Source organism: Chroicocephalus ridibundus, chromosome 1 (assembly GCF_963924245.1).
Source record: "Chroicocephalus ridibundus chromosome 1, bChrRid1.1, whole genome shotgun sequence".
In the NCBI taxonomy this organism is placed as follows: domain Eukaryota; kingdom Metazoa; phylum Chordata; class Aves; order Charadriiformes; family Laridae; genus Chroicocephalus; species Chroicocephalus ridibundus.
In genome coordinates, this window is record NC_086284.1 from 29,624,247 (window position 1) to 29,737,874 (window position 113,628).

At 43.8% G+C, this 113,628-nt stretch overlaps 2 protein-coding genes across 3 annotated transcripts; one reads left to right on the top strand and one right to left on the bottom strand.

Annotated features, from left to right (window-relative positions):
* The first annotated feature begins 42,323 nt into the window (after positions 1-42,323).
* Positions 42,324-50,115, top strand: RFXAP (regulatory factor X associated protein). Its single transcript, XM_063332903.1, is given in 4 exon segments — positions 42,324-42,365; positions 42,368-42,994; positions 45,385-45,492; positions 48,516-50,115. Coding segments are annotated over 4 exon segments (888 nt in total). The 3' UTR covers positions 48,627-50,115.
* Positions 50,116-51,340: 1,225 nt separating this feature from the next.
* Positions 51,341-97,566, bottom strand: SMAD9 (SMAD family member 9). 2 transcript variants are annotated; one of them, XM_063332925.1, is made up of 7 exons: positions 97,332-97,566; positions 80,003-80,629; positions 73,024-73,281; positions 70,057-70,167; positions 68,105-68,326; positions 63,402-63,658; positions 51,341-59,060 (listed from the first exon to the last, which is right to left on the bottom strand). In XM_063332925.1, exons 2-7 carry the CDS (start codon positions 80,412-80,414, stop codon positions 58,917-58,919), a joined length of 1,404 nt encoding a protein of 467 aa, XP_063188995.1. In that variant the 5' UTR covers positions 80,415-80,629; positions 97,332-97,566; the 3' UTR covers positions 51,341-58,916. The 2 variants fall into 2 exon arrangements, with proteins under 2 accessions (XP_063188995.1, XP_063188987.1); XM_063332917.1 differs by having other exon boundaries at positions 70,030-70,167.
* Positions 97,567-113,628: the final 16,062 nt, after the last annotated feature.

The following is a 113,628-nucleotide window of genomic DNA, read 5'->3' on the forward strand; positions in this document are numbered from 1 at the left end:
TTGCATCTCCCTTTTCTGGCCATATCAAGCCCCACCAAACAGGGATCAGAGACTTCTCTCTTTGTGCAACAGCTGAAAACATTAGTGGAGATAAAGTTTCATGTTTGCCTTTTTAAACCCATAAACTCCACAGCTCCTTTAGCAATGTCTGCTGGAGCAACTTTCATTCACTTCATACCAACTGGAAATTAGCCATTAGATAATTGAAAATAACAAGCCTCTTCAGCAATGCGGTGATCTCCAATGGAAAGATTCTTCTTGTGTTACTGTCCACCCCTGAGATAATGTAACGAGGGAAAGCTGTTCCGTTCTCATAACTTAAACCAAATAAGGATTGAAGCAGTTTATTGATTTGTTAACCACACGTAACTCACCAGCAGCACATTCGGGATCAATATCAGTAATACAACAGATAAATCACGTCTCCTGCAAGAGAAGAAAGGTCCCTCCACAAGCCCCACTACATGTACCCTGGGTGTGGGTCCCCACTTGTTGCACCCCATACCGTCACGCCACCCACTGAGCACAGGTTCCACAGGGCATCCTATGGGGGACGATGCTCTGTTTGATGGAGGTGGAGGTTGCAGTGCTGGCAGGGCAGCTTCTGGCAGTGTCAAACCAGGTTTGACTATTGCTGGTTACCCTCCAAGGTGTCTCCCCCACCCTGCTACCAATTTTCACACTTCTTTCATACTTCTTTTCAGGCTGATTCCTTCTTCGTTTCAAAGCTCTCTTTGAAGTTCCCTGGCCACTGTTTAATCCACTGATGGTCTCTCTTCCCCTTTGACACCATCAACTGGGGGCTGATAGTCACCTTCACCTTTAACGTAATCAGTTAACATGAACAAATGTCCTCCAGACAGTTTTGTGTAGTCAACCCACAGACGCTATTTATGCTCACACTCTTGTGTTACCAGGTGCTGTTATTCAGGCCATTTGCCAAGGGTGGGCTGTGTGAGCACCCCCACAGTTATTTTTAAAAGTGTTGTGAATATTCATTTCTTCCCTGTATTTTTGTGTTGTTGTTTAATGGATTTTGTGGTTTAATTTTGTATCTTTGTGGATGCTTGAAACTATGCACTCACCTGTACACTTGTTACTCATTGAATCACTGTCAGCAGCACTTCCACCAAATTAAAGGTTGCATATTTTTGCTTCTGATAATTATAAAAGGAAAAACAACTGCAACCATGCCCAGGACACTGAGTTACTAAACTGTTGGTAAGACATACAATACAGAAGCCATATTATCATCCATCAGTTTCGTTGCAGCCTAGTGGGCTGAGCAAAGAGTGGGAAGCTGAGGAATCCTTTGCTTCCATGCTTGCCCTTGCTGTTGCTGCACCATGATACATCAAACACAAAGCCAGTGCAGGCTGTCAAACTCTACTGCAACCTCTTCAGCTGATTGAATGGGCATTCACAGCAGTGGAGGGATCTGCTCCAACTTCAGGGGAAACAGCAGCTGCACCTGGCCTTAATAAACCAGCATCTCATGCTTCCTATTAAGAAACTAGGGCACCAGAGCTAGCACATGTCACGGGAATGTTTTATACTCTGCTAATTTTTGATCCTCTGCCATCCTAAGCTTGTTTTCAGGTTCCTTTGGACCATGACAGGAACTAACAGAATCTCATGGATGCTTTACTTTATGCTGGCTGGCTTCTCATCCGTGCCAGCTGCTCAGACTGCGTCTCCTGGGCCTGCCCCATTGGCCTCGTAGCCCATGCTGGGGAAGCCGGACCTGACTCCTCAAGCCACCTGAAGTTACTGTGCAGAGGTTCATCTCAGGACAGGACTGAGCCCAAGCAGAATGCACAGGCAATTTTGCTCAGCTACTTATTGAGTCAGAGTACGGCTATAGCACAGTGCATCAAATACTGGCATGGTTTGGTAACAGGCATGAGGAACAAGCCAAGGGGAAAAAAAAAAAAGAAAGAAACTGAGAGAAAACAGCCAGCTATTATCTGCAAAATGGGAAAATCAAGGCTCCAAGCCAAGTTATACAGTGGTGTTATGAAGATTTAGAATTTATTAACCAAGGGGACTAAAGAGTTAAACAAACTTTTCTCAAGAAAGAGATGACTTGCTAGCAGGAAGACCAACAGAGACACTGACAAAAGGAGTTACCTGATGCTTTGCTTCGAAAAGTCTTGGAGGAACCTAAATCTTAGAAAAAACTAACAGTATGAGCTTCAACAAGGCCAAGTGCCGGGTCCTGCACTTGGGCCACAACAACCCCATGCAGCACTACAGGCTTGGGGAAGTGTGGCTGGAGAGCTGCCTGGCAGAAAAGGACCTGGGGGTTCTAATTGACAAGCAGCTGGACATGAGCCAGCAGTGTGCCCAGGTGGCCAAGAGGGCCAATGGCATCCTGGCTTGTATTAGAAATAGTGTGACCAGCAGAAGGAGGGAGGTGATTGTCCCCTTGTACTCAGCACTGGTGAGGCCACACCTTGAGTATTGTGTCCAGTTCTGGGCACCTCAATATGAGAGAGATATCGAGGTGCTGGAGCGAGTGCAGAGGAGGGCAACAAAGCTGGTGAAGGGCCTGGAGAATAAATCTTATGAGGAGCGATTGAAGGAGCTGGGACTGTTTAGTTTGAGGAAGAGGAGGCTGAGGGGAGACCTCATCGCTCTCTAAAACTACTTGAAAGGACATTGTAGAGAGGTTGGTGCTGGTCTCTTCTCACAGCTAATTCGTGATAGAACAAGAGGGAATGGCTTTAAGATGCAACAGGGTAGGTTTAGGCTGGACATTAGGAAAAAATTCTTCACAGAACGAGTGGTCAGACACTGGAATAGGCTGCCCAGGGAGGTGGTGGAGTCACCATCCCTGCATGTGTTTAAGACTCGTTTAGATGTGGTGTTAGGGGATATGGTGTAAGGGAGAACTTTGTAGAGTGGAGTTGATGGTTGGACTCGATGATCCCAAGGGTCTTTTCCAACCTAAATGATTCTATGATTCTAACTGATCTGGCAAGGAAGGTCTAGGATCAAGGCTCTGTTTGCTTTAATCTTGTTCTCTCTGCCTGTTACATTTCTATGAATAACAAAATCACAGTAGTCTGGGAAGCAGCTGTGCTGGGTTGTCTTGATATCAGAAAATGTAAGGGTGGCAACCTGGTGTGATGCTAATTTTGAAAAGGACTCCATGGAGCTCTGAGGAACTCTAGGTCTGTAATATTGATACCTCTACCAGGCAAATTAATGGAAAGTATAATGAAGATTAGAATTAGTGGACACCTGGATTAAAATGTTCTATCCTAGAAGAATCAGCATGGGTTTTATGAAGAAAAATCTTGCCTTAAAACAAGTTCTTTGAGGGGGTGAACAAGTATGTGGACAGAGGTGATCAAGATCGTCCTACCTCCTTGGATTTCCAAAAGACTTCTGACTAAGCCCATTGCCAAAGATTGTTTAGGATACTAAGCCGCCATGGAGCAAGCAGGACAGTATTTTTATGGACGAGTAAATGGTGAAGAGATAAGAAACAGAAATGAGGAGCATTTGCTCGCTTTTCAGAGGGGATGGAGATGTGTGGAATCTTTTTGCCATTTGACATAATTTGTGAATGAGCTGGAAGAGGGTGATGGTAATAGGCAGTTGTGATATTTACTGATGAAGCTAAGTTACTCTGGGTGGTAAGGATTAAGTCAACAAAGAAGAAGGACAGATATCCAACAAGAGTGAGTGACTGGGTGGGATATAAAGGCAGATGAAATTTGCTGTAGGTAAATATAAAGGGATGCACTTCAAAAAAATAGCTACCCAAACGTGACACTTGATGGGTTCTGAGCTGTTCATGCCCACCTAGGAGTGAGCATACTTCTCTGCTGTGGTCAAGCAAACAAGGAAATCAGGAAAAAGCAGTGGACATCCTCATGCCTCTGTACAGATCCATCCATAGTTTGCCTCTACCATGAAAACTGTGTGCAGTTCTAATCTCCTCATCCCCAGAAGGTTTTAATAGGACATGAAGAAAGTAGGATATTGAAAAGTATGAAATGGCATTTATACAAAGCAGCTAAGACTCTCCAGGCTGACAAAGAGAGATTGTATAAGATTATTTGTGCATGGAGAGAATGGATGGTCATCAATTGCTAATTCTTTTTTGCAATGCAAGGATGAGGGAGCAGCAAATGAAGCTAGTAGGAGACAGACAAAGGACAAAGCAAAGCAGTTGATCCATCATGCAAAGGACCACAAAGAATGTGGATGCTAAAAGTTTATATGTTTAGAGTTCCTGAATAAATACAAACAGTATCGGGCTCAGAAGGTCTGTGACCTGAAAATGGTTGGAAGTTGAGAGAATATTAGAGGAAGTTTTATCTAGTTGTCTTAATTATATATTCTTCCCTAGGTACCTACTTACTGCTACTGCTGGAGATAAGATACTAGACTCAAAGGACTTCTGGTGTCACCCAGTTCTTATATCGCTTTCTTTCACATATGTCCTAGGGAAGATCCAAACTCCGTTAGGTGGATGAAAGTAACTAGAATTATGGAATAGTGGATGTTTCAACATGATAACCCAGACAGAACTGGGGTGCTGAAAGGCATGCAATTAATTGTGTGTCTATCATTTACAAGAAATGTCCACAAAGATTCTGAGCGTGTCCTTCCACTTCTCTACCCCAAGGCAGCGCATAGCAGAGTTCTCTTTACTGGAAATATAAAATAAAAGCAGATTTATCTCTCTAAAACTAACCAGAATTACAGGTGTAATTACTTTTTTGTTGCCACTTAAGCTCTGGGAATGAAATCTGAGACCAAAACATATGAAAAATAAGAAAGAAGGACTGCCTTTCTGCGTGTATTCTGCAGCATTAAATATACAGCTGCTGTAAAAAAATAATAGGCCATGATAATTAAAAAATTTATACTGAGCAGTGTCATAATTATTTTCTGGGAATGCTATAAAAATGGCAGCAGGTGTGTTAGCCTAAGGACTTCTCTCTACAAGGAGGTTATGTCACACAGAGCTGGGATATGCTCAGCATTGCAAATTGGATACTTTTGGCTATGTAGTCAGCTATATCCTCCTGCAGTTAAGTCATTGCTTCTCTGCAGCAGAAATTTTCTTCAAAGTAAATTTTCAGCATTCAGGGCAGATATCCCAGAGGCGTATGTGCTACAGGTTGGCCCCTACACATCACAGAATTCTCCCTGGGGACCATATCGGAATATATAGCAAAAAAATTAGGCAGGAGTTACTCAAATTCTAGGACTTTGTGGACAAGTGCAAAACATTCATGACCTTAGCTGACAGAGATGATTTTCAATATTTGTAGCATGTATCTTACTGAGCATGGTGTAGTATTTAGAGAAAAATAAGGATTATTTAATAAAAATGCTGGTGTGTGAAAGTTATACTTTCACAGTGTGATCTTATGGAACTACCATTATCAAATGTTCACTAAAACGTTAACGGCAGTTTTTGAAGTGTGATACAGGTGCATTTTCTACTTTCTGACTTCATTCAACTTCACCCACAAGTAAGGAAAAAACTTAAATAAACGACACTAACTGCTGTTCCCAACAAGACGGCATCCCTGCAGGATGGCTTCTGCAGGGGCTGTAGCACAGGAAGGGCCTGAGGGCTGTGCTAAAGCAGGACTCTTTCTGCAACATGACTGTTGGAGGAATGGTCTAGAAGATACCTTCACATCTCCTGTCGCTGAAACACAGAAAGAGTGTTTCAATTCTTTCGTGGTCTCTGATGACCGTATAGGAAATCCACATTGACTTTACTCTTCCAGCAAACCCAGATCCATCCCAGCAAATTTCAGCCAGCCAGCCAGAGCACTTATATTCCTAGGTAATACACAACAACAACAACTGATCAGCAGGCAGTTCATTCATCCAAGGTACAGATGGTTTCATTCTGCAGTCCTGCTTAAGGTGTGGGAAGGAACAAAACTGAAGCGTGTCATTTGCTGGATAAGTGCGAAGAAGGTTAGGGCACTATGTAAAAAGATAAACTTGCTTTCTCTCTCTGTTTTGGAAAAGAGCATTTGCTGGCAATTAATTTTGTGTAGGCTTTTATCTGAGAAGGATATGAAAAATGACTTGATTTATAATTCCCAACTGCACTTAGGAGTCAGTTAGGCATCTAGCAGATAAACACCTCAAAACAAAGTGCTTTTGGACTTGCACAGAAGCATGACTTTAGGTATATTGAGAACAGTGCATGGAAAACCAAGCGTGGTACAAAGTACACGCGCCTCATGCTTAAGCAGCTGCTGAGTAGAAACAGAATTCAAACTGGACCTTGGCAGCAGCTATGTGTGCACTTAGGGTGCGAACAAGAAAAGTGGGACAGATCTTCCTCTGGTGAACAGATCTTCACCTGTCTCAACCCTTGCTAGGCCACTGGATCCAGCACGAAAATATTTTCCTGCCATTGCAGTTTAGGGAAGTACTCTACATGGAAGGCACAAGTGGGAAGAGATTCTGCTTTCTATCCTATATAAGCCTTCTACAGCTAACAGGCATAGAAAGACTTGGTAATGGTCCTTTGTGACACGTCTGAAGAGCATATGCTCAGTAAAAATGTCACCTGAAGTGACAATATTTATTAGCTCATGAGAAATTGTCCAGTATGTGACTTTTTAGGAGGGGAACTGATTTCTAAATTATTGCATCACCACTTTTAATTATAACACCAAACTTCCATATCTTTTCATATTTGTTGAAGTTGAAATTGGCCTGTAAACCTAATCAGAATGACTGAATTGTATCCATGGTTGAGTTGATGATACACTGAAATTATAAGGTTATGTGAATTAATGAAGGAATGAAGCAACATTATTAAGAGAGTAGCCTTGCTAAAACTCTCTTGCACAATAAAATGGGAGACTGGACAACTATGGCTTAATTTTACAGTGTTGTTTGAAAATGAAGAGTGATGTAAAACTGTATTCTAGGTTTCCATGTTTGTTATATCTTAATTACTTTCAGATCAAACACACTCCTTTTATCAATAAGAGATGTACTGTCAGCTCTGTAAAATCTGCCAGCCTTCTGAAACTCAGACTAGCTTCTCTTCTCCTTATGTCTGCTTTGATAACTATAGAAATTCAAGCTATGAATTCATTCAAGATTCATCAGCCCTAAGATCCGCCAGCTGTTCTTTTCTAATATTCATGCATAACTCCATGACCCCAGGTTTGGTGATCACCGTGTTGAGAATGCCCTTGAGGGATTCAACACATTCGATTTTACTGATGTTATGTATACAAGGTGCTTGCAGAACTGGGACACAAAAAAAAGTATTTTGTATGCAGATCAGACTGTATGTGCACAGGGAAGTGATCTGTTGAGTAAGAAGATGGTATTTTTTCATATCTGCTTTCCAGAGTATGACTACACTATAATTATTTTTGACCATACATCAGACTAATGTACTCTGATATATTCTGTAAAATTAATGAAGCCATAGTAAGAGCAGGTAGAACAGCAGCACTTTACTGTTAAATCCTTAGTGAGTGGTTAATTATAGAATTAGGGACTTCTCAGCAGGAACCTGTCCATTTTCCTGCTAGCGCAAGTAGAGTCTCAAGGGCTTTGGAAAACAGAGATTTGTGGGTTAATGAATTATAAATTAAAAAAAAAAAGGAGTAAAATAAACTACTAAGGTTCATCTGTAATAAAAGATGGAAGATCTCTTATAGAAAGAGATCAAATTATTCTGTTCAAATCAATATGTGTGCACTTGTGTCATGGTTTAAACCCAGCTAGCAGCTAGAACCATACAGCCACTCGCTCACCCCCCACAGTTGCAATGGGGGAGAAAATCAGGAAAGTAAAAGTGAGGAAAAACTCATGGTTTGAGATAAAGACAGTTTAATAGGTAAAGCAAAAGCCGCACACACACACAAAGCAAAACAATAAATTCATTCCCATTGGCAGGCAGGTGTTCAGCCACCTCCAGGAAAGCAGGACTCCATCACATTTAATGGTTACTTGGGAAGATAAATGCCATCACTCCGAATGCCCCCCCTTCCTTCTTCTTCCCCCAGCTTTATATACCGAGCATGACATCATATGGCACGGAATATTCCTTTGGTCAATTGGGATCAGATGTCCCAGCTGGGTCCTCTCCCAACTTCTTGTGCCCCCCTCAGTCTACTCGCTGGTGGGGTGGTGTGAGGAGCAGAAAAGGCCTTGACTGCTCAGCAACAACCAAAAACACCACTGTGCTATCACACTATTCCCATCCCAAATCCAAAACATAGCACTATACCAGCTGCTAGTAAGAAAGTTAACTCTATCCCAACTGAAATCACGACAACTTGCTAAACTGATCTGTTTACTGTGACCTGTTTCTTTAGATGCCAGATATTTTTTTCTGTGTGATGGTAGTCACAAAGGAGGCACAGCTATTTTAGCTCCTTCACGGAGTCTTAAGAGCATTTATTCAAGCTTTTTTTTTACCCCAAGAATGAGTTGTCTGCTGAGAGCGCATGTCTTGCTCACTTTGAGATGGAGTTTTACTCACTGTAAGTGTGGGAATAAACAAAAACACATTCCTTTTTTGTTGGATGCCTTCAATCCAGGAAACAATGTTGATTTAATGTTCCTGAGTCAGTAAATTCTTTTCTAAACAGAGAAGCATCTAATTTTGCCTCCTAAGGGAGGTCCTTGAGGATTTTGTTAAGGGGTAATAATTTCTGAAACTACATGGGCAGTGAAGGTAAATCCTGTATTAGCTCACTGAAAACCAAATTGAGATATATCTGGAGTACTGGATGGTTGAAACACGAAGCAGATGGCTTGGCAGCTTGGCAGACTGTAGTTCGTACTCTGTCAGTCCACCTTCATAAGTTTTTAAAGCCTATGCTAGTTCATACCAAAAGACATCAAATAGACAGAAAATGTTGACGTACCATCAGTGTATTCTAGTAATAGAATCATTTTGAATTTGATATTTGACACTTAAAGAAGATAAGTCACTCTAGTACCTTCAGGGCAGGCCAGGGAGCCAGAAATTCACTATTTCTTATGCAGAGTGCTGTTGTCTACTTCCCCGTACAATTCTGCAATTTCATGCAATTAGGCTGAGTCAGTCCTACGTACATGCTTAGCTTTAAGCTTGCCTGTTGACTCCCCCAGGATTGAACGTGCTTCCAGGTACAGACTAACACCATTGACTCCACCAGAAAAGCTTACAGTGTACACTGGTAAGCTTGTGCAGAGCTCTCTGCAAGAAAATACAGGAGAATGCTGGCTGTATTGCTCGATGCTAAGTGAAGAAAAATGCTTGCATTAAAGTTCGTCATGCATGGTAGGCAAATAAGACTAAGTGGAAACAGGATCTTAAGACTTTTAGAGATGTTTAATCAAAGTAACACTTACCAACACTTTCACACTCAAGGCTGTATTCTGAAAAGTGAAGCATTTACCAGCAAGGTCATGAGAAACAGCTGGTGAGATGGGAAAAATCAGTTAATCATATTCACACAATCTAAGAATAAATTAATAAGTTCCCTTTACCATGGAATCATGGAATTTCAGAGTTGGAAGGGACCTCTAGAGATCATCTAGTCCAACTCCCCTGCTAAAGCTTTATCTTAGTCTTATCATTTGACAAATCTTCCAACTGAGCAGATAAGAAAACTTTGGCAAGACTACAATACCAACAACTTCTTATTTTTAACCTGCTGGCAACAAAAACGAGCCACAGAAATCTAGTGATAAAAAATTTACAGACCTTTTTCTACATTTCTTCTACCTGGTAGACATGTAGAACATTTTAATCTCCACTGTATCCATTCTCATCAAGTGTGTTTCTAACAGAGATGAGAAACCTGGCACTGAAGTGATGTTAGCTATGGGCTAGTGGGGAAGAAATGGGCCCATCACCGATGAAGGCTGTCAACATTTTCTTTGGGTAGGAAGTTGCCAGCTTCTGTTAAGGAAATGACAGTACCACAGCTACTTAAAATGCAACTCTGGACATGTTCTCACTAACTCTTTGTTGCCCAGTTTCTACCTTTCTGTTTCTGGTAAGAGTACTGGAGAGGTAGGTCAGTGTGAGAAAAACTTCAAGTTCTCTGGCTGCCTCTGATCTTGTCAGTGGGGGCATGACACAAGGTCCAGACACACAGCTAACAGAAGAGATCTTTGAAGCTGAGGGTTCAGATATTCATGATGATTTTTTAAAACCAATTTTGGATCTTGAGGACATGAAACACAGCCTTTTTTTGCGCAGATATCTAAGGAGAAAGGAGCAGCTAAAGGGTGGCAGGGTATCTTTTTAACAGGATACTAAGTATGGCATAAAGGGGTCCTAAATAGATTTGCACCCAGAAAAGCCCCGTGAATCTGTGTCAGTACCTTTGAGGAGGACACAGTGATGCAGAATTTACAAAACGCCAGTTCAACATAGTCCACTATGTCTTAAGGTTTCAAGCCACTTTGGGATTGCCATTTGTCAGCCAAGCATCTGAAATCCTGTTCCTTTCAGTTTTCATTGCTTTGTTAACATCTCTTTGTGCAACAAAATTAGATAAGACACAAAAGTCACTATGTATAGCTTTAAAATCTCTCGCCCAAATTGTCTGCCTGTCATGGATTTCATGCTGACTTGCCACAGGTAAGAGCAAAACAAGATCCTGACATGGAGTATCCTGTCCTTCAGTGATGGAACAGGTAGAAGGCAGCTGGTAAGTCCCATTTCATTAAACAGATTTCAGAAAAAAAGCTGAGTAATTAAAGTTTCAGTACACAGTGGTCACAAATATTCATGACAGCCTCGTATTTTTATTTTAAAAGACCATTCACAATAGGCACTTTACATCATTCAAATTACAGAGCAGGATACTAAAGCTCTTTGATTGGCATCCAAATATTCTTAGGGTATCATCAACCAAAATGAAGTCCAAAATCACCCTATCTTCTTATATCAGAATAAATTAGCATTGAAAAGTATTAATAATTTACAAAGGAAACTACATAGACAAAGTGAACAAAGCAACACAACACCTCTGTCATGGGAATTCATTTCCTGAAAGCACCTCTGCTTCCATGGGCTTCTAATGTCCCTTTCAGTGGTTTTATGAGTTAAATCTTGATGCCCCTCCTCAGTATTTCTACAGTCAAAAAGGCATTGGTAGTTTTGCCTCAGAAGAACATCAGATGTGGTTACTGACTTAAGACCTCCACAAGTCAAACGCTCTTCTCCCTAAAGTCCTCCTTTCCCCACAGCTGGAGGCTCACCCTCTCAGTTTTACTGGCGGACTGGGTGAGACAACTGAATAAAGATGTATATTTTTGAATTTGTTTTGAGCTTGATTTAGTTCCTTATCACATTCACGGCATATCCTCACAAACAGCCCCGCTGGCACAACTGTAGGGGAACTGCCTGGTGGCGCAGAGGCTAGGGATGGGGAAGATGGCAGTGCCTTAACGCATCATTGAACCACAGCATTGGATGCATGTCCTTTCACTAGGGAAGTCTTTAATTAATGCATAGCTTGTGGTAGTGCTTCTGTAAGTTATGATGATATATGCAAACAAACTAGTGGATTGATTGCCAGGTCATGTAAAAATAAGCTGGCTGTATTACTGATTTAAGAGTACAAGCTGGTTAGCAACTACTGCAAGTAGTTCACAGTTTGTCAGCCTCATTGACAGCAGTTACCAGTGCTCCTCAGACAAAGATAGCAGACAAAGATAGGCTCCTCTGTCCAAGGAATACTTTTGATGTTGCACAAAGTATCTTTAAATTAGTATTGCATATAGCAGAGAACGAAGATTTATTATTTCTGTTTAATACTGGTAGATAGAATTGGATGCAGTACTTGGAAAATAGCGCTTCCATTAGTATCACACTAATGTCAGCATGAAAATCTGGAGGTGAAATTAAATACCATTGCCAAATCCATTAAACATTTTGCTGATGGAAGGGAGAATTTTGTCTTCTCCCTCTTTCCTATGCAGCACCCACGTGAGGGTCCTGAGTGCATCGCCACCTTCACCCCGCTTCTCAGGGGTATGGCTGCCTATACATTCAAGGTATTTTCATCTTTATGCCAATTAAATTTTGTATTAATTTTACTTAATGAAGAAGCCACATTCCCCTAGAAAATTAGCCTTTTCTGAAGGACCTCATGTCAGGACACCAGCACTGGTAAATGAATGCATCTGCAGCAAGAACCATCCCTCTTCCTTCTCTTCTGTAACAAGGGGAAAAAAGATTTGCTGTTTACTCTGCTGTGGTTGGTCATATTGCTTTTTCAGCATGGTTATCTCTCCACCACAAAGGGGCTCAAAAAAGCAGCAATTGCTTATAATATGCTCTTCCCTTCATCAGCTAGAGGGCTAATTGGAGCCTGCCCAGGAAGCAGTGATGTTGAGAGCAGCACAAAAGCTATTAGGAGAAAGGAATAGCTCAATGCCTAGTGAAGCTGGAACGCCAGAAGTCATAAGAGGTTTTAGAAACAACAAAACCAGCGTTGGATGATACAAAAACCACCTAGGTATGCTAGGTACCAACTTCAGAGCACCCGGGGCTGCCTTTACGACCAGTGATGAAACACAGGCACTGTGAGGGCATGCACAGTCAAATGGTCAGATGTTTTTAGCTATTTATTTAACAATTAACACACTTATTCACTTGGCTGACAGAAAGGGAAGCCTAAAGTGGCAGATGTAAACATCCCAAACATTATCTCTTGCATTTTCACAGATACCCTTCAAATAGAAGGATTGAGAACAGCCCTGAGGAGAAGGATTTGCGGGTGTTGGTGGATGAGAAGCTCAACATGAGCCAGCAATGTGCGCTTGCAGACCAGAAAGCCAACAATATTCTGTGCTGCATCAAAGGAAGCGTGGCCAGCAGGCCCAGGGAGGTGCTCTGCTCTGCTCTGGTGAGACCCCACCTAGAGTACTGTGCCCAGCTCTGGAGCACTCCACACAATAAGGACATCGACCTGTTGGTGTGGGTCCAGCAGAGGGCCACAAAAACCATCAGAGGGCTGGAGCACCTCTCCTGTGAAGACAGGCTGAGAGTGTTGGGGTAGTTCAGCCTGGAGAAAAGAAGGCACCGGCGAGACCTTATAGCAGCCTTCCAGCACTTAAAGGGGGCCTACAAGAAAGCTGGGGAGGGACTTTTTACAAGGGCACGTAGCAATAGGACGAGGGGTAATGGCTTCAAACTGGAAGAGGGGAAATTTAGATTGGATATTAGGAAGAAATTCTTTACTGTGAGGGTGGTGAGGCACTGGAACAGGTTGCCCAGGGAAGTTCTGGATGCCCCATCCCTGGAAGTGTTGAAGGCCAGGCTGGATGGGGCTTTGAGCAGCCTGGTCTAGTGGGAGGTGTCCCTGCCCATGGCAGGGGGTTGGAACTAGATGATCTTTAAGGTCCCTTCCAACCCAGACTATTCTATGATCTTACGATCTCCATTCTAAACGCAGGATACTTCTCCCTGCAAAAAACACTAAAAAAAAAAAAAAAAAAAGAGAGAAAATCAGGTTCACTGAAAGCAGAGGAGCAGAGGACTAGAAAGGAAATGTGAAGAAACTGTCCCCTCCTTTGTGAGGGCTTTTACTTCACATTTAGAACTTTTATTTCACGAAAGGTTAGTGCCTTTTCAGAGAGATGAAACCCAATCGGAAGGTGTCTTAGCCCTATATGGATAATTATCATGAATTAAAGCAATTTGTCACGTTGAAATGCAGTTTTGTGTCTCATTACAGAGATTACAGTCAGAAAAAGTGTATCCAGTTCAGGTATTAAATGAATCTTCTCACTGATTTACAAATGTTAAATGGTCTGAGGTACCCATGCTATGCCTAGAATGAAAATAAGGTTAGATTCTCTCAGAGTAGCTACACATCCAGTTTATTAGATGTAAGTTTATTATTTTAGTCATGGATTTCCAAAGTCAGTGTCATAGAGAGCTTCATTCCTTACTGAATGCTGACCAAATGTGGCAGATATACCTTCTGGGTCAAACAGCTGAATAAACCTGTGAATGTGACAATCAGTAGTTGGCATTTTTTTACCGATTTTAAATTAGTTGGTTTGGTTTCAAAGTGCCAGTCATCTGAGGAGAAAAATACTTGTATCTCTACAAAAGACTGTAGCATGCTCGCCCAACATGGAGCTATTACTTTGGGGAACAAAAACCCCACAAAAACACCTACTTCAAAGCTAGGTAGATCTACGCTACATTTGTGGTCACAGCAGTAACTGTGGCTTACACCCAAAAAGACTACAGGCTGTATAGACAAAAAAGGTAAAGAGGACTGTTATTGCCTCCTGCCTTTGTTCCTCAATTGAGGAAATGAAGGATTAATCCTAGATCCTCAAAGATGATTAATCATGGAAGTGTGGGACTAATTATGCCTGAGGATCAGAGCCACAGCGATTTGCTAAGGGTTATCAGGAAGTCTGTGACTGTTTCAGAAAAGGAACTTGAACCTGATGAATATGAATCCAAAACTGTAACTACTCTTTCTGGCTTCTGCTTACAGTATTTAGGAATCCTGAGGAGACCACTTTGACAATAACTTCTCTGATACTTTGAATGCAGCAACACAAACAAGCTACTGACAGGTGAGAGAAGCCGTGACTTTGCAAAGTACCAGTCACCCTGCAGCGACTGTTCTTGAAATTGCGGTTAAGTGTCAAGTGGTTTGTGCCTTGGTGAGTACAGGCTAAGCTACCTCACGTTTGCTGTGGGGAGAAAACGTTCTCACAGGCTCTCCCAGCAGAATAGTTATTGTGGTGCAGACTTGCCTTGTGGTAACTTGTTCATGCAGTCAGCCGCTGCTTCTGCTAGCTTCCAAGGATTAGCAGAAGACGTGCCCCATAGGTGAAAAGTGGCCACATCTTTTTATTTGATCCCATTTTTGGTCATAAAGTATATTGAAATATTTTACGGTTTTTTTTCTTTTTTTTGCTTGTCTCGTTTTGAATATGAAATAGGCTTAGTGCAATTCTGTGACAGTTCTATCATTGCTAAGCTGATTAGAAACCCAGGAGCAACACAGCTGAGCTCTATTATAAGCTATCAGTAACAATCACCACTGGGAATTACTGCATACTCCTGAAGAACAAAATCCATTTAAAATCAGAATGAGAGATGCAGGACAGTCAAGGAAGCTTGGAAGGTGACTGGGTAGTGTTATCAATTAAATGAATTTTATAAAACATCAGTTTTTCAAAGCTTTACTCACTGACATGGTATAAGACCAGGTCCTCAGGGATTCTGCATCTCCTCAGGGGCAAAACTTGGCAGCAAAGAGAGAGCTGGGCTATAAATTGTTCCTGATGGCTTGGTTCCTTGAAAGCCTGCAGCAGCGTAATCACTGAACTTTTCAGAGTACTTGATCACACAGCTTGCATGCCCTAAAAGAGGGTTCCAATACAATGCCTCCCACGTGCATTATCAAGTAGTGTACAAAACTGCTGCACATGCAGAACCCTGGGCATGAATCAAAGCCTTGAAGGTTGCATTCAGCTGATGAGGAACTTTCTGAAGTTGAAGGACATTTCACTCTCTCCCCCACCTATGTCTGACATCATCATCATGATTTGTGCCCAATGCAGGCCAGCTGTGCGCCGCTGCAGGAGTCTGCGAGCTGACAGGGAACAGGCCAGCAGTTCTGCTACAGAAGCAATCCTGAAGGCTCCATTCATTGAACAGCACTGGGTGACCATACGAGAGCTCATGGTGGTGTGCCAATGGCAGACTCACAGAGGGTTGAGCAGAAACTGCCTGCATCCTTACCTTTCTTGTAGAACAGTTGATCCGATAATTATTGCTTCCTCTTCCTCCTTGTCTTCTTCTGAAATGGATTCCTGTTGTTACCTTGCTGCCATTTGATCCTTACCATGATCTCGGCCATCTCCCTGAGCAATCATTGCTGCCTCTTAATATGGAAATGTGGTTTTAAGTAAGTAGCTAGACTAACCGGCATTAATCATACAGCAAAATTATTGCAGGTTTCCTCTGAATTCTTTTTTGAGCTACTTCCTTCCTAATTTGGAAGAATTATCTATGTTTGTAAGAGGGAACCAAAGACTCCTTATAAATCCATTTTTTTTCTCCGTTGAAATAGCTAACACACACAGCAAGACAAGAGGTCTACAACTGAGACAATTCTCTCTCTACACAGACCACCAAAGACCCTACAAATTCTCCATTGCCAGTGATCTGGGCCAGATGGCTCAGAACGATCACTTTTGAAGAATGTCTTGGAACACACGCTTGCTTGCTTCTGAATCTAAAGCTGAATGGGCTTGAAACTTATGTCAAAGGGTCATCCCAAAGCCCCAGCTCCCATGACAACCTCATCCTGGAGGTCCCTACAGCTTGCTATTCCAGTATTTCCCCAAGACCCTGCACTTAAGCATTTTTTTTGCTCAATGTGACCTCCTCTGGGGACCTAGATGCCTACTTTTTATGTAAATCTCCAGACAATGAAAGCTACCATACCAGAATTTGGCAGTGACTGACAAGGATCGCTTTACACGAGATATGGGACAGACAACGTATGCTGTTGGGTGTGGGGACGTGGGGATTGTGGCTCCTGTTCACAGCGTAACTTCTGGTTTTATTCAAGGATTCTGTAAGCTGTGTGATCACTTCAGAGGAGGGAACCAAGGTCTTCAACTTATAAACTTCTCAGCTGTGAGACTTGGGATCTCTTTGGGGACTCATCTCTTGACCCTGTTGCGCTTTCCCTCATGGATGCTTAGAGATTTCACTTGGAGACAGCTGCTGTGGGTACCCTGCCCCTCTCACATTTACAGCCTGGAGGTCAACACACTGTTGGAAGGAAAGGTAGATGATTTGTATCCTCTGAGATTAATGAGGATGTTGAATCCAATTAGCACACATCCTGGATGACTTAAACTCTTAGAAGATGTGAATTCTGCTCTGTGAAGTACTCTTGTCTGGATGTAGCACTCAAGTGGATTGAGGTACTTAATGTAGGTTCCTATCTCTAATGGTAGAAAAGAACTGGAGTTCAACCACCCCTTTTCCCATGGACTAACTCCTGGGCTTTCCGGATTGCTCTTTGGAGATGCCCTGCGACATGCCTATGCTATGTGCAGAAAACAGAGTGAAGTGCTGGATGTTCTTCTGCTTTTGGGTTCTACCACCTCACTCCAGCATCTCACGGCTAACCAAGACTCCAGCACTGCCCCATAATGTGCTCCATGTCTTACCTCTTCACACTGTCTGCCTTGGCTCCTGACTTAGATGCTCTGGCTCGTTTGTAGTTTTCATCAATACCACTGGCCAAAGGGAAGGGGTTTGAAAGAGCCAGTCAAATATGGTAAATCAACAAATCATTACAGGACTGGTGCCACAGACAGCGGTTTGGCTACTTAGACCATGGGACTTGCTTTGAGAAAACTGGCCTACTCATGGGCCATGGGGTCAATCTATCAGAGAAGGGGAAGAGCATCTTCGGTGAGAGGCTTGTCAAGATCATGAAGAGGGCTTTAAACTAAAGTTGCTGGGGGACAGGAACCTCAGTCCATCCCACTCCTACCAGTTTGATGCCAGTGCCAGAAATAGATGCCCAGAGCCTGGAGAAGGACCACAGGAAGAGCACCTGGAGTGCAGCACAAAGGAATTACAGCCACTCCATTCAGTAAGTCAGCTTCATCATGAGCCCAACTTAAATTCCTCTATGCAAACACATGTAGCATGAGGAATAAACAAGAGGAATTAGAGATGTGTGCACGCCTGCAGGGCTATGATCTTATTGGCATCATGGAGACACAGTAGGATGGCTCCTAGGACCGCAGTGTTGGAATGGAAGGGTACAGGCTATTTAGGAAGGACAGGCAGGGGAAACGAGAAGTGGGTGATGCCCTCTATGTCAATGACCAACTGGAGTACATGGAGCTCCACCTGGGGATGGATGAGGAGCCGACTGAGAGCTTATGGGTCAGGATTAAAGGGAGGGCAGGGACAAGTGACATTATCATAGAATCATAGAATCATAGAATCATAGGGTTGGAAGGGACCTCTGGAGATCATCTAGTCCAACCCCCCTGCCAGAGCAGGGTCACCTAGAGCAGGTTACACAGGAACATGTCCAGGTGGGTTTTGAATGTCTCCAGAGTTGGAGACTCCACCACCTCTCTGGGCAGCCTGTTCCAGTGCTCTGCCACCCTCAGGGTAAAGAAGTTCCTCCTCATGTTTAGGTGGAACTTCCTATGTTCCAGTTTGTGCCCATTGCCTCTTGTCCTGTCCCTGGGCACCACTGAAAAGAGCCTGGCCCCATCGTCCTGACACCCACCCTTTAAGTATTTATAAGCATTGATAAGGTCACCCCTCAGACGTCTTTTTTCCAGACTGAAGAGACCCAAATCCCTCAGTCTTTCCTCATAAGAGAGGTGTTCCAGTCCCATAATCATCCTCGTAGCCCTCCGCTGCACCCTTTCCAGCAGTTCCCTGTCCCTCTTGAACCGGGGAGCCCAGAACTGGACACAGTACTCCAGGTGCGGCCTCACCAAGGCAGAGTAGAGGGGGAGGATGACCTCCCTTGACCTGCTGGCCACGCTCCTCTTGATGCACCCCAGGATGCCATTGGCCTTTTTGGCCACAAGGGCACATTGCTGGTTCATGGTCATCCTGTTGTCCACCAGGACTCCCAGGTCTCTTTCAGCTGAGCTGCTCTCCAGCAGGTCAGCACCCAACCTGTACTGGTGCATGGGGTTGTTCCTCCCCAGGTGCAGCACCCTACACTTGCCCTTGTTGAACTTCATAAGGTTTCTCTCTGCCCAGATCTCCAACCTGTCCAGGTCTCTCTGTATGGTGGCACAGCCTTCCGGTGTGTCAGCCACCCCACCCAGCTTGGTGTCATCAGCAAACTTGCTAAGGGTGCACTCTATCCCCTCATCCAGGTCATTGAGGAATATGTTGAAGAGGACTGGACCCAGTACTGACCCCTGGGGAACACCACTCGTCACTGGTCTCCAACTAGACTCTGTGCCCCTAATCACAACCCTCTGAGCTCTATCTTTCAACCAGTTTTCTATCCACCCCACTGTCCATTCATCTAACCCACACTTCCTAAGCTTCCCTATGAGGATGCTGTGGGAGACCGTGTCAAACGCCTTGCTTAAGTCAAGGTAGACCACATCTACCGCCCTCCCCTCATCTATCCATCTAGTCATGCCATCGTAGAAGGCTATCAGGTTAGTCAGACATGATTTCCCCTTGGTGAATCCATGCTGAGTGCTTCTGATAGCTTTCCTTTCCTCCACCTGCCTTGAGATGACACCCAGAACGAGCTGTTCCATCATCTTTCCAGGGATGGAGGTGAGGCTGACCGGCCTGTAGTTCCCCGGCTCCTCCTTCTTGCCTTTCTTGAAGACTGGAGTGACATTGGCTTTCCTCCAGTCCGCAGGCACCTCGCCTGTTCTCCAGGACTTTTCAAAGATGATGGAGAGCGGCCCAGCAATGACTTCCGCCAGCTCCCTCAGCACTCTCGGGTGCATCCCATCAGGGCCCATGGACTTGTGAATATCTAGATGATCTAATTGGTCCCTCACTCGCTCCTCCTCAACCCAAGGGAAGTCGTCTTCTTTCCCTGTTACTTTATTCAATGCCTGGGACTCCTGAGGGCTGGGCCGAGCAGAAAAGACCGAAGCAAAGAAGGCATTCAGTAACTCTGCCTTCTCCACATCCTCCGTCACCATGACTCCTGCCTCATTCAGCAGTGGGCCTACAACTTCCCTGGTCTTCCTTTTGCTTCCAATATACTTGTAGAAGCTCTTTTTGTTGTGCTTGATGTCCCTAGCCAGGTCTAATTCCAAGGCGGCCTTGGCTTTCCTTGTTTCATCCCTGCACGCTCTGGTGGCATTCTTGTAATCCTCCCAAGGGGTCAGTCCCTCCTTCCACTTATTATAAACTTCCTTCTTCCACTTGAGCTTTTTCTGAAGGTCCCTGCTCAACCATGCAGGTCTCCTGCGTCCCTTGGCCGATTTCTTTCTCTTAGGGATGCACCGATCCTGAGCTTGGAGGAAGTGGTCTTTGAATATCAACCAGCTTTCTTGAGCCCCTTTGCCTTCCAGAGCCCTAGCCCACGGGATCTCTCCAAGCAGTTTCTTGAAGAGGTCAAAGTTAGCCCTCCTGAAATCCAAGGTTGTAATTTTACTTCTTGTTGTTGTTTTGTGGATAGTACCCATGATCCTGAACTCAATCATTTCATGATCACTACAACCTAGGGTGCCCCCAACCTTAATGTCCTCCACCAATCCCTCTGTGTTTGTCAGTACCAGGTAATTATAGTGGGGGTCTGCTACAGGCCACCCAACCAGGAAGACCAAGCAGATGAGGCCCTTTACAGACAGATAGGAGCAGCCTCATGTTCACAAGCCCTGGTGCTCATGGGGGACTTCAACCACCCTGATATCTGCTGGAGGGACAACACAGCAGGGCATAAGCAATCCAGGAGGTTCCTGGAATGCATTGATGATAACTTCCTTCTCCAAGTGGTAGAGGAGCCAACAAGGAGAAGTGCTGGACCTTGTTCTCACCAAAAAGGAGGGGCTGGTGGAGAATGTACCTGAAGGGGGCCTACAGAAAAGATGAGGAGGGATTTTTTATCAGGAAGTGTAGTGATAGGACAAGGCATAATGCTTTTAAACTGAAAGAGGAGAGATTTAGATTAGATATTAGGAAGAAATTCTCTATTGTGAGTGTGGTGAGACACTGGAACAGGTTGAACAGAGATGTTCTGGATGCCCCATCCCTGGAAGCGTTCAAGGCCAGGCTGGATGAGGCTTTGAGCAACCTGGTCTAGTGGGAGGTGTCCCTGCCCATGGCAGGGGGGTTGGAACTGCGTGATCTTTAAGGTTCCTTCCAACCTGAACCATTCTATGACTTGCTGAGACTAGAGGGCTTCTTCTTTGCTATTTTAATACCTATGTGGGAGGCATGCCAGCAGGTATTGTGGATTTTTTTTTTAATTAACTTAAAAACAGAAGTCTCGTTGGCTTTGGTGATGGCACCAATCAACTTCAGTTCAAACTCTCTGCAGTGGTTAGATTCCTAATTTCCACGAATGTCAGTAAAAGATGGATATTTAACTCCTTCTGTGACCTGTATCGCAGGTCCTTCAAAATCCCTGTTGCCCAGCTTTTAAATCAATTACTAATCCTATCATCCAATGCCAAGATTCTTAATTTCTTACCCCCAGTCACCTCTCCTGGGTCTGGTGGTAGCTGCATCTGCAAGAAGCTATGAGTAAATCATGAATCATGACAAGCCAAATGCTGTGCACAATTAACTGCCTATTTACAGTTTTAAAGAGACATTGATCCTGTTAAGGTTGCAGTGACTTATGAATAATTATGATTTCTGCGTAATTCATTTAATTTTTCCTCAGTTGACATAGTCAGATGGCACTGTTTTCTCAGAGTGGGCCACTCACAAATACATACATTCTTGTGCAGGAAGGTCTGATGCTAGAACCCAAACAGCAATCTGCAGTTTATAGTACACACTTGTAATCCCAATACCAGTAGTTGAACACTGATATTTGGTTCTGGAATGGTTTTCATGGAATTTTCATATGCAGAACTCTTTCTTGCAAATGGCTCTACAGACTCAAGGCTTTCCTAGCTTTCGACACTGTTAATATTTACCATAAGTGATAACAGTAGGTCAATGACATAGGGCAGTGTTTATATAGAACAGCTCTTTTGGATACCAATATTATTTGCCATGTGCTTTGCTTTAAGTTCTTCAGGTGAGACAGCACTGACAGTAATGGAAAATCTTTAGCCTACTGAGGATGCAGATGGACTTGACTCCACACAACACCCTCAGGTCATAAGGCACCCCATGTGGCATTTGACATTTGTGTTTTCTGCTTGAGTACTGCTTATACCTTGGCTGTGCGGCTTTCTGTAGACTTTCCTGTAACAATGAGAACCTCTGGATCAAATTGTTTTAACGGAGGGCAATCACCTCATACTATAGTTGTCAAACACAATAGACATCAAGCCCAAAAGATAATGGAGGGCACATTTTCCTCTTCTAAAATCTTTTGTATTAGGTATGGCATCAAACACTAGGGACCCCATCAGGTAATTACTTGTCCATCTTCTATTTCACAGACTGATAGAGATCAAATGTGTTCCTGATAGAGAGAGTAGCAATCTGCAAAAAGGGATGGCCAAGTATTAAAATGCAATGACAACGTATCCAGCATCTGCTACAGATATGATGCCATACATTCCTTACTGCAGATAGAAATAAGTATTGCCTACTGCTTCAGTATTTTACTGGTGTGTTTGGTTCTTGAAGATATTTGTCTCAGAAATCTGCAGTAAACACTTTCATTGGGTCTTCTATATGATTGAATGAACTATGAGAAAAGGTGGTCACATGCTGCTGTTTCAATTTTTCTCCTGCTTTTCCACTGAATCTTTCAGAATCAATTCTTCAGGGGAAGGCCAAGTCCAAGACTTTTGTGGAGTTATGCCAACAGAGAATTTGGCCCAGCTTTCTTTTTGTGTATGATGAATTGACAGCCTTGTACCTGTAGCCAAAGGGAGCAGATGGAAGAAATTCTAGTGACAATTTTGTTCTAGTTGTATGCTTCAACAAAACACAAAATATTGCAGGGAAGTCTTTTTCTTCTATAATTTTATATATAAAATGAGGACATCAGGAAGCCAGAAGTGCCCATTTTAGCTTACATTCAGCTCTGGAAGCCACGACAGCACGATTTCCCAGTGCCACTTTCATAAGGACCAGTGCATTCACTGTTTTGTTGTTCCTCCTCTCCAGCTTCTGATAAAAAAAAATATATCTTCTGACATTCTGTCATATTTTTGTTATAACTACAGTGAACCCCACTGTTAGTGTGATTGAGACTAACGTAGGACACCTGGGGTTCAATCAAGTCTCCTGCTATGGATGTGAAGATGTGAACTCAAGCCTAATCTACAGACACAAGTCTAGAGAATATTCTTTGTTGATCCAGCTGTAAAAGGATATGCACTAATGGCCAGACAGGCTGCGAGCTGCTGCCTACAAGAACCACTATGCCCTTACCAAACCAACTCAGTGGGCTAACTATACTGTTAGTCTTGATTAATATAACTGTCATTTTGAAGAGACTTTTCTCATAAACCTCATATTCGCTAGGATGTTAGCTATTAGTCTCAATGAAGTCTCCTACAACAGCTACTATGAGCACGTTAGCTTAAGAAGGAACTGTGGTATGATCAAGAATAATCTTTTCCTCATGCTTGTAAGAATATGAAATGGGCTGGACAGAGTCAGAAGAATGATCCATCTAGCCTAGGATTCGGCCTTCAAAAGGAGTTACTACGTGGTTTGTCAGCGGTAGCATGTGATATATGGCACATTTGGCCTCAGATGTCTCAGTTCAGCTATTTTCCTCTTGGCAACGACCTACCACTTCCTAGGAGCAAGAACCATCAGTAACTGCCAGTCTCCAACACCTGGTACTAGGACTGGTGCTTCTGGAAATCACAGAATCAGAATACAAGGGCAGTGATAGATGAGACCCTATGAAACACCAGTACTGCCCACCTTTTTATTCCTTTTTCTCCCACTCACTGACAAAAGCACCACCCAGTGGAGTGGAGCAAGGCTTTGGCCAATCCTGGGCCCATGGCAGCAGTCAGACTTCAAAGGTGGCAGGAATGGATGGCAATACCCCTCTAGTTACGGGACATCTGGTGAAACAGTCCAGAGAGTGGTTTCTGGCACGTAATTCAGTAAGACTAGTTTCTCTTCACGGGGAGGGAAAAAAAGGAAGAAAACAACAACCCCCAGGAAAACAGTGCTTAGTATGCTTGATAAAGGCAATAAGACCAGTACACTCACAGCAGTGCTTCCTCCAAATGCTCTCATGGCAGCCTTCCAACAAATAATCATTTGAGGACTTCCTGAGTCGGAGATATTGTTGCTATCTATATTACAATTGTATTATGCAATTGTTTAATGCAATTGTGGTGTACACAACGGATATTTAAAATATATGTTGTAGACCATTATATACAGTACTATTGTACATAATGCAATACATCCACATTTTACTTTGGTTGAAGTTTTCTTTCATTAATTTGTCCACTCACTTTTTGAATTATGTAAATTTGTAACATCCATAAATTTCTGCAGTAAAAATTTCCACAGCTCGACTGAATATTGTATGGAAATTCACCTCTTCTGTTCGCTTTTATCTAGTCATCTGCTAGTTTCATTTGAAGTTCTCTTGCTTTTGTACTGGATGAGATAGCTTTTAATAACAATTTATAATTGTCTTTTCTAGTTGCTCATTTTCATAGACCTTTCTACCCTCTCAGTTATCTCTCTGCCAGTCTACTCACTTGTTTATTTATTATTTAGCAGTTCCATACCTTTAATCATCCTTATCACTCATCTCTGTACTTCCTCCAGTTTTACCATTGCCCTTGAGATAGAAGAACCAGAACTGTACTGAGCACCTCCAAGACACACACTGTACATATTATTTTCTGTTTAGTTTGCTATTGCTTTCCTAAAAATTTAAATACACTAGTTGTTTTTTGCTTTAAAACAGAACAATGAGTAATACATTAGAGAAATAACAAGTAAATAGCCTACACTATCCCTCAGCACCAATATTTTTACAAATACATCAACAAAAAGAGAGTCACGGAGAATCTCCATCCCTTACTGGATGCAGGGGGGAAAGTTGCAACCAAGGACGAGGAGAAGGCTGAGATGCTTAATGCCTTCTTTGCCTCCGTCGTCAATAGTCAGACCAGCTACCACCAGGGTGTTCAGCCTCCTGAGCTGGAAGATAAGGCTGGAGAGCAGAACAACCCACCCATAATCCAGGAGGAAGTAGTCAATGGTCTGCTTCTGCACCTAGACGCACACAACTCTATGGGGCCGGATAGGATTCTCCCAAGAGTGCTCAGGGAGCTGGCGGGAGAGCTCACCAAGCCTCTCTCCATCATTTGTCAACAATCCTGGTCAACAGGGGAGGTGCCAGATGACTGGAGGGTGGCTAATGTGACGCCCATCTACAAGAAGGGTTGGAAGGAGGATCCAGGGAACTACAGGCCTGTCAGCCTGACCTTGGTACCAGGAAAGATCATGGAGAGGATCATCTTGAGTGAGCTCTCACGGCAAGTGCAGGGCAGCCAAGGGATCAGGGCCAGCCAGCATGGGTTTAGGAAAGGGAGGTCCTGCTTAACCAAACCGATCTCTTTCTATGACCATGTGACCCGCCTTCTGGATGCGGGGAAGGCTGTGGATGTTGTCTATCTGGACTTTGGTAAGGCTTTTGACACCATCCCCCACAGCATTCTCCTGGAGAAGCTGGCAAATCATGGCATAGACAAGTGTACTCTTTGCTGGGTTAAAAACTGGCTGGATGGCCGTGCCCAGAGAGTTGCGATTAATGGGGTGAAATCCTCTTGGCGGCCGGTCACCAGTGGTGTCCCTCAGGGCTCAGTTTTGGGGCCAGTTTTGTTTAATATCTTTATCGATGATCTGGATGAGGGGATTGAGTGTACCCTCAGTAAATTCGCAGACGACACCAAACTAGGAGGGAGTGTTGATCTGCTTGAGGGTAGGAAGACTCTACAGAGGGACCTGGACAGGCTGGATCGATGGGCCAAGGCCAACTGTATGAGGTTTAATAAGGCCAAGTGCCGGGTCCTGCTTTTTGGTCACAACAACCCCAAGCAACGCTTGGTGCTGGTGGCCAGCCAGCTTAACATGAGCCAGCAGTGTGCCTAGGTGGCTGAGAAAGCCAACAGCATTCTGGCTTGTATCAGGAATAGCGTGGCCAGCAGGAGCAGGGAAGTGATCGTGCCTCTGTACTCGGCACTGGGGAGGCCTCACCTCGAGTGCTGTGTTCAGTTCTGGGCCCCTCTGTACAAGAGGGACATTGAAGTGCTGGAGCGTGTCCAGAGGAGAGCTACCAGGCTGGTGAGGGGTCTGGAGACCAGGTCATATGAGGAGAGGCTGAGGGAGCTGGGCATGTTTAGCTTGGAGAAGAGGAGGCTGAGGGGAGACCTCATTGCCCTCTACAACTACCTGAAAGGAGGTTGGAGAGAGGTGGGTGTTGGCCTCTTCTCCCAGGTGAATAATGACAGGACCAGAGGAAATGGTCTGAAGTTGTGGCTGGGGAGGTTTAGATTAGATATTAGGAAGAATTACTTTACTGCAAGAGTGGTCAGGCACTGGAACAGCCTGCCCAGGGAGGTGGCTGAGTCACCATCCCTAGAGGTATTTAAGAAACCTGTAGATGTGGCACTTCAGGGCATGCTCTAGTGACAGAGATTGTAGGGGGGTTTTTTTGTGTGCGTATGGTTGGACTCGATGATCCCAAAGGTCCTTTCCAACCATGAAGATTCTATGATTCTATGATTCTAGGTATGAACTGATCTTGGCATACCAAATGCAAGAGCAACAAAGGTGCTAAAGGTGCAAAGAAGTCACACATATGCTCATAACTCATAGAAAGATCGCTGCCTCCTACTGTACCCTAAGGAACTGTCTTAAATGAGAGCTTTTATTAAAAATAATGCTTTGATTAACCTCATGCTTTTCTTGCCAGCATTTATTGCTCTGTGGAAGGGCTATGACATTTCCAAGTGGGCGAGCATGTGAGCAGTATTTCATAACTTACTGGGCCAGAAGAAGGTCTAGATTAAGACTTTATGGTTCTCATCTGGGGACAGCTTCCTAAGGAGCTTTAATTACCTGGCATGGGAGCTGGGACATGTGAGGGGACTGCTTACTGCCACTGTTAGCTAGCAGTCCAGAAGAAAGCTTCTCCAGCAATTCCAGGATTTTCGTGTGGGAGGAACTACTTCCACATAATTACAAATATCAAGACTGATTTAATTTTGATTCAGCAAAACGCGTTTGAATACTAAAGTAATTCTCTTAGCTCAGTGTTTTCCATACAGACTTGGTTTGAGTCAACAAAAACACATGGCACCATTTGGAGGACGGGCACTTTGAGGAGGCTTCCTCAGAGTTTTCATGGCTTTGACAAGTAATTAGTGTTTGAATTTTGAGTCACGGCAGGCAGAATTTTAAGCAGGAAAACAAGAAAGTTAATATGTAAATAAAGGAACAAAGACAGATTAGCATCAACTGAATAAGAACAAAACCAGAACTGCCATGGTTACGTTATCGGAGCTTTGGAGAGAAACGCTCAGAATTTTTATGGCATACATAAGGGAACTGGGAAAAGAGAAGTTGAGAGAAATGTGTCTTTTGAGAATGGCCAATAAAGGGAAAAGAAGCCAAAGGGGAGAGGACTAATTTAGAACCACATATGGATGATCTAGAACATTTCCAGTACCAGGTTCAACTTGATTTAGTAAAGCTATTCAGAGATGTTGATGCTGAAAGGAACACTTCCAGTTCTCCGTCCTCATCTACAGAACAGATCTGTTGAGGATAAAATGGGAGGAAAACAAAAGTTTTAACAATATACTCACTTACTCACATGTTGCTCTAGATTTATGCTCACTAAACTAACCTATCACAGCCCCACCAGGATCTTGCAGTACTCACAATTCCAGTCATCCTTTTCTGAGGAAACTGGGAATATTTCCACGTAAATCCTGAAGAATACCATGGAACTGTGTGAAGACAAATCTAACTCCCTTATCTTCAAATCAAGAATATAAGTTCATTTCAGATCAAGAATAGAGTTTGCTATTTCAGTAACAGCACTCTAGACTTTGCAAGAATGAAGTGGGAAAAGAAGGAAATTAGTCCTACTGAATGGTATCAGCTTTGGTGGAGTTTCTGGCCTTCCTTCCTTAATGCACTGTAATTTACTTCCTGACCCCAAAATCTCTGACAGAAGCGTATTCTCCTATGCACTCAGCAGTACTTGGAGAGCAATGGTCCCTTGTTATTTTCACATTTGCATTTTTCTAATTCAGTCTTTTACTATTGTGTTTTGAGAGGGGTGAGAAGGGTTGATTTATTAGACTTTTTTTGCCTACGCGCATTTAACAAACAGGTTTTCAGCTGTGTTTTTGACTTTAGCTTATTTAGCCTGTTTAACAGCTTTTAGCTTATTTAGATAATTTTAGCTTATGTCTTTTTCTTATGACAATTCTTGGCAATGTCAGTTGATGATTCTGGGTCTCTTGGTAGGTGCAGCACGGCAAATGACAGAGACAGTCTCTGTGCCACAAGAATTTCTGGGTAAGTACCAGACTGAACACGATCCGCTGGGTAAAACATACCTCACCCACATGAGAACAGGAAGCGAGAATTTAACACATTTTCTTTTCAAGAAATTTTTCTTGATGGCTCATACCCCGCCCCTCCCTTTCTTGCCTCTCCCCTCCTCTCTCCTCCCCCTCCCTCACTCTTTTCTGTGAACTACAGGTGTCTTTTCTACAAATAACCTCAAATATTCACGGATAGAGCTGTTGAAACAGTTTCCCTTGAACTAGAAGCTTTTAATCTTTAATTTTGGAACATATTCATTTCTTTATATGAATATCAGTATGGATTCTTCTCAGGTAGTGGGACTATAAAAGAATTAGTTTTCATACAAAACCTTTAATGTGAAAGCTCAGGTCAAGAATTTTCTGAGGTACAATTTTGTCACATTTCTTTCTTCTGGACCAGAAGTCAGAGGATGGCTTTGAAAGATAGAAATGACAGGCTGCAGGGGACAGGGAATTGCGTTAATGTATGCTATGCTTCCTGGTTCCTGCCAGCGATAAACTCCTCAGCCAAGCCTATCTGTTGGGAAGCCTTTCTGTTGGCACACACACGGAAAGAGCAAGATGAAACGCTGCTTTTAAGAGGGAATGGAATTTGAGGTATAAAAAGCTTCAGAAACAGACCTTTGCCCCAAGATTGCTTTGTCCCTCCATGGCGAGGGCTGCCAGAACCAGCAGCGTCATGGGGTTACCCTGTTTGCAATGCTGAAACACTCTGGAAGGGCAAAGACAGAACTTTTTGCCTGTTTCTTTTTTTTCCCCCACATGATCTGCAAAACTTGTCCCTCACCCCGATTGCACCACTGTGGTCTCAGCCTACTGGACAGTCACTGCAGTGGTGACTTGTCTGTAAGAAAACCCTCCTCTTTGTCAGATCATTCAGGTGGAGCATTGCTGTCACCGTTTCAAAAATATAATTGGTTGTATATGAAGCTACCAGGCTTTTCTTTGCTGGGCCTCTTTTGAAGCATGAAGTAGCAGCATTACCTGAAGTGCAGCTTTGCAGGAGGGATGCTTTGCTCCATCTGATTGATACAAGAGCAAATACAAATTCCCAAAGTGCTGTCCAATGAGAAGAAATCTGAAAACCCTGCGGAAAGCCCCAGTAGTTGCACAGCTACAACAGCATTGAGCATTCCACAAATAAGGAGATATCAATTGTCAACATCCCAGCTCTGTCCCTCTCAATGCTCTAGAGAGAAGGACACCACAGGGAGCAGTGCTGACCATTAAAGGAAACACTTGTGAGTGAGTATAGGGAACAACTCAGAGATAATAAGGGAAGAGGTGGAAGAGAAGACAAGTTTCTCCATTGCCACAGCGGGGAAGACACAACCCTACATAACAGAGGAACGATCCTTCTCCAGAACACAGGGGAAGGGAAAGAAATATCTGCAGAACATCTTTCCACTCAATTTGGCTGACGCATTGTATTTAAACAATAAACACTTTTTCAAACTATTCTAGCTAGTATGACCTAACTCTATGGTCCTTGACATTAATAACCCGAGTACCATCAAAAGTAAGATTTATGCTACCTGTAGTTGAACTGAAGGTGGTTTAGAGAGAAGGAGTTATTAGATCATTGGATTTGAATCTTTAGTATTTCACAGGCAATTTCACAGATGTATCACCCATCTCCCCTTTCATTGTGGTATCCTGTGTTTGGCTAAACACACATTCCAGCAATTTAGCTAGGCTTGAATCCAAGAAACAGAAAGCTGCATTAGCTCAATCCAGTGGCTAATCAGCTCCACTGTTAAAAATTTGTGCCTAATGTCCCATTTGAATCTGTATGATTTTAGTTTCCAGAAACTTTTTCTTTTGCTATGGCTTTCTCCATTTAATTCAATTTAATTCAAGTCCCTTACTATTATTTTCTCTTCAAAAAGGTACTTATACTGATGTCATGTCTCAGGTCTTCTTTTTGCGTGAACTCCTGTCTCACTCTAAAACCGCCCCTGCACTTTCCATAAAGCCCTGTTGTGAAGGTTTTTTTGCGTGTATTCTGTTTTCTATACATTTTTTTTAAAGCAGAAAAGCTAGAATTGTTAGTAGCATTTCAGAATAAATTTTCACCAGTGCTCTACGGGAAAAAGAATCTGCCTCCCTAACTGTGAGTATTGAAAGTGACATTTTTACCCGAACATCACAGCGGGAGTTCTTGGTGAGATACTTGCACATTGTGACTTTTAAAGCATTTTCAGAACCACGTTCTTGCAGTAAAAGTTCATCACTCTGCAAGCTGAGCTTGAATTTCATGTTCTCAGCTTTGCATTGTGGTAAACTCCATTTTTTGTGGGTACCAGGGACGTAGCCACAGCCTTAGTGTAATTTACCACACCACGTATCTTCATGTGGTCTGCAAGTTTCATCAGCTGTTTGTATTTACTTCCACATCATTAATTCAAATGTTGAAAAATATCAGGATTAGTACAACTCTATGTAAAACCCCACTACAGACGTTCACATTCAGTTATGGCTCTATGTGGACAATTCACCACTGGCATCTGTTTAAAAAAATCACTTCCCAGACCATTTTCTTACTGTTCATTTACTGTTCATACACAATACTGAGCTTTATCAGAATGCAGTGGTATACTGCCAAATTTATTACCAAAGCCTAAATAAATTACATTTTGTACTTTTCTCAAACAAACATAGACTATGTAAAAAATACAATTTATAAAAAACTAAAACAAAACAAAACCAAAATCAGACTCACTTTAAAAGGCCTATTTCCTATTTAAAAGAATCTTCATTGGCCCTTATTCTATGTTTTGAAATCCAACTCTTTAATAGCTAAAATTCATGTCTAGTCTTCACTACTGAAGATTTAAATACCTGTGACTTACATCAGGATAACCAGTATCTATTACTTTGAGCCATCATCCCTATCTTTGGAATATTACTGCAGCATTAACAGTCTTCCTGTCTCTTGAACAGCTGTGGTGTTCCAAGATTTATTAAAACTAAATTTCAACAGACAAGAGGTCTATCTAGCCCGCTCCTCAGGTCTCTGGGTATAAATTATATAGGCCTGTAGACTTCAAAAATTTTTCCTTTTGCAGATATTCAGTATCCTCCTTAGTTGCGACTGAACTGGAAAATACTTTTCCCTTTCTCCTATGATGTCTTATGGTGGAAAAAAGCATGGTACATTTTCCAATGAATTAACAGAAATATTTATTAAACTTTTTTTTTTCTTCAATAATAACTTTATCATCTCCGTTTAGTAGCGGGCCTAAGAATTTTCTAATAATCTTCAGCTTCTCAATTTTTCTACGTGATGCTAACATTCTTTAGCAATTTTTCTACATTTCATGATTGTATATTGATTTCTAGCCATAGCTCCTTACCTGTTTTTCATTACATATCATTTTTTATGAACAAATCCTGCCCTGGCTTCCTTACTGTGCCAAGCCTGGCTCTAAGCCAAAGTTGTCATTTCTGATAGATTGGAACTGTCCTTTTTAACCATCTAATAAATGCTTCTTTTAAACCAACTATTTTCTTTTTTTTTTTCTACATAACTTTGCTCACAATTTTTTCTGTTTTAAAAATTAACTCTTATACACATGCTGTGCATGTCTATGTGTAGTATGTATTTTTATAATTAGTGTTTAGGGTAATCTTTTTCCCACAGTAACTGCAATTAGTCATGGTTACTGGACCATCAATTTTCCACTCTGTGATTAATTCTTCTTTATCATAATCTTGCGCCGAACAGTGCAGCATCTCTCATGAAAGAAAATTACCATCTCAAATTTTTAGAAAGTTTAACAATGTCTTAGCACTGGTGGTCCGAGCCCTCCCTCCTTGGTGTTCTACACTTTTAACATAACAAACAAGCTGATGTATTTGTTATAAAATAAACTGTTAAAAGATCAAAAGTTTTGTTGATCTGCTTGACTAGGACGTGCTTGAAAGACCATTACTTTAAGTACAATCACTTTATTATGTGGGAGTAAAGCAGCAGATAAGACTAACAAGGCTAGACATGGGTTAAAGATCAACTCTCACGGATTACATTAATACACTAAGTAGTGCTGGCTGTCTTGCCTGTCAGCAAGCTACTGAGAAATTAAGGCTATTATATACCAGCTCATGTCTGATGCTGGTGGAAATAGGCCAAACACAGCTGCAATTGGTCATGTCATTGTAAACATCTGACACACTTACCCTTGTAACAAGAGATCCGGGTCATGGGCAAACTAGGAGAACTAAACACAGTAAAATAAATTATTAGCCTTCAGGGATATCATTGCAATCAGTAGTGGTGACTGATTTTTGTGTTAATGTTTCTTTTTCTTTTTTTCTGCAAGCAAGATGGATCTTCCAGACACCACCTGAATAAGTTAAGGCATTGTTATTTCCTTGATAGGAAGGACTGAGCCGTAGAAGAGACTGTCAACAAATAAGTGACTTGTAGGTCCAAATTCTGCTTGGAGTGATGTTTGCATAGCTATGTGGAAACTGGCAGGTTGACTTTATTCTTACCAGTGTCAGTGTGGCTGCTCAAGCTGTAAATCAGAGCTGAATTTGGCAATTAGCAGTCCTGCATACTAGACAGTAAACAAACATATAGTAAACAAACATATATAGACAATATGTTCACTTTATTAATACTGTCTTTAAAACACTGAAACCAATAGTGCTTATTTAAAATAGATGAGAAGGCGGACTGTAACATCTAGACTCTCTGCATCTAAAAATCTTTTGTAATACAGGTGGTTTCAGAGGAGCACAGTGATCTAAACTTTCAGCTTGTGTTTATTATCTAAAGCACAGCATTTGCATTTTTCATCACCACTAATGAAGTCCAAAATCTGTATCTGTGTACTCCTTACACTGCGGACTGTCAATTAGCTTTATCCTCAAAGTACTGGCCTGAAGTTACTGGCCATAAAGAAGAGTGGAGGAACCTCTTGGTGGAGTGGCAGTACCAAAGACAAGCAAAGAGGAACAGATTTACAGTTGTCAGACCTTTACACGTTTCTAAACATGACTTATAATTCTTCATTAAGAAAAAGCTGCTGAGCAAGAATTACCTAGTCATTAGTCAACTTCCACACATTACTTGGAATGAAATTGTCTTCACTAATACCCTTGTGTGAAGAATAATTTATAAGAAGAAAATAATACCACAGGAACCACTTTATTTCATAGCATTGTACAACAGCTGCAATATAAGGAGGAACACTTAGAAGTAATGAGAATTTTTTTATACAAACTATTCTGTTGAAGAGAGGGTAAGTCATAATCATCCTCAGGTTAATACATCGGGAGCTAATCAAAATCCCTCAATGGTTTGAGCATTTTAGGCTCCCTATTCTGCTTTCAATAATTTAAATATCCAACTCTATATAGCATGGGCAAAACAGTCTAGAAAACTGACAGTAAAGGACAGAAAAGTCTAGGTTGTGCATTTTCCCCTTCCCTTCCAAACACAATCCAACAGATGATCAGGAGAGCCTTGACTGTGTGGCACAGACCACTATAAAACTGCTTGCACAACAGTACAAAAAAGGATGTTGAATGCTAACAATTCATTAAGCCTGTAAGATGCCATCTATTTAGAACAAAATAAACTTCATAATTACATATGCAAAGTCCTTAGAAAGGACTTGTCCTTATTTCTCTCAACATTCAACATGCCAAGACCCCTCAGCACTTTTCCCATGTTTCCCATATAGTTATCCATGAAGCCCTCTAACTTGTAAGGCAGTCTCAAACTTGCAGACTCAACAACTCATTTTCTCCTCTAGGACAGTAACTACGGCCCTTGGGAACTGCGGTATCCTATTTTTCCGCAAGTCACTTACTCCGCATCATTTATAATGTTTATCACCTATCATCAACTCATAAGAAACATTACACAACACTCCACCACTGCACTCCAAACTGCTTGACTTTCCTGTACTGAATGGAGTTACTGAAAAGCTGCAGCAGTTGGGGTGGCACTGTTCAAAGGGGAACATTGTGCTCTGCTCTGCTTCTTTCAGGAGGTGGTCTCCTCTGAGTGATATGACTTGAAATAACATGGTAATTCCTTCACAGAATTCCATAAGTATCTGCTTCTTCTTGGGAAAATTCTGGATCTGAAGCTGATCATCTCCAATGTACAAAGCAACATAATCTTCATTAGTTCTCCTGTACCAGAATATGCAACCACTAGCATTATTCAGCATAGCCATTAAGTCTGCAGTGACCAAATTAACTTCTAGTTTTCTGTATGCCAATAGCTGCTTCTAAAATAATAACCAGGATCTGGACAGAGTCTGAGTGTCTACTGAATAGTACAAGCCATTGATACCAACTGGGAGAAGTTCAGCCTGTGAATCACAACATTTATCCTTCTGGCTGGAATGGATAAGTATTATGCAGAAACAGATGTGCCTCAGCCAAATGTGTTGGCAGGCTACAGGGACTTCTGTGTTCACAAAAAGCTTCTGAAAAAATACACGGAGGTCTTTTACCCAGAAATGGCTTTTGATGCTGAAGCAAAACAAAGTCTGTCATATGCCTCCAGAAATACTTGCATCAGGTGTATGTAGCTGCAACGCCAATGTGGTAAAAAGACTAAATCAGTATGAATGCTTGAGGTGAGGTTTCGTGATGGGACCAATAAAAATGTTTGAGAAAGATGTTTCATGTGAAGTGGCAGTCCCAGGGCATCTAGTAACTAACCAAGGAGCTGGCCCTAGATCTCTGAAAGAGAAGAAGGATAAAGGCAATCAGAATTAAGAGATATAAGCCAATGAGTAAGCAGTGCTTTGAAGGCCTATTAATGGCTCCCTTCTGAGCTCTCTGAGGGCTGACCTCATGTTCCTGTATTTGGAACCAACTTGATCCAGTTGGAAGTCTGGGCCTTGACTCCTCCAGAATTAAACCGTTTAAACATCCAGTTTTAATAGAATGGCTTTGAACACAGGTGGGTCCCCAAGGACTTTCCAAAAGGCTGTTCATCCTGGATGCTTGCGGGCAGGCATTCAGGTACAAATTAGACACGTTCTTAGTTGTCAAGATGAAAGGCTGGGAATAGCTGTATGCACACAGTACAAAGGCAGCATACTTGTCTAGAAAATGTTATTCCTGTTCCTAAGTATACACGTCTTGTAACATCAGTCTGAGAAAGGAGAGAAGAAATAGCTTCTTAGGCACAGATTCATTTTTTTCTGAGGATCAGGCCATGCTTCAGTCCTGCAGAGTGCTAATTCCTTCCCCTCTCTCCTGCAAAAATGAGTCCTTTTCGATCTCTGATAGTCTAAGCCTGATCATACTGAAGTCCCTATATATGAACTCATTTTGTACCTGTATTTGCCAAGCTTTTCAAAAAGAACAGGAATAAGTTATTGAGTAGAATACAACAAAAGAGTTTAAAAGCCATGAATTCAACTGCTTTTCCCCTGACTTTCTGTAAAGGAGAAGAGTGGGCTAGCACAGCATGTAAATGAGGACACTACAAATCTTACTCACTGACAGTTCTTAACATGCAACTTTATAAACCAGGGCATTTTGACTTCCCTGTATCAGGGACGCCTCTGTCCTTCGCTTTCTGCAAGAATGGATGCTCTCTCGCTCGCTGCGGTACAAAAAAGACAAAGAGATTGTGATTCTCTTACTTTTTAAAGAATGGTAGCTTAAACAGAACAAATCAAAATTCCTCAACTTCATCCTTAAAACCAAACAGAACAGCCTCTGTGACTGTGTAAAAGAATTGGCAAAGTTATTATTTCACCACTTCAACCAAGTGATAGCAAAGTGTGCAAAAAATAGCTCCAGCTCAAGAAACTCCTGTTAATGGGTTAGAGCCATCCTCATCCACAAAGGGGACTCTCATATGTGAAATACATCTTTCAGAAAAACCAGACACTTTTGATAACACTTACACTTGAGAAATGTGTGGCATTAAGCCAAAAATAGAAAATATAAATTTTGCTGTCCAGATAACTATGACAGAAGTAAATCTTCCAACCTTTGCTTGAAAATACATGTAAAACCTACTTATGAGAACTATACAGGAAATACTTCACTGCTTGATTAAAGTGAGAAAAGACTGCTCGGAACCCAACCTGTGTGAGTAACTCTGTGGCAGGAGCGACCCCAAGGCATGACTCCATTAGATCATGAAAGAATGTCAGCTCTAAGGTCAAAAAATGTGAGCAACATTACCAATTGCTACAAGAAAGGAAGGAAAAGATGCTGACATTTGCATGCAGGTATGTGTTGCTTGGATTTGGCAGTCACAGATGTTAGCAACGGACAGAGCAGCTAATCTGACATCTTTCCCTGCCAACAGAGGATTGCTTCCCTTATCTAGAGCTCTGCTTCCATCTAGTTTTAATTTTCTTAATAAGCAAGGCTCTCCCAATTTCTACTGGAAGAGAATATTTCATAGCCTAAAACTGAGCTCATTGCATTTTCTTTTTTTTTTTTTTTATTTTTGTAAATTTATCCCATTGTTTATGTTTACTGCTTCACTAAGCACAGCGACTATGCCTACTTTTGCTACAGTAAGCAATTTTCTTCTCTGTTATTCACGCTTTCTTGGCTATAAGGAGAGAGATCTTCTGGCACGTTATTTTAAAGTAGGCCTGAATCAAATTATTTAGATTGAGAAGGAATCAATCTGTGAAAAAGTACTAACTCATACTGACCTCTGCCAAGGTGATAACTGTCCCATACCACTCACACAGAATAGGAGACCTCCTAGGACACATTCAAGGGTGCTGGCTCTGCATGGGGGGAGAACATCCAGAATGACACTGATCCTGCTCAGGTGCTAAAAGCAATAATCACCCACCCATTCACTGCAAAAGGAAATCACCTAGACATGGGCTCCAGATACGATCTACTTCAGCAATCGAAAAGGGCATCAAAGAAACACTGTTCTGAGATTTAGAAGTGTTTTAGTAATTAAAGCTGTTGAGATCACAGGGGCTAATAAATGTCCAATGTGAGGGTGTCCTGTTTTGAGATAGAATAAAACCAATTTTCTTTCCAGTAATTTTACTTTTCACTTGTCTTCTAACTGACTCACTCTCTGAAATTAATGGTATATTTTTCAGTCCTTATAGCAGTGATAATGCCTGATGTTTATAGTTAATACCAAGGAATGGCATGCAGAAAGGCTCTTGCTTATACTTATTGCTAGAACATCCAAGGCCAGCTCACTTTCCTATGTGCCAAGTTGGAGGGTCAGAAGCGGAAGAGCTTGTCAGGGTCACACCTGCAGGGAGGAGCAGACAGGACAGGTGACCTGAGCACACAGGACAGGTGACCCAAAACTGACCAATGGGGTATTCCATCCCAGTATAAAGCTGAGGGATCAAAGGGTCAGCTTCTTCTTCTTCAATGGATGGCATCTGAGGAGGACTCTGTCTGTTCATCTGCCTTTGATCCCTATCCGTGTGTTCCTGAATCCAGTTCCAGAATACAATTCCCGTTTGCCACTGACTCCAGTCCCAGTGCTGGTCAGTGACATGATCGTCATACTGGGAGCTTGATATTGGTTTTGTATAAATTTTTACATATTTCATTATTTTCTTGTCAATATTATTTTTTTTTCTTTTTATTGTTAATATTTCATTATAGCTTTTTTAGCTTTTTTTCCAGCCCATAAGTCTCTCTCCCTTCTCCCTCTGGGTAACAGAGATCTGTTGTTTGTTTAGTGGCCAGCCCAGCCTAAACCTTGACAGAGTTTCAGGCATATTCTAATTCCTGTCCTGCGCACTTTTATTCAGCTCTATTTTTGATTTTTTTTTATATTGCAGGTGCTATTTTTATTTATAAGTTCATCAATTTACTTCTATTTCAATGTAAATAGATGAAAGTGGAGACTTACTTTCAGCAGACTTATTTATCTCTGTCATGGGAAAAAGGTAACTATGCAAAATGAGAAGGGTCTGGGGAAAGAAACCCATTTCTGATGGCCGCTTGATGTGATACGTGTACCACAACCAGAATACATATCCATAATGCAAACCAAACTCCTGTTTAATTAGTTTTTTATTTCCATGATTTGCAAAAATAAATCTGTCTGTAATTCATAAAGTCTAATAAGTTTCTGACTTCCTAGTGTTGTTAGGCAACAGAAACGCTTGAACAGTGTAAAAAGGGATGTTTATAAGATTTGATTACATTGGCATCAAACATTTGTACACTTATCTGAAAAACAAGTTTGAACAAAATGACTGCAGTAGCTTAAAGTCATTTGCTTGGCTATTCATGGTAAGACTTCAGCACTCATTGTCACCTGGAAATTTGCATCATTGAGCATATTGATCACTCTGCACATCGCCTTCCTCTGAAGGGAGATCTGTTTGGAGGCTGCGGAGCTTTGGAACCTTTCCATGACTATCGCTGTGCAATTTGACTTGAACCCCAAGAGCAAGTAGGATGAATAAATGGGGAGATCACTAAGCAGTAAGAGGTACAATAAAGTAGAAAAAAAAATATCTCTTGACTACATATTCACATTTCGATTCCCTCACCAAATTACGTGTTTCTAAAGAGATGTGCTTTAAAAATTATTAGTTCTCAGCTTCCTCCAGCAATCTTCATCCCCTTGTATCTTTCAAGCGCCTTTCATAGCTGTTTTCAAAACCCAAATGCTCTCTTTGACTAGATTTTTTCATTTTATAACAGAGGTTACAAGATAATTTGCATTTAGATTATGTTTTCTTTGTAGGGATATCACAACACTGGATGTATGAATTTCATAGTCCCACTTCTCACATAAGTTCTTAGTATGGCCTGTGCTCTTAAAACACATGATAAACACTTCCATGTAAAAGACAGACAGATATTGAGTGAAGAGAATTCATATCATCACTCATAGGAAAACGCTGAAATAACATTCACAATTTGAAAATATTACTGCAACCATCATCATTAGTACTATCTTGGTCTGTAAGTAGGACAGATCAGCCTCTCCAATGATGATTATCTTACTGAATCTTATCCTGCATCTGTTTTTTTAATACATGTTGTTTCCTGAGACAATTAAGAACTGGATATTAAGAACTGGCACAGAAATCTAGAACATTAAAATGAACTATTTCACAAACACAAATGAAAGAGACAGCAGAAAATTACAGATCTATTTAAACAACAAGCTGTCAGCTAAGGACAAATGAACTTATTAGTTTTCAAGAATCACATTTGGCTTCTCCTCTTAACTGTACCTGGGAAGGCGAAACATGATGCAGCTGCTCCTGGCTGGATAGCAATGATGTACAGACTAGTGAGAAAATTTTCCAAACATGACTTTCCTTCCCCAAGAGCTGGATTGCCAGAAATGCAGCCAAGGAAACTAATACTTTGCTTGATTTCTTTTCCATCACAATGTTTCTCTTTTCTGAGCAAACCAGGCAGGAAAAAAAGCATCAATGGCAGTTTTCAAGAAAGGCTTCATGTGTTAGCTGTCACTAATTTAATTCCCATTTATGTTTCTATGCCCTCAAGCAAGCAGATGAGAAGGTTCTGGGGTAAAAAGAATTGGGTAATACTTCACATTGCAGCTCAGTAATAGGCTCATTAAATATCAAATCAATTTGCTAATTAATTAACCCTCTCAATATCTTTGTAAGGTACTGTTAGTTTTCTGGGGGGGTTTGTTGTTCTTTTTTCCTCAGATGAGGGAAATGAGAACTAAGGAGTATGCTTCCAGGCACACTCTCCAACAAGATTCCTGTGTGTTACCAGGGTGTCCGAGGTAGAATCCAACTGATTCAAAAATTCATTTGCTTGGAAACCTTAACTCTGGAAATAATTTTCTCACTTAGCCTCGAACTGCTTCAATCTACTGGTCTGACCGGCCTGTGCCAAGCCTAGCTGTCTCAGTGGGGCTTCAGAGAAGTGCTGGGGAAGGGTACAAGCAACTCTTCTTCCTGGGATTTAGAAGGTATCAGCTTCCCAGTTCCTATTTGCATTTTAATTAGTCATAGTGTGGATACATGCAGGGAGCATGGCTGGAGAAAAATACTATTGTTTTCGATTCATTATTACTTTTGATTTTGTTTTAATTAATGTAAGGGGCACTTAGAATTTTAAGTAGGCATTCTTTCAAGATGCATTTAAAGCAAAAGAAATAAACTAAAATTATTTCAATGGAACTCTAATGTGAAAAAAATCCAGACATTTACTGACAACAACCTCTGCCTCAAGGAGCTCACATCTAAAGAGGTAAGAGGCAGGAGGACAACATGGCTACATGTAATTTTTACATGTTTCACTGCTGGCACAGATGCAAGGCTGAGTCCTAAAGAGAGGGTCTTTTAAGTCGTTCCAGCATGGTTGTAGCAGAGATGAAAAGGCACCAAGGCAGGTGTGGGGAAAATAAGTCTCCACTTAAAAAAAAAAAATAAATAAGAAATAGTCTGTAATTCCAGTTTAAACAATAGAGCTGGGAGTCATCTCGCCCATGTTAAGGGTGACTGGTAAGTCAAAGGCGACGAGGACAGGGTTACTCAGTTCACTGTGATTTGTCTAGGACTACACAACGTCATTAGCTATTTTGACAAATGAGGGAGAACTGTATTATGGCATGGTCAAGGGTGAAACCGAATGGCTACAACCATAAACAGGATAACCATTTACCTTAACGACAGGAGAAGGGAGCTATGGTAATTGCCAGAGAACAAATGGGGCCAGCACTGTTTCTTTCACATGATGAACCAATGTGTGCGATGAGAAAGGCAAGAATCCTCTGAGAGTAAGTAGGTAAGAAAAATAAAGGGGGGCAAACAGCAGGTGATCAAGGAGATGGAGAAGTGTAGAAAATTCAGTGCCTGTGACACAGAAGGAGGGTGTAGAAGGAAAACTGAGGGTAGGCATGATAGTTGCATTACAAGTAATTTTTTTCTAGGAATAAAATGTTAAGAACATTGCAGAAAAAAAGGACTGGATTGAGAAGTGAAAAAATAGCTAGGATTATGGATACAACGTTCATTTACATTGCAGAATAAAGACGTTTACTTAGGAATAATGTATTCGTAATGGCACAGGTTGGGTGAAGATGGTCTTAGCTGCTCAGATGAACATTGTAATATGGAAAAAGTATCCAAAGAGCCACGTAGAATTGCGTCAAGGAGAGAATCGATACCCAAACGAAGGAAAGAAAGGGCAAGGAGCAGCAAGCTGAAAGCCACAAGAGCAATAGCGGGCTGGAGGCCATAAAAAGGCTAAGTGTGAGAAGTTGTCAAAGTGCAGCTCCGTGACCCCCCTCTCCAGCTGGCCGTGGCTGGAGAGCGAGGACACAAGCACAGCCCAGGGACGGTGCTTGTGAAGATCAGTGGCAGGACAGTTTGGGTCCAGACAGCCATGACAGTGATGAAGGCAAAGCAAATACAATGTTCCTAAGGAAATGACCTCGGGCAATCAAAGAAAATAAATGTGTTCTACCAGCCTCTGGAGAGCAAAAAGACACAAGGAACCTAACTCAGGAAAACCAGGGCATTCCCTTAAAACTGCAAGGTTGCTGGTTGTTACAAAGTGTTGAAAATAAAAAGTGTGTCCTTTAAGTGAATTTAGCTGGTTGTAATGTGAAAATACCCCTACCCACCGAGCATGCATAGTTATTATGAGTGTATTATGCTTTTAATTCAAAGCAAGAATAAAAGTAGCCAATAGATGCTTATTGTGAAATTATGAGCCGCTGATGATAATTAGTCGATTTTTGTAAAATATAAAAGCTGACAACATGTAAGTCAAGGTGTGTCAGCTTTGCGCAGTTCCCACCAAGCACAGATCTCTGCGCAGACACGAAATAAACAAAACATCTCCTCGACTCTGTGTGTGGCTCGGCTCGTTGCACACTGGGTGGAGAGCCCAGATTAGGGACAACAACGGGACCACAACAAACCAAGGGGGCCAAACGCGCTGAGGGGGCCAAACCGCACTGGTGGCCGTGACATGCCCGCAAGGGGGATCTTTGCACTTGGGAAGACGTGAGGGCTCCATGCTGGCGGTGCTGTCGTAACCCCCCAGGCAAAGGCGCGGAAGCCGGCCCAGCGATCCCCGCCGCCATTAGGGGGAGCCGCGGGCCCTTCCCCTCAGCACTGCCGGGCACGTGACCCCAGGGCGGCCTGTGCGGACGCATGCGTGGTGCGCGCGGCCCGGCGGCGCCTGCGCGCTGGGGCGGGGCGGGCTGAGGTGGCGGCGGCCGCGGGCTCCGTCGGTCACCGGCGCCCTGCGGGCCCCGTCGGTCACCGGCGCCCTGCGGGCCAGCCCCGCCGTCGCTCCCTCCTCCTCCTCCGCCTCTTCCTCCTCCTCCTCCTCGCCGCCGCAGCTGGCGCTGCTCGTCATGCAGCCGTGCGGCGGCGAGGAGGCGGCGGCGGCGGCCGGGGCGGCGGGGGGGGTGCTGCCGTTGCCGGGAGCCGACCCGCCGCCCGGTAGCGGCGGCCTCATGTTATTCTACGAGCTGGGGGGGGCCGGCGACGGCGAGGCCGAGGCGGGGGAGGAGGCCGAGGCGGCGGGCGGGGAGAGCACGGCCAGCCCGGAGGAGGTGGAGGAGGAGGAGGTGGCGTCGACGGCGGTGGCGGCGGCAGCGGCTTCGAGCGGCGAAGCGGCGGCGGCGGGCGGCGGCTGCAAGAGCTGCACCTACCAGGGCTGCAGCGAGACCACCACGCAAGTGGTGAAGCAGCGCAAGCCTTGGATGTGCAAGCGGCACCGCAACAAGATTTACAAGGACAAGTACAAGCGCAAGAAGAGCGACCAGGCCCTGGGGGGCGGCGGGGCGGCCGCCGCGGGGGGCGGCCCGCGGGCGGAGGTGAGGCACCCCGGGGCCGGGGGTGGGGTGGGCCTCAGCTGGGGCCTCGTCGGGTGCTGGAGTCGGTGGGCAGCCCGGCTGCCCTGTGGTCCCCTGGGAGTAGGGGCTTCCCGAGGAGAGTCGGTTTCTGTCAGAGGGAACGGGAGCGTTCCTCCCAGAGGGAAGGACGGAATCTTTGGTAGTTCTAGAGCTCGCTCTTCCTCTGGTGCCAGAACAGACCCCGTTACTTTATTCTTCTGTGATACGAATTTTAGCAAATTACAACTGTGCCAAAAGATTCCGGGAGAAAAATTCTTGCTAAAAGAGAAGACTCTGGGGAGACCTTATAGCAGCTTTCCAGTATCTGAAGGGGGCCTACAAGAAAGCTGGAGAGGAACTTTTTACAAGGGCATGTAGTGATAGGGCGAGGGGTAATGGCTTCAAGCTGGAAGTGGGTAGGTCTAGATTAGATATTAGGAAGAAACTTTTCACTATGTGGGTCATGAGACACTGGAACAGGTTGCCCAGAGAAGTTGTGGATGCCCCATCCCTGGAAGCGTTCAAGGCCAGGCTGGATGGGGCTCTGAGCAGCCTGGTCTAGTGGGAGGTGTCCCTGCCCATGGCAGGGGGTTTGGGACTAGATGAACTTTAAGGTCCCTTACAATCTAAACCATTCTATGATTCTATAAAAGACATTTCGCTGTGCAGCCTGTGTTTATTACACAGGAGGAAAGATTAAACTATAGATCTGAGAGAGAAGTTGGTCATCTTGCCCAGCTGGTACTGAAATGTGGGGTTTTAAAGCCGCAAAGGCCGTTGGGCGTCAGATTTATATTGTATATAAAAATCAGTTGTGTGGGTTCTTCAAGATACTTGCTAATTTTTTTGTTTTAAATGGCAGTTAAATATCCAGACCACTAATAGTTTATACTTTCGTAAACTTATTTTTATTGTTTAAATGGGGAAATATTGTCAGTGATAGAACTGATGCTGACGTTTAACTTTTTCGATAACTTTTTTCCTACGGTTTGTGACTCAGCTGGGTTGACACAGTTTCTGATGGTCGCTTGTACGGAGTTAGCTTTTAAGTTCTTGTATTTAGATGAGGAAGAAACAGAGAAACGGTTTTACTTTTGAAGGTGAGGACTAGTTTGTGCTTGAAGGGACAAATATAAAATAGCAGTTGCCAAAAGAAAAAAATCTTACCAGGCGTTCCTGCTAAAAGCAACCCTTTTTTTGTCAGCACAGCTGTCTCTGGAGTCGTGTGTCTGGGAACTGATCAAACTGCAAACTAACCATCAAAAAAGCTTCCTTTTTCTGCTTTTCTTCATATAAATATAATAGTAACTCTGCTGTGTCTCGCACCAAAGAATCTTCTTTTGTCTAGGTGAAAAAGTTGCCATGAAGCTGGTGCGTAAGAAAAAGGCAAGTGTACTTGATGCTGCTAGGGATAGGCTGGCCTCTAAGTTGTTTCCTTCCTGCATGAAAAGGTGTAGCATGCTTGTTTCCAAGTGAAAAGTTGTGTACTTTTATCATCCTTGTTGCCATTCTGTGAACCTTCTCTAGTTCCAGTAGCTTCTTCTCTTTTAGATGAGAGACAGAAACTGCACACAGTATTCAAGATGTGGGTGAATTCTAAACTTACATACCAGCATGATTTCCTCTCTTCTCTCTTCCTGTCCTAATAACTCATCATGCTCAGTTCATGATGCGTCTACCCAAATACTTGTGCTAGTTCAGAAGACGGGATGGTATGGGAGGAGGGTGAAATTGCTGCATTTCGTGTAGTGATGGGTTAAGACTTTCTGATCTATAAGATGAAGTAGTGATTATTGCATGTTGAAAGAGAGTGGGCTTTCTTTTCCCACTTTCTGCAAGTGCAGGTTGCTTTGAATGTTATGAAATTAAGGCCTGAACTTGCAGAAGAAAGCAGAATATTTAGTGTTAAACTTTGTGTGGTTTTTTGCAGTGGTGTCTATCAAGGCCCCACAAGATACTGTCATCTTGTGGGATCAGAGTTAGATTCCTAATAGAAGTTTCATTTTTCACTTCTGTGGACAGGATTGAAGTGAAAGATACTGGGATACTTTGTTGTTGCTTGAATTCTTTCAGGTAAATGTAAGTGTCGGAATGTCATTAACTATCCATAGTAACCTGGTTAGTTTTGCAGTTTAGAAGACTAACTCGGTTGCATTGCTTCACTGTGACTGATGAAATAGTGAAAATAATGTGGAAAGAAGAGGTCATTTCTAGAGTAGATAGGTTTCCATTCTTGTGCTGTTATTTTCCTTTGCAGATTAATGAGGCAAACATTCTTTACTCCTGGGACTTTTTGTTGTGAAAAGTAAATTATTATTGTATCAGGGTTTGTAGTCTCACTTCTCTATTATTTTTTTTTCTTTCATGTGCAGGATGGTGTTGAAGGTTCAGTTTCTGTTACAAAACAAAGAACAGGATCCATTGGGGATCGCCCAGCAAGACCTACTCTTTTGGAACAAGTGTTGAATAAGAAGAGGCTGGTAAGTTTTCTTTTCTTAGAGGTTTTGAACTCAAACAAAGGGAGTGTAACAATGTTGAACTGTCACCATTGTGACAGTTTAATGATTGTACACTACCTGTGCATATTCTCAAATTTGAAATACACTGCAGAGCAGATGTGTGTCTCAGCCTCAGTGTGAAGAATACTAAGATGACTAAATTTAATGATCACTGCTGTGTTAACTGAAATTAAGTATATAGACGTGGTTATTTCTTTAGGGTAAATAGTCCTTATAGTATAACTGAGATGTTTTTAACTTGTTAAACCAACTTTTCTGTAAACCTTCAGACAGAACAATGCATGGACTTTAGGTCTGATGTAAGCTTTAGTAATTGTGGTGTGTTTTAAAAGTTGTGGACTTACCATATCACATTTAAAATTGCGTATATATTCGTTGATACAGCAAACTGTGTAAGCAAACAGTATGACTTGTAGTATTTGTAGACTGCATGAACAGCGTGTGTTGCAAGTTATGGAACACTTTTGTTGCTCCTTTAACTATATTTAAAGAATTAAGCCCAATGAAGGGAAATAATTCAGTACATACTGTTCCTTCGGCTTCTCCATTACAACTTTTTATGTTCTTGGTTGTTACAGTCTCCTTTCTCCAAAAGCTAACAGGACTGTTTGGCTGTTTTCTCTGTTAGCTATGCAAAGCAATTTAATGGTCCTCATTAAAGTGCCGCAGTCCTTGGTCAGAAATTTGAAAAGTCTTTAAAGAAACATCATATCAGTCTTAAGTATACAGTTACATAGATTTATTTTCTTGAATTCTTTCTCAATAATAGCACCTATTTAATGATTATTTCTAAAACTTGGAGGGGTATCTGTAGCTCTTCGGTTTTTACAAGAAAAAGGTAATGAACTCTGGAGTTTATTTTTTACGTTATCTGTTGTTCTTCATGCCCTGCTTTACTGAATTGTTGTCCCCTTTCTGGGCTGTTTTTGTTCATGTGGCTTTTAATTAAATTTGAAAGGTGTCTTATTAATGAAACATTTTTTCTAGAAATAAAGCAACCAGGAAGCTCCTAAAATAATAGATGTTGAGAGTTTTTGCACAGAGTTATGTCAAGGCTCTTCAAGAATTGAGGTTTCCTTGCAGTATTCTGGGGAAGTGAGATTCAGATTCTCCTTGATCTGGTTTTTGCTTCTGTCTATCTGCTCTGACTAAGTTTCTATCACTCGGCATTATTTCTTCCATAATTTCTTCTTTGTTTTGTGCATATCTACACAACACAAGGTCTGAGGGATATGTGGTGACCCAGAAAGATTTCTCATGGCCTGTTGCATCCAGGGCTATTCCATATCTTATGTTCCTGCATGTGAAAGTTACTGCATGTCACTGGTAGCTGCCTGCAGGTTTATCATTTAGAAGTGCCAAGTCCTTTGTGCTTTCTCCTAAGTTTCTTGCATGTGGTTAATCTCCGTGAGAAGAGGCTTTTGTGGTGGCCCGTGTGTGCCTGGATGTGCAGCTTGCACTGGATAAAGGTACAGAAAGCTATAGCGAGGGACTGAGAAGCAGCAAGCTGTGAATGGAGAGCCTGAAGCACTTTAATGTCATAGAACAGCAGCAGATGAAGAACTTAGTGCAGAACTACCCTGTGCAATGAAGTGACTTGATGAAGCTGATGTACAGTAAGGAAAGGGTGGCTGTGCATCTCTTCAGTGAGCCTGTTTGTTATTAGTAACTGCCTTCAGTGGCTGATTCACTTATCTTCTCTGTTCAGTGCTGGTGTAGGTGTGAGTTACATGCAGAATGCTTGTTTTCAATTATAATCTCTGCAGAATTGCCCCTAATAGCATAAAGTTCTAGACCCTGTCCTGGAAGTTGCTGGTCCTTTTGAACGTAAATCTGGATTAAAGAGTTGCAGTACCTCTTTGGTTGCATCAGTGAAGTGACCATGCATAATGAGCAAGGAGTCAGGGAATTGATTCAGCTGAAAAATAACCTTTTTCCTGTGTTAATTTTTGGAAGGATCCATTCACAACCTCACTTGCCATTTGACCTTCCAAACACTTGTGCTGCCACCGTGCAGGAATGAGGGCGAACAGCCAGAGTTGGATCACAGACTGCAACTGTTCAGGCCGGGAGCCAGATGCAAATAGTTTTAGATACTTCTGTCTTTTTGACTGAAGGCAGAGAATTTTTTAACTTACTTCTTGTGGCTGGACTGCTGTTTTGAAATGTTGGGAAATTATTGAACACTTGGTGAACATAGAATCATAAAGTATCTCAAGCTGGAAGGGACCCATAAGAGTCATTGAGTCCAACTCCCTGTTCCTCGCAGGACTGCCTAAAACTAAACCATAGTTTAGGATTTTTTAGGACTTTAGACTTTAGGACTAAGAGCATCATCCAGGTGCTTGAACTCTGACAGGCACTTGAGCTTTGTTGTAGAATTATAGTACTTTATTTATTTATTGTAGTATTTTTGAGCTATTTGGAGTGGGAAATGCAGAAATTGGCTCAAAACTAAAGCACAATTGAAAAATGTTTTCAATATGTCAGTAGATTACTCCTATTTGCTATCTTTATCCTTTTTGCGATACCGTATATTCTTTACATTCTGAATCTGCTTTCAGGATGTGTATTAATGCTGCTTCTGGTTACCTGCTGATGTCCTGAAATAGCGTCTAGATGGTTTTTGTGAGCGTATTTGTAATTCTTCAGCATGTAATTCACCTCTCATTTATATTGGTGTAACTGGTTTTATGGTTAATTTCTTCACAGTAGCTTGTATGGGGCTGTGTTCTGGGTTCGTGGTTAAAACAGTGTTGATAACACAGCGATGTTTTAGTTATTGCTGAACAGTGCTTCCTCCTACTGGAGAGGGAATGAGCGAGAGGCTGTGTGATGCTTTGTTGCCTACCGGCGTTAAACCACAACAATGGGTAATGTGCAAGTTGATTTAACGGAAATACATAATATAAACATGATCACTATGGTAGCTATTTAATATATGTGAGTTCTTTAAAGTAAAGTTCACTTTCTTTTTCTTGCAGTCCCTACTCAGAAGTCCAGAAGTAGTGCAATTTCTACAGAAACAGCAGCAACTGTTAAGTCAGCAGGCTTTGGAACAGAGGCAGCAACAGTTTCAAGGAGCACCTGGGTAATCAGAACAGATCGATGACCCACAGATGAGTCTGGTGCTGAAGGAGGAATAGGATGTGTATTTTATACAAATACAAAGAATGTCAATGTTTAAAGGAAAAGTAAAGTTGCTGCTGTTACGTATTTTACTTGTCTCTTGTTTGCACTTTTGAGGTGTTGAGCTGCTTGGGTGTGTGCAAACTTGTAAGCGAATCTGGAGGAGTCTATTTTTGATTATTTTTAAAACTTCATTTTATGTTTAATTTTTTAATAGAAATTTGTTTATATTAGTAATGTTTAGCTGTACACCCTTTTCCTACCAAAGTCTTCCACTGAATTAACATTTTTCTATATAAGGATTTACTGTTAAACAAGTCACTCTTTGATGACAATCATTGAAGGAAGTCAGTTACTTTCTATGGAAGTTGTGAAATAAAGTCCTGAATTTGAGCCAGTCCAGTGGCATGACCTAACAGCAATTGCTCAGGGATATGAGAAAATGATGTCCAGTAGAATCTTGCACTAAAGGCAAAGACAACGTGCCATCAAGAAGTCAATCCAGTGGCTCAGAAAAGTGCAAATCAGGTGATCCTCCTGATATATATTCATTACCTGCAAGTTGAGTATGTTTGAAATGCTTCATTGTTTGTGCAAAGCATGTAAAAGAGTTTGCGTTTAAAAGTTCCAAAAGAGATAAATGGTAAAATGCTTTAGAGAAGAATTAGGTGGAACGTATGCAACTGAGAGTTGGTCCTTGTCCTATGGATTTATTTGTAAGGACCACCCTCTTATACACGAAATATAACTTAATTACAGATGAGAATATCACTCATTTTTAAGTGACTAGATTAAATTTTAAAGCTTTTAACTCATAATCACAAATGCATCCAAAAACTAAAATGTAATTGTGCATTTTTTTCCTTTATGTAGTCTTTTTCTTCTAAAAAAAAAAAAAATAGTCAAAATTCTTCTATTAAGGCAACTGATACCTAATCAGCTCTAGTGCTGGACTTCTCAGGTTTTCAGCCAATTCAGATGAAGTTGCAACTGATTGGGGTAAGAATCCAAGCACTGTATTATGTAAGTGTCGAATCCTGTGTTTTGTTTTTAAAACAAAGTTTTGTATTAAACCGCATTTCCAGACAGAGGTTATCTGAATGGTGTAGGTGCTTATTAAAGTACTACTTTGATACTGCAGCAGTTTGATTCACTGAATAATATCTTTTCAGGAGTATTTGTTAGTCCTATGAATTGTTATAAGCTGTGCTTTGTGTATGTATAGAACTTGTTAAGTAGGGATTTATTGTATAAGTTGTTCTTTACAAAAGGAATCAAAAAAACTTTGTATCAACAGTTCTGGACCAATAAGTGTTTGAGTAAAATCTTTGGTTTTCTTTAAAAAACAAAGCCAAAGCCTGTTCTTTTTTGTTTTGTTTAATTTGTATGGGTTTTTTTCTTTACTAATATGGCTAGCTCTGACTCGGTGGCATTAAAACTTTTGTGTTACAAGGATCTTGTTATAGAAAGTTAATTTAGCCTTAAGTAAGACCAGATTACTCTTTTCATTGTGTCAGAACATATGTGAAAATGTAACGGGCCAAAATTGTAGAATAAAATATTTGCTTTTGTTTTAAATGGTCAGCTTATGAAAGCATTTAGGTGAACAGATCTGATTAAAGTTTTTATAAAAAAACCAAACCAAACCCCCAGGGTAGAAAAGAGGCACAGGGAGTCTTTGTTAAGACAGTGCTGAACGACTTTGTTACCTCAAAACAAAAGAAACTTGCTGAAGATGTGCAGAGAGATGTTCAGCTGAGCGCAGCTGGGCTGTCCTGTGTTTCACAGAATCACAGAACAGTAGGGTTGGAAGGGACCTCTGGAGATCATCTAGTCCAACCCCCCTGCCAGAGCAGGGTCACCCAGAGCAGGCTGCACAGGAACGCGTCCAGGCGGGGTTTGAATGTCTCCAGAGACAGAGACTCCACCACCTCTCTGGGCAGCCTGTGCCAGTGCTCTGCCGCCCCCAAAGTAAGGAAGTTTTTCTGGTAGTCTGTGATAGCAGCTGTGCTGTTCAGCCAGAGCATCGGATGGGGATTCCCAAGGCATGTGTGAACCCTGCACTGTCTGTGTGGCTCTAAGACTATTCTGTCTTCCACTCCCTTGGTTCTGGTATTGCAGAACAAAATCTGAATTTTAGGAAGATTAAAACCTAATTTCTGCGAAGGTACATTCTTACTGTATCTCTTCTTCCTTGAGCAGTTTGAGACGTGCACAGCTGCAAGTCTCGTCTTCCCACTAATGCCAGTCTGGTCCACAGCGAGAGCTTCTGCCATAGGGCAGCGTTGTGGCTCATTAATGGCCTGTCAGGATCAGCGCTGCTTCCTTCAAAAGTTACGCTGAACCATCCTCTTCAGATTTACCGCAGGACAGTGAAGGATGCGTATACTTTATAACATACAGATTTTATGCTGTATTAATTTTCAGTCCATTTTATAGTGTCTGGCATCCCATTCTGCTGGAAGTGTTGCCTCATCCCATTACTCAGTGAAATCACTGCTTCCTCTTCCCAAAGACTGACTTGTATGAATAAAGGCTTTCTAAATGCCCTGCTTCCCAGAGTCACTGGTTACCAGACTGAGACCTGCAGCTTTCCAGAGCCAATCTCTTTCAAAGAGAAAAATAGAAGACAACAAGGGAAAGCGCTCTTAAATCAGAAATATCTTTATTAACAGTAAAACACAAGACGTGAATAATCCCTTTTACAATAGAATAATTCCAGCCAAAGGAAATGGAGTGTGTTAAAAAGTGTATTGTTCAAACGTCAGACTAAATATGTTGACTTCCGAATGCCTCAAACCAAATGCAGCGGGAGGAATGCTTGTGAAAATGTCCACTTGATTAGCAGTTGTTCCATCTTTTTTGATACGACAGAGCATGGGATAGAGTACCCTGGGGCTGAGCGGAGGACTCTGCGCTGCCCCCATCTCTCAGACTCTTGGCACTAAGTACGCCTGAGATTTTTCATTCTCAAGAGGCAAGAGTCCAAAGAGCGTTCTTTATACAGCAATTTACACTGTTTTACAGAATATCACTGACTGTGAATAATACTTTCTTCTGGGTGGTGCAGACGTTTTGCCTCGATTCTGATGGAAAAGAGAAGGCAGAATTGTTCATAGACAGAAGTGACGCTACTGAATCTATGTATGATTCACGGCTCTTTTCTGCGCCAGCCTGCGATAGCTCATACTTAACACAAAAAAAACCCCACACCTCGCTCAAACCCACCATTTTGTCCCCTCGACTGCATAGAACCTTTTGGCTTCGTTGATCCACACAAAAAGGCCTGTTTCTTCACTTTCTTGTCTCGCTTCTCATCCCAATTTATATCACAGAGGCGATACTGAAATGAGGGATGAAATTGCAAATTTTCTGCAGAAAGTATGCTGTGGTACATTTAACTTGTAGTTAAAAAGTGTTATAAATAATTTAAAAACTCCAATTGCTTGAGTGAGCAAAGAAAATTCATGTGAATGTGCATTACCTCTGCTCATCATTATGTTTGTTCCCTTGCTCTCTTGTTTGCAAAGCTTCTCATGGCCGTAACTGAATTAATAAGATTTAAGACACACTTGAGCATCAGAAAAACACTTTGAAACACTTTGATGTGCTCCCTACTGTGAAAGTGCAAGGGGTCAGACTTTACCAAGTTTTTTTCTAGCTTTTCTTTGCTGATGAGGTCTGTATTTAAAATTATTAACTGGTTGGTCTATTCCTTCCTATGCTATTCATACGCAATATTATTTGAATACTAACACGGAATACAAAATAGCAGCATCCATGGATAATAAAAACACTACGACTGAAGATCTAAAAACTGTTCACAATTAGCTGCAAATGTTCACATTGGCTATGATGGGAGAGTAGCTGACTCCGGAGGACGTAGTGGTTATGTCTACCTTGCATTAGAGACGTGGCCTGCAAATTAGACTCGTTATCTGTACGGGCAACCGAGTTTGCAAGCATGGCCCAGGTGCAAGTGGAGGTGTCCTCTTGATAGGACTCTCACACGTCTCACCTCCCTGGCAGGAAAGTGTGGCATCAATATGGCAATACAGCATAAGGCACACCTGGGCAAGCTGTTTGGAAAGCCCTGGGGGGAACAAGTAACAGGATCCTGGCTGCTCCTGGCCACTCCGGAGCTTCCTGTGAGTAGATGATGGGTACAAACCCAAAGCTGTGTGTTGTGCTGGTGCCCAGCACGCATAAGCGTCTCTCTGCACTAGATACACAAAGCGGTTTCTCTCTGCTGAACAGACTCGATGCCCGCTCAGGCTTTCTGTACCTTGCAGTAAGGTACTCCCAGAGCTGCCGTTAGGAAGAAGCCCTGTTTCAGGGACTGCAATGAAGCCTCCATGTTGAGAAGCTTTCTATTCACAGACCTAGTCTCATATAATCTCTCTTCCCGCTGCAAGATGCGACCAACTCTATTTTTTCGATGGTGACCCGACCTCTTAGTCGCTCTCAGGGGAGGCCACTTGTCTGTGCTTAGTTCCTGTTACAAATGTTATTCCGTAGTCAGGAGCCCCTGTGAAGGCTCCTGCTGATTCCATCTTCCTTTGGGCACTGCAATTTCCCACCTATGCGTGAAGTGAGTTGCTTTGTTGCAATTCCCAGGTAGACGCTATATAATCGGTGTCTTTCAGTTGTGCAGTTTCTGTTGGGACTGCAGTTTAATTTGGGGAGCACACACTGGATGTGCTTCTAGTGTCCTTAAATGATGGTCTTGATGGTTAGTTTGGATGTGAATGTAAAAAGCTCTAGTGAACACAATGGCTGCCCAAGCACGTACTGCCTTCACACCTCCTGTGATGACCATTGAGCATATCTGGTCATATGCTCCCTCCTCCCCAGTCCCTTCATCCTCTCAATGCACCTCTGGCTGCAGAAACCAACCATGAACTAGAAGTCCTCTAAAAATCTTCTCAGCCCCATTGGTAGAGTTTCCACTCACCCAGAAGGGTTTGGTTGGTTTCAGAGGTTCAAGAGCCTGCTCTCCAGGCTTCTCCAGAGCAAGGAGCTCTCGCTTTTGGCTTGGCAAGCACATGGGACATGTTACATTCAGTACATTTCTGATGATACAAATCTGCGTTCTGGGCAGCACCTCTCAACTTTGAAAAACGGTATTTAATTACTCTACCCTATGACTCATTAATCTTTCTTTATTGTGTTTGGTTTTGGTTTTACTGTTACATTATGGGGAGCCAGGGGGAGAGGTGAATAATACAGAGGATGAAACGTTTCTTTCCTATGTTGAGTGCCATGTGGTGCTCAAGTATGCCCGAAAGCTACAGCTTTCAGCTATAGCTGCACTAGAGAAGTCTCTAATGAGCCAAAAAAATTGGCCATATACTTGAGACCCCTTCAGAGTTACTAAATTCGATCAAGCTTCTTTATAAATCATTTCCATCCAGCCAAGAAACAGATAGTCTCTGCCTGAGCTGCCCCTGCAGATCCAGCTGTTTGTGCAGCTCCTCAGTCGCTGGTGATGAGACTTTCTGATTCGTAGAACTTATAGGCAAAGGTGAGTGTTGTAAGCCAGGAAGAACAAGGGCAGACTAGATAAAGTTACAGTCACAAATGCCCGATTTTCTCCATTTCAAGAGTTGTGGGGTGGAGATGATGTTTACAGTGAGAGATGTTTGCAGTGCTGATTATATACTGAGGGAACATTAATACCTCGTCCCTCTGTCCTGCACTGAGCTCATGCAGCAATAGCTGAGGATAAACATGCTTCGTCCTGAAGCTGCCTCTACTAACAGAGAGCTCCCGCCTGTGGCAGCCAGCTATCATTGAATCTCTGCACAGACCCACAGAATAATGTGAATCGGAAGGGATCTCTGCAGGGCATCAAGCCTGACGCCCTACACAAGGCAGGGACCACTTGGAGAAGGCTGCTCAGGGCGGTGGAAGTCGTGACGCTGTACCTGCTGGACACAGGGAAGGCATTTCCTCAACTCCAGTTGCCATAACCCAGGGCCACAGTTCCCCTTCACGTTGCTGATACATTATCCTTCTGCCTGAGCGCAGCAAAACATGAAATGCTCGTGAGGAGAAAAGACGCTCTTGGGGCAGGCTCTGATGGGGAGGCAACGCACGTGCGGCGCTTCTGAATGCTGCAGCCATTGCTGGAGCCCCATCAGCAGTTACATGCGAGGGTATGGGACCGAGCCACCAGAGCAGCAGTGCCACTGAATGGCTCCATGGAGTCGGCGTGCCAGATGTGCTTCCGTCACCTCTGGATGCAAATGGCACATTAATACTGATGCTGCTGACAAACTGGCAGCAATTAAGCAGTCGTCTTCTCTCGGCTACTTAACAGAAAAACAAGCGGTTGACGTACCATGAGGAATGTGCTTTATGCCACCGCCTGATCAAACTCCCCACCACTGCCTGCTGATGTGTGGTACTTCTCCACAGAAACTTCCAAGAGGGTTCGAATTGTTGATGGCTTAAAAAAAAACATTTTAAAAAATTTGCCTTCAACTAAGTAGTCTTGCTGTAAGTGGTTTTAAATCTCTCAGGAAGCCTATCTCCAAAGCTTGAGTATTAATGAGTGCATTTAAAGGCTTTAAATTGACTACGGGTTGATAGGTTCATGAAGACCTTTCAGCAGAAAACATCTCCTTCCAAAATGAGGAGACATTAAAGTGAGATATAAAGCTACACTGCTGTAAATTATGAGAAACCTGAATTTCTAAGTGATCTCAAATCACATAGCAGAGAAGCCTGTAAGAGAGACCTAGTTAAAAAAGAAAGGGAAATAAATGGTTTATTTGCCTTACTTTTTAGCACTGCATCGGGGCAGGGATCATCTTCCTATTTGCTCGCTTGCCTCCTGCACTGTTACCACTTCTCCCTCGTGACGTGAGCTCTCCCCTTCTCTTGGGAAGGAGCTGCCAGCTGCTGCGTGTTTGCACAGCATCTCATACAATGGACTAAGCCCCCAGTGGCCACCAAAATAGGAAAGAGTTCACGCGGTGATACCAGCCGCCCCAAGCGCTAACGACTCTGAGATGGCTGTTGGCGTTGATCGCTCAGAATCATAGAATCACAGAATAGTTTGGGTTGGAAGGGGCCTTTAAAAGTCATCTATTCCAACCCCCCTGCAATGAGCAGGGACATCTTCAACTAGATCAGGTTGCCCAGAGGCCCGTCCAGGCTGACCTTGAATGTTTCTAGGGATGGGGCATCTACCACCTCGCTGGCACCTCTCTGGGCAGTCAGGTGCTTTGATCAAACAGTTTTATTTGCTGAAATTAATCTCATCCTGTTGCACATATTTTAAACAGGTCAGGAGAATCATTCTCCAAAAATGCTTCTTTACTTACTAGTAAGGGAATATTAAGGTGACTACCTTTAATGAGATGCAAGTATGGACTGCACTGAAGCCAAATCCTATTTGTATGAGGACTGCTGTAAAAGTAGACATACAGGAAAGGAAAAAATTGCTCTGAATTTACCAATTTCCATTTAAACAACACAGACGCTTCCTGAGCAAGCATCATGACTAGGCAGGGAAAGCCACCACACCTTCCCCAGGGCCCACCTCACCTACTTTTGGATATGCCCAGGGTAGCAGTCCATGTTTGAGCTAGTGACCCTGAGCTCCCCTTATACTCAACAGGAAGACATAAGAACGCTCAGAGCGCAGTGTATTTCACGTCCTTGAAATACCTGCCTTATGATGAAATGAATGATGCCCCAGAAGAACCTGCTTCTCTTCACTGGTCATCTGATTTTCATCTGCAGCATTGGTAGGAAACTGGGTTCTGGAGATGCCCAAGAGCAGATGCACCTCAGAACGTCCCCCTTTGCTCTCCGCGAGGAAGATGACAATGCTGGGAATGTCTAAAAGCAAACCCCTAGGCTTTGCTCTGTATTAGGTGGGAAGGAAGTTTCAGCCTAAAAGGCAAGGAAGAATCTAGGATAAAGGACAGAGCTAGATCCGGGACAGGAGAGGTGATTTTCTCTGTTCTCAGCTGCTAAGAAAGCAAAGGGATGAGCAACATGAAAAGCACAGAGAAATTACTGGAGAAAGGGTGCAATAAACCTGCTAAAAAACGTGTTATCTGTACCTCGGTACAGTGACACTGATGACAGAGAGAGCAGAGAGCTGAGGAAAACGTCTTTTTCCAAACTGATGTCTCTCAAGTCTGCTAAACAGTAAATGGCACACCTGGAATTTCTGTGTAACATTATTATTGGATTCCATTGCTACGGGAGACTGTAAAGCCTTTCCTATCCCACAGTGACACTGCTGACGTCAAACGGTGACAGAATAGGGTTCTTTGCATTTACAAATTTCCTGTATGACTTGCTATTACTGCTCAAACTTAACAAAAGTTTATCCTCTGTGTCCTACTAATTCTGCAGGGAGCTGAAGATGCATTCAAACGAAGTAACCCTGCTAGTTTACTGATTCTTCTCCTCGTAATTACCACCCCATAATAGGTATTACGCAGCATCTAAGTATTACATAGCATCTAAAACACAGGGAAAGTCTTTCCAGTGAATGCTATTTGAATTGAATATGTGATGTAGTTGAAGATTTCAGGCATCCTCTTCTAATTATGCAGTAAAATATGTAGCACCAGATATTGTGTGAGAAGTAAAGACACATCCTATAAAACATTTTTTTTTTCCTTGTGATACTTCTGGTGTGTTCTAAGGAGGAATGAGATTGGAGAAGTTATCACTCTTTCTGACCCTTGAAGCAAAACAATTTTCGGTGGACTGTTACACCTGGAAAGAAACAATCGTCTACCCTTTCAGCAAGGTAACGGAGACCATCCAAACGTAATGAGAGTTTCAGCTCCCTCCTCAGAACAGGTTACCAAGTGAACAGCATTTTGTAAGGCTAGCTCTGCGGTTGAGATTATGGGCAACGCGTTTCCCCATGTACAGAAGGACCACAGACAGGGAGCTTTTAAAAAAGGTTCTGCACAAAGACCCACTCTTTGCTTGATCGCGGCTTACGCTACCTCACCATCCTCTGCAGGCAAGGCAAAAGCACTGCAAATGATGAAGCCCGTAGTATCGAAGACGAGGAACCATCCATGGGGATGTACGGAGCGACTGGCGGGGAAGCCCTCTCTCTCAAACCCAGCTGCAGTCAGACTGCGAGGACTGGCCCAGCGCAGGGGGTGGACGTGGCTGGCTCCCACCTCCTTCTCTTTGCATCCTGGGAGCGTGGGGCTTCCTGTTCCCAGTATGGAAACTATGCCAAGATGAACCATAAGTAATTATTCGGTTCTTCAATGCGCACTTCATTTCCCTTTTTTGAATCACAGTTCAAGTCCCTTTTGACGTACCCTTGGTATCAGCACAGTAGTCTAACTACAGACAGTCCTAACTTTAAAACAAACTACATCAATACTGTATAATGGATAGGATTCAGTTTACATGCCAGATACATATGCAAGTATGTATGTACTTTGCAAAAAAGCACTGGAAGTTAGTTAGTTTTTAACTTATAGGCATATATTTCAAATTTTCTTTTTTTTTTTTCTTTTTTTCTTAGGAGCTTTTTGCATTTCAGTGCAGCGGTACCGTACGCTACTGACTTAGCAGTATCAGACTACTTGGATATGTCCATAATGCTCTGATAAGGCTCCAGTGCCGAACGCGTCCCGAGGGCTCTCTCCTCCTGACAAATCCTAAGGGAGACAGGGGTGCTTCAGCTCCTCGAAGGATCTGTTGTCCCATCGTGCTTTGCAGCAGGGAGACAGACTGGAATTGCAGTTTAGTCCTTCAGTTCACTGGATAAAAGTCATCTCTATGCATAAGTCCTGTGCACCACCTAAGGTCCTCTTTTAGACCTGGAATTAGGATGTAAAACGGATATAAATGGTGCAGAGATCTGATTTTGGTTGCCTGCAGAGGGGTGAATTTCACCTACTAGGAACAGCTACAGCCACGTTTCTGAATCCACATGGAAGTGCTCAGAATTCGCACCATTTACTGGCTTGGCTGGGGAATGAAGATGCTTACAGGAAATGTTTGACACTTTTGCAGGAATTTGGCTTATTTTGTACTAGAGAACAGATATGCTACACCTGAATTTCTAAACTTATTGTACTGGCATCAGAATAACTAGAAACCACAAAACGTAGCATGAAAAAAACAAAAAGGAGACTATGTATAGATATATTTACATCTACATACATCTACATATAGAAGCTTCTGTTCACTGGAGATCCTATAAGCCACTGCCTGCAATAGCATCCATCCTAAGGGAATTCTAGAGATGATTCTTAAGAGACCGAGGAGATGGGGTTATGAGGTGAGCCCATCTGTGTCAGCACCTTATCCAGCCATTGCAATGGTCCATGCAGGTGGATCTCGATCCAGCAGGGCGTGCTTGTAACATCTTGGCGATGATACTCTGCTCCCCAGCCCTATAAAAGCACCAAAAGGACCAAGAAGTGAGGATTTTTTTTTTTAAAAGAAGAGATATTAAGTCACAACTCCAGTGCTGACAGTCTAACACAAACTACAGGCAGTCCATCACCCAGCCTCCCAAGGTTTAATGCTTTGTCCTAGGGATAATTTTCTCTAGTAACTTTGCTCCTTTTTAAGGTCATTGTTGCCACAGTTATCAGGGATGCTACACTATTAAATTAAAAAGGCTCAGTCACACTTCCAGGTGCTGGGACCAACTGGCATGGAAAGGCCTGTTTCCAAGCTTGGCTGGCTGCGAGCAGCCCATGGGGAACGGTCCCTGCTGTTCGCACCCCGGAGACGTGCCCAGGAAAGTCTGCCAGCCTGCTGTCTGGCACAGACGAAAAGCAGGCCAGGCCCTGTCATAACACTTTAACAGGAACTGGGAATGATCCTGGGCACTGTTTCCTTTCTTGGTAGAGATGTATCCTACGAGCCTGAGAAGTTCTAGGTATTTATCTGAACCTCTGGAAACTTCCAGCAAGGTTCCTATGTACCATACCTAACCTATGTATAGACATTTTTTATAGGTTTTCTATCCTTGGACATATCCTCTTTTCCCATGGGAGTTCCTGGCTGCCTGCTGTGGGAAGTCCTGCAGTAATTTCTCCAGCTCTTTCAGGGAGATAAGGGATATGGAGTCTCTAACAGAAGATGGGGATGCAGTGCTGGCAGGGAGAAAAGAGAACCAGAAGTCCCTGCGCCTCAAGCGGGCACGGTGCCTGCTTGTTAAGGCAGACACTGTGATTTCACAGCAACACAAGACGTCCGAGTCGCAGCCCAAAGTCTCACAGCTAAGCGGCTGTCTCCCTGCCAGAACTCAACTTGGATTTCCATGCAAAATACGGTCCCACCGCAGGATGAGGATCTTCATTTGCGGGCTGCCGGTCAGAGAAGCTGAGCTTCACCGATCGTTGTCCTAGTCAGGGGGGTTGATATTATTGTCACGAAAAAAGGACATGGATGTATATTACGACTGATGCCTGACAAAGACATCTAAATTGTAGAGTGCTGAACACCTCAGACAACTGAGGCTGCTACAACCCACTCCTCTAGAACGATCAGCTGCAAAACTAGGATCAACACCAAAACTAGGTGCCATAATAAGTGGTCTGGATAAAACCCACTTCTACTTAATGAAGAAAAGGGGGAAGAAAGCAGAAACCCAAAGAGTACTTTTAATCAGGCAGCATTTTTCTGACCTGCAGAGCATTTATCAGGCTAGGCAGGGCCTGTGTTCACAGGCACCTCAGATTTATGTTCTGGAAACGTTTGCATAAAATGCCACTCTCTAAACCAGTGCAGTCAGGCTTGAGTTTGTGAAGCCTTCAGTACTCAGCTGCAGTGGAGATACACAGCTAGAAGGGCAAGTGCCAGAGGAGTTGGTGTGCCTCTGCTGACTGGCAAAAGCCGGAGGAATAGGAATTACAGGTTGCAAGTGCAACCTGCCCAATTTGGAGGCATCTAGCAGCGTGTGTCGGTGGCTGGCCATCTCCCTCTGCTGGCAACTCCCAGACACTCACCGGCTGCCCGTGCTGGAGCTGCCAGCTGGGGAAATGCCAGGGGGGCAGGACCCCCTGTGCCCCCCGTACATCACTCCTGGGACGCAGGTAGCCTCCTTCTTCCGCGGGGCTGAAATGAACTCAGAGGTGGAGCAGTCTTAGTGAGGGAATAAAAATGAGAACAGCTTGCAAAGCTGTTATGGTGCTCTGCACAGAAGGTGGGAAGATGATACTGATACCCTCACAGGGAGTCGTCCCTTCCAGCACCGAGAAGACCAGCCAAGGGGTCCTGCTGCTCCTGCCAGCCCTTCCCACCTCCTGTGGGCCACAGCTCTCTCCAGACCAGCATGCAGCCACGTCCCAGAGCACTGAGCTGCCTCGTGCTGGGGAGCACAGCCAAGTCTGCTGGGCTGTCCCCTCGGCCCTGAGACCTGGGAAAATGTGGGAGGGCGGGCGCTGGGTTCAGACCCGGCCTTAGAGGAACTCTTCTTCTCTCCACTTGGTGCTTCAGCTGCCTCATCTGTGGAGAGGGGACAACAGCCATCCTGGTCTGGCTATCAGCAGCACTAAGCGGATGAAAATCGCGGTCTGCTCTCACTGATGATACACTCACATTGGCCTGAGAGCTGAGCTCCTCCCAGCTGCTCCGTGGGCACACGAAGGGTATCAGAGGGGACAGGACCTTCACTTCCCTTGGCCCATGTCCTGCCTCCAGATGAAGGTACAGTCCTGGTAAGTTTCTCATGTCTTGGTCCTTACCCATCCCTGCCTCCCAGCTCAAGCACTGGAGGGGTAGGAGGCAGGGTCTCCAGCCCTTTGGCTCTGCTTGCCCTGTGGGCTGTAGGTGACCAGCATCATCTGGTCACAAATCAGGGGAGAAGCTGCAGGACTGCCCTGCACCTGGGGGCTCCTGGTGTGTGGCTCTGACAGACAACACGCTCCTCTGTGCACTGTATATCCAACACCCAGGGGCTCTCCTGTCCCCGGACTGAACACACTGGGGCTCACGCTTTGGGAGAGAAATAATCTGAGAACACTTTAGTACAGGAAAGGGCTTTTACAGGCCAGGAAGGAAGAACGTAGATGAGATTTGCATAGCTATTTTCCAAAGGTCATGGGAAAGGGTTCAAAATAACTCCTTGCACTGGTCTTCTGGTGCCTGAGGCACTATAGTGGCTGCTATTGTTTCAACAAAGCAAGGTGATAATATGGCAGCAGCGCTACTGAGTGCATCAACACCACCATTTTTGCTGCCATGCTGGGCATGGAGGCAGATAACACATCAAAGAGACTACCCCTGAGTTGCTGAGATAATGAAAATATTGCATAACTGGCTACACTGCCTTTATAAACAACATGCCCATTCATGTCTTCCATTAAAGAAAATTCTGTTTGTTGGGTTTCTTGCTTTCTTTCTTTCCCCTAATGCTTGCGTGTGAACAAGATGTCAGTTCCTTCCCAAGAAAACAGCAACAGCATGGTCACGGGCAGAGAGATTTTGGCTTGGACTCTTGGGAAAAATTACAGGGCCCTCTTAATGCTCTCAGAGGGTTAAGAAGATGGGTCCCCAAGGATTGCTGGAAAGAGTCAGAACTAGAAAGGTGTGTGGGACTCAAAACTCATCTGCTTTGAAGAACACAGGGGAACTGGGCTTGAGCCTCAAGCACTTTTGCAGTATCTTAAATGTGAATTCAATCAGCTTGATTCAGTCATTTGTATAGAACCAAATCTGCAAGACAAACGGACGTACTCAAGCCACTTCTTATGGTACCTAGCAGGACCAACTTGCTTCTGATGGTACAACTTCTCTAGTTTGCAGGCTGAACACTGCTGCCAGCTCTCCCCAGCAGCTCTATAGGAAGTCACTCTAGTGCATCTGTAAACAGTCTTGAAATACTTGCCATTCTCTGGGGTTTAGACACTAGCTACAATAGGCACCTAAGTAAATCCTAAGAGCTAAAAGGAGTCAAGAGATTTCATTCTGGTGAGGAGGCCATTCAGAAGATTTAAGAAACACCCACAAAGACTGACACATCACACACAGAGCAGTCAGACCGCAAAGTTCAGATATGAAAGATATGGAAACAGTAATGGCTTTTGTGGTCTCCAGTCTCTTCCAAATAACAGGTCAGATGTTCTTTTGGGTTTTGTATTCTGCTTTCCAGAAGCCCTTCTGGTAGTGTGGCTGGCCAGAGTACATGTCATCAGAAATTAGGACAATCTCTTGCCAGGGATCAGACAGGTGGCAAACAACAACAACTCCCAGCAAGCTCAGTGAGGGCTGAAGGAGGACCCAGTGTTTCTTGACTGAGACCATGTATACCAGTCTATAGTAATGGTGAGACTGTAAATTAGTCCAGACACATAAGGACATTCTTTTCAGATCTGTGGCACTACCAAGCTCTATTGCAAACCAGTAACGATAGGAGAGATCACAACCACCTAAGATATGTGCTGCAACATTCACACATTGCTAAGCCCCTCTAAGCTGAGCTCTTTATGCAATCAACAGGGGAACATCACCATTCAGTCTCTGCTAATTTTCCACAAAAAGCATATGGAATACCTGATGTTTGGAATCTAAGAAATTTCCAGGTTGACCACAAAAGCTACTGATTCTAAGCACCTAGAAGCTTAAGGCGATACTGGAAAACAGGCAGTCTGAATTGCTATTTGCAAGATGGGTGTCTAAATCTCCACTTGCGAAGGATTTGATGGGGTCTAGTTCAGCACCAAAGCTAGTAAGTGATGGGATTTGCCTTTTCAGAAACGCAAGAGAAAACAAAGAATGCTTACTTTAACAAAGCTCATTCGAATAGTACACATCTTGGTCAGCTCATACACCACTTCAAAACCATGATTGACTGACTGGGCAAGCAGCTGGGCGAAGAGCTGGTTGTTGAAGATCTTGAGGCTGCAGCCACTGGGGATCTTGCAGACGGTGGCTGGGTGGAAACCATGCTGATAGTTACAGTTGCGGCTTTGCACAAAAATACTGCTGTCACTGACACATTCAGCATAAACTTCCCCACCGACATAGTAAAGATGAACACCTTGAAAAAGGAAAAAAACCACTTGTATTATTTCTCCATTGTTCACTACACACTTTATACTAGTAATTTTTTAATTGTTTTACTGGTGTGGGCATACAAGCCCAGGACCATTCCAAGCACTCATTCCCTATACATTGACTTTTAAAAATAGTATCTGTGTCCCTATCCATATATCTGTCCAATGGACCCACCAATTTTAAGATGAAATTGTCATAAATGCTATTTGGAGGTACTGGTCTAGCAGAAAAAAGTCTGGGCACGTGATGTTCTGCCTTGTTTCTCAGTGAAGGTTGGTTTACTTCTTTAACCCACCAGCATAGTACTTCATGATGCACACACGCACATACACACACACATAAACGTCAAACATATGTCAACCATGTACAAAGCATGGATCAAAACTGTCAAAGAACTGACAAATCTGTTATGCATTACACATTTAAATCTATTTTCACTGGTGAGCACATGCACGCTGACCAAGACCCACTTCACTGCACGCTAATTTTTTACTACAGGATCCTGTCTCATGCAGTTCAAACACAGCATGGTGTGTACTTTTAAAATAGCTTTTCTGTATTTTGTTTTATACATCACATCAGAACCATGTATTTGCATTTACGTGATGTGACTTACTCATCAGATCCTGTTCAAAGCGACCTTTAGCAAGAAAATGACTAGTTTCCTTCTGGACTTTTCAGTGCCTGAGTGACTTACCAACACTAACTCTTAAATTTTTACCATGCCTTGGGGAAATGAAGATGGAAGCATTTCTATCCATTCAAAGAGTATGGTCCCCCCAGGATGTGTCTGCTTGCATTAAAAATACACCTAAATTGGTGAGAGAATTCATCTTAGCCCAACTCAGCAACCTTAAAGCTAGGGACCTTGGGTAAGCTAATTGTGTAGATGCCTTCTCTAGTTGATAGATGATGAGACCAGATGATTCACTCCATCTGCTACAGAGTGCAGGCTCGGCTCACAGACAGCTCAAACTGCTGGAATCCGGTGCAGGTGCTGAAAAGGCTCTCGTGTTCCCTGCCCCTGCTGCCTCGCACCACACCTGCTTTCATGCTGGCAGCAATGGCTGGGGACTGGGCAGCCATAGAGTGGGGAAGTGAACCAGCTAATAAAATGGAAAAACAAGCAAAACAAAAGAAAAGATTTATTTGCAGTGAGATCTTCATCAGTGGAAGGGTGGCAATGGGGACCCAGACTGCTTAAACGTGAGCATGAAACCACACCCTGAAGGGGGGCGAGTCATCCTGTGAAGTTGCTTAGGCATTCACCCTTCCCATGGCTAGATTAGGTGAAATGAACCCCTCCCACGGCCAAGAGAAGTGGGAGAACTCAGTTCTTTGTTCTCATAAAAACCACCACTAAATAAAAATAAAATCCTCCTCTCTGTTCCCAGGTATGGCATTCAAACCCTTACATACAAATGCACACGTTCACAGAGTCTCAGTGGACTGCCTGGAAAGCTAGTGATAACTATGCTTTAATAATTCTGTTGTAATTAGTTTTATTCCTGCTGTCTTTCATACAAAAAAGACTGGTTACATATTCCCAGCCTGTTGATCATTCTGTGGTCATGACAGCAAGGGGCAGCAGCACATCCTTAGGACAAAACCAGCCTCTAAACAGAAGTGGGAAAGTCTTGGGGAAAAGCAGGTTGAGTGGGAAAAGAATCTGGGAAAAAATGAGCTCTCCCATAGACTTCCAGAGTGACTCAGACAGGAACCTTGAAGTCTGTCTTCAAGCCATCACTTGACTTTTACTTCTATGCACCCACGAGCTCTCAAATTAGATGTGAGTGGCAGGGAGTGTGCCTCAGAGCACAGGCCAGTATTGCACTGGGAACACGGGTGAGATGACAGCTCCATTAGACCAGTCGTCAGCTCCAGTCCAACAGCACCGGACCTCATGGGGTTCTGCAGGTTGTGACTGCTCTTACTTGACCTGTGACTCCTTTCCCTTCTCTGGAAGATGGATAAAAGGGAATGGACTGAAAACACAAAGGTCCTGGCTGACCTTGATGGAGTCCATACAACTTTCTGAAACAAACAGAGTGAGAACACAGGGTAGGGAGAGAAGAATAAGGACGTAAACGTTCACCACATCTCAAATCTTCAGGTGTGGCTACTTATTTAGGGTGACCACACATCTGGGTGCTAAGGTGAAAAGCTTTAAAGTCTCAATTTTAGTATATTGAGTAACCCAACTTCTGAATAAAATTAATGCTTTCAAAGGCATTGCCCAAACTGTGTCCCACAGTAACAAAAACCACCATAGTCACTTCTGAAAGCAGAGGCTACAATTTGCTTTTTCCTTGTGGACTTTTTAAAAGCAATAAATACATCAGTAATGAAATGTCAGTGTATATTTCCATTCTTCTGGTATTCATTTGCAGAGACAAGCACCCTCAAGGAAGCCAAGCAGCTGAATACATATTTGCAGAAGACCAAATCAAGGGTCCATATGCTTTAGTGGGATTTCATTACTCTCTGCAGAAACTGGAAATTTGGCAGTCTCCAAGCATCCACATCTTTTTGACACTCTGCTCAGAAATCCCCTTTTTGTCCTTGAAGTCTGACTGCTGAAACAGGTCCAATTGCTAGTAGATGTTGCATTGTGTTCTGGATTGTTTTTAGCTTTGATGTGGTATTTCCAGGAAACCATTTCACGCTGATACACTAGATGACAATTCAATCACATATCCTTATCCTACTGAGCTAATCTTGTTTACTCACTCTTTTTTCTCCCCTGTTAACATGTGACAATTGTATCCATTTCAGTAGCTTTCATCTGTCCAGAATGCCTTTGAACTACACACTTTCGGAGCTGCTCTGTGCTCTTCTGCAGGCCTGTACTGGTGCCACTTCTATTCCACTTGAACGTGTTTTTTTAAGATTTGCATAAACAAGGAAGAGCAGTAAAATTAAGGATCTCTGATATACTAAGCTCCTCTCTGGGCAACCTGCTCCCTTCCCTTGGGCAGAGTCCTAGTGTAGAACTTTAAAGGACTTTAAATCAATGAAGACAGATCTTCAGATTTGAATGGATGAGGACCATTAGCATTTACCTCATTTTCTTCCTGTTCTGTCTCTTCCTCTTTTTGGGCAGAAAGTCACAGAATGCAACATCCTCAAATGACAGCTTTGACTGGGATCTTTTGTCATTCTTCTTTTAGGGCTGGGCTTTGCTTTGATCTACAGCCCTCTGACAGCTTATGCTGATAGAGAAGCTTTGCCTTATTTTCTGAGTAAGTTGGAACTAGAGGTACGACTCATTTCCACCCCTCACAACAAACTATCGTGACAGACACTTGTAGCATCACACTGGCTTCATACAGTACCTCCGCAACACAACTGCTTTCCCTTCTGGAAAAAAGTGCAAGACTTAAGTACACCATCTCTATGATTCTGTGATCTCCTGTGCTTGCCTTCAGGTTCACTGTTGTTTGTAAAAACTATGTCACATTTGTCTCAGAGCTTCCTCATACTCAGTCATTCAACACTAGACTATCAAGAGCCAATTAAAATACTGCTCTAGGCCTGGGAAATGAGGTGAGGTTGACAAGATAATAGGAGTGGAACAATTAGAGTTAATTAGCCCAGTGGGAAATCCATTCCCAGGCAGCTACTGGTGAGAGGCTGACTTGGCAAGATAATGAGTCTAGACTGGATATACCAGAACAGGCAAAGCTTCATCTGCACAGAGAAGTGGCCGGTTCAGGGCTTCTGACTCACTGCCACAAACAACAGTAAGTTCTGGGAGAATATCATGCCCTACACAGCCCTAGTGAGCTGGGATGGAGCGTGTGCGGCCACCCATGTCTTGGTGTGGTCTCCTCGTACTTGTCACCAGAAGCACATGCTCCTGCATGTACAGGGTATATGTACACCAGAAGTGGAGCATACAAGGAGAACTGCTGGAGGGACAATCCAAGACAGTTTTACTGGTGAGAAGTTGACAAGGCAGGGAATCAGACTGGTAGGGAGGGAAAAGCTACAAAGGCAACTCTGGTAGAGTTCTTCAGCTAAATAACTCAACTACTAAGTGTTTCATCCATCTCCCTTTGTTATTTGGTGGTAGGAGAACCAGCCCTGAGGCACCAGCAATTATCCTTTTAGTGGCATTTCAATGGCAATATTCCCAGCTGCCAGAAGCTCTAATAAATAAAATGAAAATACATACTGCTAAATTAGAACACACAACTATAAACAACATTTTTCTCTTCGCTGGCCAAGTAAATAGCTTTTGAGAGGAGCTACTCTGCTGATTGTTATCCAGTCAGAAAAGAATCAGCTGCTTTTCTTCTATTTCAGAAGTAATCTCAGAGTTTTGGTTTTCAGACAAGCACATCTCACAAATCAGCTAGGTTTGTTCATGCAATGCATGGTTCTTTCAAGCTCTGAATATTCCTGAGGAGAAAGGATTTCCTCTTACCTTTTCCTATGTGTCTCCGTGTGTTTTCTATAGTAGAGTTGCGGTTTACATTTGAGAGCAGTCCCAGGCAGAACCTGTTTTTGTTATTTGAGGGATCCGTAAATCCATCTATAAGGATACTTCGAGAGGAAGCCTGGAAAGTCTCCCCTACACGGTTGTTGAGTTCATAGTAGGCAACTGAGCACCAGTGTTGGGGTTCCTCATAGCAAACAGGCCGAAAGTCTGTAGGAAATAAAATTAATCAGATGCTCAGGTCTCAGTAATATTTTTTAAACAGTCATTCTCCGTTTTCTTTCCTCCCTCCCTCACAATCCCACCCCACCCGGCTCTTCATCTAAACGGTCACATATGTCATGCTTTATCTTAACAGCAGCTTCTGTTCCTTCTTAATTTTATGACTGAAGCCCCAGACATGCAAAGGGCTGGTACACCAGCTTAACTCTAAGCCTCTGAGGAGTCCCACTTGTTCTTAAAAGTGATAACTCCCTGCATTAAATTAAGCACATGCTGACATTCCTTGCTGAACTGGGGCCCAATCTCTGTACTGAAAATAGCAAGGGATACATCTGCTCTGCACACCAGCAGGAGCTAGGGATGACAGACGGGCTCAAAGACAGTCAAAACTGAACCAAGACTTCAGCCTAATACCAAACTCTGAAGTTCAGAAGTAATCAATCACTCCCCCCAATTTTTTGCATGCTTTGGGGCTTTCTGCTTCCATGTGGGACTGTAAGCAGAAATGTCAGCAAGGTCATTTCTTTTGGATCTACCCCTGCCCAGGTTTTCTAACTCAGAGACAGAGAAAGACTCAAAAATGTAACAGAATCTCTGAGTCTGGTTTGTCCTAGAGGAATTAGTGGGAAACCTTATCCTGCCTGCCCACCACAGGCATGTGAGACCTCCTGCCCCCAGAGCACCTCTGTGTGTAACCTCTAATAAAAACTGCCAACTAATATTCACTAGGGCAGTGACCACAGATGGTAAACTATGGTAAAGAGATTAAAACATGCCAACAATTTATTTAAAAGTATTGGTTATTATTTAGTTATTATCTAGTTATTATTTGGCCATTCTGTGTACCCATCTGTAATTAGCACTATCACTCTCATCTTCCTTCTGCTCCAGTTCTGTGATACACACGTGTTCCTCACTGTTTCAGAAGGCTGGCATTATTTTTTTAATGTGCATGTGTGGACTACAATATGCTGGACTAAAAGAGCAATGATGATTTTTCCTTTGCAGCAGCAGGAAGCCAAAGGAAAACCCAGCAGAGGAACTCCATTTCCCCTTGCTGCTCTGCAGCAATGGGCTTTGAATGGTGGAGGCATCACCTACCACCACCAGTCTGGAGGTAGCAGAGACCATCCCAGAGCCGCCTTCTCTGACCACCTATGCCCTCTCCCACTAAAGCATTCTTATATGAGGACAAAGAGTTTGGCCTTCAGTAAAAATCTCTTTGTACTTCACTAGAACATGTCCTCTTCTAGCCAGCCAGTAATGTAACATTAATACAAAGATGGCAGTAAAAAAGGTCCCAACCACAAGGCTTTAAAGTACTTGAAACCCAGAACTGAAGGTGATAAAGAAATCAGTTCTGATATTGGTAGTGCTCTTGTGTGTTATATTGCCTCACCATCCTTGATTTGATAACTTTGTCTTTACAACGTAGATAACAGTGTTTGCTTTCATTAACAGCTTTTAACTGTAATAGTCCATGGATGCAAATAAGGTCTAAACTCTGTAACTTCAAACATAATTCACTGAATTCTTAAATCAACCTATTCTGCTAGCTAATGGATGGGTCTAGTACACAGCCTTACTGCAAAACTGTCTGAAACCTATTATTACAAATCACTGAAGAGTTCAAATAACAATTTTTTTGCTTAACAGGTTTTCTTTGAAGAATAGTACAAATGGTTATTTACTTTCAGCTTCTCCATCGGCAGATTTACCTCCATTGGGCAAAGACAGCACTAGTTGACTTTCAGCTAATGCATCCATTGACCGCCCATTGTGGGTTCCTGGAGGTTCTCTTGCATGGTAAGGCGGCGGTGGAGTTTCCACTATTAGAAAGAAGGAAAGAAAGAAAGAAAAGAAAAGACAAGACACCTAAATCAATACGTTGGTAAATTCTCCCCAGCTTTTCCTGGTGAATACTTAACATTTCTTCAGCATATTGTTTAGCTAGAGACGGGCTGGAAACAGAGCACAAATCTGAACCTGACCTCCCTTCAGTCTCCAGATTAAGACCATTACATATTCATAGAGGACAGGAAGGAAGGGCTGTCATGTTGGACATGCTGCACTTGAGAGAGAGGGACAGTCACAACAGCGCCTCGGGCCTAGACCGGTGTCCAGTCCAGCTCTCTGTTAACACCAGCTGTTACCCAAGAAAGTAACACACTCTGATCCTTCAGTTCCCGACTTCTCTCACAAATTTAAAACTTGAAGATGATTTAAGAGCAGAAGCTAACTTTAACTGATCCTCTGGGAGAAAGCTCTCTTTCTTCACAGGCTATAAAAAAGCCCATGGAAACCCTTTACGCTCTAAAATCAGACTTGGCAGAACTCCCTTCAGATTTGTCCTTTTTACCTCTGTCCTACAAGGGAAGGCTGTCCCTCTTCTGGTTTGTTCAGTCTCCCATCAAAGAGCAATGGATGGGATGAAAAAACCTGGAGAAAACGTATCAACTCACAACCTGTCCAGCTCCTGATTTGTTTCATTTATGGCACAGTAAGCTAGAAAACAGAAGGTGACTCTACAGTGGGGATTCTCAAGAAAGACAGGAGGCTTTAGAAACCCAAAGAAAAAAAGCAACTTCATTTTTGTATTAGAAAATGTTGACATTCACTGCATAAGCACTAAAAGCATGTAGGTTTATTCATTTGAACAGAAACTCAGTGGGCTTATGTGTAAATTATAGCCATATACAAGCTTGCAGGACTAAGGATCTCTTTAAGAAGATCAGAGTTTAACTTGGTTACAGGTTGACATTTCCTCTTGTGTCTGGGGTCTGTTGGCTGCCCCTCAAAACAGAGCAACTTCACCCAGAGTGGATAAATGTGGACTATCTCATAAGACAACCATTGAATCTTCCAAGTTAAGTACTGCACAAGAATATTACTCTATTTAAGCATTGTTCAGGATTTAGGAATTTCATACGCTATATGATATTTCTAACATACAGATGGCATAACCCTCCCACAGAAAATGCAACAAGTAGAATAGTAAAACAAAATCAAGGAAGAACAGAAGAGAATACAGGTTGCAGAAAGGAATATAATGCGGTTATACAGGTATTTTTGATGTCTACACCAAAGCTAGTCACCATGAGCTCTCCTTCTACCCACTAAAGAAAATCGGGCACCTGCAGACATGGTGCATCGCAGCTACTTTAGACATATACCTTCAGATGCAATGGATCTTGTTCTAGGAGTGCCTGTTTCTCTCCACTGATTACAGAGAGATTATAGACAATTGCATGAGATGTAGAAATTTGCATTGTTGACACCTATATTTGGTCACACCAATCCCACTCAAGGTTCTTGATGTAACTCCAGTTTGCTTTAGATAGTCTTCCATCCCTGATTGTTACACAGGCAAATTATGCTTATCAGCATGCTGTGTACTGTGACATACTGAAGCTCAGGTTGAGCCACTTCCATTTTTAAGTAGCTTTGCAAGGTCCCAAGTTCAGTTAAATGCACGAGTCAGAGTCATTAAATAGTTGGAATGGGCCTGATTTACCTGTCAGGACCAGCTCCACTGAATCCAGCTTGGTTACACAGAGGTGAAAGAAAAAGATGTGAGAAGACAAACAAGTCCTACTAGTTGCTGAAATTTTTCCATGTTGCTAAATATGATTTAATCTGAAGTATAGATCTAGAGAAGAAATGAATGAAGGTCCATTCAATGAATGGAGAGGGAAGGAAAAACATCACACTCTGTTGAAAATGTCCATCTTAAAAGGAAGTTCAAATACTACAAATACTTTGTAAAAATAAATACCTTCCTTGCACTTAAAATAGGCATATCATTAAGGACAAAACTTTAAATGCTTTGTAGGTGAGACATTAAAACTTAAGCCACCTGAATTCATCTTTGTGAAAAATTTGTTATCATTGAAGCTATTTGAGAGTTACAACAAAATGCAGAAGTGAATCTGAACCACGTTTTGGTATTAAAGCTAGCTGTCAGCTGTGATGCATGACACCTTCTTGGCATATTTAACAGCCAAAGCATAGTAAAATTCTCAGGCAATTAGAGCAGTACTAAGTAAGGAGCTCACAACGCAAACAATCTGGCTGACAATAACCCTGCCGACCTCAGAACTGTGGAGCTTATGAAACATGTTCCAAAGTCATAGGAATTTGCCTGTTGGCTTCACCAAGTGTTGGGCCAGGTTGTCAACCAACTTAAAAATTAAATTTAAATTAATTTAAATTAAAAATTAAAAAATATTTCTGTGTACCAGTTTCCCCATTTATCCGTTCTCTCTCTTGATGGAGTTTCTAAAGGTCCCTACCCGGACCATCTCTATTAGAAATGCCTAATTTAGGTATTGCAAGTGCTCTTTTTCGTGGATTGTATCAGAAGCTTGGATGGGCAGCTTTAGGCAGAAGGTGGCCTGGTACACTTGCTCCTCTCCTTAATTTTCCCCTTACAGCAATCATGAAATCTGATACAGGTACTTCTAAGAGTAGGATGACTACAATTCTTAGTCCACTGAGCATCTGTCAGAATAACTGGGAGACAACACCAAGAGGCAGTCACAAGAAGTCACGTTCCAAATCCATCCTGTCCAACATTTCAATCTGTAGCTACAGCCTGGGGGGAGCACACAGAATTGGCACCTGACCCCTGCCCCTGGCCAGAACCTCGACTGCCTCGGTCAGGATGTCTGAAAGCTCGTTCTTACCTGTGAGCTGATAGGGACTTCCTGGTCCAGAAGAGCTTCCTGGTGAGTTGGGGTAGCTGATGCTGTTAGGCGACTGGGAGAACATGTGGCTGGGTGATGATGGAAAAGGGGTGCATGGAGGATGCTGGAAAGAATCAGGATAGGTGGCATTGTGCGGCATCAGCGGCTCGCTGTGCAGAGAAGTGTTTCGAAACTTGGCAAGGAGGCTGAGGTGAGGGTTAAACTCGCTGTGTCTTGGAACGAGTACTGGAGGTAGGACTGAAAATAAAAACAAGAACAGAAAAAATCTGGTTAAAACTGCACTCTTGAAAGTGTATCTCTGTGTAAGTTAAAAAGAGGCATATTCCATGCTGCCCAAATATTGCTGTCTATATACAAGACATTGAAGGGCAACAAACTTGTCCAAAAACAAGAATCAGAAGCTGATTCTTGGACCCTTTTTTTGCCCAGATTTGCAGCCAGCTGCAGCAATTCCATATGCAAAATATGGACTCATTCCTGACTTGAGCAAGAAACCATAAAATTCACAAGTACGGCGTGTGCACACTTCCCTCTTACAGAAATGCAAGTTCTCTCCAAATTACCTGTCCTTTCCTTCCTGAAAGACTGAGCGTCAGTAGTTAGTTAAATACTATCACCAGGATTTGCCAAAAACACAGCCAAGTTTAATAACAATTAATAGCGTTCCACAATTCACTGCATATTTTACTACCAGCATTTTACAGATGGGCAAAAGGAAGCACAGACAAGAAGCTAGACACCAGATTTAAAAGGTTTTCAGGTACTTGAAAAGGCTGCCAGCCAGACAGTGGGATCTTTAAAAGGAAATGTAAATGGCAATTCAAATATTGCAGCAATATTAATTTAGCTCTTGCAATACAGTTAGAAAAGATCTAGCATGAGGAGGCAAATGTCAATGGTTGGTAGTTAAGACATGAAAAACGCTGGTCAGAAAACTGAAATACAAATTAATCCATGTAAAAAATGGTCTAATAGAAGACATTGCCTCTCTTCACAAACTCTCTTCAGTTACATCTCATACTGTTGGTGCTGTAGCAGCATTGCTGCATTGAGAAACCTGAAGTTGACCCAAATTATTGTGCATTCTGACATATCAGGAGTAAGAGCAGAACTGGCATCACACCACTTCAGAAAACCCAACTAGTGAGTCACCTATGAAGATGCAGCCCCTAGGCTGGAATAGAAGGCAGTTTGCTAAATAGTTCTGCATATGGGAGTTCAACTTGAGGTTTTAACTGGGTCCCCCATAGTCCTTGTGGGGGGAACAGCACCTACAGTGGGTGACTCATGTACCCCAAGATTTCTGTATTATTCACTAGCTCATGTAGTGTCTAATTGTCTTAGTTAAGACCTTAAACACAAGTAGGGGGGAATGAATCCCCAGTTGCTGTCATGCAGATCTAGAAGCCACCAGAGAAGATAAGAGGGCAATTCGTGTATATGTGACAAGGATGAATTGTCCAGGAACAGTTCAGCAGGCTTGTATTGATTGACCCAGTGTCCAGAGTTCCTCTGGCCTAAAACCCAGCAGCGTGTAATCTTTCAGTCTATCCTTACTAGTTTACGGAAACAAAGAGCAGTGTGCCCTCTTGGTTATAAATGCTGACAGGAATATATGGTTTGAACGTGTTTTAACATATTGTTTAGACCCAAAAAGCTCTGTCTAGGTAAGGCCAATTCTTTTTAGGTAGGTGAGCTAACACCTTTTAATTACAGTGAACTCTCATTTATCCAGCATAATGAAAGAGTGGAATAATTGCTATAAAGCAAATAATATAGAGATAATGCAAAACATGTGCATGAGAAGAGGCTGTAGGAACACCCTCATTGGAGTGCACCCTCAGTGCACTCAGTTGCTCAGAGAGCTGCGGCAGTCCAAGCTGGAGGGGGAGGACCAGTGTCTGGTACCAATGGCAGGCTTACAGCTTCTTGACCAGTGGCAGGCTTACAGCTTCTTGCTTGATGCAGCACTATGCTGCACCCAGAGCAGGGTAAACCACACTCCTGCCCACCCACTGCCATATACCATTTGGGAATTTGCCAGTCACCCACGAACTGAAGAACTCAGCCCTAAAAACATACAAAAGACTGGGCTGATGACAGGGGGTTCACTGCAGAAGTTATCTTCTTGCTTGCCCAGAAAGACAGGCACTGAGGTACCTGTTAAGAGACTATACATAGACCCTTCTCTGGCCCAACACATTTCTAGTTAGCTTCTGACCAGCACAAGGATGGTGCTCTGGAGACTACCTTTTTTCTTTCTGCCTCTGATATGACCCTGTCTACGGGTTGAAGGTTTTGCTGCCACCCTCTTAAGTCCTTTAGTAGAGATATTTCTGCTTCTTAACCGCTTCTTTAGTTTTTTGGATTTCATAGACTCCCCAGGTAGGACTCATACAGGCAATCATAGAATCACAGGGTTGGAAGGGACCTCTGGAGATCACCTAGTCCAACCCCCCTGCCAGAGCAGGGTCACCTAGAGCAGGTTGCACAAGAATGCGTCCAGGTGGGTTTTGAATGTCTCCAGAGATGGAGGTATTCACATCTGAGATGCACTGCCCAGTCCCCCATGGGTCTCTTCATAGCCAGTGGAGAGAAACAGACTCTTTTAGCGCTCAGTTCATCTGCTCTGTGTTGGGACAAGGCCAGTACCACCACTGCAGATGTGGTTTTGGTGAGCTGGATCCCTCCCATCCCATGCCCCTGTGGGCAGCTCCAGCCTGTGAGCTGCTGCTGCTTCTGGGGTTTTCCTCTGATGCTCCATGAAGCTGGTATGATGCTTGCCAGGTCTGCTGCTGCTCAGCCAGCTCTGACCAGCAGCCCTAGAAAACAGGGAACTGGTGATCCCTTTGCACCCATCAGAGGTGCTGAGCAAGGGACAGCTGTGCCACAGCAATGGGAGGTTGGCACCTTGCTGCGGGTACCACTGCTAAGGAAGCGGCTTTCTTCAGCCCGGTGAGAACTCAACACAACTCCTTCTCTAAATGAAAGCTGAGAATCTGGATGTGTGAACAGCACTTGCCAGGAAAAGCCTTTGACTCGCCCTGAGTGAGTCAGCAAGAGGAATTTTCAAGCCTTGAACTCCTTCCCAGCTCTGACCAGGGTACTTTTAATTTCTGCTCTGCTGCAGTTTTTGCCACCTCACTCAATCTTTCCACTGACTGCTCTGTGGCTGCCTAGAGGGCTAAAGCCTCTGTGGTGGTGAGGAATCCAGAGATTTGCTTGTTTGTGGCTAAACATTCCCCAGAGGGCCTTGTTCTCCTTGCTCTTTTGGTAACAGATGTCACTCTCCAGGGCACAACAACTCTGAAGGAAGTGTGACCAGAGGCATGAAACTGAGTGACTGAGGGCATTGGGACCTGTCTGTCCCCATAATCTACCTCTGTTGTCTCCACTCAGTGGAGTCCTTATCTTCTACCTGCTGTTCTCCACAGAGAGCCAGGGGTAGATCCTTTCTTCTACACATGCCCAAGTGTTGATCTTTGTTCAACTAAAGACAAATACGGTCATGTCTGAAGTCCTGCCACTGCCTCTTCTGCAGTAGGCTTTTTCCTGTTCCCTTTAACTGCAACAGTTCTTGCTGGAAACCTGGTTGTGACCAGACCCTGTAACTTCAGGTGCTAGCAAGCAAACTATCAGCCTCACAGTTTAATTCCAGGTACAACATCCACCCTGTGATTTCTCACACATCAGCCCATCTTTGCAGAGTTTACTACCTTTGGAGACCTACCCTCCAGTGAGATCCATCTGTTCCCTACGCCCATGACCACAAATACCAAACACAGGCCCAACAGTGAGATCATCGGTTGGTCTTCCAACTGGGAGGCTATCACATCTTAGTCCCACTCGGGCTTGATGAAAGCAATCAGTCTAAGTCAAAAGTTCATTTAGGCTCCTGCTCTCTACATGGTGCATGCTAGAATTTACACTATCGACACATGAATGATCTTTTATAAAAAGCATATGGTAAATGTTTAGGCAGCTATTATATTTTTCTGAAACTGCAGCTTCTCCTGACAACAAACCATTCAGACATTTGACCAGCTCTTCCAGGCAAAACAACAAAGGGGGAAGCAGAACCTAATCACCATACCTATCTCCTTTAGCCTAGGTGGCCTAACCCCTCTCTGCAGTGGGATGTTGCACAAATAAAGGAAATATATGCTGCTTTTTTAATAAATGGCACCTGTTGCTCAGCAGACCTGAGAAGAATTCTGCTGGGGACACTGGTAGCAACAATAAAAGCTATGCATAATCTGTGCAGTATTGGTCAGCATAGACTAGGATGCGGCTGGGCAGCCTGAGGACACAGCAGAGGCAATGAAACCCCTGAATCTCAGACCAGAGCAGAAAGCTGCTCTCTAGTAATAAAGGTCTAGGGATCTGCCAGGCCATTAAAGAAAGGGTGAGGCCTTCCCGTCTTTGATATAAATCTTTCATTCTGAATAAAAACGAAAGAATCTGGTCACAGAGTGGTTGACTCAGCAAGACAGACTGCAGTGGTGGAAAGTGAGCCCCAAAAGGACGAACATTTATATGAAAATAATACTGGCTTGTGGATTTTAAAGAAATGTGCTGCTGACTAATTTCATGGGTGGATTCTTTAGCTCCAGAGGACAAGACTCAGAGAATCTCACATAAGCCTAAAATCACCAACAGCCAATATGCAGAAGATGTCCTGTAGTGAAAAGAGGACTGTTGTTTAAACATCTGGCACTTAGATCAATCGCTCCCAGCCTTTTCAGTGGTGATCTCACTGCTACCACTTTCTCCTGAACCTCGTTTCTTCTCTAGCCTCACCACCACCTCCTTGAAGCACTGCTTTCTAACTGCCTCTGGCCTGAAGCTGCATTACTGCCACTTGCAGGGGTGTAAGCTACCTCTCCTGCCGCTGCCCCAGCACACCTGAGCAGACTGCACTCCTTGCTGCCCCGCATCTTTAGCAGAGAGGTGACCCACTTGTGAGCTTCAGCTTCTAAGTTGTCCCCCTAAAAAGAGCGGTAGACGTGAATACGACAGCTCACGAACAAGTCGTAGACCCTGTGGAGAACTGGCACAGCACAGCTTGCACCCTCGCAGCTGCGCTCTCTTTCACCTCCAAAACAAGGAGGTCACGTCCCAAGTGCCCAAAGTCCCTCCTGTGGGCTAAGCCCTGCACCCTGAGAACTGCTAGTCCATGCGAGTCTGCACGGTTCAAAGCTGCACCCAGGAACACACTGCCAATTCAGCAATACTCAGACCTGCACCTTGGCCCCGTCTCATTTACTAGTAGAGATGCAGCCAGTCTGCTGCACAGACAAACAGGAGAGACGTTCACAGCTGAAAACTTCTGAGTTTCAGGGCCAGAACAATATGCTTTGGCAGCCATTTAGCAGCTGCTGGCTTATCCCAGTACTAGCGTTTGTTAGCTGGCACTGAACAGATCAGAAGACTGGGGTTGAAAACAGCACTGTGCAGTGCTGTCAGCTACCACACTGAGGAGACTCCATTAACTACACTGGAGTTACACCAGAAGAAATGAGAAGACACTAAAGACTGCAGCCTTCAAAGAGAAAGATACACAAAGTGGGATATTTTATGAGCATCTTTTCTTGGATTCTTGAAGAGTTTATTTTAGCAAGGCAGGAGATCAGCTCTTTCCACTGAAAACTGTTGACAACACGCACCACTCGCTGCAGCTGTAAAATTTTAGTTGTGACAATGTTTACAGCAGTTCAGATACAACTTCAAGATGACAGCTCCGCTGCAGTGGAAGGACTGTCAGAAAAGGGAGCAGCCCCTGTTGTTTCTAACAAACGTCTTTCCCTTATTTCATCTGTGTGAAAAGAAACATCCCACAGTTCACTTATCTGATCCCAATGTCACCTCAGAGTAAAGTTCATGCCAGACAAAGAGTAATCACAGAATAATAAGTATACACTTACCAACCGTATCCATTAGTAAATTAAATTACTGTGATTTTTGGCAGCAAGGGAGAGCTAGGTTAGACATGAGAAATCATTTTGAACTGTAAGGATAGCAAAGCAAGAGATTCATTTGCCTGGGGAGGCTGTAGAGCCTCTATCACATGGGATTTTTAGAGCTCATTAGAAAAACATCTGTCAGGAATGTACCTGGTAATTTGTTTTGTTTTGGGAGTAGGGGCAGAGGAGAACAGGATGACTGCTCAAGATCTCTGCCAGCCCTGCTTTCTAAGATCCTCATATAAGTCAACACTGAACACTGCCATTTTTTAACAGCTGTTTCACTGACGCAAAGCTTCAGTGACCCTTCAGTGAGGTCATGAGTTTTCAGTGCTGACCAAGTCCAGTCTAAGGATCATCAGTGGAAAAATTAAAAGTCTTATGGGATCTTGGGTGATTTATTTCCCACAAACTATCCATTCAGGTAAGTAAATCCCACGGAAGGCAGGCCACGAGGCATTTTTGGAAGAATCAACTGACCTGGTTTCATATCCACAGCAAAATAAGCCATCTTAACTGCAACTGTAATCTTTAAAGAAAGAGACAGAGATACACTTTTCCTGTGGATTAATGAGACAACTGTTGGTTTTCAGACAATGCGGCATAAATCTAGACAGGGTGGTAAGTCTAGGACAGTGCCTAGAGGTCATGCCAATGGCCACCAGTTTGCAGAAGGAGGGTTCAGAGAGCAGCCAGCACCCACGTCCGTGGAGAGGGAGCGCGTTTTCAGCACCCTGGACAAGATCCGGGCGCCCTCGGGGGTTGATGGGACGTGGACCCCACGGACCCCATGGACCCCACGGAGCAAGTCGCTCCTTACTCCCACCTGGCGGACCTGTAGCACCACCAGGCAGGGAAAGACCCAGGGCCCTTCCATCAAATGGAGCCTGCCTTTTCACATTTCAGAGCAGAACTCAGTAGTATGCACCAAGACGAGACCTGCCAGTGCAAGAGCTAATAGGGAGATGTGAATCATTTGCAGATGATATAATTACCTGGGGTTTCCACCCGCCGGTAATGGTAGGGGTTAATGCACACTTCTTTCTGTTTTGAGCCAAATGGGAACTCACAACATTCCAGTGGTTTCAACTCATGGTGAGACTGTAAATCAGGCCAGCGCCACACTCTGCAGTATATGACGTGGGGAAGCCCCTTGCGGTGAGACACCTGCAGCCGCCCATCCAAGGAACGTGGGATCGTGACACATTTACTGGGCTGACCCGGGCAGCTCAGAGCCCTTTCCAGTTCTTCCATGGCACCTTTTTTCTTCTTTAACTTCTTCACCAAGGAATCAACAGCTTTTTCTGCCCACTTTTCCTCTTCATCTCCTTGTTTCCAGCCCAGCAGCCTTTTCACTGCAGGGCTGGTAAAGGAGAACAAGGAACTGATAGGGGTGCTGGAGTGCATAAGAAGCAGAGATTACAGACGAGCGTCAATGGAAGCACAAATCGCTCTCCTGCCTTGCAAGGCTTGCACGGAGTTTCCACAATATTGAGATGGACACTTCCTTCAAGGAAAGGTTCTTCCACACATATGTTTTTGTAGTCTTAGGCACTGGTTACAAATAGTCCAATGGGGTGGGTCTCAGAACTTTCCAAACATCAAGAAACTGCTGATGAAGCCTGCAATAACAACACAATACATCATTAGGCTTCACACACTCCTTTCATTGTTCCTTCAATAAAATCTTTTGAAAGAGAAATCATTCAAAATGTGTATTTAATTTTCAATGGTTTTCTGTTTGTTTTTTGCTGTTTACTTTGGGTCCAAGCCTCTCCTTCCCACTACCCTCCACACTCATTTTAGAGTTGGACCTTGGAAAGCATTAAGTGTCCAGTCACTTCAATTTATGTTTAGGTTTAATGCACTAGGCAAATTGTTGCAGGGTTGGGGTTCTATTTACCACAAAAGAAAATGTACCTTTTTTCTTTATGCTGGTAGCTGTAGGTTCAGCTCAAGCACCTTCTACAAAATTAAAACTGTAATATCAAATTTTACAGAAGTAATGAGTAGAATATTGTCGTGACTTCAACTCCCTCTCTGCCCTTCCAATCTCACTCAACTGTCAAGAGTTGTAAAATATTAACTGTAAAATTAATTTAAAATTCAAATATGCAAGATTTCATGTGGTGCGTTTGAAAGATCTATCACTATTCTCTACGCTTATTTACATTGTTTCATATGCAGGGGAAAACCTTGTTTGCCTAGCCAGTCTGTTTTGCTCTCTCCAACAATTCAAAGTTTTTTGGATGAAAATCACAGACTTTTGGACACAGTTTGTGCTGGATGGATCCTGAGTTATTTCTGCTAGGAGTTGCTACATCTGACAAAGTCCAACAGAAAGAGTTTAGTTGTTGCGAGTTTTTCTTTTTTTTTTTTTTTTTAAATGTAGCTGGAGCCAGTCTAATTTTAGCTGAAAATGACATATTTCCACTGACTGGAACTCTGAGGAAATCGTCCTTGTATGTCAAGCTATTTACTGCTTTAAAAATACTTCATGGACCCCCTGTGCATACCAAGTCCAAAGGACTGAACTATACAGAGGGCACTTAAAACAGGAGACGAGGCCAGCTTATAAATGGATGCCTCCAGAGAAGCGGCTTCTAAATGGATGCCTCCAGAGGAGCAGCTCCATGACTGCTCTACTCCACCCTTGTGGGAGGACTTCGGTCCTTCTTGCTCCCCACCAGTAAAGGCCTGGACATAGTCCTCAGCACTACTTATATGCAGCCACTGAGGGGACAGAGAGATATTGCCCACTGTCGGGAGCAGCGGGGCTTCACAAACCATATTATTCTGCAGTTTCCTGAAATTGTAAGAGTTCAAAGGGCACCTGGGGACACTGAGTGCAGGCACAGGTACAACATATTGAGACTTGAGGCCAATCCCAAAGACTGGTTCCTCAGCATAGTCTCATATGCTTAGCACCACACAGCTCTGGAGCATGCTGCAGGGTAAGCACACATGGCCCGGGGCTTCAGAGCCTCTTAGACAACATGCAGTGTTTGCTGAGGACCAGTAACTGCCTAGAGCTGTTTTCCTCCTGGCTCTTCCGTTTTGTTCTCATGCCCATTCCTCTGCCCCACTGTGTTACCCTTTAAGACCCCCAGCACCCTGAGAAATGCAGATCCATGTAAACATAAGGAGCTTTTTCCCTTCTTCCACAAGTGCAGCAATGATGAGGGCAGGGGCTCAAACTCCCCAAAAGCCTTTCACAGAGGCTAGGGAGATGGAAGCACTTGGCCCCACAGAGGAGAAAGCATAAAAGCAACTCTTTGGCATGTCGCAAGTCCCAGCAGAAGCTGCTATTGCCCCAGGAGATTCACGTTTCGAGTAACAGCGGACAGGAGGCTGCATGAAAATATGAACAGAGGGACTACAAAACTGGAAGGAAGAGCAGGCACACCTTACTTCAGGCACCCACCACAGCACTGAGCTCTGCCTTATGCAATTTCAACATTATTAATCTATGTGTATGTCCAGTTATCCCCAACTGTCAAGAGAGGCTCTTAGAGCACGGCAGAAATCCCCTCACTTGCGCCATTCAGCGATCAATTCCACGGAACAGTCCAAACTTGTCCCACACCGCAAAGAGAAACTTCAGATTCCAGATTTTTTCCCCGCTCTGTATTAGTAAAAATCCAATGACCTGGAGCATTTAACTGGATAGTTACTAATGCCTCTTAGTCAAAACCGAAGTCTGTTCCAAACACTTAGAGGGTACATGTGAGAATGAAATAAGTTCAGAATGATTTATCACAGGAAAAAACCCTCAAGCTGCTTGTAAAACATTATGTGGATAAAATGAAGGCAGGAGGTCTCCAGCCTTTGTGGGAGCAGGCTCAGCCTGCAGAGCCCAGCGCCAGCCCCATCTAGGCATCCTGTGCAGTGGAGGTGCCCGTCCCTCACTGCCCTGGTGAGAACCTGGGGAGGACCCACCACCGAGCTGCTGTCATGGCTTGGCAGCACCAAGCTCATCCTCAAGCAAGAAAATGAAACCATGCTGGGATCTCTGTGGATCAGCCCTGAAAGCAGCAGCAGGAAGCGAGAAGAGCCTGGGACGAAAGCCCACAGGAGCAGTAGTGGTGCAGCAGCCTCTGCTGCAGGCTGAGAGGGAAAATGGCTCACACTTCTTATCTGAGAGGGTCTCCCAGGCGTTAGTGTGTGTAAACAACTGCCCCTGATAAGTTAATGCAATGTTACAAACATCAGATATGAAAACATACAATGTTCACGTAAAAGTATTGTCCCAAGATTTTCTTTTCCATTTTGACCAAGGTTTTAAATAAACACATTAATCTCCTTCAGTCAAATTAAATAACTCAACAGTGACATCAGTTTGAGTCCGAGCACTATTGTTGCTAGTGGGAGAGTTGCCAAGACTATGTGTATAAAAGCAAAAGCCGTGCTTTGCAGGCCATGTGATGTAGTCTCAGATAAATACGTTGCACAATTTCCTACCCTGCTCCCCTCAGTTTCTTCTAAAATCTTTTTTTCCCCGAATTCAACTGACATACAACATACAAATGGTATTAAATAAACTAAACAGCTTTCAAATAATATTATTATCAGAACATCCTAGTTTAATGTTATTAAATTACATAATACTGCATAATTCAGCAGCCTAAGCCATGTGTTGCTAGGCTTACATACTCCATTATGAAATACCTAGGCAGACACTCTGCTCCAGGGCTGTAACGATAGAGATGTCAATTCACAATTTAATTTTAACAATCTTTCAGGACAGTATTTGCTTAAGCTGTATGCTTTTTCTAACAGGCAACTTGCCTACCCAACTGGAAACTTCCAGCATTGAAACATTTCAAAACCACGTTTGATGTATTTTCTGTGCCGATGATCCATCATGTTTCTCAACGCTCATCGCTTGTGAGTGGTGTAGGGGGAGGGAAGTGTTACAGGTTTGATCACAACCCCACTACATGTATCAAGCCCTGGGACGTACCATGATGGAAGTCCTGGTCTGGTCACCTCTATCTCCCTCAGTGACAATATGATGAACTATCGTCAGTATGAGTCAGGCATCATTCAGGGTACATCTCTAACACGATTCCCTCATCTGGGACTACAAGGAGGGCTTTGTCTATCTGTCAGGTAAGTGACTGGTCAAGACCAAACACAGCCAGTCCTCCATGCTGTAAATCTGTTCAGAAGACTGCTTGACAAAATCCCTTGGGAGGCTGCCCTGAAGGATATAGGAGCCCAGGAAGGCTGGACATACTTCAGGAGAGAAGTCTTAAAGGCACAGGAGGAGGCTGTCCCTGTGTGCCGAAAAACAAGTAGGCGGGGAAGGAGACCAGCCTGGCTACATAGGGACCTTTGGCTGGACCTCAAGAACAAAAGGAGAGTCTATGACCTTTGGAAGAGGGGGCAGGTCTCTCATGAAGACTATAAGGATATAGCGAAGCTATGCAGGGAGAAAATTAGGAGAACCAAAGCACAGCTAGAGCTCAACCTAGCTACAGCTGTTAAGGATAACAAAAAATGTTTCTATAAATTCATTAACAACGAAAGCAGGATTAGGGAAAATCTCCCTCCCTTATTGGATGCAGAGGGAAACATAGTCACAAAGGATGAGGAGAAGGCTGAGGTGCTCAATGCCTACTTTGCCTCAGTCTTTAGCAGTGGAACTAGCTGTTCCCTGGGCACCCAGCCTCATGAGCTAGGAGACAGGGAGGGGAAGCTGAACGAGGTCATCACAATGAAAGAGGAAGTGATCAGTGACCTGCTACGCCGCTTGGATGCGCACAAGTCTATGGGACAGGATGGGTTACATCCAAGAGCGCTGAAAGAGTTGGCAGACGTGCTCGCCAAGCCACTTTCCATTATCTACCTGAAGTCATGGCTAACTGGGGAGGTCACAATGGACTGGAGGGTAGCAAATGTAGCGCCCATCTACAAAAAAGGCAGAAAGGAGGATCCAGGAAACTACAGGCCTGTCAGTCTGACCTCGGTAGCAGGGAAGGTCATGGAGCAGATCATCTTGAGTGCCATTACAAGTCATATAATGGACAAGCAGGGGATCAGGCCTAGTCAGCATGGGTTTATGAAAGGCAGGTCCTGCCTGACGAACCTGATCTCCTATGACAAGATGACCCGATTATTGGATGAGGGAAAGGCTGTGGACATTGTCTACCTAGACTTTCGAAAAGCATTTGACACTGTCCCCCACAGAATTCTCACAGAAAAACTGGCGGCTCATGGCCTGGATGAGCATACGATCTGCTGGATCAAGCACTGGCTGGATGGGCGGTCCCAAAGAGTGGTGGTCAATGGAGTTAAATCCAGCTGGCGACCGGTCACAACTGGTGTCCCTCAGGGCTCAGTGCTGGGACCATTTCTGTTTAACATCTTTATTGATGACCTTGATAAGGACATAGAGTGTATCCTCAGCAAGTTTGCAGATGACACGAAGCTGAGCGGGAGTGTTGATCTACATGAGGATAGGGAGGCTCTACAGAGAGACCTGGATAGATTGGACCGATGGGCCAATGCTAATGGAATGAGCTACAACAAGGCCAAGTGCCAGGTCCTGCACTTGGGCCACAACAACCCCATGCATCACTACAGGCTTGGGGAAGTGTGGCTGGAGAGCTGCCTGGCAGAAAAGGACCTGGGGGTTCTAATTGACAAGCGGCTGAACATGAGCCAGCAGTGTGCCCAGGTGGCCAAGAGGGCCAATGGCATCCTGGCTTGTATTAGAAATAGTGTGACCAGCAGAAGGAGGGAGGTGATTGTCCCCCTGTACTCAGCACTGGTGAGGCCACACCTTGAGTATTGTGTCCAGTTCTGGGCACCTCAATATGAGAGAGATATCGAGGTGCTGGAGCGAGTGCAGAGGAGGGCAACGAAGCTGGTGAAGGGCCTGGAGAATAAATCTTATGAGGAGCGACTGAAGGAGCTGGGACTGTTTAGTTTGAGGAAGAGGAGGCTGAGGGGAGACCTCATCGCTCTCTACAACTACTTGAAAGGACACTGTAGAGAGGTTGGTGCTGGTCTCTTCTCACGGGTAATTAGTGATAGAACAAGAGGGAATGGGTTCAAGCTGCAACAGGGTAGGTTTAGGCTGGACATTAGGAAACAATTCTTCACAGAACGAGTGGTCAGACACTGGAATAGGCTGCCCAGGGAGGTGGTGGAGTCACCATCCCTGAATGTGTTTAAGACTCATTTAGATGTGGTGTTAAGGGATATGGTGTAAGGGAGAACTTTGTAGAGTGGGGTTGATGGTTGGACTCGATGATCCCAAGGGTCTTTTCCAACCTAAATGATTCTACAATTCTATGATTTTATGATTCTTTATTCCATTGCCGAGTTTAGCCTAAGATCTGAAGCTTGCTTTAGGGGAGAGACAGAAGACATACGGCATGTGAATTGGACCTACCCTTTTGTTTCTGTGGTCTGCAGGAGGGAAAGAAGGTGGGACTGGAAATGTTTCAGCCCAGTTCACTTGCTCCGCTCTCCCTAAACATAGGGTGCCTACCGTAGCTATGGCTACACTACTGCTGGGGAACATTTCTGAGCATGAGAACTTTGCATAAATTATTACCACAATATCTGGAATGGCTTTGGTCTGTGCCAGTAGCACTCTCCCAAATAATTCTCGTGTATGGTTAAGCAGTTAGCAGAGACCAGGGGTCATTCCTAATAAGAAATCTACATAGAGCTACCCTGTTTTGGAGGGTGTCTCGCTGTTGCATGGAAGCAAGCCTCTCCATCCCAGTTGGCCTCAAGGCTAAGAACAGTATCAGGAACATTTCACTTATTAGTATGGAAACAGCCCTTCAGTAGAATTTACTCGGCCACATAAACATGTCCCAACTGTTGACGTTCATATCTGACCTAGTGACCCTCAAGTCCCTAAATATGTACTTGATAAAAACATGCATGTACGTGGCATGAACCATTCCATCCTAAACACCTAGAAAAAGATCAGCAAAACCAGGCACTGCATGCAGCTAATGCTGGGTGAAATGAGTCTCACAAGTCTGAATGACTGCCAGGCTAAGACCCAGCAACATGCACACGGAGTGAAGGGGACTGGGATACTTTCTCCTACTTCTAAGCCCATTTTTCACCCCCCAGTCTAGAAGTAGCTTGTAGGTCCTCAAGTTAGGAGGAGAAATATGTTCCTCCAAGAATTTCACTACAGTAACTTCCACTGTGCTACTAAAGAACCTGACACACCAAGAACAGAGAAAACAGATGAAACACCATCATCACAGGCTTTCTGACACCTGATTTGAGCCAGTCCTGCTGAAGTCAGTAAGAGGGGTTCCAGAGCTCATGGAAATTAAGCTTGTCCTCCTCTGAGTCTCACGTGGCAGCATGCTGATACCTCCACTATGGAAAGATTTCGAGAAATGTACATTTCACTTAATGTAAAAAGGATCCACTGCGTTGGGGAAGATTCACATCATCCCTCAGCAGAATGCCTATGCAGGCCAACACGCTGATGAAGTTCCCCTCTAACTCAATTCCCATGGGCGTAGCAGGGGAATTGTACCAGTCCTTGTTACATTTCATTCCAAGCCTTATGCAGAAGTCAAAAAGGAAAATTGCACAGATGCTATAGAAAACAGGCTTAAAACACAACTGTGTTAAAGCACAGTGCCTAACCTCCCTCAAAAGCTCATCTGTGCACGTGTGTGTAAGTGCATGTGTGTGTAAGTGCACGTGTGTGCAGATGTGTGTGTGCAGCTGGTCTTGGAATAAAGCTCCAAGATGCTGCCTCCACTCAGAGCGGCTGCCTCGGCGAACTGAGCCGTGAGGGGCATGGCTATCAGTCTCGGAAATGGCTGACATCATCAGTCTCGGTGTCACTGCAACAGCTAAGTAAGGCCACAGAGGGAGATTTCTCAGAGGGTCGTCTAGACATAAGCTGTGCAGTTCTTGGAGATGCACGCAGCTGGAAAATGGAGTAGTGAGACAATTATAGCTGGAAGTCTGCCGCTCAGTGACTAAATCACAACAGAATTGGAAGGGAGAAAATTATTTCAGCCAAACAACGTAAAGAGGAATGCTGTGGACATGCCCTTGGTTAGCTATTTTTACCTATCACTGATTCAGTTACTTCTGCCTCCAACAAAAGAGAGAAGCATGTGAGTTTTCTCAGTGTAATCGAGTCTTGATTTCGTTTCAAACGTGACCTGCTGGCAGATGGACACCCAGGGCTGGAAAGGAACTTCCCAGATCACATCGTCACTGCCACTTGCTTTGGGGATATTCCACATCTTAGCAGAGGAAAAGGTTCTAAAATAAATAAGTAAATAAATAAAAGTGTGTTTACAAATACTTGGGCCTCAAATGAGTGAGGAACCTCACCAACCTTGCCCTGGGCCTGGCCCCACACCCTTATCCTGAAGCACCAATCCTGGCACCAGGGTTTTGCAGGTGCAGCAGACCAGAGCTGGGCAGGAGAGGTTTCACACATGCATTCACTCCAGAGGAGCGGCGTGGAAGTGTCTGAGGTGCACAGCCATCATTGCTGCCACTCCAGTGACCAGCTCATGGCTTGGGAACAGTGGCCAATGTTACTCTTGACACACATAAATCACTTGAAAAGACTCATGTTCCACTCGTGGTACCCACAACATCATTTGGGATTCCTCGGGGCTTCTTGTGCTTGGAACCAGCCAGACAAGGGTGCTGTTATGAACCTATCTGAAAACACTGTCTTTTGCACCCAACAAAATACAGTGAATGAATTATTCATTACAACATTACCGAGTTCTTCCACAACCACAGAACCTGACACCCAGGGTTTTAATTAAATGGGATGTAAAGAAGGTTATTCTTTTTTTTTTTTTTTAATTAAGAAACTAAATTTCTTCCTGGTTTGACCCTGGACTGCTCCAATAGAAAACAGCTGCAATGATAGGAGGTAAAGTACTTGAGACTCAAATTTATCCATGTTTCACACAGCCCTGGCAACGTCTCATTGTTTATTCCTACAAGCTTAAATGAATAATGCAAACTTCTGAAACTAATTTTCTCAATTTTTTTCAGGTTTGTTCTGAAAGGCCTTCTACATTGAACTTTATGTGAAGCTACCCATATTAAAGAGCAAATCCCACAGCCCTTCATGCCTCCCTGGCCACCTATCCACACTGTGGAGTCTTCACTGAATTCACTACCTCCCGGATAAAATAAGGAAAAAAATTGATGCCAGTGCCTAAAAATCTATGACTTCCAAGTAGTTTTTCTGAGCTTGTGGAACCACTCAAATATTAACTCATCTGCTCAGCATCATCGAGCTTCTCTTGATAGGAATAACACATTCTCATTTGATATAGAGAAGGAAAGATATAAGCTGCCCACCTTAACACAGCTACACAAATTTCCATAGGCCAAACACTTGTGGATGTGTTTAAGAGGCGTAAATTCAGCCACAAAAGAAAATTAAGTACCCAGCTCACTTTTGGTATGCCCGTGGTGCCTGACTGGGAAGGGACGTACCAATTCCTGCTGTGGGACCACGCTGGCTGAGCACATCGACAGATGCTTCAACAAAGCTTTGTTAGTGCAACTTAAGATGGGGAGAAGAGAGGGGCATGGACATGGTAGCGGTACGCCAACGTGCAAAAGGCTGCTGCAAGCAAGATAGGGGCAATCTGCCTTTTGTGTCCACTTGAAGGAACAGGGGGAACATATGAATGGGACAGATGTGCATTGGGATAGCTACTGCTGCTGGAGTGAGTGCAGATTACATGTCTTTCTTCAAGAATAACTGCTCTGGCCATGGGAAGGAAGGAGGGACTGGAAAACCCCTTGAGACGAGCCCTTCCAATCCTGTGTTTCCTACTATGACCAAGAGCCCCTCTCTTCAGGTGCGGCACTACCTAACATGGCTACGCTGGCCTTGGCCCCTGGGCTACCTGCATCTTGCTGCTCAGGGTAAACCCAAACCAGAGGGCTGGACTCCTCACCGATTCGTGTCTTTGAAAATCTCCCACAATATTTGAAGGCACCCCACAAAATTACCACAACCAAAGCCTGTGCGAAGATATGAAACTGTACCGATTTATCACTATGATCTCTCTTTGACTGCATTTCCTTCCTTGGTATTAATTTTTAAAGGAAACCAGCGACTGCGATGTTTATATGGAGTGAACCGCGTTGTGTTCCCTGGCTGGGCCACACCGAAGTTTCTGAGATGCAATCCCACAGGGACACATCCTCTTCGCTGCCCCACGCCCCGCTCCCTGCAGGCGGGAGGAAGATCCATTCACCCAGTCTCTGCCTTATCCCTTCCTGTGGCTGCCTTGCTCAGGCTCAGACCGGCAGCTCTGAGGAAGAGCCCCTCTCTCAGCTCCCTTCCTCCCGCAGAGCCAGAGGCCAAGGAGCGCACATGCCATGGGAGAGCTCCGAAAGACCTATTTGTGGGAGACCGCAGGAGGCAGTGGGATATGACGGGGAGGTGCATCAACCTGCCCCAGGGAGCCAAAATGTCTTCCCATGGCTCTGGTTATCCCCGTTTTATAGACAGTCGGTCCTGCATTCCTCACATACCCACCATTCCCAGAGAAACTGCAGCAAAGCCCATCGGTGTTTCTAAAAATGGAACAGTTGGAAATACGCAAAAAATAGAGTTCCTGCTTTTAAAATAGACGCTGACTGGTCTCTAATACAAAGCATGCAGCCAAGTGCCTCCAGAACAAACACTTCACAAAGGAAGAAGGGGACTAGAAAAGAATTTCGGCTTCATTGCTGGCGTAAAGTTTATATCCACACTAATCGGATCTTGTAATCCTTGTTATCAATCACTGGCATTCTTGGAGCCATTCCCAAATACCCATTTTAGGGAAAGGATTTGCTTAGAGTTAGACATTAAGAACGTTGTGAATAAGGATACATCTAAAGAACAATTACTTCACCAAGGCTGTGGCGCTCAAGTCTGATGGGAACCTATCCTGAAAGTTTAGTGTCTTAAGTTGTTAGAAAGGAATGCACTTTTGGAGCTCTGGTTGTACATTTACAGTGCACACAGGGGACATGGCTAAAGCAAATGTTCTCTGCGTCTTGCAGGGTAGCACATCCCATCTACCCAACAGGAGACCTGAGGGCCAGATGAGTGAGGTGCCAAATACCTTCATTTCTTGGGGGAATACACAGAACTGCTGGGAGGCTGGCTCCCGCTGGCAGATCCGCGACCTCTGATCCTGGCGATGGAAACCCTGGCGCCTGGTTCTCCCCATGCAAGGACTGCAGCTCATGCTTCTGAGATCTGCTGCCTACTTGTGCCAGGTATCTAATGCCACAAACTCAGAGGTAACCTGTGACACCAGGAGTTAGCTGGGGAGTCTGTTGCCTCTAAGCACCCCACATTGACAGGGCACCCCCAGCCATGCTCCTAGCTGTAGCCTGGCAGAGGGGCTCCCTGACCAACACCCAAGGTGCCAGATAGAGAGAGACATCTGGGAGGTCTACCTGAAGGGTTACTTACTCGATTACGGTGTTAACACAGCAGACATCTTTTGCAGAAGATTTAGCATCACACAGCTTGGCAAGTGAAATACAGATCAATAGATCATCAGTAAAATACTCAAAAGGAAGAACTTCGAGAAGTGCTTCCTCTCTGACTGACAGCAGGCCTGGAGAGGCAGCAGCAGTACTGCTGGCCACCTTTCCTTCCTCCCAGGTGAGAAAGCCTGGCCAAGCGCGTATGGGGGGATATGTTTCACACATAAAAGGCTTTCCATATACATCATGTTAGCAGTTTTCCATGGAATCACATTAGCATTTCATTGTGTTCAAGCCATATCACATTCAAATCTGTTTTTCCTAAAAGGCTTTCATTGTGCATCACTGTGGGAAATTGCTAATGCAATAAGATTGACATATAGGTTCTCCTGCATGAACATCCGCAGTAATCTGTGCTAATTGAGCCCTCAGTGGCTTGTGAAACCCTGCAGGGGGGAGGAAGGGTGGAGCATCCACAGGGCCTATGTCTTGGAGGACCACAAAAAATAAGAGTGTGTAGGGCAGGTAAGCACTAGTATTCCTGTGTTTTATCCATGTAAAGATCTGATACAGTGGCAGGGATTCCCTTGGACAAGGGGCCAATGCTCCGAAGCAACAGCACTGAGGCATTTTCCATGAAAAATATACGGATATGCTTGGAGTGTCTACAGAAGCTAATTCACAATAACAGGACTAAGAACAAAAGCAGCAGGAACTTGTCTATCTAGTTCCCTCCTGTGGGGGGAAAGGAGGAGACGGCTGGCCATTCCCAGTGACTTGAGCTGAAGATGTGGGTGCTTGGCTTCTCTGCAAACCAGAACACTTGCTTATGAGATTAAACAGGCTTCATATGCCTACATTTGAGCCCGGGAGTCTAGAACGAGGGCTGGATTCTCTTTAGCATGTAAGATGACATGCCATGCTAACAACCAGCTTCAGAAAACAGAGAATACTGAGCAAAAGGCAGAAATAGGGCCCTGAGTCTTTAAAAAGAAACATATCTCTCTTCTGCAGACCCACCTCAGGAGTCCGAGGAATACCCCATCTCTCTTTCTCCCCTTCCTCTCACCTCCTAGGACTCGGCTCTGCCCCACGCAGCCCCTCCAGCCCAAGAGTCCCAAGCAGGTTACCACCAAGAAGCCTTGGTCACAGTACCAGTCCTGTAGGACATGCAGCAGGGCAGGCATGGGAGCCGCAGGCTGCTGCCTCGCACGGGAATGAATTTTGGTTTCTCTGCTCTAGAAGTCCCTGTGGAGGCCTCATGCCCTATGAGAAGTAATTCAAGATCTGTTGATGAGAGAGAGATAAATTAGCTACCTCATTTGCGCTGCAGGGTAAGAAACTGCACGTTGGCAGCTGGGCCAGAGTAATTTGACAGAGACAAGTAGGTTTGGATAGGCCAGGCCAGCAAGAAACCATAAGGGAGTTTTGAAACGCCACGTGAACTGCCTGTGTCGCCACTCACTTTTGCAGCTACTGGGCAGTGTGTGGGATCGCATCCTGCCACAGGCCTCCAGGTGAATGGTTTTCCCTCAGGTGCCTCGACTTCTGCACCTGTCATACAGGTAGCCTGATGGGGACAGCTTTGTAAAGCACTATGAACCTTCCTGATGCAGAAGCTGCACAGGAATGCTTCAAAAAAAAAAAAAAAGTGTTTTTTCTTTTGTTAAGAAAGGCCCGAGAAGAAAAGAGCACACAAAAAGATTAAGTATTGTTGAAATGTACTGACCTCAGCAGCAGGGTAATTTGCGTTAGAAAGGATTCTTCATTACAGGGAGCTTTGCTATTAGCAGGCACCACTTTGTGGAAAGGGTACCACCACGCCAGCTCCCTGCCTGCTGCTGTTCACAGCACGGCTGCCTGACCGAGCGCACCAGCAGACCGAGCAAACGCAGAATAACCCTTATCAAGAAATGGCCAATTTGGCTCCTATTGTAGCCAGGTAATGAGGGTGAAAGGAAACCTGAAGCAGAACAAACTGTAATGACCCAAGGGTTGGCTAATTTTCTTTCCTCCTCATTTCTCTCTTTCAGTGAACGGCGAGGTTGAGGCCAATAGTTCTGGGGAACTCTGGAAACGTTCCCCATTTCCAAAGCCTAAACAAAGACCAGGCTTATAGAGAGACTCCAGAACAGAAGTCTACATGGAGATGTTTCAGAAAGAAAAGCAAAAGACGCAGGATTTTGGCAGGGGTCATGCTGACGGGGAGCAAAACGTAGGTGGGAGAAAAGAGCTTGTTGGGAAACGGGAGGTTGCAGTATCAAGCTGGAAGGTTGCCACAGTGTGGACTAATGCTTTGGCAGCTGCAAACAAAAGGAAGGAGGAACGTAAAGAAGTAACATGAAGAAAAAGCGTCAAGAGATACCTGGGAGTACCAAGACCCATGAGGAGACAGAAGAGGCAAAGATGATACTAAGTTTGGCAGAGGGGAGGATGGTGATGCTTCTGACAAGGAAAAAGAGTGGGAAGGAATCAAGTTCTGGAGAGAAGGATGTGGGAAAGATAAGGCATTTCCCCTCCCAGTCAGAAACACACCTCAATCTTAATGCTGTCTCAGAAAAATAGAGATCGATTATCAGATGTTCTTCTGTTTTGGTTTGTGTTTTTATGTAGGGGTGACTGCATAAATTGGGAAACGGACACCACTCCGTGTCCACCTCCACTGTGTCCTTGCTGTGTCCTTGTCCAGAGGAGCTAAACCTCAAAGCAAACTGCTCAACCTCACATCTGTCTAAGATGTTGCAATAGTTCTTGCAGAAACCTGCAAGTGGTCCTGTAGAACGATCTGTCTAAAAATCACAGGTATCTGCACAAAACTTGGGCAGATAATGTTTCGCCTGCTTTGATTTAAACGCATACGTGTATTAATCAGGACCGCAGCCTGGGCTCTGATCCCACAGTCTATTAGATCCACTCATTTGCAAAAGCACAGCAAGGTTTTCAGCTGCTATAATAAATACACAGGGCCCCCAACTCTGTAATTCACCTCTTCATCTGTAAAATTCCCACAGTATTAACCAATCAAACATCATAGACAAAATATAAGATGGGAAATAATTTGGGATATTTTTGAAAAATTAATTTTATTATACTGTATTCAGAGTCTAATGCTTCCTTACAACAAATGTTCTCAAATACATTAATAGGACAGCAATGATTCTCTCAAATTGTCATTGTTATTACTATCTTTTGCTGTTAATATACAATAACACTAATGATTCTTTATACCTGCCTGCAGCAGGAAACCAGGCAGTCTACCAGAACAACCTTTCCTATGTATGATTTTGCTGTGCTGTTTTCAGTTAAAATATTTATGATGGGGTGGGTTTTTTTTCTTTCTTCCCCATCCCTGTCATTATTACTTGTAAGGGGTATATAGCACAGCAAATGGAATCCCTGTACACTTTCACTATATTTTTTGCAGCAGACGAATTACCCAGAGCATATATATTTTTTCCTTTCTGGCTCCCCTTGTTCTGTTAAGTCTCTTTGAAAGCTTTTAAACGGGGTGCCTAGTACTGCTGATGCTGGAATTACTGTTAGCCTGTATCAGCGCCGGTGATAAACCCTAGCTAGTGTTTTGGTTAGAGGTCACTTGTAATTAGTAGTCATTGTCCTTTGAATTTAACAATGGAAAAATAAAACTTTATCGAGACAGATTAGCTTGGCCATCAAAATTACAGCACTTTAGCATTCAGGGAAGAGGATTACATGACACACTATCTCCCGGGCTGATAACAGCAGATAGCTAAGGATTCAAATGAGAGATGCAGAAAGTCTGTAAAAGAATAAAAGGAAAGAAACAAGGATTAACCGTCCAGATGTTAGGTGATACATTATACTGACATTTCTTCACTCCTGTTTTATTGAGTTAGGCCTCGTCTTGTACCCACTGAAGACAACATGGGGCACTACTACCAGTTTCCATGAGAGCAGCTTCCAAACCCGAGGTGCTACCCAGTTCCTCTACACATGTCCCCACCTTCTGCAGATATTTGGCACGTGTGTGCGTGCCTCTTAGCCTTGGGCAAGTGTGTTAATAAAATATTAATACTTGACTTCTTCACAAAGTTGTGCAGTTGACAGCTTTGTGCCTATTCGTTCCAGTTGCTGCACGTAAATAAAAGCTTCTATCTCCAACTCATACCAATTTACAAATCCTGATTATCATAAGGATTCATGATAAAATACACTTGACCCTTATTCCAGTCATTTCTGCAGAATTACTGTTTATCAGCTTATGTGTGAGTCAACAAAGCGAAGAAAATGTTTTCAACTCCATCACAAAAGACAGGCAAGAATGGGAACTATTGCCAAACTCAGTAAATATAACACAAGATAACCTTTTCGATGCAACTCACTTCAAATATATTTTTGGACACGTTTATTTTAGCTACTACGCCAAATTAACTCAATGTTAAAAAAAACCAAACACGAACAAAACAAACAACAACAAACAAACCACAAACATCCCCAGCCTCTGCTTTAAAATCTAACAGGAAGCAAACATGAACCAGCCAGACACTGGTACTTATCAAATCTGAAAGAAGGGAGTTGTCTGGCTGGATTAAAACGGATGAGGTTTCTTTGAGTGATGACATTTGTCCTACCATTGCTGAGGGGAAGAATCTTGCAGCGCTTTCTTCAGCTTATACTCCTGAAGATGAGAAGATGACTCCTACCGCACAAATGCACGCACGTATAAAGATGCACATTTCCACACATCGGGGATACAAAGTACCGAAACTCGCGTTATCTGCAGCGTCCTTCCCAAACCACCGCAAACTTGCACACATTCCCCAGCTGAGCACATCATTTCCCACTTCTGTCAAGGGAGAGCTCATTCACTGAAAAAGTTGATCATTCCGGGCTGAATTTTTTTTTCACTGATTTATCCACCGCAAGTAATAAGCAGCACGCGCGCGTGTGTGTGTGTGTGCGTGCGCGTCCATGTGTGTGTCATTTATTTTTATTCCCACTAGTGCCTCTTTTAAAGCAGACCTGGCCAGCATCAAACAAATTTACCCATAAAAATCAAGTAGGAAAACACAAAGTTACCGCACAATATCCGAATTGTTACAAATGAGCCGAACTTTGAATTCCCTCCACTTAGAGCTGCCCAGGGAACGGAGATAAAATTGCAATAATTCATAATTTGCCATATCGAGGGCTATTGTGTTTGGAAATGTTGGTTACTTGCTAACAAGTAACGTTTTAACTTCGGAGACAAAAAAAAAAAAAAAGAGTTTCTATCTGGAATACAAACCCAAATCCCAGCCATTCGGCTCCGTTTTGCTCGGGAGTGTGTCCAGGAGCGGGATTTCTTGAACAGAAAATAACCTCTGAAAGGAAAAGTATTTCCAAACCTCTCGGGGGGGGGGGGGGGGGAGGGTGTTGGTAGGGGGGTTTTGGGGTTGTTTGTTTGTTTTTTTTCTCCTACTTAAAGGACAAGGAAAGAAATCCTACTAGCGGGAAGACTTGTCAGCGTTTAGCCATCCATAAAACCCCCTTTTTTTTTTTTTTTTTTTTTTTTTTTCCTTTTTTCCCTCCTCCGCGCTCCTCCTTTCCCTCCCAGCCGTGGCGTCGGTGTGTCTCCCCCGGCCGCTGCCCCGGCCCCGACCGCTGCCCCCTCCCTCGCACCGCCCGGGCACAGCAGCGGGGACGGGGCCGCCAGCCCCGGACACACCGGCCCGGGGGGATTCCGCCTCCCGCCGCCGGCCGGCACGGGGAAGGATGCCCAGAAGCACCGCCGGCAAGTTTGGGGCTTGCCCCCCTGTCCCGTCCACCCCCCACCACCATCACCACCACCACCACCTCCCCCTTCCCGGGAGCCCCGACTCTTACCTGCCACCGGGCGCGGGTTGGGGGGTCTCGGCGCGCCGCGGGCGGGAGCGGGGCTGCAGCTGCGCGGCGGCGGTGGTGGTGGCGGCGGCGGGGCCAGGGCGCAGCGGCAGCGGCGGCGGCGGCGGCGGCAGCAGCAGCAGCAGCAGCAACAGCAGCCCCGGCCGGCGTCAGTCAGGCGGGAGCCGCCAGCCTGTATTAGTGCGCCGGGCTGGACCGCGGCCAGCAGCGCCGCTGCCGCTGGCCCGCCCCTGCGCCCCCCCCTTATCCCCCCCCCCCCCCCCCCCGCCCCGCTCCCTTCCCCGCCGCGCCGCCCCGCGCTCACACACGCGGACACAGGGACGCGGGGCGCCCCCAGCACCCACACACGCCGTGCACCCCACCGCACGCCGCACCCCCCCCTCCATCGCCGGGCGCACCCCGCCACAGGCGCTGAGTTCATCCCCCCTCACAACCGCGGCCGCCCCCCTCGCAGGGCTCGCCCCGCGGCACGCGCACCCACCCGCGCAGGAGCCACCCTCCACGCAGCCCCCCCACCCCGTCCCACACTCGCCCCCGGCCCGGCGCCCCGCGGGAGGGCGGCCGCCGCCGGCGCCGCCATTTCCCCGCCCCGCGGCTCCCCGCTGAGGGGGCGACCCTGGTCCCGGCCCAGGGCCCGAGGCTGGAGGCACAGGCCGGGCCCCGGCGAGGGGCTTTTGTGGGCGACCCCCCGGGGCAGAGCCTTAGGCCGGTGCTTCCACAGCCACCCCTTCCCCCGTGGCCCCTCACACAAGCCTCCGAGCACCCGAGGGTGGCCACAGTGGCCAAGCGAGGCGACTTCACCTCCATCCTGAACAATCCCGGGGGATGCTGACCCGGCTGTTGGACACGGGGGACAAACTCCAGCTGTGGGGAGAGGTTGGGGAGATGCCCCTCTGGGGCAGCCGGGCAATAGCAGAGGGATTTGGGGGTCAGGCTGTGCCTCCCTCCTATGCAGGGCTGCACGGAGGCCACCAGCTCTCCCCTCAGCTTCTCCACCTGGACCCCTCACAGGGGCTGTGACCGCCTGGGGTGTCCCACAGAAATCCCCATTGCCCCAGATTTGCACCCGTGTTTGAGGCCACGGCTGCCAGCTGCTGGGCTCCCACCCATTGCGGAGTCAGCATCTCGAATTCGCTGTCCTGAAAATCTTCCTTGTGATTTCATGAGCCGGGCTCATAGGACCTCCTTTTGGCTGTTAACTGCAATGCAAAAAGAAAAATAAAAATTTGTAAATAGGATTAGTAACACCTGCACAGAAGTTTTGAATGATCCCATCAGTTCATGGGACTGGTCAGAGAACAGGAAACTGCAGCCATTACTGGTGAGCAGATGTGTTTTCTGCTCTAAATATTACCTACTCAACCCTCATATTGCCTATTACTAACCATTTCTAACTAGGTAGCACATCGTATTAGCTGTAATAAGGAGGGGCTGAAAGAGAAACATCAGGGAAGTCAAGTGGCTTCAAGGACACTAGAAATAACAAGGCATTTGTGAAAGTGGGGCTGTAGGCAGCGCTAGGAATAGGCACCAGCTGAACCTGACCCTGTTTGCATTGAGGGGTTCTAGTTAAATTGCACTGAGCCTTTTGAGGTCAATCAATAAATATGATTAAAGATACCATCCTGCTGACATTTTCGCCAAATTTTTTTCCATTGTAAAACATGACAGAAAAGCTAATGTTGTTTGAGTAGACATCAGAAAGCCACAATGGAATTACAGCTCCACAGCGCAAATTTATCGAGGCATGTGTGGGCGAGGGAGATACAACGTAATGCCCCGAATACCTCTGTTTCCCACTTTGGCCTGAAAAGTCTTAAAATACCAGCGGCTTCCCCACTGCTGTCTCCCTTCTCCTACAGGAGACTTCTTGACAGATGAGTGGCAGAAGAGATGCTGTTATTTATAAATCACTGTAAACATTTACAAAGTGCCAATCACACATTGTAACTCAGCATGACTTGAGATTTCGTATCCATAATGCTGTTTATTTTTAACTTAACGCACTTAAGACACCACGCTGGCAAATGCTCTACGTGCGGACAGTTGGGGCGGCTCAGCTGCGGTGCGGTGTGTAACAGAGAGGCATGGCTCTGGGTCATCAACCTGAGGGCTCCCGCACCCAAGTTCTGCTGGCTCTCGCTGCATCTCTTTCAGGTGTTGAAACCTCCTGTTCCTCTTGCCGGCTCCAGCCCATCTTCATTGGCAGGGTGAATTAAAATGCCAGTTGTGCTACTGGAGCGATCCCAACCAGTGGGGGACAGCGGCAGAGCCACTGCCCGGGTTTATCTGTCAGATCCTAAATCTTTACTTTGATAGTAGCTTCAAGTTAAATAGGCATAAACAATTTGTGAAATGACTGAATTGTGTTCGTATTTTAATTTTTCATATTTAAATTTTGACTGCACCATTTTGAAAAAGTCTAGCTAACAGAGGTCACATAGGTATGTATATATTACCAGAGTTTGATATAGGACAGATCATAAAGCAGGGAACATTTTTTTGCGTAGATTTGTATTTCAGATCATGTGGCATGTGCGCATAGCTGTTTTATTACAATGGCTGAATATATGCTGGTGTTACCTGTGATCTGTTAAACCTATGTATCTTCTCGGGAGCAGGGCTCGTACACCCCACCTCTCCTTTCCCCTCTCTCCATGCACACTTTCGGACCCATCCCTGAGCCCAAATCCTCCTCCACCTGGCTTTCAAAGCCTGTGCCCTGGCCATAAGGCCCCGCTCTCCCCTCCTCCTGCCGGCGTGACTCATCACCTGTCACTCCCCTCCACCGCCTGGGCTCTGCTAATTCCATTTCTCATTTGCCATTATCCCTCTCGAGTGCCTCATTTCCCATCCTGCCCCTTCCAAGTGCAAACACCCGCCCTGAGCCTGCACGCGGTGTAACTTTCCCTCTCAAATCCCATCCCAAAAAAACACGGACCATCCTTCTTTACTCATAAACCAAAACCTGATCTGAGCATATTCTCCTTTTTTTTCTTTTTTTGTCTGTATTTTGTCTTTTTGTGCTGGATAGCTCTGTAAAAGGATATGTAGAAAATAGTAAAGACTGGATGCAGCTGTAAAAGGGAAGGGAGGGTTCTAATTTCTTTTAGCACCCAAAATGTGTAAAACACATAGAATAACATGAATTTTCCACTTGGAAGGGACTGCAAGTTCCCAAGAGCTGTAAATATACCGACTCTGTATGCGCTGCTCCCGGGCTCCAGTGAAGTACTGGCACTGTCCACCCCTGAGCAAGAAATCGCTGTTACACCAGCAGTGTCACACGCTGCGCGATGGAGACACCTCACACGGCTCCAAGTGTGCTGGTGCAGGCACCAGAAGACTTCTAGCCGCAGTATCGCTGATTTACTGTGCGAGTTACATTTTCCTCATGGGCTTTCTCTCAGCAAAGACAACAGCAGGCACTTGCCTCTGGCAGCAGATTCTTGGGAACGGCAGTGTAGCTGTGGTTCCGCTGCCCGCTTTGCCTGTGCCAGAGCCCTGGGAAGTGCGGGCTGTTGCTGTATGGCAGGGTGGAGTCAGCTGTGCAGGGCAGCGTTGCCGAGAAGGAGAAGCTGGCTATTCGAGCAGCAGCAATCACCATCCCACGCCCTCGGTGGGTGCACGAACGACGAGCCCAAGCCCTGCCAGGATGCCTAGCTCCACACCTTGTGCTCCCCTTCCCTTCCTCACCCCTCACCCTCAGGTTTGGCCGAGTTTGATGTTGCTTATGCAAGAAGCTTTGTAGAAGCTTGGAGCTTGCTCAGTTTACCCTGACTCTTATTCACAAGCAGTTTAGGTATCTCAATACCCTAAGGTCTGGACAGTTTGGACACATCTCTATCAGGTTTAACAATAAGCATTCAAACCACCAGGGAGTCTTCTATCACACATCTTTTCCAGCACAAGCAGGATAAAACATTTGCTCCATGGAAACACGTTTCATGCTCCTCACATCAATTTTCTGCATGTTTGTGTCTTAAGATGCTTGTTCTCAGAAGAAAAACAGGTGGAGAAAGCAGCTGCCATCTTGTGCAACGTGTTGGTGAATGCGGCATTGCAGAGACTGTGCTGGGCAGCTGGGTTCTCTGTTCCCTCACGGCAAAGGCACTGGAATTGCTCATCTCACTACTCTTTGCTTCGGACTCTGAAAGTGAAGCTATAAATTCAGAGAGGCAGAAGAAGGAGGTAGGCAGGCAGGTTTGAAGATGCATGCCCTTTAGGCATGCCCTTCTCCTTTTAGGAGAGAAGGAGAAAAGGGAACTGGCAGTAGTGTGGACACATAGCAAGGAGCACCTGAGAAGACTGTAAAGCAATAGTTCAGAAATACTGGGAGACACAGCAGTGAGCAGGCTAAGAAACTTCATGTACTGCCACCAGAGTGTGGATTCTGTCCTTTTTGGGTCAGATGACCTGTGAGATCTACAATTTATCATTTAGCTGCATGGCATTTTTCATCCCGAGTCGAAAGAGGTGTCAAGAAGTGAACGAGCACACTGTGACATGGGCAAATGAACTTAAAACATTCTCGGTAGCTTTCTATTACCAACCAAAGAAGACTCAGGAAAACATTTGAACTGGCCAGGTTACTACAGTTTTTAGAATTGGAAAGGATCATTTTCTACCCAGCACTGTAGTTGAGCTAAAGATTTTTGTTATTGTGTGTCTGTAAGTACCTGCTGAAGCAGCTGCACGAGAATGAAGTCATATTATTTGTGATAAAAGATTTTGGGGGCAAATTCTGCTCTGAGCTACGGGAACATAAATTTTAAGTAATTCCACTGAAATTTGTCATCATCTTATTATATCAAAACCTCCATAGACTGCCTTGGTTTTTTACTTTTGTTTGATCCCCATACAAAGACCTGACTTTAATCCACCAAAGGCTTTAATGCACTGACATCCAGCTACTTGTCCTGTTGTTTGTGCTGAGTTTGTTCTCTGCTGCAGAGAATGAGACACTGAGATGCTCGGAACAGCATGACTGTTGGGATGTCTTTGTATTCCAAGAGATATGGATTGACCCCAGCCTATCTGAGATTAGTTTGAAGTACAAGATCTTCCCATTGACAGAGTCTATTGCTTTCTCCTCAAAATTATGAGACTGTGTGGAGGAAGAGGATAGAGACAACTTACTTCTGCATTTGTTGTTCCTTTTGCGCAACAGTGTTGATGACTTAGTAAACCTTAGAAGGTAAACCCTAGAAGGATTCTGTTTCCATTCTTTTTAGCCAGCGCTGTCTGAAATGTGTAATAAGAAATCACTTCCTTGCTGTTTGCTTGACCCGGCTGAAATATTTATGTGCCTCAGTCTCATCTGGCGCTGGTTCACGAACCGCTGTAATCCCCTGCCTTCACTTCACCTTCTGAACTTCACACCTAACATTGGGAAGAATCAGCTGAACTGTCAGCCATTTCATCTGAGCCCACTCTTCATCTTACTAGCCTGAACAGTTTTCTTGTTGTTGAAGACTTGCTTGGATGAAAAGAAACAGTATGGAAAAGAAACAGTATGTAAGGATTCATAAACAGTAAGAATGAACCACTGTCCTCTGACTTCACACATACCCAGAGGTCCCAGGATTTCCCTGAACTTTGGCATCATAGCCAATAGCTATGGTTGGACTAGAGCAAATCTTTGGGAAAAACATAGATTTTGAAATCTTTAGTGATAGGAAATCCATTACAAGCCTTGCTAAGCTGTTCCATGGTTAGGCTTATCCTTGCTGTAAAGAAAATGGCTTTCTCTGCTCTGAATTTCTCTACCTTCAGCTTCTAGTAATTTGGTCTTGTATGTTTACACACGAGGCTAAAAGCTCATTATTACTACATATCTGTTCCTTTATAGTCTGTGCTTATGCTACCTTTTCCTTCACACACTTCAGAATGGCCCTTAAGTCATTAAGGATTAAATCATGTTGGGAGGTGGTGGGCTCTCCTTTGAACCCTTTCCAAATTCTCAACATGTTTTTGAATTGTGGACATCAAGAACTCAGGGTTCTCCGGCTCTACCAGACATCAGGGGACATACATGGAGCTCAGCCAACTTTGTTAGCCTTGCTTATTATATCTGTATCTCAACCTACAGAGATCACATTAGCATTTTAATAATTTTGACTCTTGTTGAGGTGAAGCCCAAGATCTCTTTAGATTTCAGGTTAAACTCCCCACCTTCTCATACCTCTGCCTGCAAACGTTCTTCACTCCTGCATGTCACCTTACTTTAGAGTGTGCAGAAACATGCGGTGTTTTCTTGCACCAGGCTTACAAGTAAGTACTGGAATAACTTCCCTACGGATGGGGGGGAATTTCTCCCCCTGAAGAGCAGATTAGGCAAAAATCTGTCAGAACAGCTGGTCCTCCCTTGGAAGTGGGGAAGGATGGAGTGACCTGGAAGTCCTCACTTGCCCTATTGACAATCTAACTACATCATCCCCTTGATTTTTTTCTCTCCCCTTTTCAACCATGCCATAATTTACATCATTGGCAAAGTTCTCAGTAACAACTTCATAGTTTGTTCTGTGTCATTGTTAAAAATATAGTTAAATACTGTAAGGTCAAGAAATTATCTCTTTGAGCCCCCATTAAAAACCCATCAAATTGATAAAATTTTCCCCATTTATGGTGACATTTTCAGACCTAGGAATTAGTCAGTTTTTAATCGATTTAGAATAATACAAATTCAATACAGCTTACATTAATTTCCTAATTAAAATGTCAGGTAGCGTGAGGCTGAATACCTCTGAAAGTCTGTAATATCAAACCCATTTCCTTTACTTTTAATTCAGTTTTAATTTCACCAGATATTTTTGTTGACCGGTGGTACTTACATTGTCCTCCCTTAATTCTTTGGTGACTATGACCTGTGTAAACTGTTCCACCGTTTTACCTGGAATTGGTTTCAGCTCTGAAAGACCTCTACTTACAACAGCTATTCCATATATCTCTAAAAATGCAGGCATATTATTAGCTGTCTTTCACTTTAATGTTCCTAGCCTTCCAAAATCTGTTGAAACCGTGTGCGTTGGTCAGAAAAATTCTCAGTGTTCACATGTAAAATTCTTGAGAGCAAGGTGATGATTTCAAAATATCTTAAGCTAAGATTTGCTTTTTAACATCATCTTCAGTTACTGTTAAAAAAGAAAAAATATTACTACCTTGCAGTACGCGTTGCAGTATCGTTTAACTTTTTTTTCCCCAGATACTTTTTGAAATCTTTGCTTTATTATTCACAATTCCATCATTTCCATCTAGTACTGATACAAATAATTGTTTGAATGACTTAAATTTCTGGGGTGCTTAACTCCTTTCTTACTGTTAATTCTGCTAGCTGTGTATTTCTCCCCCTTTTGTTTCCATTGTGTTTTTTTTTTTCTAAAATCTCTACTTCTTTTTTGTCTCCCGTGTTTTATAGAATATATTTGCATTCATACCCCTTCTGAGTCCGTCTGTTCTCTGTTAACCAGAATAGCCTCCGTTCTCAGTTGGATTGTGGTTTTTAAAGCATCTCCTAGAATGTTTTGAGCAGTTCCTAATTTTTATTCCCTTTTCTATTTATTTTCTTTCTTTTCAGCTGATTTAGCTTTTAACTGTTTTCAGCTTTGTGAGACTGGATTGCTTTATTGTTTGTTTTTTATTTTTTAAATTACCGAGAACATTATAGTCATCCAAACTATCTTTTGGTCACACAACACATGCAATCAAGTCATGATACCTTGCACTTAAGCAATCTCTTTAATTTAGTGATAGATTTCTCTACCAATCAAGACTGAGTCTAACACATATTCCTTTCATGTTAGATGTTGAATTTTGGGGGCTAGGGAAGCCATCCTTAGTGAGCAGAACTTTTCACAAGAAATTATTGACCTGACAGGATATCCCTCCTGACCCTTCCTGAAAGTACATTTAAAAGCGAGTCTACAGAGAGGTTTTTCACTTGGTCATGTTATCAACAAAGAAGAGGTATGAAGAAGATCAGCATGTTTTGGAAGTATTAAGAGTGGGCCATCTTAATGTGCTAATTTCAGTTCTTGTGGGCCTTTTTCCATTTGAAACTCAGCTTACACAGGAGTTTGGTGCAAAACAGAAACAGAATCACAGAATTGCAGGGGTTGGAAGGGACCTTCGGAGATCATCTAGTCTTTATAGATTTTTGTCTTCATGATGTTAAGGGATGGGCATATGGAATCATTACCTTAGTTGCCTGTGAACTTCTTAATAGTTCTCATCATGTTTTATCTTCATAAACCAGCCATAGTGCATCAGTGATCCCTAAAAAACCCTTGCGTGTTGTGTTTATTTAGAAGGTATGGTTATTTGGATCCTCACATGCTTATGTGGTTTCTTCGTATTCTTGCTGTACAAAGGGGAAAATAACAGTCACAACAACAGGCCAGTTAAGATTTTTTGTTTTTTTTTTTCATGGACTTACTACTTCATTAACAAATGTCTCAAAACTGTAAAGATGTGTTTCACTTTCTGAGAAAGCTCATCTTGGAATCTCATTTGAAACTCTCTTCACTAACTGGTGTCCTCGGACTTCCCTCTCCAGATGAAAACATGAAAAGATGTTCACAATTAATGTTGATGGCAAACATCTTCATAATAATGTTTTATTTTAAAATGCTCCCATGGTTTAAACAAAGACAGTATATACGCATTCTGGGGGGAAGAAAAGACATCTTTATAAACTAGACTATTTAAAACTCAAAATATAATGAGAGGTAAAAAAACCTCAGTGATATTTGACAGACAAGAACGTTGTACTGATAAGCACATCTTATTTGTTCAGTGTTGGCATTAAAGCAGGATGCAGCGAGTAGAAGGGAAAATGCCATTTGTATTAGGAAACCCACTGTATTTTAATTAAAAACTTGATTTATATGGATCAGATTTATCTGTATTTTCACTATCTGGCAGAAGTAAAAAGAGCCTCATAAACTTACAGTTGCTTCAAGCAATAGGGGTCAAGCAATGCATCATTTTACCATCTGTTTGCTTTAAAACAAGTTGGGGACCGACGGAATATTTTGCCTAGGAGTTCCAAGAAGAAAACTGTTGCACTCCAATCCACTCCTTGCAAATATGTTAACAGCAGTTGTCTTGGAGATCATGAAGTTATTACTACTCCGTAGGACCAGTAGCAATGGTCTCTTTGGAGGTCTGTGCCTTTCAAAGGGAGGTGCATTTGGTAATTTATGCCCTGATTTAAGGTTGACTGCAGTTCATGGGAACCACCACCATATTCAATAAGTTATAGATCAAGCAGTTATTGAGTAAGGGTTGCAAGACTAAACTTGTGATAAATTCGCTCCCCTGGGAATCACCTGGCACCAAATAGCAGGCCTCACATTTAATCAAGCTATCAGAGAAGCTGAGTTACATGAAAATCTGTTTTACTGAGTATCAGTTCAGTGACTATTTGTTAGACATCCAAAAAGTACAAATCTTAAAGAATATTTTTATACCTACAAACATTTTTTAACCCACTCAATACCAAAGATGAAATACTTTGAGATAGCACATCTTACAGCTCTCAGAAGTCTTACAGCTTCTAGTCTTACCATAAAAAAAAAAGAAAAAGGGGAGAAGAACGTGTTTTCCTATGGAGGAAAATAGATCAATATTTAAAGATGTGCCACTAAAATACACCTCTAGGTATATCACTTCGGACAAAGAATTATTTATTCCTTAAGTCATAAAGCAGCTACTTATTTTCTAGAATCTTGCACATTTGCATTACAGGGGTGTACAGGGGTACATATACTGTTGCCTTTTTATGACGTCTCTTTATCTTTTTCCACCTTCCAGTCCATATTCCAGAAAAATTTCCTCATTCCTCTGCAGCGACATCTGCCCAACTGAGTGTAAAATGAACCCTTTTTTTTGTTGTTTTGTGGCATCTGAAGTTTTACTTCCCTCCATCACAAGACTTAAAGGCACCATATTCTACAAACTAACACATTTAGATTCAGTGAAACTCTATGTTACTGCACACTAATGTAATAATGAGAAATGTAATTAAAGTCACTGCTATAATAACATCTTATCGGAATGCACAATGAAGATAAACTTGCTTATTCCAGAGACAGAGGGCTTATTGCATAGGAAGCAGTTTGTTCTGATGGATTCTTTGATCTACAACTGGTATCTTTGTTAACTGGAGGGGTGGGGAAGGGCTTGGTATATATTGCCACATTTTCCTTCAGCTGCCAAGGGAAGAATAATTAAAAATAAGGGGGGCTTCGGGATCAAAGAAGTGGAAAAAGTTACGTTGCCTAGTGAACAGGCTGAGGGAAAAAGTTCTTAAAAAGATCTTCATTAGTAAATATTTAGAAGGCACAGATGCTGAATAAACACCTCATTTAGTTACAGACTTCAGCAGAACAAGTACCGTATGAAAAAAAATCAAAAGACTCAAAAGAAAAATAAAACTAGGTTGGTGGCAAGTATGTAAACTGTGTATGGAAATACCACAACTATGCACAAGGTATCAGGTTTTCTTCATAAAGGGCAAGAAATTACTCTGACTCATCTCTCCGTATTTTGTACACAAATGAGACTGGATGGCAACTGAAAGCCTCAGAGACATTTCAGAAGTCAGTCCCTGGGAACAGGGTGAGATAGTTTCAGCATACTGGCCCTTGGCACTGTGTATCTCAAACTGGGACGTTCAACCAGCTCCAGTCTCTTCCAAAGGAGGCACTAACAAGCGCAGGGAAACAAAGAAGAAAAAGGGGTGATTTCTTTTTTCTCCTTAAGGCTTGCCAAAGCTAGAGCACAGCATTAATAGTTTATTCCAAATACTTAAACACTCAGTGCATGGGTCTGTGTTTGCAGAGTCCAAGTGGAAATGACTCAGCATGCAAAAAAGAAAAAGAGCAGGCTGCCCTGTTGTAATTCACATAATTAAAATATTCTGCCTAAATGCATTACATCTCCCCACACACATCAAAGGCTTGTGTTTCCTCAAACTCTCCATTTACATCTAGGGAAGCCAGAGTTCTTAAGCTCTTACGAGAGAGAAAATATGATGTGGCCTGGGCATCTCTGCCTTGGTGTGGATAACAAATCACAACACTGTGTAAAATACCAGGTCCCAGGCAAAGATGCCTTATATTTAACATATTCTGCAGCAGTGCCACAACTCTGTTCCCCTTTGCTGTACTAAGGGCAGTATGTCTAATTCAGTTTCCATGTTAGCCTGTATTGACATGTGCCTGCAACAGGACATCTAGGTCCTTTAATGATCTAGACCACCAGCAGCACAGCTGTGTAGGAAAACTAGGTTGCATGTGTTAAGGAATAGGCACAGGAATTTATGTCCTACCCGGTAGATTTTAAAGGCTTCCTGGGGGTGAGTGATTTTGGGTTTACTTGGTTTTTGAAGGCTGCATAGGGAAGTCCTGGGAAATAGAGGGTTTCCTAGAAGGGTGGCACTTCTGACGTGAATGGGGCAAGGGCCTGCTGTGCTGCTGTTGGTATTTGGATGGGGCTACCCTTTTCTCCTACAGGGTTAGATAAAATCGATGAAGAATCTCTTCACCAGCATGTGTGAGGTATTTGCTGTCTTGCCTAGCAGCCTCCAGGTGGTGGAGAATGCAGGTTGAGAGGTTGCAGTTTAGGGAAACAGGGGCTCAGAGATCTGATGAGGGAAGAGCAGCAGCAGGAGCTGTGGGGTTTGATCCAGTAATGAGAGTTACAGTCATTGCAGAGGTTCACTGAAAGCAATTAGGAGCCATCAGTAATTCTTGTCTGGGCTGCTTGCACTACAACTAACGGGTAGTGGGGTGGGTGCAGCCTTGTGGGGCTTTGCTGGGAACAAAAATGGATAGGGAAGATGAGGGTCAGGCACTTAGTGCTTGTTGTACCCTTTTCTATCAGGTGCAGGAGGTCAGCTGATGTGAGCAACAAGAATGATCAAAAGCCTTAGAAGAAAATTTGGATGCAGCTTTCCCCTTTATAGCCCAGTTAGCTGGGCCTAGACTGGAGAGGTACCAGGTCAAGGATGCTAAGAACATGAAAACAGGGAGGGTAGGGGCCAGGGTGTGGTGGTGATACGACCCATCTCTAGATGTCTGGTCAGATCTTTGCCTTGGCTTAGAGGACTTTGTTCTGGCTGACTATGTGATGGACAGTGTCAGGAGTCTTCTGGTGGGGGCAGCCACTTCGTGAGCCACTCCATGGAGTCTGTCACCTGGCTCATATTCCCCTCGGTTGAAGCAACTTCTTCTCTGAAGTTTCTTTAATGTTATTTGGTACTTCCAGTGCGCTGGTGCCATTTACTGGGGTCTTGTACTGTGTGTCTTGTGAAGACAAGACTTATGACTGACTGCTATGAACAAGTACTGCACAGTGGTTTCTTCAGGGGATGAAGAAAAGAGATCATGGACTGAGCATATTTTGGAAAAATTTCCTTGCTTAGCTTGTTTTCTTTTCCCATGATACTCCCAATCTAGTTTTCTCTAGCAGAAGTAACTGATCATTCTGTTGCTTTTAGTCTTATGCTACAAAACAATGGTTTCCCAATTAATTATGCCTTAATGAAGAGCTGGGAATGGATCTCATTTCCACAATATGACTGTATAATCCCCTTCTGGTAAAGTTTTGGTGGCAGTTATAACAGTTCTCCCTGCCTGCTTTAGCCCCTCAGCTGAAAGCTGTTGAGCATAAGAGTAGGTGCTTGGTCACAGCAGGTGATTCTCACAGTGTAAGGTAGGAAGGCTCTTCATAATGGGCAAGAATGTGTGAGTGCAGTGTGTATGCCAGCTCCATTATGGTCTTCAGCTGATGAAGAGAGGGCTGCTATCAGTAGGGACTGTCCCACCTTCCCTGGCTGTGCCTTCTTGGGTGTACCCCACCTGGAGTACTGTGTCCCGTTTTGGAGTCCTCAGCACAAGAAGGACATGGACCTGTTGGAGCGGGTCCAGAGGAGGGCCAGAAAGATAATCAGGGCTGGAGAACCTCTCCTATGAAGACAGGCTGAGACAGTTGGGGCTATTCAGGTCGGGGAAGAGAAGGTTCCGGGGAGACATCACAGCAGCCTTCCAGTACCTGAAGGGGGCCTACAGAAAAGACAGGGAGGGACTCTTTATCAGGGAGTGGAGCGATAGGATGAGGGGTAATGGTTTCAAACTGAAAGAGGGGAGATTTAGATTAGATATTAGGAAGAAATTCTTTACCATGAGAGTGGTAAGACACTGGAACAGGTTTCCCAGAGAAGCTGTGGATGCCCCATCCCTGGAAGTGTTTGAGGCCAGGCTGGATGGGGCTTTGAGCAGCCTGGTCTGGTGGGAGGTGTCCCTGCCCATGGCAGGGGGGTTGAAACTAGATGAACTTTAAGGTCCCTTCCAACCCAAATCATCCTATGATTCTTGTCCCTTCCCTTGTAGGAGAGTGAGCACCAGACCATCTTCTGAGGAAGGTAGGAAGAAGGGACTGTGTTACCACAGCAACATAATGATTGCAGCAAAATGGAGCAGAGGGGTTCTGGCTCCTCCTTACCTTAAAGAAATTTGATTTGTGGTACCTCCTTTCTGAAATAGCCACTGAACTATGGAAAGGTCTAGCATGGGGTCACTGAACTCTTGTTGAAATTGGGCTGCTGTTCAGCACAGAGTGCAGGACTCTTGAGGACACAGCCGAAGTAGACAGGTACACAGCCTCCTTTTTCATGGAGGAATGTGTCTGATAATGGGAGTCTTGGTTCTTGCCCATGTGCTGGGAACTGCTTCACAACACTTGCCTGACAAGCCATTGAATAAAATGCCTCCACATCACTGGAAACAAGACTGAGGACTCCTTTCCCAAGAGGATATTTAAACTTTTCATTGGAAAAGATTTAAACTTTTCATTGGACATATTTTGTCAGCAATGATTTTATTACTCAGTGGCTATTAATCATGTGTCTCACTGTGGCATTCATATTTCAAGTCATTAGCCTTTTATTTTCTGGCAAAAATGTAGTAGATCTGTAAGAGTGACTGTTCCCTGCTGTTGAGAAAGCCATGGCATCATAAAACTTGAGCAGTCTTGCACTAATGTAATCAATTCCCTAAATGACATCTATATTTGAAATACTATGTGCACGTATAATGCCTCGCAACAGAAACCAAAATACTGGTAGCACTACCACGTTGTGGATCTGTTCCGGTATTTGCTGAATTTCTGGTGTGAAACTTCTTCTATGCTGCAAACCCTTCTTCCACATGAAGGTCTGTTCCCTCTGACTTAGTGGCGCTTATCAAACCTAAATGGTGTGTTGCCACATAATATTTTGATGTCGGGTTTGCATCTTTATTTTTTTTTAATTACATTATCTGTTTGAAAAGAAAGATAATGTTTGCAACTGACTTTATATCCAGTGAATGTTTCCTATAAGCTTTTTTGCTGCAGTAAGCAAAGCCTTGGGCAATGTGAGCCAAGTTATATTGAAGTTCTTTAGTGTCTCACTGTCTACAAAGGCAACAGCCATCTTAGGTGCATTGCTCATTTTGATCTGTCCTCTTCTTTGAGAATGAAGAATTAACCTATAGAGGACACAGTCCTATCTAGAAGGACTGTATGGGATTCAGGTGTGAGGGAGTATAAATACAGATTAAAGTAGGGGCAAAATGTTGACAAGCCTGCAGAAGAAACATGGAAAGAATAAACCTTTTGCAGAGCTAGGAATGTGAGTTTCCTAAGAAGCTTTTAGGGTCCTTGTAAATTATTATCTAGGCACAGCTGAGAATAGCAGTCTACATGCTTGCTGATTTTTCCTAATTCTTAAATATCTGACTGAGCGCAGTAGTGGCTTTACAAATGACCGCTCTGCAGATGTTTTCCCCAAAAATCTTGCTTGATGGAAAAAATAAAAGCTTTTGCACCTTGCTCAAACTTGTGCAACTATATATGTGCACTAGATTTGAACTTAGTAGCAAAGATGGCGTTCTCCCCAAAGTAATCACTGTGCATAATAAAACTTCTTTAAAGTGGGGAATGTAATTGCTTGGTGTTGACTGCACGCCTACAGAGCTATATGCATAATGCTTACATTAATAGAGAATATCTTAGGAGGAAAGGAGCTAAAATCCCAGGATTTTTAGTGAAGCCTGCAGGCAGGGTAACTGGGGTCCCAGATAATCAACAAAATCACTTCATACTCCCCTCTGAATGTTTGCTGTTCTAACATATTAAAACTTTTGCCCTACCACTGGAAATTTCAGTAGGGGTTTTTTGAGGGTAAATAAATTATCATGCCCATCTTCGAGATTAGGGCTAGACTGATGTACTGTATAATCTTGAGTAAATCAGAAGTAGCCAGGAATAGAAAGAATGCTTCATTATTTTACAACCCAGAGAAATCAGTACATGTAAAATTAGATTGCCTTAAACATGCAGGTCTGTTCAAGCCACTGCTGAAATTCCTTCGTGATGGGGGAGGGTGAATGCAGCAAGATCAACCTTCCCTCACTACTTTCTCAGAAACTGTTTCAGTATCAGAGGCAGAGCATCCATGGGTTCAGGGAATGGAGTGGGCCTTGCACCGGATTTTCCTTCCTTCAGTTTTCTCAGTGCAAGATGCGACTGCGTTCTCCTTCCTTTGAATGAATGTTCAGGTGTGATTAATTTCTAGGGTACCTGTATTTGGGATTTTACCATGACTTCTTCTATTGTCTGCAGAAGGCAACGTCCAGGATATGAAGTTAGCTCTTCCTTGGTTAACATGAAGCTTAGGAAGGCACTGGCAAGTATGTGAAAGACAAACATCACACATGTAGACAAAATGGTGAATAACATCTCCACTCTGCAGTATTTCTGCAGGGTCTGACAAATCACAGCATTCCTTATTTCTTGTTTACCACTTAAAGATGAATGGCTCTGGTAAGTTGTCTAGCTGTATTTATTCATTTTGGTAAACAGTTTTTCCCAGTAATTAATTCAATAAGTGAACTGAAAAGGCCCAGATTTATTTTTGCCACAGGATCACTTGCACTATACGCAGATACGGGTGTAAGAATTACAGAAGTATCATGGAAGTTGAGGCAATGCACGACAGTGTGAGTAGTGCACAGAGAAGCTGCTTAAATCTAATATATTCTTGTGTATCAACCATTCTTTTTTTCTAGCTTTCTAGCAAATACTGGGATGAAATTGCTTGCCGTCTCCTTTATGAGACTAATTGGTCCTTTTTGTAGTCCCATTGCAGTACTCCTGCAGAAAACTGGTTATTTTTCTTCTGTTCCTGTTCTCGTGAAGCATTTTATTGAGAAAATAAATTGTCAAGAATAGTAAA

Coding starts and splice junctions, on each gene's coding strand:
- SMAD9 (XM_063332917.1), bottom strand. CDS start 80,414: ATGCACTCCAGCACCCCTATCAGTTCCTTGTTCTCCTTTACCAGCCCT. Junction 68,327..70,029: donor TGCCGATGGAGAAGCTGAAA/GTAAATAACCAT, acceptor TATTTCCTACAG/ACTTTCGGCCTGTTTGCTAT. Junction 59,061..63,401: donor TTCGAATGAGCTTTGTTAAA/GTAAGCATTCTT, acceptor GTGCTTTTATAG/GGCTGGGGAGCAGAGTATCA.